This window comes from Urocampus carinirostris, chromosome 10 (genome assembly GCF_059441175.1).
Source record: "Urocampus carinirostris isolate Australia breed hairy pipefish chromosome 10, RoL_Ucar_1.0, whole genome shotgun sequence".
Lineage (NCBI taxonomy): Eukaryota > Metazoa > Chordata > Actinopteri > Syngnathiformes > Syngnathidae > Urocampus > Urocampus carinirostris.
Window position 1 is genome coordinate 6,961,867 of NC_142358.1, and position 144,179 is coordinate 7,106,045.

The 144,179-nt window shown below is 39.1% G+C and overlaps 5 protein-coding genes and 1 pseudogene across 18 annotated transcripts in view; 2 read left to right on the forward strand and 4 right to left on the reverse strand.

The window, feature by feature from the left end:
* Nucleotides 1-3,113: 3,113 nt before the first annotated feature.
* On the reverse strand, nucleotides 3,114-40,819 carry LOC148357581 (uncharacterized). 4 transcript variants are annotated; one of them, XM_088346336.1, is made up of 10 exons: nucleotides 40,665-40,819; nucleotides 38,425-38,700; nucleotides 37,560-37,689; nucleotides 37,402-37,496; nucleotides 37,162-37,342; nucleotides 33,611-33,694; nucleotides 33,435-33,533; nucleotides 30,016-30,142; nucleotides 25,171-25,213; nucleotides 23,955-24,587 (listed from the first exon to the last, which is right to left on the reverse strand). In XM_088346336.1, the coding sequence occupies exons 1-9, from the start codon at nucleotides 40,793-40,795 to the stop codon at nucleotides 25,203-25,205; spliced, it is 1,134 nt and encodes a 377-aa protein (XP_088202462.1). In that variant the 5' UTR covers nucleotides 40,796-40,819; the 3' UTR covers nucleotides 23,955-24,587; nucleotides 25,171-25,202. The 4 variants fall into 4 exon arrangements, with proteins under 4 accessions (XP_088202461.1, XP_088202462.1, XP_088202460.1 ...); XM_088346335.1 differs by lacking the exons at nucleotides 23,955-24,587; nucleotides 25,171-25,213 and adding an exon at nucleotides 3,114-3,493; XM_088346334.1 differs by lacking the exons at nucleotides 23,955-24,587; nucleotides 25,171-25,213 and having other exon boundaries at nucleotides 25,224-30,142.
* Nucleotides 40,820-44,715: 3,896 nt separating this feature from the next.
* prdm10 (PR domain containing 10) lies at nucleotides 44,716-74,853 on the reverse strand. 10 transcript variants are annotated; one of them, XM_088346075.1, is made up of 23 exons: nucleotides 74,722-74,853; nucleotides 69,351-69,475; nucleotides 66,844-67,020; nucleotides 66,705-66,764; nucleotides 66,529-66,633; nucleotides 64,763-64,931; nucleotides 64,458-64,699; nucleotides 63,268-63,468; nucleotides 60,071-60,143; nucleotides 59,846-59,963; nucleotides 59,621-59,741; nucleotides 58,100-58,351; nucleotides 56,504-56,848; nucleotides 55,083-55,238; nucleotides 54,138-54,317; nucleotides 53,957-54,067; nucleotides 51,129-51,329; nucleotides 50,907-51,050; nucleotides 49,357-49,527; nucleotides 48,970-49,107; nucleotides 47,612-47,822; nucleotides 45,286-45,374; nucleotides 44,716-45,196 (listed from the first exon to the last, which is right to left on the reverse strand). In XM_088346075.1, the coding sequence occupies exons 2-23, from the start codon at nucleotides 69,420-69,422 to the stop codon at nucleotides 45,020-45,022; spliced, it is 3,513 nt and encodes a 1,170-aa protein (XP_088202201.1). In that variant the 5' UTR covers nucleotides 69,423-69,475; nucleotides 74,722-74,853; the 3' UTR covers nucleotides 44,716-45,019. The 10 variants fall into 10 exon arrangements, with proteins under 10 accessions (XP_088202201.1, XP_088202199.1, XP_088202200.1 ...); XM_088346073.1 differs by having other exon boundaries at nucleotides 45,277-45,374; nucleotides 74,722-74,852; XM_088346074.1 differs by having other exon boundaries at nucleotides 45,286-45,377; nucleotides 74,722-74,852.
* Nucleotides 68,180-68,340, forward strand: LOC148357583 (U2 spliceosomal RNA; annotated as a pseudogene).
* A 5,712-nt stretch (nucleotides 74,854-80,565) lies between the features above and the next one.
* sptssb (serine palmitoyltransferase, small subunit B) lies at nucleotides 80,566-89,569 on the reverse strand. Its single transcript, XM_088345772.1, has 2 exons — nucleotides 89,458-89,569; nucleotides 80,566-83,575 (listed from the first exon to the last, which is right to left on the reverse strand). Exon 2 carries the CDS (start codon nucleotides 83,565-83,567, stop codon nucleotides 83,325-83,327), a length of 243 nt encoding a protein of 80 aa, XP_088201898.1. The 5' UTR covers nucleotides 83,568-83,575; nucleotides 89,458-89,569; the 3' UTR covers nucleotides 80,566-83,324.
* Nucleotides 89,570-95,501: 5,932 nt separating this feature from the next.
* On the reverse strand, nucleotides 95,502-126,381 carry nmd3 (NMD3 ribosome export adaptor). 2 transcript variants are annotated; one of them, XM_088346536.1, is made up of 19 exons: nucleotides 126,152-126,381; nucleotides 125,111-125,171; nucleotides 124,983-125,028; nucleotides 122,946-123,057; nucleotides 122,617-122,686; nucleotides 117,975-118,109; nucleotides 117,017-117,113; nucleotides 116,813-116,893; nucleotides 116,149-116,277; nucleotides 113,923-114,013; nucleotides 108,547-108,625; nucleotides 107,121-107,217; nucleotides 106,779-106,896; nucleotides 103,614-103,759; nucleotides 100,909-101,021; nucleotides 98,058-98,130; nucleotides 97,823-97,929; nucleotides 97,663-97,733; nucleotides 95,502-95,965 (listed from the first exon to the last, which is right to left on the reverse strand). In XM_088346536.1, exons 5-19 carry the CDS (start codon nucleotides 122,658-122,660, stop codon nucleotides 95,835-95,837), a joined length of 1,512 nt encoding a protein of 503 aa, XP_088202662.1. In that variant the 5' UTR covers nucleotides 122,661-122,686; nucleotides 122,946-123,057; nucleotides 124,983-125,028; nucleotides 125,111-125,171; nucleotides 126,152-126,381; the 3' UTR covers nucleotides 95,502-95,834. The 2 variants fall into 2 exon arrangements, with proteins under 2 accessions (XP_088202662.1, XP_088202661.1); XM_088346535.1 differs by having other exon boundaries at nucleotides 122,946-123,106.
* Nucleotides 125,659-144,179, forward strand: part of ppm1lb (protein phosphatase, Mg2+/Mn2+ dependent, 1Lb) — a 74,213-nt gene continuing 55,692 nt past the window's right edge. Inside the window, exon 1 of the mRNA XM_088346537.1 lies at nucleotides 125,659-126,465. Within this exon, the coding sequence (XP_088202663.1) occupies nucleotides 126,067-126,465 (399 nt within the window). The 5' untranslated portion in view covers nucleotides 125,659-126,066. The remainder of the gene's footprint in view (nucleotides 126,466-144,179) is intronic.

The following is a 144,179-nucleotide window of genomic DNA, read 5'->3' on the forward strand; positions in this document are numbered from 1 at the left end:
GGTTGCCAGCCAATCGCAGGGCACACGGGGACAGACAACTCACTCGCTCAGTCACACCTAGGGACAATTTGGACCGGCCAATTCACCTGAAATGTATGTTTTTGGAATGTGGGAGGAAACCGGAGTGCCCGGAGGAAACCCACGCAAGCACGGGGAGAACATACAAACTCCGCACAGTAAGGCCGGGAGCTGGATTTGAACCCACTCTGGAGGTTCCCACGACCTCAGAACTATGCCGCACACGCGCTAACACAGTTTTGACTTTTAGAATTGCAGTGTAAAATATTAATGCCGCACCACGGGCTAACTAGTAACTGTGGGCTCTTTCAAAAGTTTAGGTTGCCGACCACTCAGCTCATTAGTACCTGTAGCCTCCTCATATTTATTGTTTCTGAGCTAGTCACAGTTTATCATTTCCAGAATTGACCTGTAAACTATTCATATTGTACCTTTGGCTCAATAGTACTTGCAGGCAATTTATTATAATTTCTCAGATACTCAAGGTTTTTTTTATGTGTATTATTTACCTGTAGACTTTTCATATTGTACCTTGGTCTAATACCTGCGTGCAGATTATTATTATCATTATTATTATTATTATTATTGTTATTATTATTATTATTGATTCTGAGTTTCTAAGTTTTTTATTTCTAGAATTAACCTGCGAACTATTCATGCTGTACCGTACCCTGGGCTAACTAGAACATGTGGGAGCATTATTATTATTATTGTTGTTTTAATTTTAGATACAAATAAACCCTCGTGAAGGCTTGAATTCCAGTGAAAATGGGATTACTTTATTCATCCAAGAGCACAACAAAGAGGGGTCAAAAATACTACGAGTGCTCCAGAAAACTTCATGAGGCTTCATGTGTCATGTTTTTCTTTTTTAGAATTGACCTGTAGAATATTCACAGAGTACTTTAGGCTAACTAGTACCTGCGGGTTCATTATTATCATTATTATTAGTAGTAGTATTATTATCATTATCATTATTATTATTTTCTATTATTATTATTATCATTATTTTACATTACTTTGATTTATGAATTAAGTTACATCAAGTCACTGGAAAATAAATGTTTAAAAATGGTAAATAAATGTAAATAGTCTGCATTTATACAGCGCATTTCAAGTCAATCTAATATGTATTTTGGGTTATTTGATTTCTGCGTTTCAGTTATCTTGTTTTCGTGTTCAATTTTCAGCCCTACTTTTTCCTTTTTGGTTCATCCCTAATGTCATCTGTAAATTTTTGGTCTGGAGGAATACAGTGTTTAATACAAAATATTCACACTTAATGTTTGGGTTTTTTTTGCTCAGAGAATAAAGCAAGGTTTGTGTATACAAATCTGCTAGTATGTATACATTATTTATTTAGAATAAACTCCTAATAATAAATGTTGAGAATTTCCATATTTGTCTTAAAACCACTTGTTTATTTGTTACTTTGTTACTTTTTTTTCAAGTATTATCTTTTTGAGCAAGCATGTCTTGGATTCAACATCCCAAAATTGTCTTTGTATTTCTGTTCTTCACATTAGCATCAGAGCTGCTCTGTAACAACTCGCATTCCTCTCCGATCCCGCCTTACGAATCCAAGACGTCTTGGCACGGAACTGACCAGGAATTTTCCACAAATCGTCACAGAAACAGGCCTACCTTTGTGTGTATCTACACTCACACTCACTCACACACAATGTGCCAACACATACCGACTCACAAACAACGTCACCAAGTCCAGATGTTGAAGACCGTTTGTCTGGTTGGCCTCAGGCTACATTTAATATCGTGGCTTTTCTTTGGAATCGTAAGCGGGAAGCATTTAGTGAGCTCATGTATGGCGAGGTGCTGAACAAATAATAAATAGGAGCGAACTGGTCCAGCTGTGTTTCTGCGTTGCTGCCGTCATTCCCAGCTAATATATTTGCATTTTACGTTATCAGATGTTGGGCAGGTGGAGCACTTAAAAGACAAACAATAACATTAAGTCATAAATAGGTGTTTCCCAAATATTTATTGAGCCACATATCGTTTGAGGCACATATCATTTGTTTTTCGTTGTTTGCACCTTGCTAACATGCAAAGGAAAATGGGGACACGTGGTAACAATTAAAAACTCCCGAATTTTCACAACCATAAGGCGCAGCATTCTAAAAGACGCAGTATTTGTAGCTGGTTCTATTTTTATATTGTCTACATACATATCATGGCACACTTAATTATTGAGTACAGGTGCCATCTGCCGTGGCCGGCTTTAAACAACACAGACAAGTATACAAGTGTTCGTATTTAAAAAGACAATGGGAGCAAAACTGAGTTTGGTTGTGGTTCATTTAAGAATTGATTCCAAAGTAAAACATCCGGTTAAAACTAAATTCTTAAAAAGAGCACCGCAGCGGTATGCACAACTGGGTCTAAAAAGTCTTCTTTTAATGTTGTGCTTTGCTTGATGATCCACTACTTGACTCTTCCAACTCGGGCCACCTCGCCTTATTTTGCGAAAGCTCAGCTGCGTCTTGTTGACCCTCGTAGCTCGTTTTTCAGCTTCATCTACTTGCAAAGCCTCGATTTTATTTTATTTTTCAGATTCAGATTCAGATTCAGATTCAGATCTACTTTATTGTCATTCTAGTACACGTGTATACAGAACGAAATGTCGATGCATCTGACCCCCACAGTTTCCTTGAATGTACAGATATAAATAAAGTTGTATTGTATTTTGGCTACGTATAGTATTTTACCATAGTGCCGATAGTGCAAGAAGAGTAGCTAACCAGATGTGCAAAATGGGCAGTCAGGTTAACAAGTCAGGTACACAGTAACATTAACACTGTAACAATAACGCTGTAATTACAATAGTGCAGAGAGCAATGTGCAAGGAGTGGCAAGCTATAAAAAACTGCCAGTAGTGCAAAAAGTCTGATTAGCAGCCGTTTAGATTTAAGTTAACTATATGTTAGATTGACCATTTAACAGTCTAATGGCCAGGGGGACTAGACTATTGCGGAGCCTGGTGGTCCTGCACCGCACACTGCAGTACCTCTTCCCAGAGGCTAGCAGAGTGAACAGTCCATGATGGGGGTGAGAGGGGTCCCCGGTAATGTTCTTAGCATGGGATAGGCAGCGCTTCTGGCCAATGTCCTGAATGGAGGGAAGTGTAGTCCCGATTATTTTCTCTGCTGTCCTCGTTACCCTCCTCACACTACCCCAGTCGGTAGCGCTGCAGCCTCCACACCACACAGAGATACAGCTGGTCAGGATACTCTCTATGGTGCCCCTGTAGAATGTGATGAGGGAGGGTGGGGGCAGGTGGGCTCTCCTCATCCTCCGCAGGAAGTACAGGCGCTGCTGTGCCCTCTTAACCAGTGATGCAGTGTTCACGGACCAGGTGAGTTTGTTTGTAATGTGCACCCCTAGGAACTTGATACTGCTGACAACCTCCACAGCCTTGTTGTTGATGCAAAGTGGGGCATGGTTGGGCTGGTTTTTCCTAAAGTCGACAATGATCTCTTTAGTTTTGTCAACATTTTTTACCCACATGGCAAAGTTTCTACAGTTGTATCCATTACTTATAGTGTAAGTCCATGCTTTTGGCAAGACATGTAATAGCACAACCTGTAAACAGACAATATGCAGCAAGGGAGTTTGTAGCAAACTAGCACAGTACTTTGTTGATTTTGGCTATATAATTGAAATAAATTAATTTAAAAAAAAATTTTTTTATGTAAGATGTGTCCTTTTTGTGTTTTTGTCATAGGTAGTTGCGGTGGTAATGGACCAAATTGCATTTGCTTGTTATAGTTCCTTGAGGATTAAAGGAAACTTCAGCGACCTGACATTGACATCGATGATACCGAAATAGAGGTGTCGCACTTTTGATAGATAACTGCCACTGCTGTTCAATTCGGATGTATAAATTGAGGATTTGATTTGTGGGTGAAAATGTTGGAGTACATTGTAAATATTGAATCAAGTATTGTCAAACCTGCCGTTATGCTCCTATTATGATTTATACGAATCATGTTGGGAAAAACAAGGACTAATTTTTCTCTGGAGGAGTCATAACTGTTTTCAGTTGTCACCGCAGTGTTTTGCATTCATAGTGCGAGGGAACTGCTGGCTCCTAGAAGTTTCAAAAAGTTTTTCAAGCGGTATTTTTGGATAATAACAAACCCAAGACTATGTACTTGTTACCCACAGGGCCACAACGAAGAAGCCCCCTGGTGGTGAGGTAATTAAAGCGCAGCGGTCCGGGCAGGCCGCGGTAACACCCCCAAATCCACAGAGAAAAGCCGGGTCCTAATCCTGTTTGGGGCCATGGGGGAGCACTATGGCCCACGCCGGAAAAGACGTGGAGTTCGGAGCTAGGGTCCACAATGGCCCAGCGTAGGCGTCCTAGACTCAAGGCAGTGGGCGGGGCAGCGGGTGGGGCAACGGGGCCCGTTACACGTCTCGATTGTGTCTCGGTGCTTTTGTGGCAGGACAGAGAAAAGATTCGGGGCCCTCTTTTGGCCCTTGTGGTGATCGGGCATTGAGTTAGTTCATTGGACAGGAAAAAGTACACAGTGATGCTCAATAGACACGACAAACAAGACAGGATCGGTGATGACAAAAGTTCATTGCTGTTATTGGGATTATCCAGTTTTAGGAATCATTAATGTGGTTTAATTGCATTTCTGATGACCAAAATAGTGCATACAGTATTACCTTAATTTTCCGACTTTAAGGTCTACCTAATAACCCAAAATTGGCCAGAAATTTGAAAAAGCAGCTCATAATCCAGTGGGCTTTATAGACCAGAAAATATGGCAGATAAAATTGGAAATGTATAATAACAATTAAATGATACTGCATACAGTAACCATTTCATTCATTTTATATGTCCTGGTGAGCAGATGTTGTAATGTTAGTTTATGTTCTAGGATATACGTTTTTTTGTGGGGTTTTTTTTCATGTACTTAGCTTTTATGCAACCCTCCTCCTGCTGTAGTTTTAATTGTGAAACGTATTTCACAAAATACTTTTATTCATTACATTTATTTACTTTGACTTAAATTTTGTCACCTAAGAGAAATATAATCCCTGTAAAAAAAAAAAAAATCATTTATTTCGCTTTAAAAAAATATAAATTTATAATAAATTAAATAAATAACAAGAAATAACCTCTTTTATATCTAGATAAAGACTCTATTTTTTATTGTTTAAACAGTATAAACTTTTTTTGTTGAATGAAAATAATTATTTTGCTAATTATTTTTTAAAAATTATTATAGCTCAAACCTTTCTTGTTTTTTTAACTAAATAAAAATTAACATGTGGGAAAAAAAACTCTAATTTCGCTAAAGACATGAATTTTTATCCTGTTATTATAATCCAATAAGATCTTATAATTTTTATAGTAAAACAATATTAACATTTTAACATTTGATAAAACTTGTAAGACAGGTCAGTTTTCTCAATCACTACGTTGTAATGTATTTAGTTTTTTGCCTATTCAATCTGATAGTCTTCTATCTTTTTTCTCTTCAAAGTCTCCATATTATATGTTTTACCCTAGAGGGCCATGTCTACATACAATGTTTCACAGTGTTGATATCACTGACAACAAATAACAATTCTAATTCTAATTCTAATTCTAATTCTGAAAAAAAAATATTCTGCTATTTATCCCACTTAGTTAGCTATTATTGAAACTTTTCTAGTTTTTAAACCAATTATATCGATTTTTTGTATTATTAGGAAAAACATGATCAAAATTCTAAAATCAATACTCAAAATAATAATTGTAAAGACTACTTTTCCTTTTTTTTATTGACTACAACATTTTTTATTTCACTAAAAAAATAAACACTTATGCAATAATTATAACTTTCCTTGTTTTTTTACTCATTTAAAACACATTTTGTTTTATTAAATAAAGTATTACTACTCATCATTTTTGACTAAAAAAACTAAAATTTATGTTCTTTATTTAATTTAAAAAGATGTTTTCCATAGTTAGAAAATATCTATCCATCCATTATCTGCACCGCTTATTCTCAGTAGGGTCGCGGGGGTGCTGGAGCCCATCCCAGCTATCTTCGGGAAGTGGGCAGGGGACATCCTGAACTGGTTGCCAGCCAATCGCAGGGCACACAGGGACAGACAATTCGCTCGCTCATTCGCTGGCCAATTAACCTAACATGCATGTTTTTGGAATGTGGGAGGAAACCGGAGTACCCGGAGGAAGCCCATGCAAGCACGGGGAGAACATGCAAACTCCACATAGGAGGTTTGATCTCATGACCTCAGAACTGTGCCGCACACACGCTAACCACTGCCCCACCGTGCTGCCCAGTTAGAAAATATTTTAACAAATAAAAGACTAAATGTATCCGTCTAATATGATGTAAGACTATTCAAAAAGCTAGATATTTTTGGGAGATTAACAAAAGACAATATATAAGAATTTAGTATGAGGTGTGTATTTATCAGTAGCTACCGAGCTAGCTAGCAAAGAAGATAGCTAGTTTTAGGAGGCAAATGAATGACAAGATGTATTTATCTCTCTATTTTTTTTCTCATGAGTTAGCTAGCCAGCAACAAAAGCTAGCTATTTTTAGGATGTAAACGAATGAGAAGACGTATCAAGCATGACCTAAATAATTATCAAAAGCCACGTAGCAAAATTGCCCAGATTTTTTAAGGCCGTAAACAATGATAAAATGTATCTATCTAGTATCACGTAGGACTTTAACAATAGCTAGCTAAATAGCATAAGATCTAGTTGTTTTCAGGATGTAAACAAATGACATTATATACAATACATCTATCTAGTATGATGTAAGTACTGTATTTACCAATAAATTTTAATGTAGCCAGAAAGCTACCTATTTTCATAAGAACGTGAATAACAATACACATTTTTTTAATATGATGTATATCGATCAATAGCTGACTATTTTAAAGACGTAAACGAATGACAATACTTATCAATCTAGTACTACATAAGTGTTTATCAATATACAGCTAGCAATCAAAAAGATAACTATTTTCAGAAAGTAAAAAACGATAAGATGGATCTAATATGGTGTATTTATCAATAGATCAATAGCTAGCAGGAAAAGCCAGCTATCTTAAAGGTAAACAATTTACATTATGTGCATATCAAATATGATATAAGTCTTGATAAATAGTGTAGATAAATAGCTTGAGTTAGCCATTTTCAAGACGTAAACATATGACAATACATATCAATCGAGTATGACGTAAGTCTTTATTGATAGATAGCTAGGTAGCAAAAAGGCTAGCTTTTTTCAGGAAGTATATTAATGACAATTTTTCCATTTAGTATGACAAAAGAATCAAAATATAGCTAGCTAGCAAAAAAGCTAGCTATTTCCAGGAGATAAACAAATGACAATAAGGATCAATTTAGTATGAGGTCAGTCTTTATAAATAGGTATCTAGGCAGAAAAATACCTAGCTGTTTTCAGGAGGTAAACAAATAACAAGATGTATTTAGTATGACATAAGATAGATAGATAGATAGATAGATAGATAGATAGATAGATACTTTATTCATCCCCGAGTATATCTGAATCTGAACTAGTCTTTGCACATTTGTGTGAATCCTAGTTTAATTAAAATATGAAGTATAAAATATCTTTTAATAACCTATTTTCCTTCAATCACAGCATATCGTTTAGCTCCTCAGTGGCTTTGCTTTGCCATTGCATTTTTGCTTGCATTAGTTTGGTCTAGATCAGGGGATGGTGTCATAAGAGACGGCTCAGCTAAAAAGTCTCTGTAGTGCGAAGTGGAAGGAGAAGAGGACGACGAGGTGAGCGGAGAAGATGAGGTAAAATTTTGGACTATTTGATAAAGTTTCAGGAGCGAGCAGAGAGAGTGGGAAAGGTGAGCTGGCACAACATTCATTTGGACAGGTAACTTAAAATTAGTTTTACCTGGTTATATCAGTATCAGAAATTATTTTCCCCCCATTTTATTAACACTCCACTTATTGAAACATAAATATTTTGTTTGTTTGTTCTACATGATTCAATTGTTTGTTTGTTTGTACATGATTCAGATTGAATCGTTTCTTGTACATGATTCAATTGTTTGTTTGTTTGTACATGATTCAAATTGAATCGTTTCTCCGGCGCCGTCACGAATGGCAGCCACTCCAGCAGCTCCCGTGTTATTTTCGATAAGTATATATAAATAGATTTAAGATTCAAGTTTGTCTTCGTTGTGATTACCATAAAATGCTAATGAAATGTTCTTTGCAAACGCGGTGTACAGTATCTATAAAAGAGGTTTAAAATAGGATTCAATCAAGTCGAATATGTATATACAACAAGAAAACACTATGTCCATATATTCTGTGTTGATAACTTGCGAGCAAAAAAGCTAGTTATTGTCAGGAGATAAACCAATGGCAATATGTATCCATCTATTAAGACGTGGGTCTTCATCAAAAAATAGCCAATTAGAAAAAAGACAGCTGTTTTCAGGAATAAAACGAAAAACAATATGTGTCTATCGACTAGGACGTACTGTAGGTCTTTATCAATGGAAAGCTGGCTTTTTCGGGAGGTAAACGAATGACAAGATCTGTTTATCTGGTATGGTGTAAGTCTTTATCAATAGATAGCTTGGTAGCAAAATGGCTATCTATGTTCAAAAGGTAAAAGCATGACAACATGTACCTATCCAGAGAGAAAAAATAAAAGGGTAAAAAAAGAAGAGAAAGAGAGAAAATGAGGAGAGAGAGAGGGAAAAGAGAGAGAAAAGAAGAGAGGGATCAAAAGAGAGAGAGATTAGAGTGGGAGAAATGAAAAAGGGAAGAAAGAAAAAAAAATAGAGAAAAGAACAGACGGTACAAAGATAGGGAGAGAGTAAGAAAAAGAAGAGAGAGAAAAAAGAATGGAGAGAGAAAGAGAGTGAGAAAGCGAGTGACACTTGGCGTTGGTGATATCTAGTAGGCATATTCAAAACTGCAGCTCATATTTTATCTTGCACTTCTCTTTATATTGTCTCGCGGGCCTGATTGAATCTATTGGCAGGCCTGATCTGGCCCATGGACCGCATGCTTGACACCAGGGCTCTAGCTGAAAAACATGCTTTCAGCTTCTTTCCAAATGACTAAATAAAATGAAATATTTATTCTCTGTGTCCACTTTACCGGTAAACAACTCCCCCCCACTCAGGATGTAGACGAAAAGCTCTTCCTCTTTCCTCTTCTACGTCGCGGTCATGGGTGAAATTGTCAACTGCCCACTTCGGTTTAGTGTGAAATCAACATGTGACGTGTTATACTGTACCGGTAATGAAAATGTAAAACTCAATGATAATAAAGCGTTAATAATTTTGCATACAAGTCTCATCGGAGTATAAGTCGTACCCCCGGTCCAAACTATGAAAAAAACTGCGACTTATAGTCTGGAAAATACAATTTATTAACACATACCTAACTAGCAAAAAAAAAAGCCAGCAATTTTCAGGCAACAAACGTATGACAAGATAATTGCTAATCCAGGCCTAAGGCAAAAATAAATCATTAATGTCAGATTTTTATCTCCTCATTTGTCCTCCGTTTTCCTTGCGCCTGCCGCAGGAATCCCGACATTCCCAGAGAATTTACGGAATCAACAGGCATGAAATTCATTTCTTCACATGGCTGCCTCTGCGCCTCCTAATCATAACCTGCACTGACAATTCAATCTCTTCACTCAGGCGCCTTGCTTTACTTTTTTTCGGCTTGTCCCCAGTTTCCCCTCCCCCTCTTCCTTTTTTTCCTCTTCCAGTCCACCCTTAATGGCGGCGTAGCTCTCCTCACCTCATCAGGCCCAACAGAAAACAATTAACAATGCCAACGTTCATTACGTTAATGGTTGTAACGCGGCAAGTGACCCGCTTCTTCTCCTTAACTTCTCCAAGGGGGAGGACGGAAGAAGGAAAAAAAGAGAAAAAATACAAGTATGAAGTTACTCCCTAATGGCAGCTCGGGCCTGGTGATTAACTCGTCCTGAGCTAAATTTGACTGTGTGTGTTTTTATTTTGAAGGTTGGGCCTTATTATTTTGACCAATAATACTGATTATAAATCATTCCTAGTTTTACGATGTTGTTAGCCTCCAAAGTTAGCATATTCAGCTACAAGAGTCCTACTTTACCCGATACATATAAGCCAGTTAGCCTTTAAAGTTACCTCATTAAGTTACAAGAGTGTTGATTTACCCAATGCTAATTAACTAGTTAGGCTCTCAAGCAGGAATGGGCAACTATTTGGTATTTCTGTTTAAACATTTGTCCCGTATTATTTTTGTCATATTTCTACAGTATTTCTTCTTTTCAGAAAAAAATAAACTAACATATGAGGTTTTTGTTTTAAGCGCAAAATTTGATATTTACTCTTGAAGTATTTTTTTAGTATTTTTTGAGTAATATTTTTGTTGTGTACACACAAATGGACAATAAGGGGAAGAAGTGAAAACACATTTTTTTATTCGTAGTACTTCATTTACTATTATATATATATATATATATATATATATATATATGTAACGGGTGTAATAATAACTTTTGTTTTATTGAAATTCCTGCTGAAATATGTGTATAGTTTTTGGTAAATGTCCTGCAATGCTGAGTCCAACAGTGCCATCTGCTGGTATGGGGTGGGGTTTGGTTTTGGCTTCTAACATGTGACCAGGAGGCGGGGTTTTGTCAGTTTAACCAGAGTACTACAAAGAGATCAAAGAGATCAAACCCAGCAGAAAAAGCTAATGTTGTGACTCATCCATTTGCAGAACTGTAATAATAAAAACCTCATCATCCAGTCCAGCGTGAATGTGGATCTTTGGTGGGACACGTACAACGCGGTTACATTGGTGCCGTGACCCGTGACTTCTATCAAGCTCTCCGAACCGAGGACTGTCCTACCTGCCACATCATTTCATTAAGCCATCAGCTCACAGTATTTAAAACTGCTATACAGTGACGTGTTACGCAGGCGATTTTGACTTATTTACATCTTTGAAACATGTTTACTCAGAGCACAAGTGACGTTTCTGAGGGTGTAGCTGATCAGATGACAAATATTATTCAGGAGATAGGACATAAATTGGCTGATAGCATATTCACAAATATACAGTCACGTAAGATAGTAGCTCCTAACGCTGCTGCCACACAAGATGAAGCAAACAGATTGAGTCAGGTGGTAACGCAGAGAAAGGTTAAGGAACCGCCGTCATTTATTGGGGATGGCTCAGACTCAATAACAATACATGAGTGGGAAGATCTAATGAGGACATTTATAAAAAGGAGTGATGTGAGACTTGAAGAGCAAGCAGAGGAAATCCTTATACATTTGAGAGGAAAAGCTAAAGATGTAGTTAGGTTTAGCATTAGAAACAGTAATATAGACGTCTATACCCGCCCTGACATGATTTATAGTCTTCTCAGGAAATACTTTAGCTGTACCAAGTACTCTGCTGTCCCTTTAGCTGACTTTTATTCAACTTTGCCCAAAGACCAGGAAGACCCCTATGACTACTGGCTGAGACTAAACAGAGCAGCTGACCTTGCCTCTGAGTGCTTGAGTGAGCAGGGCAAAACATTTGACAACCCTGAAATAGAGGTTACTCGCATGTTTATTCGGAACTGCCCATGCAAGGAACTGGCACTCACTTACAGATCAAAAACCATCGAAAAGTGGTCAGCATGTGAGGTACTAGAGGTGCTGAATGAATACCACGCTGAGAAGAGCTACAAAGCAGATTCCCTACAACAACCTGCGAATAGAGCGGAAATTGCCGTACACAAAGCTGAGGTGAACCATGGTCCAACCCTCGTGCACGAGCCACCTCAGACTCCGAGCCCACAGTATGTCTCTCTAACGGACGTTATTAGTATGTTGGAGAAAGTTCTGATACGTGTTACTTCGAACCAGTTTCAAGAGAGAGGGGGAGCTCCAACCAGGCGACCTGGAGCCAGAATAAATGGTTTCACTGCCAAGCCATGTATCATTTGCAAAGAAGTCGAACACAGTGCTCTCTCTCATTGCCGAGACAAAAACCTTTGCTTTCACTGGCATTCTCGACGTGATTGTCCAGTGACGAAAGTTGTCCCGCTGCCTCAGGGAAACTAACTGATCTGCGCTTAGGGGAGAACAGTGCAGATCAACTGAGTAAACCTCCCACCACTAATGTGAAGCCTGACATGCAAGACAATAAATCAATTTATGAGTTGTATAGCAACAAGATACCTCCATCGAAGAAGCTGATCTTTCAGGGGTTTCAGAGAATAGCGGAGACTGACGAACTGTTTTACACACCTGTACTTGTGCAAGAAGGCCCCACTTTCAGAGCGCTGTTGGACAGCGGGTCGATGGCTTGTACAGTAAGTGAGGACACGGCTAAGTCCCTCCTGCAGCAATTCCCTGATATGATGAGTTACACGGCCGATGATTATGTCATTGTAGGCTGCGGTGGACACCAAGTTTCTCCCAGAGATATGTACGACATTCACGTCACAGTTTACGGGTGCCAAATGATAATACCAGTAATGGTGGTGCCAGGCCAGACAGAACAGATGATCCTTGGCAGCAATGCCATCAAATATATTTTGACTCAATTGAAAAGTACTGATGGCTATTGGAGATTAGTTTCCACTCCTGACAACGGTCTGTCCGATAACCACAGTCAATTCCTGTCAATGCTTTCCAACACAGAGAGATGGAGAGGTGATTGCATTCCAGACAAGGTAGGGACAGTAAAGATCAAGAGTTGCGTGACGCTGAATCCACGGACCGAGTACGTTATTTGGGGCAAGTTACCTGAGTTGGCCGGGGCATCAGCGGGCAGCACAGTGGTCGTTGAGCCAACCCAATCTAAGGCTGCGCCCAGACAAGTCCTTGTCGGACGAGTTGTTACTCCACTCTGGGGAGATGGATGGGTGCCTGTTAAAGTATTTAATCCCACGGACAGAGTTGTGGTGCTGAGAAGAAACAGGAAAATTGCAGATGTGTCTCCTTGTATCGCAGCGGAAGACCTGCCCAATGCAGAGGAGGTCAAGTGCAACGTGCAGAGTGTACAGAGCAAAGAGGTCCGACCCAGGTCAGAAGAGGACATGATGCGTGCATTGGAAGCTCTGGGACTGCAAGACATTGACCTGAAGTCATGTGAGGTTTCGCTGCAGTGTAAAGACAAGCTCCTTCATATCATCGAACAATTCGAGTCAATCTTTTCTCGCCATAAGATGGACTGTGGAGAGGCCAAAGAGTTTGTACATCGTATCCACCTTGTTGATGATAAGCCGTTCCGTCTACCCTACAGACGTATACCACCAAGTCAGTATGAAAAACTGAGGACGACTCTGAACGAGATGGAAGAGAAAGGAATTATTCAGAAGTCGACTAGCGACTATGCATCTGCGCTTGTTCTCATATGGAAGCGGAATGGAGAACTAAGGGTATGTACTGATTTCAGAAGGCTTAATGCAAGAACCATAAAGGATGCCTACCCACTACCGCATCAAGCTGATGCTTTGGCCGCACTTGGGGGAAATGCCTTTTTCTCCACAATGGATCTGACGTCAGGCTACTACAATGTCCCCTTGCACCCTGACGACAAAAAGTACACGGCATTCTCCTCACCATTCGGCCTTCACGAGTACAACCGGCTCCCTCAGGGACTTTGCAACAGCCCAGCAACATTTATGAGGATGATGATGTCAATATTTGGTGATCAGAATTTCATGAGCCTATTATGTTACCTCGACGATCTGATGGTGTTTGCCCCCACAGAGGAAGTTGCACTCCAACGCCTGCAGATGGTGTTTACTCGCCTTAAGGAACACAACCTCAAGCTCGCACCCAAAAAGTGTTTTTTCCTCAGACGGACTGTGAAATTTCTTGGGCATGTCATCAGTGAGGATGGAATTCGGACTGACCCCGAGAAAGTGAGAGCGATAAATGACGTACAAGTCACTGATCTAATGGAGTCGGATGGCAAGACGCCATGCCCTAGTAAAATCAGATCTTTTCTAGGCATGGTGATGTATTTCCAAAGCTTCATTGAAGCATGTTCTGCGAAGGCAAAACCTCTGTTCAGGCTCACATCTGAATCTGGTGACAAGCATAAGCGCAAGAGAGCCCGCAAGAAAGGTCAAGTGAAGCTGACGCCTGCAGATTGGTCCGATGCATGCCAGAACGCCTTTGAAACACTGAAGCACGACCTTGTGACAGGTGTCACTCTGGCCCACCCAGATTTTGATGCGCCGTTTATTCTGGCTGTCGACGCATCCTTTGATGGGATTGGAGCAGTCCTGTCACAGCTGCCACCTGGTGGAAAAGTAGCCAGACCAGTCGCCTTTGCAAGTAAGACGCTCTCTCGCTCCCAGCTCAACTACCCTGCACACAGGCTCGAATTTCTTGCCTTGAAATGGGCGGTATGTGATAAATTCAGCCATTGGTTGAAAGGAAGACACTTTACCACGTGGACCGACAATAACCCACTTACATACATTTTGACCAAACCAAGACTTGATGCGTGTGAACAGCGGTGGGTAGCGAAGCTAGCTGCATACAATTTTGACCTGAAGTACATTCCTGGACCAAAGAACATCGTAGCCGACGCTCTGAGCCGTGAGCCATTTGTACGGTCATGTGTGGGTCATCGCCTTGTTACCGAGCCCTATACTTCGCTCTTGGACCAAGTCAACAGGGTGAACAACAGTACTGTGCAAGAGGTGTTCAGAGTATCCAACAATTGTCACGCTGTTGTAGACGAGAGTGCTGGGACATCAGACGAGTCAGTAAAAAGGGCTAATCCATCAGGCTCCAATGGTTCTGTGACATCAGAAGAGGTTGCTGCTGTCTTCAGTGCTCAGTCCACTGGTGGCGTGGGTCAAGTGATGGGAACAGACGCCAACTTCAATCTTCTGCAGAAGGGAGATCAGTCAACGGCACTCCCACAGAGTCAGCTTGTTGGTTTACAAGAACAGGACAACACAATAAGCAGGACCATGTACTTTGTGCATAGACACAAGAGACCTACCAGGCGTGAGAGAGCTGTCGAGTCGCCTAGTGTGATGAAACTACTGAAGCATTGGAGCAGACTCACCATACAGAATGGCATGCTCTACAAAATAAGGAAAGATCCTCACATGGCCAAGAAAATCTTCCAGTTTGTGGTGCCTGATTCATTGAAACAGAAAGTCCTTCAAGGTTTACATGACTCAGCAGGTCACCAAGGCCAGAACCGTACTTTGTCTCTGGTGCGGCAACGATTCTTCTGGAATGGCATGGAACGTGATGTTGTGAATTATGTCAAATCCTGTCAGCGCTGTGTAGTAGGGAAAACACCGGAACCACACAACCGTGCACCACTCAAGAACATAGTCACCTCTGAGCCTATGGAGTTGGTCTGTATAGACTTTTGGACTGCTGAGCAAGAGAACAAGTCTGTAGATGTCCTGGTCGTAACTGATCATTTCTCCAAGATGGCGCACGCCTTCCCTTGCAGGAATCAAACCGCCAAACAAGTTGCTCGCCGTCTGTGGCAGGATTTCTTCCTTGTCTATGGTTTCCCACGGCGTATCCACTCTGATCAGGGAGCTAATTTTGAGAGCAAACTGATCAAAGAGCTTCTAGAGATGGCAGGGGTGCAGAAATCCCATACCACTCCGTACCACCCCATGGGAAATGGCATCGCAGAACGATTCAACCGAACATTGGGAGATATGATCAGAACCCTTCCCCCTCAGCCCAAAGCAAAGTGGCCACAAATGCTGCAGCAGCTCACATTCTGCTATAACTGCACAGAGCATGAGACAACAGGGTTTGCACCGTTTTACCTAGTGTTTGGTAGGATCCCTCGTCTCCCTGTCGATGTCATGTTTCAACATGCTAATACCAATGATGCTGTTGTCAGCTACTCTGACTTTGTACGCCATCTGAAGAAAGATCTACATGAAGCTGCTCAGATTGTACAGAGGAATACTCTCAGAGAACAGACTCGTCATGCCAAGCTGTACAACCGTAGGGCCAAAGGATCACCTCTCGTCGTGGGAGACCGGGTGTTGATCGCCAACAGAGGTGTCCCGGGGAAACGCAAAGTTGCAGACAAGTGGGAGTCAACCCCGTATGAAGTCATATCAGTCAAGCCTGATCTCAATGTCTACAGAGTCAAGGATTGTCTGACGGGCAAAGAGAAGGTAGTTCACAGGAATTTGCTGCTCTCTGTTAGCTTCTTGCCCTGTGAGGATGATCTGGCCAGCGAATCTGAACACTCAGAGTCTGACGCTGCTATGCATGGAAGTGATGTATGCCCTGATTTACCTGACGCGGTTGAAGACAGTGATGTCCGTACAGTAAACTGGGTGATACAGGCAGGTGAAGAGCAAGTTCATCCAGAAGTGAAGGATAACTCACTAGACAGCAGATCTGATGCCCAGTCCGACTCTCTCACAGATGATACATCCAGTCGAGGAAGTCAGCACATCCCCGAACAAGATGTTGACCATACTTCAAGTGACAATACGGAAAGCCCATCACAGTGCTCTGAAAACATGATCCCTTTGGGTATGGGTCTCCCAGACGAGACCCCATTGAACACTGACCATCTGGACGCAGACTCCCCTGATACTGACTGTTTAGACTTGACTGCCCCAGACCTTCAAGCTCAGGTTATTTGTGCTCAACCTAACCGTTATGGTCTTAGGGTCCGCCAGTCCATCAGGCCTCCTAGTCGTCTTATTTGTCAGATGAATGACCATGTGGTAGGTGACAATCCTCTGTCCGCAATATCTGCAAGTTCCTAGTTTAAGTTCAGTAGAGATGCACTTTCAATTTGAGTAACAAAGCTTGAGTAAGAAACAAGAATTGTGCCTATGTGAGCACTTACAACTACAGGAACAATGTTTGATATTTCAGAGATGTAACAGGCATCTTTGAGTCTGTGCTTAGTTAGGAGTTTGATCGCCTCCTTTCTTTTCACACTCCTTTTTGGGAGAGTTTTAGAACTGACATACACTTCAGTTTGTTCCTAGTAATACTGTACCAGTTTTCGTGTCCTCTTTTTCATCAGTATTTGCCTTTTTGGCATGTGATTTTTTTTCTGTTTAGTGTAGCACTCCCATATTTAGCAAAATTTCAGGGGGGTGTATGTAACGGGTGTAATAATAACTTTTGTTTTATTGAAATTCCTGCTGAAATATGTGTATAGTTTTTGGTAAATGTCCTGCAATGCTGAGTCCAACAGTGCCATCTGCTGGTATGGGGTGGGGTTTGGTTTTGGCTTCTAACATGTGACCAGGAGGCGGGGTTTTGTCAGTTTAACCAGAGTACTACAAAGAGATCAAAGAGATCAAACCCAGCAGAAAAAGCTAATGTTGTGACTCATCCATTTGCAGAACTGTAATAATAAAAACCTCATCATCCAGTCCAGCGTGAATGTGGATCTTTGGTGGGACACGTACAACGCGGTTACATATATATATATTGTCATTGTATTTCTACCCTTTTTGTTTGGCAGGCTGGATGAAAAAGCCTGACAGGCTGCATTTGACCCACGAGACGTAGTTTACCAACCTCTGCGCTTAAGATGAGACATTAAAATACAAGAGTGTTTATTGAAACGATACGATAAACCAGTAAGCTGGATACGGAATATTTTAAAATAAATATACTGGTACATTATTTTAGTTATATAATTTTGTCGTGCTATGTCATGCCTTTAAAGTTAGCCTCCAACATTAGCACATTAAGCTACATAAACCAGTAAGCCAGATACTGATTTGACGAAATGCGTTGATTTTCAACAGCTTAGCTGTTATTATGATGTATACTCCGAAACAATGTACAATTATACTATCCTCTCCAAAACATTTGCCCATTTCAAATCAATAGCTCTTGGCCGCCTCCTTGTGACCAGGAGGCACTAGGGTTGCGCTCCAAGAGTTGTTAATGCCGTTGTAGCACCTGCTAACGTGCTGAAATCGGGTAAGCATTTCCAAATGCCAATTGCAGCAATTTGGAAACGTGTAGCTGACATTCCAAGCCATTTAGAGCATCAGGCCCGCTAATCCCAAAAGTCTGAGGCCCACTCGGGGGTCTATGCTCAATGTGACTACCAGAAATAGAACCGTAGTCGAGGAAAACGACAAGAATTTAGAGCTGGAATAAGTATTAACATGCCGTAGCCGTCCCACGTTCCACTTGATGGATCGTGCTCAAGCATTTTCTACAAAAAAATGGCCAAAATCCTCCCTGTCTCCGATTGTGTGTACTGTACACTACAGCCAAGATCCCCTTTGAATCCCTCCCTGGATTAACGTCGATTGTTTGGGAATGACTCCCGGCAGAGGACCACCCACAGAGAACGACAAGTGGAGGAAGATATAGGAGAAGAAATTATGCCAGCTACTGCTCTTGACTATTTCAATTTTCTTGTTGCAAAGATACTATTTTTTCTTCTTCTTTTACCATTTTATTTACATATACAGTCAATCCCCGGGTTAAGGCGTACCCTAGTTAAAAATCTATTTTCATTACAATGTGGGATCCGATGTCTTTTATTATAATATGTAATTGTTTTGTATGCCGAAACAATTACATAATTCCACTTTATGGTGTTTGTGTGTAGGACTGTGCAAGTTATGTGCCTGTCTGCTATTGGTCAATTTGGTATAAGCTGCCCGTCTCCTATTGGTTTGTACAGGAGCAGCCGAAGCCTTCATGGGGCCCTAAGCAAAAAATGATTTGGGGGCCCAGTTACTTGTTAATTTGCATACCTACAATAACTCATTCCATGATTACAGTAGTTTTATTAAATTGGTTTTAAAACAACCACAATTAAAGTAGAATGGTATATTAGGTCCCGGTTTTAAGCACTTTATTTGTTATCGGGGCGGCAGTGGCTCAGGAGGTAGAGCGGTCGTCTTGGGATCAAGAGATCGCAGTTTGAATACCGGCTCCTCCGTGTTACATGTCGAAGTGTCCTTGGGTAAGACACTGAACCCCTAATGCCCCCGATAAGCAGGTTTGTGCCTTACATGGCTGCACGGCCGCTATTGAGAAATGTGAAGCATATTGTAAAGCGCTTTGGGAAGTCTTTATTGACTTGAAAAGCGCTATATAAATGCAGATCATTTCATATCATGTAATTTTGAAGTATTACTGTAGGGTTTTTTTTTTTTTAGTAGTATTTCTGAAGTTACATTTTTTTGAAATTCTGTAGTTTTTTTGTTGTTACTGTAGTTTTATTTTTGTACTATTTTTGTAGTATTTCCATAGTATTACTTTTTAGTATTTCTGCAGTACTTTTGTTGTATTTTCAAAAGTAGATTTTTTTGTTGTATAACTGTAGTATTTTTGTAGCATTTTTGTATTATTACAGTAGTTTAAGGATTAAACTATTATTGTAGTATTACTGTAGTATAATTGTTTTATTATTTTTTTATTATCTTTGTTGTATGGCTTTGACGCATGATGCTAAACCATTGATCCTCAAATAGTGGGGGCAGCGTCTGTGCGAGGATCAGTCAAAGGGGGTGTGGGCGCATTTGACTTCAGGGAACTTTTTTTTAACTCTTTCCGAATAACGTGCAATTGCACCTCCACTACACTAGGGTGCAGTAGCATTCTCATTGGCAGAGTTTTTTGCTTACATTAAGTCTGTACGCAGTGCATTAAGCACACAATAAGACCATTGGGTATGGAGTGCAGACAAGTGTAGCAGAACATCAAGTAACCCAATTAAAAAAACTATTTAACATGAATGCAGCGACAGGTGAAGAGAGTAGAGGTAAAGAGACCACCAAAAGTCTCCTCCTGTAGCACTTCACTGCGACCATGGATGGAGACGAGCAAAGACCTGTGCGCTTGTTATGTTAAAAATGCGAGAGGATTTCTTCTTCCGAGGGTCGTGGGGGGCATGACAGAAAATAGTTGAGAAGCACTGTGCTAAACAAACATCGCACACAAAAGATACAGACGTGTGACCGCAGAAAATGTTCAATCCACATCCACAAAGTTGAAGGGGGAATAAAATAGAGTGGGTGAAAAGTGAGATTCCCATTCAGGGAATGTCAGCGGTGCACAAAAGGACGCCGACACTAAATCACAACTAATGGACTTCTTGCTAGCTGGATGACATGACAGGGGGCGTGCCAGCTTGCCTGTGGGTGTGAGCGCCTTTTACAATAACAGAATTATGAAATTGAGGAAAGTATCAATAACGTTATTTAGCTTTTTTTAAAAACAAGTCAATAAAATTTGCCTTTTATTTCTTGATAAAATATGACTTATTTTATAATGTTACATTAGCCAGAGCTAGCTGGTTAGCTACATATGCACACAGTTCCTTTAAAAAAATGAAAAAGAATAAATGATTATTCAAGTAATTTTCCTGTTAAAGTGGTAAATGGACTGCATTTTTATATAGCAACTTACCAGTCACTGACGACCTCCAAAGGGCTCTACAATACGCTTCACACTTTACCCATTCACACACACGCTCACACATAGATAGCGGAGTAAGCCATACAGGGTTTCAGTGTCTTGCCCAAGGACACTTCGACATTTACCTCAGAGGAGCCGGGAATGAAACCTGCGACCTCTCTGGTCCCAAGACAGCCGTTCTACTTCCTGATGTACTGCCACATGGAATTATTCATCCTTAACTTAACAAGTTAACAAATTTAGCCTTTTATTCCTTTTTCAAATCTGACATTTTGGTTATATTACCTTAGCCACAGCTAGCTTGTCAAAAAGTGTCCCTTGAAGTAGAAAAGGTTTGCAGTAACACATAACAAATTACAACGCATTCTGTCAAAAGACCAACCTTCAAAATAAAAACACACACAGTCATTAAACAATGTCATTACAATTTTTAATTTTGTTAAAACATATTTTTTCTCAAAATTATTCGTTTAAAGAACAGATGGTGTTCAGCAACAACTAACAATTGACATTTCTAAGTTAGGCCTTCAAAATAAAATCTCAACTAGTTGACCCAAATAAACATAACATAATTTCCTCACAATGTCATGATATTTTTGATTGTTTAATAGTCATTGTTTAGTCAAAAAGTTTATCTTGAAGTACAAAAGGTTTTAAGCAACCAATAACAATTTACTTAACAGCCTGTCAAAAGTCAGCTCCTTCAAATTAACCCTTAGGAGGTACTTTCCTTGTATTGTCTTTTAAATGGTTTTGATGTGTTTCCATCAAAGAAAACCATCGTAAAAAGCATTACAGAGGGCATTAAATAAAGCACATGTGCATGTGTTGGTACGGTCCCCTGAACATTCTGAGTGATTGGAGGTTAAAAAAAAAAATCGAAGATAAAAAAAGTTATTATACTGCAAAGAGGTGGACATTTAATGGTCAAAATACCTCGAGTGTAGATAAAGTTATTTCTAACCCCAAGTGATAAAAGCACAGCTACTCGACACACAATTTTATCACAATGTCATCAAAATATTTTAACGATCATCATTCTGTCAAAACATTTTTCTATATAGTATAAAAGGTTTACAGCAACACCCAATTGACATCACATCCGAAAGGCAGGCCTTCAAAAAAAAGTTAAACCAGTTGAAGCACAATCTAATCACAATTCTTTGCTTTTTTGTTTAAAATTTATTATTTTCTCAATGAATTTGCTTTGAAGTCGATAAGTTTTATGCAACACTCGACAATTTACACAACATCCTATCAAAAGCCAGGCCTTCAAAATAAAAGCCCAACTATTCAGCGCAAAAAGTAATTACCATTTTTTGACTTATGGTTTAAAAGAGATAATGTTCTCAAAAGACATCCTTTAAAGTAAAATACATTTTCCGCTACACATAACAATTTACTGGTACATACAGTAAGAATGTTGGAAGACAGGCCGTCAAAATAAAAGGAAAACCAATCCACATACAAATTATTTTCTCAAGAGTTTCCTTTGAATAGAAAGATTTTTAGCAACATACGACTTCACATCCTGTCAAAGGTCTGGCCTTCAAAATGAAAGCAGACCTACTGGGCATACAATTTCACTATTCTTAGTGGCGTTCAAAAATCACAATAATTTTGTCTTCTTTTTCTTTTTGTTGAAGCAAAAAGAGCCACAAAGGTGTAAGAAAACTGCTCCGGCTTTTGTTTTTTTGCTTAACAGTGATTGTTTTCCCCCAAAAATCCATTCAAGTAAAAAAGGTTTTCAAATGTCAGGCTTTCAAAATAAAAAAACAGTCACTTATTTATTTATTTAAAGTTTTTTTAAACTGAAATGATCTAAAGCACATGTGTCAAACAGGCGGCCCGCGGGCCAGATCAGGCCCACTAAGGGATTGAATCCGGCCCGCGAGACAACACTCAGAGAAGCGCAAGAGAAAAACGAGCTGCAGGTTGAAATATGTCAACTCAACGTTGCCAAAGAAAGGTGCCTTGAACAAGGACACTAATTTCTCTCTCTCTCTCTCCCTCTCTCTCTCTCTACTTTGCCTCTCTCTCTCTCTACTTTGCCTCTCTCTCTCTCTCTCTCTCTCTCTCTCTCTCACTCTCTGTGTCTCTTTTTTTCTCTTCTATTGTTGCTGTTTGTCTATTTCTCTCTCTGTGTCTTTTTAACTTATTTTGCTCTAACTTCCTTTTTTCTTTTTCTCTCTTTTCTCTTTCTCTCTTCCTACGCTGTGCGCTTTCTTTTCTCTCCTTCCGTCTTTCTGTTTCTCTTTGGATTTCTTTCTTCCTCTCCCTTTCTTTCCCCCTCTCTCGTGACTTTTTATCTTTTTGTTTCTTACGCTCTCTCCCTCTCTCTCTTTTTCTTTCTTTGTCCCGCCCTCTCTCCTTTTCCATCCCTCGTTTTCTTATTTCTTTATCTCTTTTTCTTTCTCTTTAATCTACTAGTCCGGCCCCCGACAGAATGTCTGTTCTATTGTGTGGCCCCCGAGTTAAAATGAGTTTGACACCCCTGATCTAAAGGCTGTAACAAAAGTTCCTCATTTGGTGTTGAAGGTTCTGCTTGCAGACAGGACGTGTCACACAGATGTTGACACATTTTGTCAGAGCTTTATTGTTCTGAAATTAAATTTGGAAAAAAATCAAGATAATAATAATAAAAATCAAAACATCTCGGCCCCTCAACCCCTTCCCTTCTATGACCTACAAAAAGAAAGACAGCAAAAATTGCGTCACCGTACTTCCTATTAAGTGTGCTTGTCCATTCATGCGGCTATACGTTGGTCATGCATAGCGACTTTCCTAAGCTGTGGCTAACCCCCAACACCCCCCGTCTGAGTATTAAACAAACACATGCTCACATGAAAAGACCCCCCCAATCTGCTTGTCTTATTCTTGGCAAGAGTCACACTTCCACTACAGTTGACTGCTGCTGAGCTGAGACTGTTTATAAGCAGCCTCAGCACCTTTTTCTTTTAGTTAATCCATGTAAAAATAGTATTCCTTTTACAATTTTTGCAATTCAATTACATTTGCATCTTTGTTTTTTTTTTAGATTCTTTACGTACTTTGCGGGATTATAGCATCACTTGACAAGTGTCGTCATTCTTTAAACAATATGAAAACTGATTTCTGTTTCCAGGGTGCTGATTGAAGGGAATTTGATTAAATTGTTTGCAAACAAATAGCCCTGGCGATTATATATGCGTCGTGGTAGAATAAAGGGAGGGGGGTGTTGCGGACGAGTATAAGAGTATAAGAATAAGATAAGGGGGGTGAGTAATGATGCATGTGCCTTCTTTGTATTTCTTGATAATCTTCATTTCTATGGTTATCATGTTTTTGCGTCTCCCTTTATCATCAGTGCTAGTCTTGGAACCCACATTTTATAAATAAAGAACAAAACATTTTGGTGTCATTTTGGTGTGACGAGACGAGCTGGTACAGTGGAGTTAGTGGGTGGATGCAGTGAGGGGAGAAAAAAACATATATATATATATATATATATATATATATATATATATATATATATATATATATATATAACTGATCTTAATACCACCATGTGTGAGGATTTTGGGGAAAACTTGCTTTAATCGGCTCCTTATTCTTAATTATTGTCTCGATTGACGATTGGTTACGGCCATTTGCTTAGCAAGGGGATTCATAGGTAATAAATACGGTACAAAATGTGTATTTTTGTATCACGCTAACTTGCAGTCTTCACAAAGCACACTAGGTTATAAACGTAATAAAAAGTGAGAAAAGCTCTGTGCAAGGAAGTTCAGCTGACACCAAACTAGCATTTTATACAGCATGATGTCGACCAATAGCAGACAGGCATCTATGAGACCTAACTCGTCGCACGCACGAGCACCTCAAAGTTTTGGGCGCACTAAACTATTTTTTTGTTGATGTCGTATGGTGGGGAAAATGCTGTAACGAGGGGTCAAAAAAACTTGTTATTCCACCTCAATACGTGAAAACAACGTAAGCATGGTATGCCGTATTTATAATGATAATTATACAAATACATATAGACTATAATTGATTAAGTCATCATCTATTTTTATACGTCAGTGTGTATGAAACGACTGAAGCGCTGCACTACACACACCCCGCAACCCCCTAACACAGCATCTTTGCACCAGCTGCATCTGAAAATTTAAAGAAGAAAAAAAAAATGATTACTTTGCACGGATTTGGAGATATTAAGCAGTCCACATGTTTGGCAGGGCACAAAGAGCTTGACAGAGAAATAAAAGACAGGTGGCGCCATTAAAGAAATGCACTCTTGAAAGCATTTGGCTACGCGGCCAAAGTGTTTAGCATAAAATTGCAAACATTTGGATTCAATAAAGAATTGTCCACTTGACCATTAGAAAAAAATAAACATAACGGTTCGATTAATTTTTTGTTTGTTAGACTGCTTTTTAATACAAGTATAGAATTCCTTTTTCGATAGTTGTTCTCTATTAAGATTACACATGGTCATTTGAAAAAGAAACTAAAGAAATACCACCCCCAAATACCGTCAAAAATGTTAGACTTGATAATTGGTAAACATTAACTAGATCTAAATGGACAAAACGTGAAAGAGATAAGACGCAAAATATGTTGGAACACAAACCAGCTCTACTGAACAAAACATGCAGAGAAGGCAACGCAGAATATGTCGGAAAACAGACAAGCCACAACTCAACAAAACACAAAAGAAAGAGGTTGCGGGAAAATACTCACGCGTGGACAACTTCATAATGTTCCAAAACTATTTAGCTCCAACCTAACAGAACACGAAAGGAAGATGACAAGCAAGAACCATTACCACACGTGGACAGAACAATAATGATAGGTGCGAGACGACGAGAACATGAAATATAATGCAGGCAGTCTAACTAGCTGTTAATGGACCAAAACATGAAAGAGAGGCAATTCAGGATGTATTGAAACACTTATTATATTTTGACTGAACAAAACATGAAGTTGGGATAACACAGGCTATGTTGGCATAAGGAATAGTTCTAACTGAACAAAACACAAAGACAAGAGGACGCAGGGAACATACTCACGCGTAGATATAACAGCTTCATAAGGTTACAATACCAACAAGATTTAACACTACAAAACATGAAAGAAGACAATACACAAGAAACATTCCCATACGTTGACATAACAACGAAAGCGCCGAGACAAAGAGACCATGAAATATAATGCAGGCACATTAACTAGAATAGAATAGAATAAAATAGAATATACCTTTATTGTCATTGTTACAAAATGGGTTAACATATTGTGACAACGAAATTGGGCATGACACTCCAGTTTTACACAACTAGCTGTTATGCGTAAAAACATGAAAGAAAACCAACACTAACTAACTATAAACAAAACATGAACATAGGATATGTTTGAATACTAACTTCAGTTAAACAAAAACATGAAAAAAACTGCAGGAAATGTCGGAACACGGACACTAACTGAACAAAATATGTAACAATATACGTTTGTTTTTGTCGATCCATGAAATTGAAGCTTAAAATCTCTGTAAACACAATACAATCAATTTTCCTTAGTCCTTTATCTTAGATATTCGAGCAAAGTATGATTTTATTTTGCTAAAGAACATTAAAAAAAATCATTGTCTTGTTAATAAGTGCCGAGGGCGAGGGAATAAAGATTTAGCGTCGTCGGACTTCAAAAAAGGCTTTCATTAATGTCGCGCGGCCCCTGCAGCCACGTTAGATGAAGCATAATAATATGCCACTTTATGGACCTTTGCTCCCCTAAAATGTCTGCCATCTTGCTAATTGCACACATCTGTTACCTTTTTTTGATGTCGTGCACATGTTCTTTGGCGGTGGCTAAGTATTTGAAAAAGCCTCTCGGCTGATTTTACGATGTTTTTAAATATGGGAGTAAACGTAATAAGCAAAACAACGTTTGGATGACACATTAGCTCGGCTAAGCTTTTATCAGCCATCCTAATTTTGTTTTGAATTTTTCATCACTGTTTCTGGTATTGTTAATTGGCTGGTGAAAATCATAAATCAGAATAAACTTTAGTAACACTACATTTACCAGAGGAGATAGAGAGATAGAGAGATAGATAGATAGATAGATAGATAGATAGATAGATAGATAGATAGATACTTTATTCATCCCCGTAGGGAAATTCACACTTCCAGCAGTCTACCCCGTTGTTTATTAACAGATTAACATGATGCCCTAGGGGTTCTTGTAGCGGAGTGGATGACGTCACGCCATTCCAAAAGTTCGACATCCCTGCGGCAGATGGAAATCTTTTTCTTTGTGTCCAGGGATACACCACCTCGTGTTAGCAAGTCCGTCTCCTCTCCGATTCCCCCCGGCTTTCATGTCTCTGTTTAGCGGCGTTGAAGCCGGATAGCTCCGGGTAGCTCCGGGTGGCTACACGTTAGCGGCCGGGGTGCTAAACGTGAGCCACGTTTCCGCAAAACACAGCAACTGTTTTTTTATGCATTTCAAGACGAGTACGACGTACAAGGAAAACTGTACGGAAAAACGCAAATTTGTCAATGATGGGTACCATCAATCAACGGCAAATCAATCAAGTCAAAGTAGTTCGCCGTTGAAACCTCTATCACGGTATGGGTTTTTTCGTTCCAAACAAGCTCCGGATGGCTACACGTTAGCGTCCGGAATGCTAAACGTGAGCCACGTTTCCGCAAAACACAGCAACTGCGCTCCCTGTGCGCTTCGATGTTTTCCACCAGCACTCGATGATCTTATTTGGTCGTGAGTTCGCATTTACCATGATTACGGATGGTACCGAAGACTTATAACGCCGCTAGCCGCTTCGCTAGACAAAATGGGTTAACATATTGTGACAACGAAATTGGGCATCTTCTTCCACGATAGGCCCCTTCATCACGCCGGCACAAGAATTCTTCAGGGCAAGGAGTTGAAATTCCTTGAATACACGCATTTTTTGTGCGCTAAAACCCATGTCCCATAGGATAGAAGTAATCCATAGTGTAGTTGTCAAAACGGGAAGAAAAAACACCGAAGATAGGAGCAGACAATAAAACAATAGGGCAGCTGCTGGAAAAGGCAGCCGCTCGTGGCAGCGCCGCTTTGAACTAATAACTGATGGATATAAACACAATAATTTAGGTAGCTGAAGTCATTCCACAATTAGACTTTGTTTCCGCATCAATCTTTTGATAATTATATAAAGGATTTCTGTTCATGTCACTCACCCAAATTAAGGAAGTACTGTGCTTGTTTGCTTCAAAAATAAGCTATATTGCTTCGTCCCATCTAAATACACGTTGTGCCGTACGTGGCTTATCAGATGCATGGACTTAAACTATATATGGATGGATACAACTGTGCCATTCTCAGCATGGAGGTAGAAAGCAAAACAGAAATGTTTCAGGGAAAAACACCAATGGACGTAAGTCAGTCAACGTAAGTCAGACTTTACATGTATCATTTGTCTCTATACTACAATCCCTACAGTTCCTTGGTGCATTAAAATATTCTGGATGAGGGAAACCTATCCTGCTCTCAGCATTAGTTAACTGGGAATAAGGGATTTCGGCCAAACAATGCAGCTCATATTAAGCAGGGCACAATGGCACGCTTCAGTGACTCATACGGAAAAAGCAATGCGCTCTGTGGCTAGATCTCAGTAATAAGTCCATCCATCCATTATCTGCACCGCTTATCCTCAGTAGGGTCGCGGCGGTGCTGGAGCCCATCCCAACTGTCTCCGGGCAGTGGGCAGGGGACACCCTGTACTGGTTGCCAGCCATTCGCAGGGCAGCAATAAGTCGACTGAGGATAATGGATCGAGGCCACAGCCGGGCATTTAATTTTAGGTGGAAATACAGTAATGGTGAAGAAGGAGCCGCCAGATCCAATTAAAGTGCGCTCTGACGGTCTCTGCTTGTAGGAATATTCAATCAGGGACTGTGGATCGTGGACGCACATGTATTATTTGGTTACTTTTAGGTGAACAGAACAAGAAAAAGGAGCTACCGGGCTCTGTTGGCCCCCACTTGCTTAATAATGGATTACAAAATACTCCTCAACCGGTGATGCACTGAGGCAAGGAAGTATATAGCGAGAGATAACAGTAATGTGTATGGTTCATACTTTGCAGAAATTGACTTAATACAGGAAATTGTGAAATAGATTAACCGCAGAAAATCGGGGCAATACCGTAAAATGAAAATGTAGCCGAAAATTCCACCCTTTCATGTGAGGCTTGTTTAGCCAGTTAGCGTGTGTAACTTGATTTCTACTACAAGCCTCATAGCAGCATCAAGAAAGAAAACAGATTTGCATGCGCATATAGTGTTCCAAATAAAAAGGAATGGGGCCGATTCATTTTAAATGGGATTGTATACCATGAGTAGAGGGTGAAACTCCAAAATATCCACTAGCGGCGCTTGACTTAGGGATGGAATTATTTAGATAAACAAAAAAAAAAATTAATCAACAGTGCTACCAAAAAAAAAATTGGGGTTTCTTTTGAGGTTCTGGGGAATTCTACTTTTGTCCAAAAAGGGCAAAATATTAATACATTTTTCTAATTTGCTTATCCAGAGGCCCAAACATAAGACACCCCCCCTCCCAGGTCAGAAGTAGATTCTGTCGGAGGGCATCTGTGTTTGCTTTCGAGCGATTTTCTTCAAACATGGCCGACGAACCTTCAGCGACGTAATTGAATTTGGGATGAAAGACGTTGAGGTCAAGGGGGCCTCGTGGTTTAGAATAATAACAAAAATGCTTCCGGGGTTGACCCCTGTCCCCTTTTGCCTACCGTCTACTTAAAAAAAAAAACTTGAGGGTTCGGTAGAGAAAATTACAGAAAAATGGAATGAGATTCTTTTTCTATTGTGTTTATGAAAATTACGTTAATGTCTCAGGTGTCTCTTTTTGGACAAGCCTAAACATCTTTTGAGCCAAGAAGAAGTAAACAACTACACCTGTCTGGCACAAATTTTACCTATAAGACATAACATGAGTGTCAATCATAACAAAATAGATTAAATAATCTCAAAAAGTATTCAAGAAGACAAACAAGGAATCAATATACTCAGACATGGGTGGGTAACCATTTGGAGTCGGAGGACGCATTTGGTTCAAGAACTTCCTGGAGCCCTATCCAATATTTTGCATTTATGAATAAATACACATGCAGCCATCTACATGGTATATTTCTTTTGAAATTGATTAGTCTCACTGAGTTGGTTTTGAATTGATTAACATTTTCATAAAATTAAAAAAATGATATTGGGTCCCTGTTTTAAGCATTTCATTTGATATTTAGTTTTGCTAACTATTGTGGTTTCACATCATTCACAGATACTAAAAAGTATTTAAAATGTTTTATAAATATTCATCACGGATCTTTCTTGGGTCCGCTCGATTCTTTCGTCTTCTGTCCAGATTGACGCAATCGTCCAAAAGTGGATGACAAATGGAGTGCAGACCTCTCGCACAAGGAGAGGCCAGCATCTGAATCACCATCCACATGGGGATGCTCGTCCAAATGAGGACGCTCTTCCAAATGAGCACGTTCTCTAGAAACTTCACCTGGTAATCCGCCGTTGAGGTTGGCGCCGTTTTCCTCTTCTTTATCTCGAGCTAGGCCCTCTAGATGAGCTCGGAAAGTGGCGGTCTGCTGTTCCAGGGACTGCAAGTCCCCTTGCACTTTGTCGAACTAGAGAAGTTGGCGACCGAAATTGTTGAAAGAGCCATATTGGACCAAAAAAAACCAACAATATTTATTTAGAGCCACAAAAATTAGAAGCATTATATGAGCTTTGAAAGGAAAGCAACACATACTCTATGTACAGTGCTGTTCAAGCTAATGTGACTAACCAGAATATCTAAGGTTTTAGTATCTCATCTCTTCTCATTAGCTGCACCGCTTATCCTCAGTAGGGTCGCGGGGGGTGCTGGACCCCATCCCAGCAATCATCGGGCAGTGGGCAGGGGACACCCTGAACTTGTTGCCAGCCAATCGCAGGGCTCAGTCACACCGAGGGACAATTTGGACCGGCCAATTCAACTGAAATGTATATTTTTTATTTTTACATCCCAAACAAGTGACCAGTAGGTGCAGTAGACTCTAAGAAAACAAATAAGACCCAGCATTCATAATAGGCACACTGTGAAGGCTAGAGAATTGGGCAAATAGTTCAAAGGGGTGTGTTGATGAAAAATATCAGTGTTTGCTGTTGACTGTACAAACTCAAAACTATTCTGTATTTCTCCTCCAAAAAAGGTAGGATTTGGCGATAATGATATTTAGTTACACAGTTCTTTATAACTGCTTCACGTCTGTGTGGCATAGTGTCAACCAAATTGTGGCACCTTTCAGGTGTTATTTCACTCCATGATTGCTTAAAAAACATTACACATTTCATTTACATTTCTTGGTGTTGCTTCACAAACAGCACTTTTGATATAATTCCACCCATTGTCGATTGGATTGAAATATGAGAATTGGGCTGGCCACTCCATAACATAATTTTATTGGTTTGGAACAAAGACTTTGCTCGTCTACTGGTGTGTTTGGGGTCATCGTCTTGTTGAAACACCCATTTCAAGGATAAGACCTCTTTAGCATAAGGCAACATAACCTCTTCAAGTATCTTGACATACACAAACTGATCCATGATATTTAGTTTCTTCTGTCTTTTATTAGCATATTTGGTATTGGAGTAATCCAAAAGTAATTGAAAGTGATCCAGTTAAAGTAACCCTACCCAACCCTGTGAATGTGTACTGTACGGAGGTTTTAATTAAAAGTTTGGGGGTTGTTTCGCACACCGTCTGTGGCCCCTGAACTAAAAAAAAAGACTATTTTACTTTTAATTTTTCTTTAAGCCAGTTGATGTGTTCTTTGGGGAATTGTAACCTCTTCTGCACATGCCTTTTTTTAAACAAAGGGACTTTGGGTGGGATTCTTAAAAATAAATTTGCTTCACACAGACGTCTTCTAACTGTCACAGCACTTACAGGTAACTGCAGACTGTTTGATCGTTCTGGAGCTGATAATTGGCTAAGCCGTTGCCGTTCTGGCTATACTCCGGTCCATTTTAATAGTAGTCTTCCGTTTTCTTTCACATGTCTGTTTTTTTTTTTTTTTTTTACAAATTTTAAGGCATTGAAGACCATTTTAGCTGAACTGCCAAACATTTTTTGCACCTCTTTATAGGTTTTCCCTCTCCAATCATCTTTTTAATCAAAGATCGCGGTTTTCCGGAGCAGTAGCTTGAACTACTTATTTACCGCAAATGCATGATTAACCTGTGCTGGCTTCATCATCCTTAAAGAGGCGCCACCCGTTTCACACCTAAATTCACATTTGTTTTTGTTTTTTGTTTTTCAAAATTGATGAAATCAGGGATTGGGTGCCACACTGCTATTTTTTTCAACACATTCCCATGAACTATTTGCCTAATTGCACAGCCTTCGGAGCATACCTACAATGAATCTGGATTTTGTTTGTTTTTCTGAGATTCTACTGCACCTACTCGTAACTTGTTTGGCATGTAAAAATAAGAAATATACTAAAACCTGAGATATTCTGGGTAGTCACGTTGCACTGCTATAATTTTGAACAGCACTGTATATATACTGTATATAACTATATTCATTAAAAAATGTTAAGAATGCATACCGGTCAACCTGTACGTTTTTGCCGTACAAAGTACGATTATTATGCATTTCAATACGTGTACGACGTACGAGAAAATCTGTACGGAAAAACGCAAATTTGTCAATTATGGGTACCATCCGGTATACACCAACTATCACGAAACGGCAAATCAATCAAGTCAAACGAGTTCGAGTTGTGTAGTGAAAGGAAGTCCGTCTCTTTTCAGGGAACCGGCTTTTTCGGCTTAACTCATTAAAGAGAGCCGGCTCTCAAACGGCTCACTTGCTTTGATGCATTATGATGTTGTATAAATAAGTTAAGAAATAAAGGAAGTATTTCCCCTTACAAAATACAAAATAATCTTACACCATATTTTTTTTTTGTTTATGTAGTTTAACATGTTATATTGTACGTGTGTTTCTTTATATCATATATATTGATAATTAACATTTTGTTGTGAGATACTGAGTTGCTTGACATGAATGAGGTTTATTATAAAAAAGTTAAAAAATTAAGTAGCTTGGACGTTCACTGTAGAAGGAAAAAATACATGCAAATATAATTTAGTAGAATAATACATTTTCTTACTTAAATTATGAATTCATTTTCTGCATTAAATTATTGTTGGTAATATACTGATTAAAGGGATAACCACAAACCTGTCTTTTTTTATTTTCTCATTTTATACTTCCTTTTTTTCTTAACTTCTTTATACAACATAATAATTCCTAATATAATGCATCAAAGTAAGGGAGCCGTTTGAGAGCCGGTTCTCTTTAATGAGTTGAGCCGAAAAAGCTGGTTCTCTAAAAAGAGACAGACTTCCTTTCACTACATCAAACTGCTCGCTTTGTTTGCAACGCAAAAAACGATACCGAGATAGAGGCTTCCGCGGCGGACTCGTTTGACTTGATTGATTTGCCGTTTCGTGATAGTCGGTGTATACCATATGGTACCCATAATTGACAAATTTGCGTTTTTCTGTACAGATTTTCTCGTACGTCGTATATGTCTTAAAATGCATAATAAACGCACTTTGTACGGCAAAACCGTACGGATTGACAGGTATGAAGCATTGCCAGGCTTGGCGTTGTCGGGCATTCTACTTGAGTGAGGTTGTTGGGGCGATTGTTTGTCAAAAAGGTGCCAGGGAGCCACTGGGGAGGGCCAAAGAGCAGTATGACAGCATTCAGCCAAATAGCCGCTTGTGCACGAAAACAGACTAGATTAAAGCAACAAAGTCTTTTAAGGACCTGACAATCTTTGCAAGTGGAATTTTTTTTTAAATGCATTTTTTTGGGCCATCTTTTCCCCCCACTTTTGGAAAAATAGAATACATTTTTACCTGCTCAATATTGGACTGAAGCAGAATTTCTGGCCACACAGACTCACTTTTGCAGCTTATTAGCTTGTTGCATGCATGGCTGTGACTCCACATCAACTCCTAAAGGACAAGGCACAACTGAAGTGGAGGGGGGGGGGGAGTTCGTCAAGGCAGAGGAGTTTTATTTTTTCTTTTACCTGAAAGAGTTGTGTGGTGCCTTTGAGGAGAGTTTGGCAGTTGTCAAGTTGTTCCCTGTGGTGGCTCAAAACTGCAAATAAGGTCTTGGCAGATACATAAAACTCATCAGCGGATATAAACATTTTCCAAATGTAACAGGATGCACACAAGAAAAAAATTCATTCATAATTTGAAACAGCTCTGTTGAACAAGTCTGTCATGACGCACTCAGGTCCAGAAAAACACAAATTGTGTCCAAACTGGACTAATCGACTAGTGTTAGGGTCGGTAACGCGTGGCTCAGGAGCCACATGCGGCTCTTTAGCGCTGCAAAGTGACACCCTGACATTTTTCCCAAATAATTTTACAAACTGAAAACAATGGAGGAAGAAAATATATTTTTCTTTTAATATGCTTTCTGTAGGAGTACAAACATTTTAATGCTGTAAAATGTGTACATTTCTACTCCGGGTGGCACTACGCAACTCTGACACAAGGGGAAATCAGCTCCTTCGCATCTTTTCCGATCTCTCGTCCATCCTGATAGAGCACAGCGAAGCGCAAGGACCCCCCTTTTTAAAGCGACGGCGTGGCAATTTTACACACTCCTATTTTTAACGCCAAAGTCACATTAAATGGGTAAGAGCAACATGTTATCATAAGCCCTTTTTAGTAACAAAGTAGCTGTTTTCATTATTTGACTTCTGATTTTTCTCAGTATATATTTTGTATGACACTTGGGGATTTTACGTATGTTTTGTTGCTCAGGCCCGAGGATGGCTGCTTTTAGTATCAAAATTGAGAACGAAGATGCTGCTGCTGTGTTTTACCCATATACTGACTTGTTTGACATTTGCAGACATCCAACTTAAACTGCATTAATGCGGTTTTACTTACTTTACCTCATAAAAGGCTGCCGTTCTATTTTTATAAATGCATGCTACATTTTATTGCAATATTTTTGTTGCACAGATAAGGGGCACGCTATGCACGTTCTTTTTTGTTTTGAGTTTTTGAATGCTCTAAATGAAAATTACATCAAAACTTTGATCTCTTTATTAAAGTTTTATCAAAGAAAACATACTGCAATTCCTCAAAATTGTAACGTTAAATTTGAGGAGGTAACCTACGATACAAGTTGCGTGGTGCATCATTCTCCATAGGATGTGCTGCATGTCAGGACCAGAGCGGAAACAGGACCCACTCGCGTAACGTTTACCACAAGTTTTATTGAAGGATCGAGGAAAGGCTGCGCCCACGATCCAGTGTTTGCTCGTCGCGGGGAGGAAGTCGCTTTCGTACTCGGATTGTGATCCGAACACGGAAGTGGATCTTCCGTAGCGAGCCATGGCGGTGTCAGGGGGGGAGAACTGGTCGGTAGCCGGGACTGGGAGAGCAAGACGTGGTCGAGGTTGGAAACGAGTTGTAAGCCAGAACGGGAGAACAGACGTTGTCGGGATCAAATACTGGTTGTAAATCGGGACGGGAGAGCAGATGTGGTCGGAATCAAAACAGGTCGTAGCCACAGGAGAGCAGATGGGATCGGGATCAAAACGGGTCGTAGCCGGAGACAAACGGGAGCAAAAACGGGACAGGCGGGAGTCAGGATCAAAAAAAGGCTAACCGTGTAAAAACAGAGGTTCGCAGACGGACCGACAAATAGTGACAGGGAGCTAATCAGAACCCGTGGCGGTTGGCGCCAATTGAGTGGTTACAGCTGAGTAACATCAGTAATCATGACACTGCATTAAACTTAGTCATTTAGATATATTAACTAATTGTGTGTGTGTGTGTGTGTGTGTGTGTGTGTGTGTGTGAGTGTGTGCGTGCGTGTGAGCCTGTATGCGTGTGTGTGTGTGTAAATACACAGCCCATTTTGCATTCGTTATAAGGCTCATAAAGGGTTTCTATTTTTTGGAATATCCAGATAATTTTTGTTGTTGTTTTTTGGTCCGAAACAGCTTTATCAACATTCTGGGTTGCCGACCCCTGCCATAGTGGGATAATTCTTTAGCCAATTTCCTGGGTTGTTACAGAGAATATTTCCAATTTTTTTAAGATTGCTTCCAACAAAATGACCTTAGTGTTAACAACCAATCAATCTATCGAAAGGTATTCATATAGTTTTGCACACTTCAAAACAATGACTGTTTCGTTTTGTTACAAACTTATTTTTTGGGTGCTGTAATTTTGGGGATTTAAAATATGAAAATCCAACATGGGAGGTGGAGGTGGTTTACACTGACACCTACTTTTTTGGGGTAAAATATGAAGCAATTTGGGGGGGAGGGGGGATGCAGGGCAGGGGAGGGCTTTTGGGTTATGGCATTTTAAACAAAATGACCCAGGTTATTTTTGGTAAAATATGATCAAACTTACGGGGGCTGTTTTAATGAAAATAATGCATTTTCAGGTAAGAGTACAAAATTTGGGGGCTTGTTTTGGACAAAATGACCCAGTTTGGGTATAATAACGAAAGTGTTCACACAGTTTTTTTGGCAAAATATTACAAGAGTTTGGGGGCAGCACGGCGGCGCAGTGGTTAGCGCTTGTGCGGCACAGTTCATGTCATGGGAACCTGTCGTGGGTTCAAATCCAGCTCCAGACTTTCTGTGCGGAGTTTGTATGTTCTCCCCGTGCTTGCGTGGGATTCCTCCGGGCACTCCGGTTTCCTCCCACATTCCAAAGACATGCATTTCAGGTGAATTGGCCGGTCCAAATTGTCCCTAGGTGTGAATGAGCGAATGAGTTGTCTGTCCATGTGTGCCCTGCGATTGGCTGGCAACCAGTTCAGGGTGTCCCCTGCCCACTGCCCGATGATTGCTGGGATGGGCTCCAGCCCCCCCGCGACCCTACTGAGGATAAGCGGTACGGCTAATTCTTCTACAAGAGTTTGAGGCTTGTTTTTACCAGAATGACCCAGTTTTGGGCTGGACTATGAAAACTCTTGTTGGGACTTGTTTTAAACAAAATGGCAGAGTTTGGGGTAAACTATGATTCAAATCTATGGGGCTTGTTTTGGAAGAAAAAAATAAAAATAATTTGGGGTAAATGTGAGAATATTTGAGGGGTTGGTTTAAAACAGAATGACGCAAATTCAGGGTAAACTAAAACACAATTTTTGGGACTTGTTTTAAACAAAATGACTTTGCTTTTGGTTTCAATATGACTCATTTTGAGGGGATTATTTTAAACAAAATGACAGTTTTTTTGGAAACTTTGACAACATTTGTGATGCAAAATAAATAACCCATATTTTGGTTAAAATGTGACAAAAAGTGGTAGTTTTATAGAAAATAATACCCTTTTGGGTCAAATCTGACATTTTGGACACTTGTTTTGAACAAAACTACGCATTTTTTTTTAGGTAAAACTTGACAAAGTTCTGTGTTGTCGTCTTTACACAAAATTAATCAATTTTGGGGTAGAATAAATAAGATATGACAGCATTTAGCGAGCTTGTTTCATGGAAAAAAAAACATTTTGTTTTGTAAATAATAACAAGATGTTACTAAACAGAAAATCGATCAGCTGATATGGCTCAGGCACGTCCCCGGACACCTTTGGTCACCTCTGTATCCTTGTGTGCCGATGCCAAGTCATCCCGGTCTTGTGCCCCCTCTTTCGTGAGCGTTACCCCGGTGTGGAGCTCCTCTAGTTGCCCCCAACGGACGTCTACGCCCTCCTGCAGCTCTTTGATGCTGGCCTCAAATTCAGGCTGTGCTTGAAGCAACCCTCTCAGTGAGATACTCCTACGAAATGATAATTTATCAAATATAACTCCATGTCTTGCTCGAAACTGTGCCGTTACCTTTTTCTTAGGTAATTTTTAATGAGCGCCACTTTTTCAGTCAACACAGTGACATCTGAGCCCGGGTGAACCCTCTCAAGTTTGGTGGACACGGACTGCAATAAAAGAAACAAATGAGGTCCTCATGTGTCACCTGATAGCTAAAATAAAATCCTTACCTCCAGCCTGGAGAGGAGATCCTGCACTTTGAGACAACTAGGGTTCACTAGGGGCTCCTGCAGGATACTGAGGAGCAGGCTGTCGGCCAGGGCAAGACCCAAAGGAATGGGGAAACCTGAGCTGACTGATCTAAAGAGATAAAGGCACAACATTCAGAACAGGGGACAGCTACCTATTGAAGATGAGAGCTCCTTTTTTTGTTACGGATTAGCACAAAGGTAGGCAAACTACTGTTTAACAAAAGAGCTTCAATGATGATTTGAGACGGCATCAGCAAGTATAATATTTTAACGTTACATACGACACCATTAGTTTATCTTATGAAAATGTTTATCCACTATATAATATATAATTATCCTAATAATAGATGAACCTATCCATTATCTGCACCGCTTATACTCAGTAAGGTCGCAGGGGTGCTGGAGCCCATTCCAGCTATCTTCGGGGTGGGCAGGGGACACCCTGAACTGGTTGCCATCTGGTCGCAGGGCACACAGACAATTCGCTCGCTCATTCACACGTCGGGACAATTCGGACCGCCCAATTAACCTAACACGCATATTCTGAGAATGTGGGAGCAAACCGGAGTGCCCGGGGGGAAACCTATATAAGCACGGGGAGAACAAGCAAACTCCACACAGGAGCTTCGATCTCATGACCTCTGAACTGTGCCGCACACGCGCTAACCACTGTGCCGCCCTATTTAAAGATAAAATTTTAAGACTTTTAACCAAATGTAGTCTTTTTTCTTCAATTGGGATGCATTTTTTGCTCATGTTGGAAATGGGTGAACGACATTTCCATCATACATATTTTGAAATACTATAATGAACATAATCTACAGTCTGCAGAACCCGTCCTCACCGCTTAGAGGTTTTCTCCATTTCATTGACGAATTCTTGTCTCAGGGGCCATTTGCCCTGCAGCACATACAAACAGGACCCCAGGGCCCCCCAAAGCAGGCACAACAGGGCCCCTCGCAAACAAACATATTCGAGAGGTAATGGCGTCTCCATGTGGCCAGCAGACCACAATGCAGCTACTGATAGGAATGTCCAGCATCCTGGGCTGGAGAAAAGCTTTCGGTTTTTCTTTGGCTGTGTTTCTCTATGAAATGCTGTTGACGCTGGTTGCTCTGAACTGCACAAAAGAAAACTATTTTGAAGGCATTGTAAATAGAAAAATAATGACAATAATAATAATGTTAATAGCACCACGAACAGTTTGTAAATCAGCATCTTCACATTTTAGGCTATTTTTCCCTTTTCAGTTACAATGTGATAAAGATCCTAAAATGTGTATACTTGGTGTAAATTTTAGAGACAAAGGAGTGTTAACCCATCAAATATACAGCCTGAATTTTATCATTATTCATATTGTAACGAAGTAAAGAATTATGTTATATTATGACAACATACCTGTCAACCTGTACGGTTTTGCCGTACAAAGTACGTTTTAGAAAGATAGATAGATGGATACTTTATTCATCCCCGTAGGGAAATTCACACTTCCAGCAGTCTACCCTGTTATTTATTAACATATTAACATGATGCCCTAGGGGTGCTTGTAGCGGAGTGGATGACGTCACACGCCAGTCCAAAAGTTCGACATCCCTGCACCAGATGGAAATGTTTTCTTTGTGTCCAGGGATACACCACCTCGTGTTAGCGAGTCCGTCTCCTCTCCGATTCTAGTAGGCTTTCGTGTCTCTGTATAGCGGCGCTGAAGCCGGAATAGCTCCGGGTACCTCCGGGTGGCTACACGTTAGCGTCCGGGGTGCTAAACGTGAGCCACGTTTCCGCAAAACACAGCAACTGTTTTTTTATGCATTTCAAGACGAGTACAACGTACAAGGAAAACTGTATGGAAAAACGCAAATTTGTCAATGATGGGTACCATCAATCAACGGCAAATCAATCAAGTCAAAGTAGTTCGCCGTTGAAACCTCTATCACAGTATGGGTTTTTTCGTTCCAAACAAAGCGAGCGGTTTGATGCTACTGTGCGCATGCGTCTGCCGCCTGGGCATTTCCCATCATGCATCATTCCGAAAAAATTTTTTTATGGTGTATGATTATTTTGTATGGGAAAATACGACAGTTTGTATGGGCATGGAGCCATGGAGGTTGACAGGTATGTGACAGTATATACGAGGTATGATAAAACGATATTTAATTATATGTATAATAAATCTTTTATTTTGTTTTATATAATTTATTTTAAAAGATAATCAATTATTAATTTAGCATTATAATATTGGCTTTGACATAATGCAAATTTTGGGAAAAATAAAATGTGTGAATAAATATAATTTCTCTATAATTTAACAATAATAATCAAATATAAAACGAATTATAATACAACCATTATTTGTATTCTACTGAGAATAATTCTTCAAATTAATAAAATTAATGATTATTAATTTAGTATTAGAAACTTCAAACATGGAAAAAAGGCAGAAATTGTTGATAAATATATGAACATATACATATTTTTCATGTTTAGGAATAATAATACAATATAAAAACAATTATATAACTTTTTTACTGAATACAGAAATATAATATTGTCTTTGTTAATTGACAATAACAATGATATGAAATCATTTTATTTCACTGAACATAATACTTACATTGAATACAATAACCAGTAATTATATATATATATATATATATATATATATACATATACATACATACATACATATGCATATATATATATACATACATATGCATACATACATACATACAAATATATATATATATATATATATATATATATATATAAAAATAATCTTGAATATATCAGATTATTCAGGGTGTTTTTCTTACAATGTTTGAACTTACTTTTAATGCAGGATAAAACAATGAGCTAAAATGCTATTCAAAAAGAAGACAACAATAAAAAAACAGAATTAACCATCAACCAAGCGGTGTACTCTGAAAAATTTTAATACTAATGTCGTAACTTAACTGTCCATTGAGAACTATAAATCATGCAATTACACAACCATACATAGTACTTTTGTAAAGTATTTTAAAATCAGTTGTTAAAGCATCAACAGATTGCTATGCTTTTACACAAAAAACACATGTCACAACTCACGTGTACTTCTTTTCTTGGACAGGTTCTCCTCCCCATCTGCAGACCCCAGTCCGGTCCAAGACCTGGTCCTCCCCGGGACCGGGTCCTGAACCCCCATGACCTTCGGCCCTGCCGAACGTCAGCAGAGTCATGTGTTAGCTAGCAAGTTGACATGCTTCAGTAAAGGTTGAGAAAAGTATTAGAGCGGCATAAGGACAGATTTTCCACATACCTGCCGAGCTTGTAGAACAGGAATTTAGTGAGTGATTGATGGACAAGCCCCGCCTCTCAAAGTGACACAGCCACTTGCCCTCCGAATCAAAAATTGAGCTAATATTAGCTTACACCAGAACATAAATCACTCCCGTATAAAATCTGAGTAAAGTGCACCGCATTATATGGCGCACCCTCCAGAAATAACCTTTCAATATATATTTTTCATATGTAAGGTGAACTGGACTATAAGGCGCATTGAATAAAAACTACAGTAAGAGCTAGGGTTGAATAAAAGATCAATTTAAATTCTAAAAATGTATTTCATAGAATGGAACTTAACATTATAAGATCTGGTTTCACCACTAAAATTAATTAATTCATTCATAAATGCTTTCTTGCCGTCCTCACTCGGGAGTAGCTGGACGGTGAATGACGTGCAACAACAAAAAATGATTTGAAAGTCTGGATCCGTGCGACCTACATTTTAGCCACAAACTGTTAACATGTTAACCACAAAAGAGGGCTTCAACACTCTTATGTTTCCGAAAGGCAGAACAGTGACTATAAACTGGCGCAAATGATTGTGAATCAAACATATGTATTTGTATTTATTATTATTCAGCCAGTATCAACCATCAACATGATATCTACCGGAAATCATTTTGTCACGCTAAGCTATCGACGTGACTCGTCGCCTTCGATCGGCGCCGGGTTTTTTTTTTTTTTTTAGACCCAACTGCTGTGTTGGGAGTCATTAGGTGACCAAACCCCCCCAATTCCAACCCTTAATGCCGAGCACCAAGCAGGGAGGCAATGGGTACCAATGTTGTAAGTCTTAGGTATGACTTGGCCGAGGCTTGAACCAGCGACCTCCCAGTCTCGGAGCAGGCGCCCTACCATCTAGGCTACCGAGCTGGTCTACTTGATTAAACATACACAATTAAAATAAATACAAACTATTGGATGGAAAGCTCTCAAATAATTGACAGAGCCCGTAAAATTGGTCAAAGACAAAAAAAAATTATATTGTTGTATTTTGAATATTATAAGTATGTCATGATTACTGATTCGGAGCACCTGCGGCTGCCCCGTGGCGCCAACAGCCCTAGTCGCTGATTGGCTCCTTGCCACCTTTCAAACCCCCCAACTCCCTGTTACCGGCGTCCGATCGTTGCGAACCTTCAGCTCCCGCTAAGGCAAGCCTTCCGAACCTGACTCCCGTACGTTTCCCGGCTTCGACCTGTTTCCATTTGAGCACGTCTCTGCTCCTGCGCCCCGGTAACCCGACCTGCTTTTCCCTCTTCGACACCACTATCGCTCGCCAGAGAAGTGGCAATTCCGCGTCCCGAGTGCCTGCTCCCTACAATCAATGATCACTGGATGGTGGGTGCCAGCTTACGTCTCTTTTAAAAAAAACTAAGAAACTAACGCAATTGGGTTCCCGTCTCCGTTCCTGGTTCCTGACAAAGTACCTCTTTAAATTGGTTGTAATGTAACAAGTATGTTTGTAAAATTAACATTTTAACCACAAGAACACTTTGTATGTTTCTCAAAGACAGAACAGTTGCCATATGCAGTTTCATTTAATTGTAACTATGCATTTCCAATTTTAACTACTGTATTTTCCAGTGTTGATGGCGCACTGGGTTGTAAAGCGCACTTTCAAATGTCTGGCTAATTTGGGGCTTTCGGGTGGGCCTTGTAATCCAGAAAATACAGTAACTTCTTTCCCAGTATTTCGACAATATTGTAGGTAACCTAAAGGGAGATTATTTTCAAGCTGGTAGTATTTGTAGTTTTTCTTCTAGTATTATGGCAAAAACATCGTAAGCACACATTTTTTTCTTTATCATGATACATCAAGAATCAAGTTTATTATTTATGTAATTAAATGTTAATTTTACCGTGTAAAAAAACTGTGTATTAAATAGCAATCCCTCATGGTGTAAAAATACTTGATTCATTTTGATGAAAGACCTGTGGTGTTCCGCAGGGTTCAGTACTTGGCCCCCTTCTTTTCAGCATTTACATGCTTCCATTAGGTGATATTATTCGCAAGTATAATATCAGTTTCCATTGCTACGCAGATGACACTCAACTATATCTTCCGAAATCTGCCACACTAAATTGTGGAAATTTGGAGGCCTGCCTCACTGACATAAGAGTGGATGTCACTCAACGTCTTGCGCCTTAACTCTGAAAAGACCGAAATGTTAGTTATTGGTCCATCTAAATGCCGTGACTTGTTCTCAAAAACTGCTCTAAACATTGACAAATGTAAGATAACCCAGAGTGACTCAGTTAAAAATGTAGGTGTCATATTTGATCGGGATCTGTCCTTTCAAACACACGTGAAGAATATTACTAGAACAGATAATAATAATAATAATAATAATAATTTCCTTGTATTGTCATTCTGTGTAACAATGTACACAGAACAAAATGTCGATTGCACCTGACCCGTTGTAGCGAGCCGATGCAGCCGCAGCCAACAGAGGGCGCCGCCGACCACTTTTTAAGTCTTAGGAATGACTCGGCCGGGGCGCGAACCACCGACCTCCCAGTCTCAAAGCGGGCGCCTTACCATCTGATATGCTGTCTCAGTCAGATGCTGAGATTATAATTCACGCGTTTGTTACTTCCCGTCTCGATTACTGTAATGCATTACTCTCCGGTCTCCCTAAGTCCAATATCAAGAGCCTCCAGCTGGTACAAAATGCTGCAGCGAGGGTTAGGGTTACCTGTGCAGCCCTTTGAGACTCTTTGTGATTAAGGGCTATACAAATAAAAATGACTTGACTTGACTTTTGATAAAATCTATAAAGAAGCAAAAATGCATGTACTTAAACAGAAACGTATTTTCCTAATTTAGGCAAAATATTAAATCTGGCCTTGGGATTTCTCAAGAGGCCATAGTGTGTATTATATACTGACCCCTAGTGGTGTAAACATAATTCATTTTAATAGAACGGTACGGCTGATGAGATGAGATGAGATGAGAACACTAGCGATTCAAATAATAAGCCAAACCACATGTGCTAGATCAGAAGCATATTGTTTTTAAAAGACTCGTAGGTTTAGATATTTGTAAAAATGTTACACAACTTGAAGCTAGCATGATACTTCTACGGAAGCCTGAATGACCATTTTGCAAAGGTAGCTTGTCCCGTTGGTGTTTTTAGCAATAATGGCCACTTAGCACGCACAGCTGAGCCATGTATGATTCCATTTTTTTCCTTCCCGTTTCTCCTTCTCCACCCATCTGACTGCAGGCCACAGCTTGCCGATTTTGTTATTGTTAGGCTCCGAATAAAATAAGCGTTCTTCATCCTTCAGTGTCACTCAACTTCCACAGCTGAACATCACAGACTCCCAACATTCAGGCATCATTGACTTTTTTCCACAGTTCTTCTTTAGCCATCCACACATCACTTGGCTGCAGGCGACAACTTGCAAGTATTGTAATTTTTAGCGGCTCTTGTAAATAAAACTTGCTTTGACATTCAATGTCAATCGAATTGCACACTAAAAAAAATGGCATTCCTTTTTCACTCACTTATTTTACCCTTCACGCACATGATCGCTACTTTGTGGTTGGCTGACTTCAAATCACTTTAAAAACTAAGCAGTCTTTGCTTTGAATTATGGTAAAAATCATGTTAATTTAATGTTGACCGCCACTATCAAATTAACTAAATTACGTTTTATTTTAATGAATATTAAGTTAAATGCCATATTTTGGCAACTCTTTTTTCTTACTCTCGAAATTTAACTTCCAAAATACAATATAGGTTTATTAATTTCATAGAACCCACGAGGAAAAAAAAGACAGTTGATCTGTTTGAGTAATTTAACACAAAATTTTACTTTTTGGGAGGAATACTTGACAACTTTGCCATTATACTGTAATCGTTTCCTTTTTATGTCAGTTGTCATCCATAAATAAATGAGTTCTGGCTACTTCAAAAACATACAAATGTTATCTTCCCAGTTATGTGGCCCGAGATGTTCAGAAACACGTAAACTATTTATTCGTCTAATTTCTTAGCAGCGTGTGACACATCCAAACCGAAATGACAACAATTAAACACATAAAACTGTGCTGGTCTTCATTTAGTCCTCTGACTTAAACAAGTTTTTGGTTCTGAGTTCAGGAGGTGTTAGGGTTTAGTGATGTGGACCTCGCTAGCATTAGTGGTGGTGGTGATGATGTATTGAGTCGTAGCTTGTTGACTCGCTGTTGATTCTAAATGGTCACCGGGATTCGGACCAGACGTGACGGAACCTGAAGATTTTGCATCCGGCTCTGTTTGACCTTCAGAGATGACGTAGTGAGTCTAGAAAAAAACACATTCATACCATATTTTCAACACGTTTTTCTATCTGAAATGGATTAATTAGTTTGATGTTGACTCACTGTTTTCACCTGGTTACTGTTGGATCCAGTCACAGGCGTAGTGGCCTCGGCGATGACGTACTGAGTGTTAGGCAGTGTCATCATTTGGATCTCAGAGGCTTCTTGGGTAGAAGAAGAGGTACTCTTGTTAAAAATGAAAAAAAAATGTCCCTATATTTTCATGGTTAATTTGTCCCATAACCACCTGTATTAAGTTCATTTCTGCAAAGTATATATTACAAAACAAACAAGTAATCTATTTAGTTGTGCGGGTGAAAGCACAATGCAGGTTTCCTCATTCGGGATATTTAGATACAGCAATGCACTGTGGGATTTGTAGTACAAAGACGATGTTCCACACAAACTCTGACTTACTCAATAAAAAAGCCTCATGTGTATTGATTGATTTCCCCGGAACATTTTCATTTTATTTTCTGCCCTTACTACAGGTGTACCTGTCTATACAATACATAGTGGACTTCAAAGTTGTATCCATCCATATATCGTGTAAGTCTGTTTCTGTCGAGTCACATACAAGCACAACTAGTAAACCAACGGGCAGCAGCAATGGAGAACATCCATCCATTATCTGCACCGCTTATCCTCAGTAGGGTCACGGAGGTTCTGGAGCATCTTCAGGCAGTGGGAAAGGGACACCCTGAACTGATTGCCAGCCAGTGACAGGGCACACAGGGACAGACGACTCATTCACAACTAGGGACAATTAACTTGACATGCATGTTTATGGAATGCGGGAGGAAACCGGAGTGTCCGGAGCACAGGGGAGAACATGCAAACTCCAACAAGCGCTAACCACTGCGCTGCCCTGCTGACTCTTTCTGGGAGATTGATACGGAGGAGGGGATTCCCAGCCCCCTCGCTCAGCCCAACTGATGTGTTGGGAGTCATTAAGTGACCAAACCCCCCAATTCCAACCCCTAATGCCGAACGCTAAGCAGGGAGGCAATGAGTACCAATGTTGTAAGTCTTAGGTATGACTGGGCCGAGGCTTGAACCCCAACCTCCCAGTCTCGGGGCGGGCGCTATACCCCCAAGGCCACCGAGCTGGTAGCAATGAAGAACATGTTTACAACAAACAAGCACGGTACGTTGTTGATTTTGGTGAATGATTTGAATGAAATCCTCCTTATTCATTGTGAAATGTTAAAAGTAGTAACAACATATATTTGCATATTGTTGTCGCTCGTTCTTGCCGTCAATCAGATCGCTCATAAACTAACCATTCCGTTCATGTAAACGTTGTTCATGAGAGCATATGTGGCGAGAAACATCTAGCAAGGAGGGATGCGGCTTCTTAAATACCAATCCGCGTCGAGGAAACAGAAGGCAGTTGTCCGCTTTATATTTAAAAATAATAATAAAGAGGTGCAAAAGGGTTCAAGTAGTACCTATATAAACCGTATAAAAATACTGACTCCTAAATGAAGGTCATCACTAGATATACATTAATTATACACCGTTGAATATCTGTACAGTGGAACCTCGGTTTTCGAACGCCTCTCAGTTCGAACAAATCGGTTCTCGACCAAAAATTTCGAGAAATTCTTGCTTCGCTTTTCGTTAAAAAAATCGGAGTTCGAACGCCGGTACGCTAGGGTGCGATGCTGAGCGGCGTACGGGTGTAGATTGCCCCCACCACTCGTGAAGAACTGTTATGACGTGCGCGCGCACTTCTTTTTGTTTTAGCTTTAGATATCGGTGAACGGAGTGTTTCAGCCCCTAATTATGCCTCCGAAGAAGGTCGGTGCAAGCAGCAAAGTTGCTACAGGTAAAAAAGAAGGGTAGTGCGTACAACTATTGCATTTAAGAAAGAAATAATAGCAAAATATGAAGAAGGTGTGCGAGTTTCCCTTCTTTCGAGGGAATAGAGCATGGCTCCTGCAGACCTTCACAAAGGTAAGAAATCCTATTCATAATTCTTTTCTTTATCCTTTAACCGCTCACCACTTTTTGTGGAGACCCGGGTGCTAAATGACGTGTAAACGACCTGATTTTTTTAGTTGTACACGTTCATGTTAGCGTAATCTTTCGTACGGAAGATTACACTAACGCGAATGTACGATTAGCCTGGGTTAGCTTCATGTTTACTTTCATAGTAAACGTTCAGGGTGTTGTAACGGATTAAAACGATTTTACATTACTTTTAATGGGAAAAACGATTTTCGGTGATCGACCAAATCGGTTTTCGAACAGGGTTCTGGAACGGATTATGGTCGAGAACCGAGGTTCCACTGTATTTTCTTTTGACCTGCTGCTACAGTGTTGATTGCTCTAGTAAGTATTTATAGAGATGATACATCATTGGTCAAGTTTATAAACTGGAGGTTGGACATACGGTAGCCTCTGTAGTTCCAGTTGCCAGGGATGTAGGTGTGCTGCACTGCTCCCTGCTGCTGTTGTTGTTGCGATTGTTGTTGCGACTGTTGCTGAGAAGCACCACCGGCTTGAAGATTGTGGTTCTGAGCCAACGTCACAGGGGCAAGCTCGGCTGTGCTAAGTTCCTGATTGGTTTGTTGGGAGTTGGGACTGAGTGGCCGACCTGTCACCTATAAGAATAGTCGCAGATGTTTGTGTTAAAAAATGAATATGAAAATTGGCTTTACCCAGCTTTATTTGACGCCTAAAAATGTAATGCTTCTATTCAACAAATTTTTGAATGTATCTGGTTAATTATTAACACAGGATCATTCTGTAAAGTAATGAAAACTTGGCAGTATACAGAAGATCCCAGGGATACAACATTAATCTGCTCCGATTTGGCAATCGTAAAGTAAAAATGTCCTATGTATATACATATTAAGCATGAGTAACATAATAGTGCATACAAAGTACTGTTATATGCAATATACATGTATACTATTAAATATTATAAAATAATATACATGTGAGGGAAAAAGGACATTTTTTTACTTTTGGTGTGACTTGAGCTGGTACATTGGAATTACTAAGTAGATGCAGACGGGGAGGAGATAGCGGATTAAAATTAAAACCTCCACATGCTAGGACTATCGTGCCCTGAAATCTCCATTGCTTTATTTACCTCCATATTATTAATAATTGTCACGACCTGCAATGGGTTACAGCCATATTCCTTAGTAAGGGTAACGATGAAGGCACTTTTTTTGCTTTTATCATGTTTTTAACTTTATGTCTTGGGTCCCATAGCTAAACAAATTCAGATTTGTTACATAAAAAAATCAGAATTAAATAAAGAAAGATAAAGACACAGTGGGAGGAAGTTTAGCCAATAGCATATTTTTTTACAAAGCCGTGATTCAATCCGATCGGAAAACACCTCTTATATCACGTCGATCGATAGTAGACAAGCATCTTAAAGACATAAAGAAGCAAAGTTTGATTTTTTATAATTTGTGGTTGATGTTATACGGTGGTAAAATATTGTAACAAGAATCCAAAAAAAAACCCATAATATTCTAGATTGTAACGTGAAAATATCTTACGCCATAGACTTTGTAACCTGAGGTCTACTGTATACATTAAGTTTTATTTAATCAGCACTAAATTAATCAATTCATAATGTACATCAATATATATATAGTTTTTACCAAGCATTCAAATATAGTGATGAGCATTGTAGAAGAAAAATCAAAACAATGCAAGAATATAAAGAAAAAAAACATTATTATAAATGTATAACAATCGTTCAACACAAAAAATGCTTTTAGGTTTTACCCGCGGGACAGTTTGGCCAGGGACCGAAGGCTCAGTGACCTGGATGTGCTGCACCTGGATGGAGTGCTGGCTATAACCGTGTGGGTCGTGCATTTGGCCAACATCTACTGTTTGCTGCTGGCCGTGCGAAGAGGAAGCCTTAAAGAACACATAACGTAGTGATGTCAAATCAGTGTAATTGCGATTAGTTGAGTTTCTGAAGTTGAAAAAACTGAAAACATAAAGTTAGTCCTTTGTTCTCAAAAGGTTGTTCTTGAGTAGGAGTAAAACACGACACCAGATATATTTTAGCACGATCAGAGAAAGTATTTGGAACAGGTTTGATTTTGTGATTTTCTTTCAAACTGCAGCATGCTCTTCGTTGTCCCAGAAAATACCCTTTCTTACCGGTGCCACCTGAACTACTTGCAGCTGAATGTGTTGTGGCTGGTTTAGGGTGCTTCCTGCCTGAGACACAGGGATGTACTGGATTCTTTGGTAGTCTCCCTGTGGTGTTCTGTAGTCGGTTGTCAGTGTCTGGGAGAGTTCCGTCATGGCTTGTGTCAGAAGGTCTGTGGTCTGCAGACAAAATATCAACAAAAAGGTGTCTTTTCAGGCAATGAAATAATACATTACCAAAAACAAATGAAATATACACTGACATATACATAATAGAAATGAAAACCTTTGTGTTTTTTAAGCATTTGCATTTTAATACAGTAGATTCCAGGAGACAGCATCCCTGTCTGACAACGTTGTCACTATATTGTGTGGAATAAGAAGCTTTTCGTCATTTTACACACTGTACACGATTTCAAAAACAATTTTCTTTGCATACCCCAAAACTTGTAAAAATGACTTTGACGATTTATGACCCTAAAATGACTGTCTACAATTGGTTAAACGTCATGAAATGCTGATCTGCTATTGTTTTGACTTACAGGAAGAAGAACATGCCAATAAGATATTGGCTAAACTTTTTCCCACAATGCTCTATTCCTCTCTCTGTCCAAGCCGGAATCTCATGTAACAAAGTTTTGGTTTTTTTAGCTATGGGTCCAAAGACTTGAAAGGATGCTAAAGGGAGAGGCAAGAAGATGATAAAAATAAAAACAAAGCTTAGGATAACAAAAGAATAAGAGGTCACATGAATTACTACCCTTGCTGAGGTATTTAAAGAAAGAAATTTAAGCAAGGAAATCTTATAAGGCCATGACAATCCTGGCAAATTATTTTTTTAAAAATCACAGTGAAATTTTCCTGTCACCATCTCTTCCAACCCTTTTCATCCACCCGCTACTCCACTCGATCAGTTCAGGTCATGTCACACGAAAGGTTCATAAAATCTTATTTTTGTACTTGCATATATATAAATTTAAAATGTTATTTAATCAGATGCAAACATATTACCATACAGATTAGTACTAGTTAGAGGTGAGATCTTAAACCCGAACCCTAACCTGACCAGCAGAAGCAGTGAGCAAGTTTTTAGCATCAGCGAAGAACATCAATTAATCATTGCTTTGTACACGTCATCTTGTTCCTGCATGACAACCTAAACAACGTAAATAATATCCTGCTTTAGAAATTGACATTTTAATTAATGTTTGAGGCTTTAATTATTTCATTTATTTCACTGGGTGAGTCGAGCTGGATATTTTAGACCTGATATTACCTCTTGCAATACTATATACTATTTCTTAAATGTTATGTTTTTATCTGGTATATCTGGGTTTAGAACGCTTAAGCTAATTACCATAGGTTTCTATTCCTAGCTATATGGCAGCTTCACTTTGCGATCCCCACCCCAGAACAGACTCATGTCTAATCCTGGCGGTCTACTGTAATGGATTAATCACACAAAATTAAATATACATTGACGAGAACAAACTAGAAATTAAGGACTTTGTGTCTTTTTTTTTTGCAATTTAATATTTGCATTCAAGGACACGACTTACTAAAACAGTCTCAGCTGCGGCGCCATCTGTGCTGATAACGGCGGGCGTGCTGCTAATGACAGCCGTCGCCAGGGGAGCTTGAACGGTGTTGGCAAGTTGCGCAAACTCTGGATGCTTTTTCCGGATGTGCTGCACCATTTTAGTCTGACACAGATACAAGATAAATAACAATTTGCACAAAATACAATATATGTGACTTACGCTATGCAGCTTAACTCTCACCTTGCTGCTGTACTGCTTGGCACAGTGGGGGCAGCACACGGGCGCAGAGGCAATTGTGCCGGCCAGCTGAGTGTGCGTGGTAAGCATGGGGTCCGGCTCGCCCGGAGCAGCTGGACGCAGCTTGCGAATGCTAGGCGGCAACTCTGCTCCCGGGTGATTCTTTAGGATGTGCGACTTCCGCTTGCTGGCACTCTTATACACCTATAGTATTGGCATATAATTAGGGTTTTTTCTCCCCTACTGATACTGTTGACCAAAATAATATCCTGCTCCTCGAGACTGTTACCGATAACATTTTTTAACTGCGAGCTCGGTTTAGAAAAATTAAATTATTTTTATGTATGTCTTATTTTGTCTACATTTACAATAACATTATACAGCCTCGGTTGAAATGTCTCCAAACAATAGACTACAGCTTGACTTTCAAATTTCAAATCAAAAATTATCCAATGTATTTGTAGAGCACATTTTAGGCAATAGCAGTACCTCGTACAAAAACACACACAATGGTTAAAATACATCCATCCATCCATTATCTGCACTGGTTATCCTCAGTAGGGTCGCGGGGGTGCTGGAGCCCATCCCAGTCATCTTCGGGCAGTGGGCAGGGGATACCCTAAACTGGTTGCCAGCCAGTCGCAGGGCACACAGGGACAGACAATTCACTCGCTCATTAACACCTAGGGACAATTTTAAACGGCCAATTAACCTAACATGCATGTTTTTGGAATGTGGGAGGAAACCGGAGTGCCCGGAGGAATCCCACACAAGCATGGGGAGAACATGCAAACTCATCACAGGAGCTTCGATCTCACGACCTCAGAACTGTGCCGCACACGCGCTAACCACTGCGCCGCCGTGCTGCCCCAGTTAAAATATAATAAAAACCAAATAAAAAGTAATAGAAATAATATGTGATTACGAAAAGGCACAGACCAACTACGGGAAAATTTTGACCTGAGGGGGGCTTATCCACACTTATAGGGATGGCAACAAATGGCCTCAGGATTTTCAAATCCTAACTCTACGAGTGTGCCCCCCCAAATCAGAAAACACTAAAATATGAAAGAAAACTCTTAAAAATATCTTAGGTCTGGCAGACCTGATGTCCTCTGACCAACTGTTCCTTAGGTGAGGACCAAAGTTACTGAATGCTGCTTCACCATATGATTTGGTCCTCACTTTAGGAACAGTAAAGAAACTGCTACCAGAGGACCTCAGAGAACACATGGGGCGGATATAATAAAAGCAAAACTGATGGATAGGATGGCCAAAGACCATTAAGACATTTAAAAATTAGAAAGGAAGAAAGAACATACATGCTTATAATATTTCTAATAAGTAGATTCGAACTATTAAATATTATACCATGGCGTCTAGTGACTGCGGTAATCATTTGGTCTTTCTTTGTGACATCATATTATATACAGTGGCTTGCGAAACTATTTGTCACATTTCAGACTTCAAACATAAAGACATAAAACTGTAATTTCTTGTGAAGCATCAACAGAAAGCCGGACACAATCGTGAAGAGGAACACACTTTATTGGATATTCTAAACTTTTTTAACAAATAAAAAACGAAAAAGTGGGTGTGCAAAATAATTCAGCCCCATTGAGTTATTACTTTGTAGCGCCACCTTTTGCTGCGATTACAGCTGCAAGTCACTTGTGATATGTCTCTATCAGTTTTGCACACCAAGAAACTGATATTTTTGCCCATTCCCCCTTGCAAAAACAGCTCGAGCTCAGTGAGGTTGGATGGAAAGCGTTTGTGAACAGCAGTTTTCAGTTCTTTCCACAGACTCTCAATTGGATTGAGGTCTGGACTTTGACTTGGCCATTCTAACACATTGATATGTTTTTGGTGAACCATTCCATTGCAGCTTTTGCTTTATGTTTTGGATCATTGTCTTGTTGGAAGACAAATCTCCATCCCAGTCTCAGGTCTTTTTGCAGACTCCCTCAGGTTTTCTTCCAGAATGGTCCTGTATTTGGCTACATACATCTTCCCATCAATTTTAACCATCTTCCTTGTCCCTGCTGAAGAAAAGCAAGCCCAAACCATGATGCTGCCACCGCCATGTTTGACTATGGGGATGGTGCATTGAGGGTGATGAGCTGTGCTGCTTTTACGCTAAGCATAACGTATTGCATTGTTGCCAAAAAGTTCGATTTTGGTCTCATCTGACCAGAGCATCTTCTTCCTAGTGTTTGGTGTGTCTCCCGGGTGGCTTGTGGCAAACCTTAAATGACACTTTTTATGGATATCTTTAAGAAATTGATTCCATTTATCATCGTTTGTCATTTATATCAATATTGAATCATTCAGAGATCCTCACTGAACTTCTGGAGTTTGCTGCACTGAAAGTAGAGGGGCCGAATAATTTTGCACACCCACTTTTTCTTTATTGATTTGTTAAAAAAATTTAAAATATCCAATAAAGTATTTTCCACTTCATGATTGTGTCCCACTCATTGTTTATGCTTCACAAGAAATTACAGTTTTATATATTGATGTTTGAAGCCTGAAATGTGGCAAAAGGTCACAAAGTTCAAGGGGGCCAAATAGTTTCGCAAGCCACTGTATACATACATGTATTGTTTTTATCTGTAGTCGTGCATGCTATTATTGGCGCCATCTACGAGTAACAGCTCCCGAAAAAAAAGGCCAGTATCGGCTTGGTATGAAGTTGTCTCCCAACATTAATTCACTGATACAGTACCTTTGCTCTGTTTTTTTCTGCATCTTCTATTGTCGAAAATTTATCGGACAACTAGAATGGAAAAATTGAAATGCGAGGGGAAAATTTGTGATGGTGCATTGACCTTGTCGCAATACTGGCAGAAGTAGTCCCTGTTGGGCTTGATGATGGGCAGCGTCAACTCAGGGACGTCATTAATGCGCATCTCAGGGTGACACTTGAACAGATGATTGACCTGGAAAAAGAAAAAAAAGTTGTGCTGGTTTTAACTTCATAAGAGGTTAAGTCAATCTTTTCGAGCTCACCAGCATTCCTCTGCGTCGGAATCCCATCACGCACATCCTGCATTTGAACATGAAGCTCTCGAAATCTGATGTTGGTGTCTTGATTTTTTGGCTTTTGGAACGCTGGATTCGCTCAGCTTTCTTGGCTTCTCGTTCTGGGTTGTGCATACGCTGCATGTGCTCCCGAAGCTTATCTTTCCTCTGGGTGAAACACAAAAAAAAGGAAATGAAAAAGGGAATTTTTGACAATCCAATAAAACAATGTGATGGAAAAATGCACAGTTGCTTATTTATGTAGTACAGGGGTAACCAATGTGATAGCCCCATAAGAAAACCTGAGCAGCCCACAAACCACTTAAGAAAATAGCTTACCAATGGCGTGTTAGGAAATTTGATTTCTACCTGGCCTGACAATCATTGATATGATCAGTGGCTTGAAATACATAATCAATACTTCCAAAATGTATTTTAAAATTAGCCTATAATTTATATATGTAAATCACTCTGTTTCTTAAATATCCATACATCATCTGCACCACATCTCCTCATCCCAGCAATCTTTGGGCAATGTGCAGGGCACATCCTAAACTGGTTGGCAGCCAGTCGCAGGGCTGCCCTAATACAATGGAAATGTATTAGAGGTTAAACAAGCCTATTTTAACCCTACTTCTAATAATTAAAACCTGGTATATATATATATATATATATATATATATATACATATACTGCCCTTTTTATCTTTGATGAGAGTGTTTGTTATTATTTTACAGCTAATATCTTTACTAGACTGTATTGACATAAAGGCTAATCCATGCTTACAATTTGCACTTTTTTAAAATGGTACAACAAAAACGAACTCATTTTACAAACAACCAAACTACTTCAAACTACAGTGCGAGACCTTGTCTTTTACGTAAATATATATGCTTCAACTTACGGCGCAAACATGCAGCTCTGCATTCTCACCTTGAACTGCTTGCCGCACGTGGAGCAGAGGAAGTCCCTGCGATCAGAGTGGCGCAACATGTGCAGTCGCAGCTTATCCGGCCGACAGAAGGCCTTATCGCAGTTGGGGCACTGGAAGAGCTTCTCGGAATGAAAGCAGCGGATGTGCTTCTTCACCTGAGAAGAAATCAAAATCTTCCAAATGAGTCACGCATCATAGTGGTATTTTTACTTTAATAAAGCTGGTGTAATATCATACGCTTTATATTGCAACTTGATTAATCATAATAAGGTAAGACCCCAGGTTACGGCGTCCCTTCCTTATATTGTTTTCACATTACCATGTGGAATACAGTCATATAGTTTTTCAGACCCTCAACAACCAATTCAAACTTTGTGATGTTCATAAATATGACGAGTTACGTCTTTAAAATGTCTCTCTGAAGTTTGTCAACATTATACAAGTTGATCTTCTACTAGTTTGTGTAGAGCAAATAAACCCAGCAAATAAATGACTTCCACCTCTTTTGTCTCAAATAACTCACTTTGGAATAAATGGAATGACTGTGTCATCTTTTGTACAATTCCCAGTCGTACTAACTCACCATGTACCATAATGAAATCTGCTAACATGAAGTTTTGAATCTAATTAAAACGTCCAAGGCTATGTATTGATAAAATCATTTTCTCACCGTATGTAATTATGTCGATTGGAAGGGCATTCTCAAGTACAGAAGATTACGCAAATTTCTCACTTCTTTGGGTTTCTAACAAGTTTAGCGACTTCAAATACCGCCCCCTGATACTGCGAATATCAGATATGTAAGACCACGCCCAAAGAGGCATGATCTGGTCAAGCGTCCCTGGTCCAAATGAAAAGAGGAGCTGATCGATAGCTCGCTCTCTTTTTTTCTGCCTCGTATGACGGCAGCAAAGACTTCAAAGAGCATGATAATACTCACAATTAGAAGTTTCAACATCAGTTTTAATTTAAATCCGTCTTCTGCATCCACCCATGAATCCACTCTACCAGCTCAAGTAACGACACATCAATAAAAGATTTTCATTTTTCCTTGACATGTATGTTTTTAATGGTCTTTAATCATCAACACGTATATTACATATAAGTAATACTCACTAAATACAATTTTTTTACTAGCGTTTAATATGTATATCTTTTTTTATGTTTTACCGGAAGGTTTGGAAGGCCTTAGATAAATATCATGGGTTTCTATCCTTCTGTACACAAACATTTCGCATTCCAATCCCACCTTGGAATGGATTCATGTTGTATCTCAAGGGTCTAGTGCAAATAGACACATTGTAACAATCAATTAATTGATTTGTGTGAAGTAAGGAGTTAAGACTGTGGGCTCTTTGCTACGTTTACCCCGCTAAAGTAGAAAGTGCAATTATGCCGCTTTGTGCAAAAGAACACACACCTGGATGAAGTCAGAAAAGGTCTTCTTGCAGGACGGACAAGTGAAATTGCCGTCAACAGCATGCATCTCCAGGTGGTCCCTCAGCACCTCCAGCCTCTCGAAGGTCTCGGTGCACAGCAGACATGGGTAAGAGCGGTTCTCGGCGTGCACCAGCAGATGGTCGTCCAGCGCCGTGTCCGTGGCGAAGGTTTTGCTGCACATGTGGCATGGGAAGACGAAAGTGTCGCGGCCGTGCACGCGGAGATGCTGGTCCAGCTTGTCTTTTTCACGGAAGGCCTTATCGCAGTGTTTGCACTTGTAAGGGCGGAAGCTTTTTCGGATGAAGTGATGCTGAAGTGCTGCGTTCTGACAAACAAAGGAAGACTCTTGATTTTCCTTGAAAATTGATTCAATCGTCTTGTTTCTTAAATATGGTAGATGGTAGCAATTGGATACTTTGTTGCAAACAAAAGTCTTATGGTAAAGATTACATAAAGTTATAAAACAAAATTATTTTTATCAAGGTTAAAAAAATGAAACTACTGAGAAGTCCAGTAGATCTTTGGAATACAGCATCACCACCTTAGTGTTAACACGGTGTGGAATAAAGCATTTACAGCATTTTCCCCACTATATGACATTGACAACAAAATTATTTAGCATGCCAAAAAACTGCGGTATTCCTACAGATGATAAGATACATCTCCAAGATGCCTGTTTGCGATTGGTCAATGTTGTATATAAAATTCTAGTCTGCTATTTGTTTGCGTCACAGCATTATGAAGATATCGATAGGCTTTGGGCTGAACTACCTTCCACAATTCCTATTTTCATCTTCATTCAGTTCAGAATCTCGTTTGTATTGTAAAGATTTAGTGAGTCAGCAACACAATACCGTATTTTTTGTATTGTATCTATTCGCTTAGGGGTCCACGGCCCTTTCAACTTGAGAAGCAAAAACATGATAACTATGAAAATGAAGCTTACAATTATCAAGAGGTACAAGGGGAATAGTATTCCCTAAAAAGGAAGTTTTTGAATCTGTTTTAGTTTTTAATCAGCCCTCCACTCCTCCAGTCTTTGCATCCAACCCCGCTGGATCAGCTCAGGTCATGTCACACCAAAAGGTAAGAAATTTCATTTTTTCTTTACGTGTAGATGTATATTGTTTCTTAATCATATACACATATATTTCATTCACATAGTACTTAGTATGTACTATTTTGTTAATCTAAGGATTTTATCCTGGGTACTCAAGGTATTTGTTGGTTTCTATCCCCAGCTATACGGCAATTTTACTCTGCGATACCCAACTTCAGATTAATGGCGTATCCCGGGGGTCGACTCTTTGTTTTTTAGTCACAAAAGTTACCAAGGTTAATGCCGAATATAAGGAAGAAAAAAGTAAGCATTATTGTTTTGTTTTTGGTCATTTATTAAGTCACAATACTGAAGCTTTTTAAGCCTTCTGATTGGCTAAAAAAGCACACAAGAGAACCCTGCCTACCTGTACATCCGTCTTTGAAATAGGCCCGCATTAAGTAAAGGAAAAACAAAATCAGAGTTGAGATGCAAACACACTACATGGGACTTTGTAAGAAAATAATTGTATCTCACTCGCGTCTTCTTCAAGCGCCGCGTATCTGGAGCCGAGATCTGTGGATCGGACTGGTTGTTTTGGGCCGAGTCATCCTTTGTCTGGGTCGGAACCTCCACGCCAGGAACCTGGGGAGCTGATTGCTCAGCCGATGCACATACAGTTTGCCCGTCTGTCTCAGTGTCTGGTTCTGGATTGGTAACCTCCACACCGTTCTGGGCAGATTCAGTTGTATCTTCGGACTGTTGCGCCTCAGTCAGTTCCAGTATCTCCTGAGAAAGTTAAGGGGGTGAACAGGACTTAGTTGTCAAGAGAAAAATTAAAGGTAAAACTAGAACAAGCAAAATATTTTCCGTCGCGCCCAAATGTGCTCTTATTTAGGTGCACTAGACTCGAAATGAAAAATACTGTAAGAAATAAGGTTCCATCAAAAATAGGTGCGAAAGATATATATATTTCATACAACATAAATATTATGAAATCTGGTTTCACCACTAAAATATATTAATTCACAAATGGTAAACCTATGTATGCATTTTGTAGTAATTACAGGGTTTGTAAACCTTTTCATGACCAAATTTAATAACTTTTTAAAGGACTTTCAAAGCCAGTTTTACGATTTATATATGTGATTTTTAATCTTGCTTTTGCATTTATCATGACATGAGTTTGTGAGATTTTGAATAAATGGCAAGTATATTCATTTTTAAGACAAATCTCTGCCCGAGATGAGTGTAGGGTAAAAAGGTCAGTAATAATTAGCTTTCATTTTCAGTTGCAGGAAATTCTTGCAATTACAATTACTTAAATAATTTGCATGGTCCATAATAAATATCTACAATTTATACAAAATCCTTGCACTACTACCAATATCATGTCCTGTATAAGGGTAGCATTCACCTGACCCGTAGAAAGCAATGGCGCTCTAAGGAACATTCCCATACAAACTAATGTGAGCAGCCGTAAATCACGAGGGAAGAAGAGATGCAAATGCTGAACAAAGCCACCAGAGAGCAGTGTCCGCATCTTTTTTAAGCAGAATTGTTGAGACACATTAACAATTGCAAGCATTAACAAGCACTTTACCCAAAATTTAAACACTTTTCAGTCCTTGAAAACACGATAAAAGCATTTTCAAGGATTTCAAGCACCCGTATGAACCCTGAATTTTGTATTTCTAAATTGTATCTACTGTACTTTCTGGTGTATAAGTCGCACTGGATAATAAAGCGCACTTTGGAATTTATGGCAATTTTCATAGGTTTTTCTCGTGGGTACGACTGTCGTGTCGCATGCCTCATAAGTCTCCAAGCCATTTGTCTGCTATTGGTCGACGTCTGCTATTGGTTTGTGTCATGGCTACGTGAAAATGTTGATATACCATTAGCTCAACTCTGTCCCATAATGCTCAATTTTCTTCTCATATGTTTGAATCTCACCTTAAAATCCACACCTCATAACAGATTAATGTCATATCCCGTGGGTCAACTGTATCTCAAAGCACCACTGAATATGGCATAAACGTAACTCAGGCTAATTACCGCGGACTTCTCTATGTCATCTTCAACCGGCGCATCTAAACGTATGAATTTAGGTAGTCGCCCTGGCCTCCTGCCAGTCGCAAATCGCTTCCTGCCCCGAACCCGGCCTCGACCTCTGGACCTGAGAAATACCAAGATATAAAGCATTAAAACTTTCAAAGAATTTAAAAGAAGCCATGTGTATTGCTTGACAGTTGACACACACAAACACACAAAAAAATTAACCTGTTAACAGAGTAGATCATATTGTCATGCAGGTTGAGATGCTGCTGGAGTTGCTCGGAGCTGACGAAGCGGCGGCTGCACTCGTAGCATGGCCAGTTTTTCTCCTGCTCTCGCAGAACTGAAGGAAACTCGAAATGAGGGGCAAGCATTGCACTAGACAACTTTATTCATAAAATGATTGGGACTTTGTGAGTATAATCAACACAATATGTTAACGCGTCTCACCTTTTCTCTCTTCTTCTGTAACACTGTGGAGCTTCTGATTGACAAACTCTGCATATGAGGCTGCATACCAAACCTGTGAAAGGTAACAAGTACATATAATGTAAAGCTGGAAAAGATGGTAAAAAATAACACCTTAATTTTATCAATTAGTCAATTGTAAACCAAAAAAGACCACCCTCAACGCAAATTTATTTATATACTGTGCAGTAACTAAAGTACACACACATGTTACATTCCCTAGCTTACTATATTGTTTAACCGGGAATACAATGTTTTTCTAACTCTAAGATGTTTGTCTACTATTGGTCAATGTCATAATAGATACTGGTATGCTATGGGTTCGCGTCATAACATTTGTAAGATGCCAGTATACAAATGGCTGAACTCCATCCCAGAATGTCTTTCTGTCTCTTCCTTCATTTTAGAATCTGGTGTTCTTGATAAAGACTTTAAATGTATTTTTGTACAGTATGTAATAACTATGGGTCCCGAGACTTGCAGTGATGCTAAATGGAGAAGCAAATGCATGATAACAATGGATAAAATGTCTTAAATGATCAAGAAATACGAAGAATGCCTTCACTTCGTTACCAGCACTAAGGAATATAGCCGTATCCAATCGACAATCAGGATATTTATAGTGTTATTACATACAAGTAGTACCAGTACTCACTATACTATTTTGTGACTGATGTTTAATATGTATGCATTTTTTATGTATTTACCTGTGCTACCAGGGGTTTGGAAGCAGCGAAAAGGAAAGCAAATGATGAATGGTGTCGAAAGATAGGAGTGAACTTTGAGGAAAGGAGAAAAGTGTTTTGGAAAGAAATAAAAAGAGAAAGAAACAGTGTGTCTGGAAAGGAAGAGAAAGTGAAAGATAAGGATGGTAGATTGCTGGTTAGCGGTAGTGCAGTCAGGACGAGATGGGCAGAGTATATTGAGGAGTTGCTAAATGTGGAGGATGGGAGAGAAGTGAGAGTTGAGGCGATCAATGGTATGGAGAAAATGCCCGTGTTGGGCGATTTAAATGTGAAGCCTGTGGAAACATGGGAGGTGCAAGAGGCAGTGAAAGAAATGAAAGGGGGGAAGGCACCTGGGTTGGATGGTTGTACTGCTGAATGCCTGAAAAAAGGTGGCCCAGCTATGATTGACTGGTTAGTACGCTTCTTGAATGTATGCTTTTCAAGTGGTGTGGTTCCTGTTGATTGGTGTAGTGCATGTGTGGTGCCATTGTATAAGGGTAAAGGTGATAAGTATGATTGTAGCAATTCGAGAGGTATCAGTTTGTTGTCTGTAAGCTGTATGGAAGAGTCTTGATTAAGAGAGTGAGAGAAAGAACGAATGAGGTGGTGATGGAGGAGCAGAGTGGTTTCAGGAAAGGAGGAGGATGTGTGGATCAGGTGTTTGCAGTACGACAGGTGTGTGAGAAATATTTTGCAAAAGGTAAGGATGTTTATTTGGCTTTCATGGACTTGGAAAAGGCGTATGACAGAGTTGATAGAGAGGCGTTGTGGCAAGTGATGGTGATGTATGGAGTGGGTGGAAAGTTGTTGGAAGCATTGAAGAGTTTTTATATAGGCAGCAGAGCACGTGTAAGAGTAGGGAGTGAGACAAGTGAGTGGTTCCTTATGTTGACTGGCGTGAGACAGAGGTGTGTGATGTCACCATGGCTGTTTAATGTGTACATGGATGGTGTGGTGAGAGAGGTGAATGCAAGAGTATTTGGCAGAGGTGTAGACATGATGGACAACAGTGGAACAGTGTGGCAGGTAAGTCAGTTGTTGTTTGCAGATGACACAGCGCTTGTGGCTGATTCTGAGGAAACATTGAGAAGGTTGGTAACGGAGTTTGGAAGAGTATGTGATAGGCGTAAGTTATGTGTCAATGTTGGGAAGAGTAAGGTGATGAAGTGTTCACGTGATGGAGTGGGCATGACGTTAGAAAACAGGTTGCATGGACAGGTGCTGGAAGAAGTTGAAAGCTTTAGGTACTTGGGTTGTGATGTGGCTGCAGTTGGTGGAATGGAGTGTGAGGTATTGCACAGAGTGAATCAAGGAAGCAAGGTTTTGGTTGCTCTGAGGAGAGTGATGAACAACAAGATTATGAGTATGGATGTTAAGAGGGGACTGTATGAGAGTGTGATTGTGCCGACTGTGTTGTATGGTGCAGAGACTTGGAGCCTGAATGCAGATTTAAGAAGAAAGTTGAATGTTTTTGAGATGAAGTGTTTGAGGGCTATGTTAGGAGTGACAAGATTGGATGGACTGAGATGAAATTGTGAAAGACAGAACTGGAGTAGTCGTGGAACTGAGCAAGCGTGTTGATAAAAGAGTACTCGGTTGGTTTGGACACATGGAGAGGATGGATGAGGAGCAAATGTTAAAGAGGATCTACAGAGCAGAAGTCAATGGAAGGAGACCAACAAGAAAGCCGCGATTGACGTGGATGGATGGTGTTATGAGTGCACTGCAGGAAAGAGGTCTAAAAATAATGGAAGCCAGAGCTGTTGTTGGTGATAGAAAGGAGTAGAGAGGTGTTGTGAAAGGATAATGGGATTGTGGACGCGTTCTTAAGGATGGGCTGGGCACCCGTATGATGCGGCAGGGGTAAACCAGTGAAAGCTGTCCGGCCCTGCTATTGAACAAAAGAGTGTGTTGTGTCACCTTAACCCGAGTGACATGGCCGCTTTCTGGTGTCCCATTTCATCTGGAGGGACGAAAGCATGACCAACTTGGGTGCTGAGGTGCCTAACTTGTTTGGGTGTTTGGGCAATTGGGTTGGCCATGGTCCAAAAAATGTTGTGTTATTTTTGCTATTTATTTCCCTTTTTTTTCTTTGTTATTGTATGTGTGTGTCTTTCTGTCAGTCACCCCTCTTGAGGGATATGACCAAGGTAGATGGATAGACCAGGGGTTTGGAATGCATAAACTAAGGTATTAAGGTTTCTATCGCCATACAACGATTTGAACTTGCGAGCCCCACATCAGGACAGATTAATGTCGTATCCTGGAGGTCTACTGTAATGTGTTAAAATCAGCGCCAGCTTTGACTATAGCAAAAATGACCCCTAAATTTCACAATATAACAAATTTAAGACTTGTCAATCTTTAAAATTACCTAATAACCAAATGATTTAAACCCTGACAGAAAATTAAAAATATCAGGCATTGACACAGAAATCAAACATCACTGACCTTGAGCTCTTGCTTTGGCTCAATGTTTTTTATAGTGGTGTAGAAGATCTCAGCGCCATACTGGTACGCAACAAGGTTTTGCTCCAGGTGGTTCTGGGCAGGCCTCACAAACATCATCCAGTTGCATTGGTCTTCATTAGACAGATCCAACCAAGAATTGTTCGACTTCTTCCCGTCTTTATCCGTGTCCAGCATGCAAAGCTGCCGCCACAAAGGGAGGCATCTTTACAACATTGGAAAATTTCACGTTTTCTGTTACAAAAACCTTCATTTACATGATTAATTGTCTATTTTTGTTTACATTTCTATTCAGTGGCCTCCCAAAATCTCATTCTAACGCCTAATATACACTACCCCAGGAATGAAGGCAGTCTGTTGTGGTCCGCCACAAGCTTTCAATTTCTTCCAGATGCTACTTGCGTACTTTTATGAAGCAAAAAAAGAATTACATGGAGAAGGCAGATAATCAGACCTGAAATGAAGAGATACAGTATATCTGTTTTATTACAAAATTTTTGAAACAAGTTAACTGCATGACCTTACATCAGTTGGAACTTTAAAATACAAAAACCTAACTTATGGTTAGCCTTGCATCTGTTTTTATTATTGAAGGCCTGTAAAGAAGATGGCATCGGATGCCAGTTGGTTATTTTACTATTATGCACTGTTTATATCATTTTCACTATTGGACAATAATGTTGCTGTTCTTTGATATCCACACCCATTTTTGCAGATCTGCTTTTTGTAATCTGGGTAATTTAAATAAAGAGGAAGGGCTCACGGGAGGACCTTTTGAACACATTGGAACGTTCTTATCTGAGGGTTGTCTGTACAGTCTCTTGTTCCCTTGCACCTCAAAAAAATTATGTCTTCTTTCCTAATTTTGGGTCTACTAAACCATAAACTTATCATTTATGATTTGTGAAGTCTCCAATAAAATGTTGTTTGAAAGATATCAGGTCTTTGATTAATGTTTGTGCAATTACTCTATGATCTTGTAACGCCCCAGGCCCCCTCCTTCCTCCCAGTGCAAATTTCTAGACACAAACATATTGGTGACCATCGCTGCCTTTCAGATTTTGAGTGACCCTAGTACAGATCCTGAAAGCTGTTCCTGGGACAGTGTACATAACAATGCGAGGCAGAAGTTCACATTAAGAAAAAAATTGTCTCAGAACGTTAAATCTCACTTTTAAGTGAATGTAGTTGTCCAGCAGTTGGCTCTGGGCCACCAGTGGAGCATCCACGGGTCCAAATTGAGTGCGCTTGGGAATGCGTCTCTTAGAGAAGACCCCGCCCAAGAAGCGGTCCATGTAGAGGACCAGAGGCAAGCTGGCACGAGCCTTGGAAACCACCGGCCGGTTGGGGATTGGGTGAAGGGGTCCATGGTTCAGACAATCTGAGGGGTTGGAATCGTTGCACTCCTCACACCCTAAAGGACAACAAATACACATTGTTTGTACGTTTTTTCAGCGTAACATCATTTAGGACGCACAGAGGTTGTGAGGGTTGAAGCGCTGACGAGGCTCCCAGTCATCTATGTCGGAATCTTCATCCTCCTCGTCGTGCTCTTCTTCCGAATCATCCGTGGTGTCCAGGGCGGCAAGCGGGCTGGATGAGGGCACGGCGATGTCGGCTAGTGAGTTGGATGCGGGCAGTTGCTCCTATGGGACAAGACCGAATCCAAGACATGGATGTTCAAATGTTGATCTCTCTTAGTCAATGATAAGATGAACATTTTATGTTTATTATACCCTTGACGAAATCTGTGTTACACTTGTTCTATTTTATATTGATTTGAAGTCATTGAATGATTGCAATGAAGATTACTTGTAATGCCAGTGTTGGTCTAATTGTGGTCACTGTTTGTATCATTGTCACTGTTGGCATAATTGTGGTTTGCATTCACCCATGATGGCACAGGAAGGCTAATCATGGTGCTTTTCCTTGATTTCCACACAATTTAGGGTTGATCTCCTCTAAGAAACAGGAGATTCTTAATAAAGAGAAAGGGCTCAGGCTCGATATGTTTACACTTTGAGGGTTTGTACTGTCCTCTCCGGTTCTCCTTGTAATCCCAAATTTAATTTCTGGTGTCTACTTCCTATATTTTAGGTATCTGTTAAACTCTAAATTAAACATTTACACATTGATTGTCTGTGATTAATTTGGGATGCACTACAATCAACTGATAGGATAAAAAAAGAACCTATGATTGTAACAAGAATAGTGTATATTTTGATGTTTTGTATTCCTAGGGGCATGTCATCGCTACCACAAATTTGCTTAAAGGCAGTTATTGGCCAATGGTCATATTAGCCGAAAGTAGTTTCCCCACTCTGCAATAGCATTTGTATATCTATTTCAATTTTTTATTGGTACTAATATGTATAGCTTGGACAATGCCACTTGATAAGAATGAATGATATACATTTCTTAGCCAAGGCAAGAGTGAAATTCAGTATTAAAACACTTAAATAATGTTTAGAAGTGAAATATTTTGAAATAATCGTAATCATATGGACTCTCTGCAATATCTATTTTGGTGTTATGGTGGTTATAACAATATACTTTTGTTCTAGTTGTTGATAAAGGTCAATTTGTAGTCTCTCCAACAGTAGATTTGGTGACCTGTTTACGAAAACTGCATAGTATTATTCTAATTGTAAACAAAAATAAAGACACAAATTAAAAAAAAAATTGGATTTTCCTTTGTGTTTCATTTATTTCTGATCAGTAACGGTAGGCAAAAACAGTGATTGTGCACCCCTACTAGTTATCCATCCATCTATCCATTATCTGCACTGCTTATTCTCAGTAGGGTCGCGGGGGTGCTGGAGCCCATTCAAGCCATCTTCAGGCAGTGGGCAAGGGAGGCCCTGAACTAGTTGCCAGCCAGTCGCAGGGCACACAGAGACAGACAACTCACTTGCTCATTCCCACCTAGGGACAATTTGGACCGGACAATTAACATGACATGCATGTTTTTGGAATGTGGGAGGAAACCAGAGTGCGCGGAGGAAACTTACGCAAGCACGGGCAGAACATGCAAATTCCGCACAGGAAGGCTGGTAGCTAGATTGGATCCCATGACCTCAGAACTGTGCCGCGGACACGCTAACCACTCAGCCGCCGTGACGCGCCACCCTCCCCCCCTACTAGTTATATTAACAATAATTGAAAAGTTCCTTTCGATTATTAGTTTCTTATACAGTGTCTGACAAAACAAATTATATTTTCAGACAAAAACATGAGACTCACCTCAGGGGATGGTTCCAGGTTATTTTGCACGTCCTCAGCCACATTGCTGAGGACGTGCAGACTGGCAGCGTTCATGTTCTGCCCGCTTGGCAGCAACACTGCCACCTAAAGGGGTATTATAAAAATACTTTATGATTGAAATAAAACTAAAGAAATGATAATTATTTTGTTAGTACCTGCTGTGTTGTGCCGTCCTGCTGAATGTAAGCCACTTGTGGTTGATCTGTGAAAACGGCCTGCAAGGAAATTCATATCTTAATAGTTTAAAACAAAACTCAGACTAATTACCTGATTTTTAAACCAGACTTTACTTACCTGTGTGCCATCCGCGGGATGAATGTAGACCAGTGTGTGCTCAGCAGACTCCACTGAGGTGTATGAGTTTCCGTCGGCGGTGTAGACCACCTGCTGCTGCTGTTGCCCAGGGTCCTCCTGCTCCCCACCATCACCGCTGTATACAATCTGGGCCACCCCACTACCTTCAAAATGGACCTACAAACCAAATATTTACCATACTGTATTTTTTACCCAAATAAAAGTGACTTAGTCATAGTCATAATGTAACATCAATATATTGTTTTTTTTAGAGAAACAAGGGATACAGTATCCCTCCCTTACGAAGCTTTTACTTGACGTTGTGTAATAAGATGTTTGTTTAGAACACGGGTGTCCAAACTACGGCCCACGGGCCAACTGTGGCCCGCAGGCCACGTTTTTATTGGCCCGCAGCAAATTCTGAAAATATAGCTGAATATGGCCCGCACATCTGAGAAACAAACGTTCTCGAGAAAGTTTTCATTATTTTCAAGCACATTACAGAACCGTTCACACGTTGTTACTTGTCAGCATCAGTTCATTTTTGCTTGATTGGGACCTTGGGTAAGGGTTAGGGTTAGGATTAGGGTCATTCCAAGTTCTTGGCTGCATCTACGCACTGATTTCCTAGGGCTGCATCCTACTGAGTCCCTCACTGAGGCAATGTTTTCTTCTGTCCTTGCACTCTTCTTCCTGCCTGAATAAATTCCCCCTGTGGCTTTAGAACATAGGTCCACTACAGTTCCATGCTGTCTGAACTTCTTAATCCAACTAACAATCGTTGATTTTGATGGAAAGTTGCGACAATGGAAACACTTTCGAAACCGTTTCTGGACACTTTGGTATGATTTTGTTGCAAAATAGGTCTCCAGGGAGAATATATTCTGCTGATTTGTCCAAGACATTTTTAGGGCAACTATAGCTGCAAATGATCATCCATAGGTTCACCTTTCATGTCCTGCAACAGAATAGACATTGAAAATTGATTTTTTTATCGAATAAAATATGGGTACGCATCTTTTTGGGTCACCCTGTAGCTTTTCTTTCCTCTGTCTAACAGCATAGGAGCTACACTCAGGTATTGCTGAGGTTTGTATTCGAGACTGTATCGCTATATAGAAAAAAGGTAATCAACATTTTTTTTCTCCTCCTGGCCCTTTCAAAAAATGTTTAAGCCAATGCGGCCCGCGACTCAAAAAGTTTGCCCACCCCTGGTTTAGAACCTCGTTACGGCATTTTCCCCACTATACAACACCAACAACAAAATATTTTGCAATGATCACTACGTATAGTCGTGGAACTGAGCAATTGATCAATGACCAGGCTTTGATGCTAGGTCCTTAGCTTGGCCTTAGGGCCTTAGCTTGACCTTTTAGCTTGGCCTGTCCTTAGCTTGGCCTTTTGATTTTTGTATACCGGAGATGGAATAAGAGCTTGCACTGTCCACTCCACGCATCGGCCCAGTATTGCAGTACCTCCGGGAACGGTGCATTCGCAATGATCGCAACAAGGCTTTAGGGCTAGGACCTTAGCTTAGCCTTTTGGCTGAGAGTAAGTGTCCCGGCTCCTAGGCTTTGTAGCATATAATGAACTGACCGATAACGGATAATGGATAATGAATATTGAAGATAGATCAATAACCCTTAAAAACCCCCAAACCCCCATGCGTATAAGTTATGTCTACAAGATGCCTGTCGATATCATCTATAACGCTGGTCTGTTATTGGTTTGTATCATGGCATCATGAAAATGCAGATACGCAATTGGCTGAAGTACCTCCCAATATGCTTTTCTCCTTATTCAGCCAAGAATGGTGTGTGCTTTAAAAAGAATTTGCAAGTCACCAATAAAATACTTAATTTGCATTGTATTTTTTTTGCTATGGGTCCCACGGCTAATAGTGATGCTAAACACAGAGGTAAAAACATGATAACCACGGAAACAAAATTTGAGATTATCAAGAAATACAAAGAGGGCACACAAATGGCTCAACTGTACTTGCTAAGTTTTATGGCCATAACATATCAACAAATGGGCCTTTTCTCAAAAATAAGGAGGGGGAAACCAGATTTTATATAAATCTTGCAAGTGCAAGTTTTAAAATCGGTTTTACTCTTAATCCGCCATCTCCTTCCCCTTCCGCATCCAGCTGCTGTTCCACGTGACCAGCTCAGGTTATACAAAAGGTATAAAAATGTATTTTTTTTTCTTTACATGTTTATCTATTTGTAAGATTATCTAATTATTTCCACGTGTATAACACATAAGTATTAATTACCATATACAATTTTGTTATTTCAATGTTTGTATCTTGAGCACCGAGGTTCGAAGCCAATTACCAAGGTTTCTATCCCCCCACCGAGTTGTACAGTAATTAAACTTTGCCATCCGCACCTCAGAATGGAATAATGTTGTATCCCAGGAGAGTACTGTTTTTTGGAAATTAAATAACACAGGGTGTGTTTAAATCCCTCCTTCCCTCAATCAAATGCTTCTTTTTTTTCTACCTGAGTGGCATCGGCCGAATCCGTGTTCGCGGACTGACTCCAAACAGTTGATGGCTCCGGCTTGGTTTCCATGGCGATGCAGGTGGCTGTGGTCAGCCGTCGCCACCGTCCGCTGGAATTTGCAACTTAAGAGTTGGAATAATATGGTATTTGTGTATTTATATTTTCTTTTTGCCAGCTGGCACAGTTCATAAAGAGCATCATTAAATTGAGCTTCGTTATAGAGTTGGACCATTTTATACACAATAATAATGCCATTTATGCATTTTTCAGTTGAATACAGCTGATTATTATATATATATATATATATATATATATATATATATATTCACAGATCCATCAACCGCAATCGTCATTGGGGCACATTTAGGAATGGACTGGATCTTTGCCACGACACAAAACAGGCCAGGGACCGTAAACAGAGGAGAAGGCTGCCCAGAGTTGCGTACTCATTTGTGCCCTGACAACCCATGCAGTTAAGGGATCCGTGAAGCGTGATATAGATGAAAAATATAAACCGTATATGTGCGCATGCGTGTGTTTGGTTGCGTGCGTGTGTTTAAAAAAAGATAGTTTAGACAAGCCCTAAATAAAAAAAGGCTTGGTGAAGCAAATTGGCTCCACTACTAAATCATTTTTAGCAAATAAATAGTTTTTATGACTTATGCAATGTTATGTTTTAAAAATGACGTTGATCACCTTTCTCTTTCTGTTCCATGTATAGATCAGACTGTCGACCCTTAAGAATTTAATGTAAATCTTTTAAAATGTATCATGGAATTCTCTCTTGTTTGTGCATCATTATAATTATAAATTCTGTATTATTATCTTCTGTATTATATCTGGTCCTGTGGTGAGGGGCCCTATCTCTCTGGGAGGTGTGAGAATACTCCCGCCGTGGTCGCGCTGCATGTCGTAAGAGGCGACTAAAGTGGAGGGAGCGAGGGGACTGGGGATCCGCTCATCTCTATCTCTACTCCCTAAGGGACAACAGAGCAAGGAAAAGGGGGGCGAGAGACCGAAAGGTCTCGTGAACCCTAGTTATAGGGTCAATAAATGTGAGAGGATGTGGAAGTAAAGCAACTGAGTGGAAGAAAGAGGAGATCGGAAGGATGATGACTAAAAGGAAGGTTGACGTGTTAGCCTTGAGTAAAACAAAGATGAAAGGAAAGAGTGAATTACAGCTTGGAGGTATGTATGGTTGAAAGTTTGGAGTTACGGGTGGACATGCTAGAGAAGGAGTGGCAGTGCTTGTGAGTGAGAAAGTAAAGAAAAAACTGGTGGAGTGGAGATATCTTCCAGATTGATGTGGGTGTGATTAAAGTGGGGTGTAGAAGCATGGATGTTTAAAAGTGCATACGGACCTAGTTCAGAAAGAAGTCCTGAGGAGAGAGAAGAGTTCTGGAAGGATTTGTACAAAAGTGTGGCAAGTGTGAAAGAGGGGTGGAAAGTGGTAATACTAAGTGACCTGACCGCTAGAGTGGGTGATGGAATGGTTGGAAATGTGGTTGATAGATATAGAGTACCAGGAAGAAATGAGAGTGGGAAGAAATTGATTGAGTTATGTCTGAAAAATGAGTTGGTGATTGCAAATAAATTGTTTAAAAAGGGATGTTAATAAGTATACTTTTGTCAGAGTGGATGGTGGTGAGATGGTGGACAGAGCACTGATGGATTATGTAGTGGTTAGGAAAGGGGTGTTAAGTATATTGTTGGGTATGCGTGTTTACAGGGCTGAAATGAGTGGTATGTCTAATCATTTTGATGTGGAAGGACAACTGAGAATAGATGGATCCTGGAGGGCTAGTTATAGGAAGAGTGTGAGTGAAGAGGTGAAAACGTCAGAGTTGAATAAGGGAGAAAAGGAGAGAGAGTTCAAAGAGAGGATAGGGGAAAAGTATGAACAGATTAAAGAAGTTGAGAGTGGAGAAATAAAATGGAAGTGGTTTAAAGAGGCAGTGTTGAGGAGTGCGAAAGAAGTGTGTGGAATGAGAAAAGTTGGTCGAGGTATTAGGAAAGGAAGTGAATGGTGGAATGATGAGGTCTCAGAGGCTTTGACAGTGAAGATATGTGCCTTTGAGGAGTGGCTGCAAGATAAGAGTGGTTATGCGTATGAAAGGTATTAAGTGAAGAAAAGATTGGTAAAAGCAGGAGCGAAAGCAGCGAAAAGGAAAGCAAACGATGAATGTTGTTGAAAGATAGGAGTTAACTTTGAGGAAAGGAGAATAGTGGGTGATTTAAATGTAAAGCCTGTGGAAACGTGGGATGTGCAAGAGGCACTGAAAGAAATGAAAGGGGGGAGGCATCAGGGTTGGATGGTTGTACTGCTGAATGCTTGAAGAAAGGTGGCATGGCTATGATTGATTGGTTAGTACGCTTGTTGAATGTATGCTTTTTAAGTGGTGTGGTTCCTGTTGATTGTTGTAGTGCATGTGTGGTGCCGTTGTATAAGGATAAAGGTGATAAGTATGAATTTAGCAATTTGAGAGGTATCAATTTGTTCTCTGCGCCGGTTATCCTGTATGGAAAAGTCTTGATTAAGAGAATGAGAGGAAGAACAGACAAGGTGGTGATTGAAGAGCAAAATGGTTTCAGGAAAGGAAGAGGACATGTGGATCAGGTGTTTGCAGTAAGACAGGTGTGTGAGGAATATTTTGCAAAAGGTAAGGATGTTTGTTTGGCTCTCATGGAGTTGGAAAAGGCGTATGACACAGTCGATAGAGGCGTTGTAGCAGCTGATGGTAATGTATGGAGTGGGTGGAAAGTTGTTGAAAACATTGAGTTTTTATGTGAACAGCAGAGAATGTGTAAGAGTAGGGAGTGAGACAAGTGAGTGGTTCCCTGTGTTGACTGGTGTGAGACAGGGTTGTGTGATGTCACCATGGCTGTTTAATGTGTACATGGATGGTGTGGTGAGGAAGGTGAATGCAAGAGTATTTGGCAGATGTGTAGAGATGATGGATAACAGTGGAACGGTGTGGCAGGTAAGTCAGTTGTTGTTTGCAGATGACACAGCGCTTGTGGCTGATTCTGTGGAAAGGTTGAGACGGTCGGTAAGGGAGTTTGGAAGAGTGCGTGATAGGCGTAAGTTATGTGTGAATGTTGGCAAGAGTAAGGTGATGAAGTGTTCATGGATGGAGTGGGCATGGCGTAAGAAATCAGGTGTTGAAAGAAGTTGAAAGCTTTAGGTACTTAGGTTGTGATGTGGCTGCAGTTGGTGGAATGGAGTGTGAGGTACTGCACAGAGTGAATCAAGGAAGCAATGTTTTGGGTGCTTTGAGGAGAGTGATGAGCAACAAGAGTATGACTATGGATGTTAAGAGAGGACTGTATGAGAGTGTGATTGTGCCGACTGTGTTGTATGGTGAAAAGACTTGGAGCCTGAACGCAGATTTGAGAGGGAAATTAGATGTTTTTGAGATGAAGTGTTTGAGGAGTATGTTAGGAGTGACAAAATTGGATAGATTGAAAAATGAAATTGTGAGAGACAGAATTGGAGTAGTAGTGAAACTGAGCAAGCGTGTGGATAAGAGAGTACTCGGTTGATTTGGACACATGGAGAGGTTGGATGAGGAGCGAATGTTGATGAGGATCTACAGAGCATAAGTAAATAGGAGACCAAGAGGAAGTCCGCCATTGATGTGGATGTATGGTGTTATGAGTGTACTAGAGGAAAGAGGTCTAAACGTAGTGGAAGCTAGAGCTCTTGTTGGTGATAGGAATGAGTGGTGAGGTGTTGTGAAAGAATAGTGGGATGTTTGGGTGCATTCTAAAGAAAGGGCAGGGCACCTGTATGATGCGGCAGTGGTAAACCAGTGAAAGCTGTCGGGCCCTGCTGGTGAACAGAAGAGTGTGTTGTGTTAGCCTGACTCGAGTGAAATGGCCACTTTCTTGTGTCCCGTTTTATCTGGAGGGACGAAAGCATGACCAACTTGGGTGCCAAGGTGCTTTAACTTGTTTGGGCACATAGGTTGGCCATAGTCAAATTTTGGGGGGTTTTCTTGCTGTCAGCCATCCCTTTCGAGGGATATGACCAGGGTGGAAAGATAGATAGATAATTATCTTTGACAGCTTAATGTTTTAGAGCCATTTACGTTTTTAGGCTATTTTAAATCAACAATAATTGCTTGTTAAATTGACGTGGATGTGTTAAATTCAGGAATACAAAAGCGGAACTTGCAGATTTGCAGTTTTTCCTAATGAACAAATCAAAACAATGGACTAACTAAATTATGATAGCTCTGTTTTCAACTACTGTATATTAGTGTGAATTAATGGTCGGTTTTGCAATACCTGGACTGAAATCCTTTATATTTATGGAAAAAAATAATCTTATGAGTCGATTATTGAAATGATTATTTGTTGGAGCACTTTTTAGCATACTAAGTTATCAGAACTTTGTTTTTCTTCTATACAACTTTGAATGAATGACGTTTTAAAATACATGGATTGAACTAAAACATTTTTTAAAGGCTTTTTAATCGATTATAAAAAATAATCGATTGTTCCGGCGCTGATCAGAATACGCAAGAGATCATACTTAGACTTCAAAATTCGATAAATGTATAAACAAAATGGTTTGTGTATTAAATATGCGTTCTAATATTTAAGATCAATCAAGACGTGTATTTTCTGGCAAGGACAGGTTGTCGGAATGAATGCAAGTTGCATGCTTTGGTCAACCGTCACTCAATGCTCTTCAAGCAGGGGTAAGACACTCCAGGCTCGGCTACAGTTTGCTGGCAAGGCCGTAAAGGAACCGATATCCAGCCACTAACAGATATGAGAGCCCTGGTTACTGTGTGTTGGTGCAGGAAATCCTTAAATTTGTCAAATATATCGAACAAATAACCACAATCGATGAACGGCTTTTACCCCCGTTCAACCAAGGAGGTTGTCGATCCCAACCGGACCATACCACAAATTTGAGCGCAGTACAAACGCGAAGGTACAGTGTTAGCATTTCGGCCTTTAACTACAAATACAAGGCCAACATGAGAAAATGATAACACAATATTCACCGTGTTTTCGACTATTTGGTATAATTGTTAGATATATTCAAAATTAACCAGGAATTCAAAGTCGTATTTTAGTCGACCCACCCGTCACCCGCGCTAGTTTGCCGAGCCCAGCCCTTCAAGGCGAATGTTGAACAAGGAAAACTGGCTCCATTTTGGGTGGGACTATCAGACATGGACGAAGAGCGAACGCTCTAGAAAATAGCTTATTAATCGGCGCAGATGCTCCATAAATCAGTCCAATATTGGACTCGTAACCATATAGGGGATACGTGATACTCACGCTGTTCTTCGAGATGGATAAAATCGTTGATTTTTAGGCGTTTGGAGGAATAAAATCAAGATTGTCTTACCTCAGAATGGTAGCTGCAGCGATGGCCGTATTGCATATATTAACATAATCTGCCTGGCAACTGTGTGATTTTTACTCTCGGATTGGCCGGTATTTTTTATTTTTTAAGTTAAACACAAAAATGTAAAACCATCACTTGGATTGTTTTTTACAGGATTTTATTTTTCAATCATTTCCTTTTTGTTTCTTTAGGGAAAAATATACAATATGTGAGATTTAAGTCCAACCAATGAGAAGTTTGAAACACGCCTGTTAGCCAATCAAAATCCAAGTCTCTTCTGCGGCTTTACCCCAGCCTCTTATTTTAATCGCACTTAAACAGTCATACAAAGTGTTATTGTAAAACGTATAGCCTAATATTATTCATTGCTTTTTTAATATTATATTATAATGTCATATTGTCGCAGGTAAGTAAGTACTGCACACTGCAATCCCCAGTTTGTCCGGCAAACTGTAGTAAATATGCTGCAGTCCCTACATTGTCCACCAAGGAGCAGTAGAGGTTTTTTAACAGTATAAATACGTACATATTTGGACGATTTTAATGGATTTTTTTGATCAATAGAAATATGTTTAAAAACTATCAATGCCTTGTGATTTTTTTAAAAGTCACATTTATTTTATGTTTACCCTGGAGTGCCATGTCAAATCTCGTTCCATGGCACTGTTTCACAGTTTTGATACAAATATAAATTATTTCTTCTCAATTATCTGTGATATAAGGTCCTTAAAATGTATATACCGTTAAGAATGTATAATTCCACAGGTCAACATTTGTGTGAATTTGCTTTATTATATTGTTTTACGAAAGCATGACCAACTTGGGGGCCGAGGTGCCTAACTTGTTTGGGTGGTTGGGTTGGCCATGGTCCAAAAATGTTTAAGTGTGTTTTTGCTACTTTTTCCCCTTTTTATTTTCCTTGTTATTGTATGCGTTTGTCTTGCTATCGGTCACCCCTCTTGAGAGATATGACCAAGGTAGATAGATAGATAGAATTATTTGTTTTTCCATCACCGTTTTCCAAACATTAATTAAAAAAAAACTGTCGAACTCTAAAGTGTGGTTTTCCTTTTTTTTCATTTACATTTTCCAAAATAAAAGTTCAGATTTTAGGTTTTTTTTTCTGTTTGACCATTTTTGACTGTTACAATATTATACTGTTCAGATAATAAGTTCAATATTGCTTATTAGACAACGGCTGATTATTTGGTGAGTCCATCTTTGGGATCTTCCAAAACCTTTATTTTCTGAGGTTGGAGGTTAAAATGTGAAGAAATATACAATTGCAAACATTGCAGTTAAAAAAAGACCGTGATCTTTTTCACAGTGTTTAAAATCTTATGAAAACAAATTTAATGTTTTGTACTCTCTGCAATTTCATGATCTGTTTTTTATCTGTTAAATTTGGTATACAGTATTGTTTTTGCTGTACTGCACTCTCGTAGTTGTTCTATCAATTTATGATATGTCCCGCGTTGTCCTCTTTTAAGTTTTGTATAGTTATTACGGGTTTGGGTTCCAACGTACCCTGTATGGTCCCTTCTTCAAGTTTCATTAGATCAAGTTCATGCGCAAGCATTATGTTTCATGGCACTCTCATTTTTGTTCTGTCCTTGTATAGGAGTGTTTTTTGTGTCGTTTTATTTCATGATTTGTTGAGTTATAGCTGGTTGGTGTTGGAACACGATGTAAGTGTTCGATAAACTGTGTTTCTCAGTTTGAACCAGTTAGTATTCCTTCATATCCCATGTTGGCTATTATGTTTTGTTCAGTGCAAGGATGTTTGTGTTGCAACATACCCTTACTATTCTTCCTTTCATATTTTGTTAATTTAGATCTACATGACGGAGCAGGGATGAGTAGTCGAGCCGGCGTTAGATTCACTTTGATTTCTTTGATGTCTGAAGTTCCTCATGAACGTTGTTGTTGTTTTTTTTTGTACACAACCATTATGTAGTTGGTCTATCCACACATAATTATTCCCTGTGTTTGTTTTGTTCTGTCAGAGCTCATGTTCATACATATCATGCGTTGTCTCCCTTTCATGTTTTGTTCAGTGTATGCTTGTTTGTGTTCCAACATATGCTGCACTTTCATCATTACATATTTTTTAGTGCAAGTTTGTGTTCCAACATACCCCGCGTCTTCTTATTTCATGTTTTGTCCAGTGTACGTTTGTGTACAAACTTACCCTGTGTATTCTTCATTTAATGTTTTGTTCAGTGCAAGCTTGTATTCCAACATGCCTGCGGTCCTCTTTTTTTAATGTTTTGCTCTGTTGGAGTTACTTTGTGTTCTGACATATCCCGTGTTGTCTCCCTTTTGTGTTTTGTGCAGTGCAAGTTTGTATTCCTCCATACCCTGTGTTTTTTTAATTTCATATCATGTCCAGTGTGAGAGCCACTGTGTGTTCCAACATATCATGTGTCTTCTTTCTTTTATGCTTTGCCAATTGAGATGAAGTTGGTATTTCATCATATTGTAACAGGGATGCGGGTTTAGCCTAGATGGTAAGGCGCACGCTTTGAGACTGGGAGGTCGGTGGTTCGCGCCCCAGCCGAGTCATTCCTAAGACTTAAAAAGTGGTCGGCGGCGCCCTCTGTTGGCTGCGGCTGCATCGGCTCGCTACAACGGGTCAGGTGCAATCGACATTTCGTTCTGTGTACATTGTTACACAGAATGACAATACAAGGAAATTATTATTATTATTATTATTATTAAGCCTGTGTCAGAATCACTTTAATCTCTTTAAATTTTGAAGATGCTAGTAAATGTCTTTGTTCTGTTTCTGTACATTGTCCAATGCCGATTATTTTTCTGCAAATAAATCATTTTGTATAATCTAATTTTGTGTCTACATTTGTGGGTTTGCACTCCTCTGGAAACTGCATCAGGACAGAAAGAGACAAATATAATAATAAAAAAACATCAGTTTCTCTTTTTCAATTAACTGGTAACCCTTGAAAAAACGTTGAAGCTGCTGAGTTCTAGTGAACCTAATACTCCATGCATCCGTTTGGAATGTAGGAGGGGACACACAAAAACAAAGAGAACTTTTAAGCTTGAGACTACTTCAGAATTCACAAAATGAAAATAAGGGAAATGCTCCAAGTAGTCTATGCTTCAAAGGTCCCCATGTACAACGGAACATGTAAGAAAAAAAAATAATATTTACATTACAAGGAGGACAATACAAATCATACAAAAGCTTTTTGATCCAAAACAAGACCACATGTGCTTAAAAGGCTCCAGGTGAAACATTACACTGCTCAACACACAAACACACACATTGTTTTTTTTTCACCTGTAGTTTATTGTGTGTGTGTGTGTGTGTGTGTGTGTGTGTGTGTGTGTGTGTGTGTGTGTGTGTGTGTGTGTGTGTGTGTGTGTGTGTGTGTGTGTGTGTGAGAGATTTACGTGTGTCACGTATTCACCGTGTTTGTATACTTTGTAAGCTGCCAAAATCTCCAATGCAAACGCCTCCTCAAGGGTGTCGGAGTTACCTACTGCTATGACAAGCGAACGCAACACAACGGAGATAACCCCTGACCTGATTAAGGTCTAAACACCTGAGGTGCCGTCAAAAACGTAGATGACGGTTCGGGTCATTTTAGGTCACTGTGGAATGAACAATTTTGATTAGAATTGTGGTCTGATATCATGATCAAGTGTACAGTAAACCCCTTTCGACATGAATCAGTTTTTAGGTGGAAATTGTATTGTAGTATGGATTGAAAGCAAAGGTAATCAACTATTGGCTTCCAAACCCCCATTACCCCAGGTGAAAACATTTATAACAAAATAGTATGTAGTAACTACTATTTATGTGCAATGTACATATATAGTTTTAGATAACATTAGTTAATTTTAGGGGTAAATAAGTGAAAAAAAATTGATGACAGGCCCAAAAAAGGGCATTCTGTCTCTCACCACTAAGAGCAATAAGGGATTAGGGATAATGGATCAAAGTTGCATGAGTCCAGTTCAGCCGTTGGTGGACAGAACGGCAAAAAAAAGCTGGCAGGCCGCACAAAACGGCACTCTGCTGCCCCCCTCTCAGAGCAATATGTGATCTGGGATGACAGATTGCGGCTGCATGAGTGCAGTTTACATATGGGGCGGCAGTAGCTCAGGAGGTAGTCTTGGGATCAAGAGATCGCAGTTCGAATCCCGGCTCCTCCATGTTACATGTCGAAGTGTCCTTGGGTAAGACACTGAACCTCTAATGCCCCCAATAAGCAGGTTAGCGCCTTACATGGCTGCAAGGCCGCTATTGGAAAATATGAAGCACATTGTAATTGGGAATGAAATGATCTGCATTTATATAGCGCTTTTCAAGTCAATGAAGACTTCCCAAAGCGCTTTACAAAAATGCCTTATTCTTAAAGCAATCTGATTTGGGGATAATGATTCGTGGCCACATAAGTGCAGTTCATTTTAGGCGGAAATAGCGGAAAAAGAAAGAGCCCGCAGAACTCACAAAAGTGAACTCTGGAGGCCCCCACTGGAGCAATATGCAATCGGGGATAACGGATCGCGGGATATTTTCAACCTTTGAGGTGCTTAGGCCACAAAAAAAGCGAAGCGCAGGGCGAGGGCTTACAGGATTTTTTTAACAGTCAATCATTAAAGCTGCATTATTCACCCCTGGCCCCGCCTCCAGAAAGTAAAGCCTTTGAGGCTTCCATTCCCCCCATCAGCAGCCAAGAACAGGTTTGGTGACTTGACCTGTTTCCATCATCAACTGTGTTGTGCATCGACGTGCTTGTTTCTCAAAAAAAGTCAGAGTGAGCATTGCAATTTAAAAAAACAACGCAGTTTTAAAAGTATTTATTTCTGATTCAGTGATTTTAGCAAAACACATGAAGCTGGAGCAAAGTGTATTGGTGTTGTCTTATGGCCACAAGAGAACATAATAAATATTTGAAACGTACTAAAAAAGTGGTAATTCACATTGAAACCAGCCAAGCATTTACCAGTGTATAAATATAGAACTTTGTATAAATAACAGGCAATCAACAAGCAGACACTTGATCATCTTGTGAGATGAAAAAGTTAAAAAACAAATAAATCTGTGGCAGAAATATAAGCATGATATTCACCTGATGCAATATAATGTACAGGAAAGCAAGAAATAAAATCCTAAATGCTCATCTTGTGCCCTTTAGTGCAGACATACAGAGTGACTTTCAGGCAAAAAAAAAAATTGCTTATAAGACGTTGAAAAAACGTCAAAAATATGTTTAAATAATGCGATGTTCCATCCGATTTTGTTGACAAGTGACAGTTGTAAAAAACAACAACGCTTTTCAAGACGTTCAAAAGACGACATTTGGGGGCTGAATTTGGACCTTGTTAGCCGAGGTAAACATGACTTTTTTAGACTGAATATGGTCAATATTGGATGGGTTGTCTGAATAATGTCCGAAACAGGCTGACCAGATTTACTAGAAATGTAAGAAAACCCCTGCAACAAAACTTGGACATTTTGAGCGGCGATCACACAATCTTCTATCTATCTATCTATCTATCTATCTATCTATCTATCTATCTATCTATCTATCTATCTATCTATCTATCTATCTATCTATCTATCTATCTATCTATCTATCTATCTATCTATCTATCTATCTATCTATCTATCTATCTATCTATCTATCTATCTATCTATCTATCTATCTATCTATCTATCTATCTATCTATCTATCTATCTATCTATCTATCTATCTATCTATCTATCTATCTATCTATCTATCTATCTATCTATCTATCTATCTATCCATCCATCCATCCATCCACCCACCCACCCACCCATCCATCCATCCATCCATCCATCCATCCATCCATCCAACCACCCACCCAGCCATCCATCCATCCATCCATCCATCCATCCATCCATCCATCCATCCATCCACCCAAGATGTTGAAAGGATGACATTTTCGGGGCTAAATTCGGACCACATTAGATGAAGTACACACGTTTATTCTTGAACTAAATTTGTCCCCTGTTTAGAATGTCTAAAATCATTCAATCAAATTTTGAGAGGAGAACTGCAATGTACATGTTGGCTATCTAGGGATGATATAGTGCAGAGATGCTGAGTGACTGTCACACTGTCTCCAATCAGAGAAGAAAATGGTTTAAAAAAAGTTCAAGAGAGGTTAAAACTACGTCAGGGTTCCATTCAAATTTCCGAAATATAAAAGTTTTTTAGATACGTTGAAAATAAAACGTTTTAGGGGCTAAATTTGGACCACATTGGATAAGGTAAATCCGACTATTTTTAGCCCGAAATTTAAAGTAAAAATATGTCTAGAGTTTGATCATATTAGTTGTTCTGCTGAGTAGAGTGTCTTAAAGCACCATTTATTGAATGTTAGCGTCAAACTAAGCTTGTGATTCACTATTTATTCCCGTTTGTATCAGGAAATTACATTCGAAAAATGGTCAATCATAATTTCTTAGCGGCACCTTAACTCCAAAAGCAATATTAGAATTTAAGACGCTGCTCTAAAGTAACCCCACGAGTAAAACTTTCATGCAGACCTTTAGCAGCACGCGCAGATGAAAACTTTACTTTTAGCCAAAGATTGAGTAAATCTTTATCAAAGGGCCGCCGAACCCCAGCACATACAGTACGAGGGCGTGCTGAATCAATATTTGTCGGTGCTCAGTGGTGAGCACACCTTTCCAGCATACCGGCAGTTAAAACATTGGCGCGACGGAGGACGTAAGAATTATCGCGGTTTTGAACTTTTATCCAAGAGCAAACATTCCACATTCGGTATACGAGACGCTTCTGATTCATTGAGGGGATTTGAACGTTTGTATGTAGCGTGACGGCACATGGACAGCTATCGATGTTAAATCTGTAAACCTTACTCACTGAATATATGTACGGACTATATTAGCATTTGTGACTGACAACCACGGTTGTGAGTTACTAGGACCTTCATTTTCACCTCAAAAATAGTTAGGTAACTGGCTATTTACCTATAAACATTGCTTACTGAATCTATAAAGACTTAAGTGCCTTGGTTAGCATCTGTGGCTGTTTCCCTCCGTTTTAAGTTACAACGACCCTATTTCCACCTCAAAGTAGTAAGCTTGCTGGATAGCATGTTACTTAGAAACACTTCTGAGGGTCACATGACTCTTTAAGCGTCCGCCATATTGTATTACAAGTAAAAAAATAGAGTATGCAACTACAAATCAATCTAAAGAGTGAAAAAGAAGCATTTGCTCTGAGTAACACATTATACAGAATCGTTTGGTGCTGAACAAAATCCCAAGCAAGTTGGGGCAAGCTGTGGGGAGTCACAGAAGTCTGTTAGCTAATGCACTAGCTTGTAAACTAGCGTAGCACTTCATTCCTTTATGACTCATGAAGAATATGTTACAATGCATGTAAAGTGACAAAAATTTACGACTCGGACAATTCTTTTACGATGCAAATATAACCAGCCCAAGGTGGGAATGGTAGTGGGGAGCCACAGTAGAATCCCAGCATGTGTGCTAGCTCGTGTGCTAGCTTGTAAGCTAGCCTAGAAGCCCACCACTTTACAACTCATAAAGAATATGTTTCAATGAATGTAAAGTGAATACATTTTAAAGATTTGAAGATCATTTTATCATTTTTAGCAGCAGTTCATCGAATTTTGATGAGCTTTATAAGGCAAACAAGTATATTAAAACTGGGTGGAATATCCAAATGGAAAGTCACAGAACATAAAAATCTACTCAATGAGGAAGTGTAACGTCATCGGAAATAACAAACTGAAAGTGACTGATCATATGGCTAACAGAGTTCAAAGGGAGCCCCAAAATCCAACACATTCGTCCATAATTAGGCTTTGTAGTTTCTTGGAGAACGTTCCAATTTATTTTGAAAACTATATCATAGGACATAGCATTTTGTTACTTGCCTGATTATGTAGATTTTTTTTTACAATTCACGAATCATGACATCGTCAAAGAGGTATGATTAGATAGGACCTTACTAAAGAATAAAAAAACATATCAAACATATTATACTTTGGTACTCGAACAACTCTGTATTCGACCCAAAAATTGGCGTTGTTGTTGCTTCGGTATTTGAACAAAGAATCGGAACTCTGGAAAACCTGAACACAGTGAGATTATTGAGGGAGATAAGCGACCATCTTGACTACGTTTGCCTTTGTTCCGGCATCATTTCAATATAGCTCTTCAGTCAGATTGCACAATTTATTGTGATTTGGAGCGTTTTGTTGCCTTTTTTGGCAATAATAAAGACTGGCAGACTTCTTTGATGGGTGCTGCTGTTATGGTTTGCAATGGGGCTTATCAATAGCCCCAGGGCAAGCCATAAAGAGCGTAGGGTAGCTGGGAAAACATTTTCCATCTAAATCGGCTCAGAATATAGACAGCTTTAATTCTCTGGTTGATTAACCATTGGGCTACATTGAATTGGATATCTTCATCGGATTGGGATTCAATTATATGATGACGATTAAATCCAACCGCAACCCGAAACAGGATTGACCAATCATTTTTGCACAATCGAGTTTGTTCTTATCCGGGGGAGGTTTATCCTGGTCAATCAGATACGATGCTAACTGTATTAGCTCATGAGCGCCACAGTGCTCTCCGGTTGGCTGCCGCAAACGCCAGAGAAGAACTCAAGGGCCAATCGTACGTGAACGGGCACGAAAACGTAGGAAGTGTAGATCACCATGACCACGGAGGACAACAGGACCCAGTTAAAGACGGACTTTTCCCAAGGCTCCAACACGTAGATGCCAGTGATCAGAAGGTATTGGTAGTAGAGCCAGGCCAAGTATTCCCTCAGGTTCTTGAAGTTCATCTTGTATCCTGGAGACAATTGGAGATCGAGTAATTTTACTTTTTTAAATTAGTTTTACATTTTACATTGATGCAGAAGACATCAAACGTGTTCACGTTTTTTAACAGAAAATCTTTTACGGACTTTCATTGGCTTAAATACCTTGGCAAAAGGGTCACCAATCATTTTGAAGGTGACAGCTACATTTTTATTGCTGATTAGCATGAAAGGCTACCAGTTTGATATGCGTTACCAAAATGACATGACATGTGTTAATTTTGTTATTACTATGTTACTACTGGGTTGTAATAATTACAAGTAATGTGAATATAAGCTCATCACTGGTGAGCTATTTTCAAAACCAGTCTGCAAGCTACTCAGTTGATCTTCGGTGCCACGTTGTTGGTGACCCTTGATACCTGTATACAGTGTGTCACAAAAGTGAGTACACCCCTCACATTTCTGCTGAGATATGATCATAATGTTTGATTGAACAACACTGAAGAAACATCGCTTTGACACAACAAAAGGTAGTCTGTGTAAAGCTTATATAGCAGTGTACATTTATTTGTCCATTCAAAAAACCCTCAAGCAAAAGTTCTTGAAGTCAAATATTTTGTGTGGGCACCATGATTTAAAGAACTACTTTAATCCTCCTGGCCATAGATTCGACCAGAGTCTCATAAATTGCAAACGGATTGCTCTTCTTCTCCTCCATGACAACATGACAGAGCTGGGGGATATTCACGATCTTGTGCTTCTCCACTTCCCCCTTGAGGATGCCCCATTATTATTATTATTATTATTATTATTATTATTACTATTATTACTATTATTTGCCTATTCCTACTGGTAAAAAAACATATTTTATTAAAAAAAACATTATTGATTGAAATAATAAGCAAAAATATGTGATCATATCTGATCTTTGACAGCGTTAATATAAAAAATCATGCATGGACTTGCTCCCTCATATCTCTCAGATTTAATTTTCCCCTATGTTCCAGTCCGGAGCCTTCGCTCTGAAAATGCTGGTCTACTAGTGATCCCAAGAGCCAAGACGAGATCCCCAGGTTCGAGAGCATTCTCCATTCGGGCCCTGGTGCTGTGGAATGCTCTTCCCCCTGAGATTTGATCTGCAACCTCAATGGAAATGTTTAAATCCAAGCTTAAAACACACTTCTATTCTATAGCATATGAATAACCTATATTTCATGTTGACAAGACCTTTGTATTATTTACCCTCATGTAAGTTTTAGATCAGGGGATGGTGTCATAATAGTTGGTGGTTTGCAATAATCTGCGGTCTGTGCAGCTCTTTGAGACTCTTTGTGATTAAGGGCTATACAAATAAACATGACTTGACTTGAATCAAATAAAGGTCAAGAAATTTGAATTTTTTTTTTGCATAGCACAAGCCTCACATAGCTGACTCATTTGTCCACCATCATGCTGCTACGAGTACCCAAAAAAAAAAAAGAAGTAAACTAGTGCGTTTTGGTCACTTTGAGTCTTTGTAGTTTGCATTCTTCCTTGTACTTTTATAGCACTCGTTTTCAGTTGCACAATACAGCAATATTTAGTGGTCAAATACACAAGGAGTCTCCAACATTTAGGATAGCTGAGGTGTTCGCAGACATTTTCTAAAAATAGCTCACCAGTACTGGGTCATATGGATTTCTATGATAAAGTAATTATTTTAAGGGTTATTTAACCCTACTTCCGAAAGTTAACCTCGTAACATAGCAATGACCTAGTAATAACATAATATGTTGTTATTTTTTAAATGCACATTGTAGGGCTAACGGTTTCCTACACAAATTATTATTGTGTCTATCCCTTATCATAAATACATTTTGTATTTTTACCTTTAAATATTGATTTGGCAGTTCAATGATATGGATTATGATTGATCAATCGAAAATGAAAATAAAGACACACACAAATTAAAAAATGCACGTTTGATTCTATCAAACTACAATCTATTTACATGACAGGGAAAAGTGAATCAAACGAAAGAATAAAGAACATCGTTCACACAAGAACTTGTGGTGTTAAAAAGGGGGTAGAGGAAAGAAATCCTGTAGCAGGTTAAGCAGGTTAACAGTACTGATCAATAAAACCGGTTTCAAGATAATTAACTTATTTAAATGATAAGTAATTATTTCATAGCGTGTCATAATGATATTTGTATCCAGCACCAAAAACGGTTTGTTGTGAAATCTTGTGGGTCAGACAAAACATCACGAACAAAAAAAGGGAATGCTGCACAGTCCATGGAGAGATCCGGATATTTCTCCCCTTTTTGGAAACTGATCTTGTGGACTTCATGGCGGGTCGGCGAAGGACCAATCCATGGGCCATTCAGGCCTCGCCATCGATGTGTGAAAGGCTTCCTCGCCAAGGGGCCTTCTTTGCCTGCATGCTCAGCGGGGGCAGGGGCCAACTAGCCCTCTGTCCCCCTCTCTGGGCTCTCTTCAGTACAGAAGGACAGCTGGTAGAAGAGAGAGTGAAAGCTGTCCGCGTTTCCCCTTTTAAAGTGATGATATCACGGTCACCAGAGGCAGGTCCTGTGACCAGTGGGAGTTCCTTTGATGCTTTTCAAAATAAAGTTATCCAATCGGTCGATTATAATAATTGTTGTCATGGGCAAATTTGTATTCAGGCACACAAAGAAATACAATCGCTGACATGAACCATGGCACATATGCAAATCATTAATCTTTTGATTACAATTGAACACTCTCGGGTTTCAAATCTTTATTATAAAACTGCAGATTCTGGTCACTTCCTTTGAATGAATTGTATGTCTTTCGAGGTGGTGGCAGAGTCAGAGGTTAAAAAAGGTTAGGGAAAATTGATTTGTGACAGTGTAGTTCCTCTACACATTCAACTGTGCCATTTGTGCTATCCGTGACAAAAGGTACCTCTCAGCTAGAAAACGTTTGGAGACCCCTGTTACACTGTCCCTTTAAGAATATATATAACATGCTCTTAATGAAGTCTCTAGTGACTTTTTAGCTATGCTAATGATTACATTACGTTTTATCCCCTTGTGATGAATTTATTCTGCATTTCTGCACCCACACACTATGTCACTGTGTGACTCTATGTGACACTACGTCAGTTATCTCTGGGGTTGTAGCTGACACAATCAGATTTATCATTTCTCATTTCCTTATTTCAAGTCCATGGACGGATCTATTGACACTAACAAAGATGTTATATAATGAAATTGTGAATATGCTTGATTGCTATTGAGATTTTCGAGAAAGGTTGTTCAAACCTCACATTGTGTTTGTTGTTAAAATCGTCATATTGGAATATAATATTGTGAATATGCTTGATTGCTGTTGTGTTGGTCATAATTGTTTTCTGTTGTTGGTGATCTATTGACACTAACAAAGATGTCATATAATGAAATTGTGAATATGTTTGATTGCTAATAGGATTTTCGAGAAGGGTTGTTCAAATCCTCACTATGTGTTTGCTGGTAATAACATCATATTGGAACATAATATTAGGAATGTGCTTGATTGCTGTTGTGATTGTCATGATTGTTTTATTTTAATATTAGTGTCAATAAATTTGTTCAAACCAAAAAAAAAAACGATCAAATTGTGAATATGCTTGTTTGATGTTGAGATTTGTCGTGTTTGTTTGCTGCTGTTGGTGTCGGTGGATTTGTTCAGAACAAAAAACAATCAATTTTGGACTGGACGGATCTATTGAAACTGACAAAGATGTTATATAACGAAATTGTGAATATGCTTGATTGCTGTTAAGATTGTCGAGAAGGGTTGTTCAAATCTCACATTGTTTGTTTGATGTTATTGGTGTCAATGAATTTGTTCAAACTGGACGGATCTATTGACACTATCAAAATTGTTACATAACGAAATTGTGAACATGCTTGATTGCTGTTAAGATTGTCGAGAAGGGTTGTTAAAACTTTACATTGTTTGTTTGCTGTTATTAGTGTCAATAAATTTGTTCAAACCAAAAAAACGATCAAACAAGAACTAAAAGCTTTGGCGGAAATAAAGAGCAAAGGCAGAATGTCACATTTTCACTTTACCTCCAGAAACCTTGTTAGAATATGATATGGTGAAATTGTGAATGTGTTTGATTGCTGTTAAAAGTGTCAATAAAATTGTTCAAACCAAAAACCGATGTCATACCAAAAAAAACAAAAAAACGATGTCATACCAATTTCTTACTAGGTTGGGTAGTTTTTTTTTTGTAAACTTGCACAAAACTCTGACAATACATTTTTTAGCAATGGTTTTACATTGTTCCAGACCGGAGAGAGTACTAATAATACTTACTTAAAGTTGTGAGGGTTGTGTGGCCATTGGGTCCATGTAGTTCAAAATGTCCAATCTTAATCCAGGGTTCGCCAACCTTTTTTAAGATGTGGGCTACTTTTGTTACTGATTAGCGAAGATGTTTTCACTTTACAGTGTGAAAAGATTTTTTTTTTCAGGCCCCTTTTTAAAACATCTCCATTATACGACGTCAAAAACTAAATATTTTGCCTGCTAAAAAAACATTGCGGTGTTTGTGTGTATGATGAGTTCTGTCTCTAATATGACTGTAGTATTGGTCAACAGTATATAAAATGCTGCTTTGCTATTGGTTTCTCTCACAGCATCATGTAAATGCTGTTATGGTATTGGTTTAACTACCTCCCACAATACCTTTCTCTTTATTCAGTTCCTAATCTCATGTGCTTCGAAAAGAGTTAGTGGGTCACCACTACAATACTGCGTTTTTTGTGCTGTATTTAGCAGCTTTTGGTTCATCGCTTGCAGTAAAGCTAAAGGAATAAACAAAAACATGATAACCATGGAAAAGAAGCTTGCAATTATTAAGAAATACAAAGAAGGCACACAAATCACTACCCACGCCAAGTTGCATGCCCATAACCAATCAACATTCTAAAAACAAAAAAGTAGGTGATTAAAGCAAGGACATTTTCTAAGGTCATGACAATCCTTGCAAGTGGATGTTTGATCATCTCTTCATTTTTGGTCTGTGGTTACGGTCTTCCCCACTCTCTCTGCATCCACTCGCTAACTTCAATGCACCAGTGCAAGTCCCATCCCACCGAAGGTAAATACAATTAAATTTTTCTTTTACATGTATATTCATTCATAATGCTATTTAATCATAAATATGAATAATGAATAAAGTATCTATCTATCTATACACATGAATTACACATATGATTTTTCTTTCTCTCTAGGGAAAACATTAGCTACGAATGACTATAAATGTATATCCCTCACTATACGGCAATTTCACTTTGTGATTGCCACCGCAGAACCGATTAATGTCTTTTGCTGGGGGGTCTGTTTTATTACTAAAACCATCTGAAAGCATTTTGGAAGGTCATTTGAACATATTTATCAACCCTTTTGAATACAGTGGGAAAGTAGTTTTGACATCTCTGCAATAACGTTTTAAAGAATTGGTAAATTGTAGGGTAAATGCTAACATCACATTTTTATCGGAGAAAATAATTATTTTTATTCCAGAAACTTAAGATAATTACACTGTAGCATTATTTTAAAGTTGTTGCTGTGTTGTTACTATAATACTTCTATGTTAATACCTGCTTGTAGTTATTATAAGTAGGGCAAACAGTCTCAGTCAACCACGTAGAAATCAAACTTCCGAGAAAATCACAGTAACCCATCACTGTTGAGCTATTTTCAAAACGGATCCACGGGCGACTCGGGTGCTCGCGAGCCCCTGCTTTAGTTAAACGTCGACTTTTACGTTGGCTGATACTTGAGTGGATATGTGGTATTTTTAACATAACGTGCACGCAATACCCAATCGTGTTGGATTTGGGATAATCAATATTCCCAAAAAATGTCCCAAGATCAAAACAATGCCCTCTTACCTTTCAATAATGACGTGTCCTGCTTATGACTTTGGTTATTTATGAGCGCCGATCGCAGGGGTTCGTTCGGTGGTCCGCTACTGCCTTTGTACAGCGCGCCAGGATGGGGGAGGAAAAACTAACTGCGGGTTTGCGTCAAGCTTTTAAGTAGTGGGACTACAAACGACACCACACCCACTTGCTTTGCCTTCCTACACGCTGTAGGAGCTCACCTGGTCGACAGGTGCAGAAGAACTGCAAGCAAAATAAACCGGGTGAGAATAAAAAAAATGTTTCCAGTGTTTTACGAGGGTCGGTAAATGCACCCCAAAATTTCTGTGGCGCAAAAAAAGAAAAAGAAAATGCACTGTGCCCGAAGGTTTGTTGCTACTGCCCAATTCCTAACTACGGTAATTTTAACGATAACAAAGTGGCACGATATAATAATTGTGGAGGTACTGAGTAGCCCCTAAGAAAGTCATGGTGATTTTCTGAGAAATGTGATTGCTAAATTGATTATTTCAGCATGAGCAAGTCATGCCATGGGGAGAACATGCAAACTCCACACAGGAGGTTCAATCTAATGGCCTCAGAACTGTGCCTGCCGCAGACGCGTAAAGCACTGCTCTGCCGTGCTGCCCTATACATATATATATATATATATATATATATACTGGACTGTCTCAGAAAATTAGAATATTGTGATAAAGTTCTTTATTTTCTGTAATGCAATTAAAAAAACAAAAATGTCATACATTCTGGATTCATTACACATCAACTGAACTATTTCAAGCCTTTTATTATTTGAATATTGCTGAATTTGGCTTACAGCTTAAAAAAACTCAAAAATCCTATCTCAAAATATTAGAATATCATGAAAAAGTATACAAGTAGGCTATTCAACTAATCACCTGAATCATCTAATTAACTCGAAACACCTTGCGAGGGTTTCCTGAGCCTTAAAAACACTCAGCTTGGTTCAGTAAACTAAATCACAAGTATGGGGAAGACTGCTGATCTGTCTGCTGTCCAGAGGACCATCATTGATACCCTCCTGATGGAGGGTAAGACACAAAAAGAAATTTCTCAAAGAGCAGGCTGTTCACAGAGTGCAGTTTCAAAGCATATCCACAAAAAGTCTGTTGGAAGGGAAAAATGTGGCCGGAAACGCTGCCCAACCAAGAGAGATGACCGCAGCCTTAACAAAATTGTGAAGAGCCGCTTCCAGAATTTGGGGGAGCTTCAAAGACAGTGGGCTGAAGCTGGAGTCCAGGTATCAAAAGCCACAGTTCACAGACGTGTCCGGGAAATGGGCTACAATAGCCGTATTCCCACGGTCAAGCCACTTCTGAACTCAAGACAACGGAAGAAGCGTCTGACTTGGGCTATGGAGAAGAAGCACTGGACAGTTGCAGAGTGGTCCAAAGTCCTCTTTTCAGACGAAAGCAAGTTTTGCATTTCATTTGGAAGTCAAGGCGCCAGAGTCTGGAGAAAGGCTGGAGAGGAGCAAAATCCAAGTTGCTTGAAATCCAGTGTGAAGTTCCCACAATCAGCAATGGTTTGGGGAGCCACGTCAGCTGCTGGTGTGGGTCCACTGTGTTTCATCAAGTCCAGAGTAAATGCAACTGTGTACCAAGAGATTTTAGAGCACTACATGCTTCCATCTGCTGAAAAGCTCTATGGAGATGAGGATTTCATTTTCGAGCATGATCTGGCACCTGCCCACAGTGCCAAAACCACCAGTAACTGGTGCACTGACCATGGCAACACTGTCCTTGATTGGCCTGCTAATTCCCCTGACCTGAACCCCATCGAGAATTTGTGGGGTATAGTTAAGAAGAAGATGAAAGACACCAGACCTACAAATGCAAATGAGCTGAAGGCCGCTATCGAAGCATCCTGGGCATCAATAACACCTCAGCAATGCCACAGGCTGATTGCCTCCATGCCACGCCGGATTGATGCAGTAATCCGTGCAAAAGGATTCCCAACCAAGTACTGAGTGCATCAATGGATATTTTGAAATGTTTGATTTAGTTTTGCTGTTATAAAATTATTTTTTTACTTGGTCTGAGGAAGTATTCTAATATTTTGAGATAGGATTTTTGAGTTTTTTTCAGCTGTAAGCCAAAATCAGCAATATTCAAATAATAAAAGGCTTGAAATAGTTCAGTTGATGTGTAATGAATGCAGAATGTATGACATTTTTGTTTTTTTAATTGCATTACAGAAAATAAAGAACTTTATCACAATATTCTAATTTTCTGAGACAGTCCAGTATATATATATATATATATATATATATATATATATGAGGAACGGCCCTTTCAGATCCAGTTTGTTTCTTCCTCCTTGGGCAGGACACTGAATCCCTAATGCCCCCAATAAGCAGGTAGGTGCCTTGCATGGCTGACTCCCTATTGGTGTGTGAGTGGGTAAGTTTGAAGCACATTGTAAAGCGCTTTGGGAGGTCTTCATTGACTTGAAAAGCGCTATATAAATTCAGACCATTTACCATTTAATCTTTCATTTAAAAGGGAAATAAATTTTAAGTTGCAGGTGTCATCAAAATAGCCCCTGAGGAACACTTGAGTAGCCCCACGGACTGGTTCTTAAAATAACTCACCAGTGATGGATTATTGTAACCACCTAGGAAATTTGATTTGTAACTGACGTAATGTTTTATTAATCCTACTTCTTATAAATTACAACCTGGTAATAACATAGTAATAACATAGTAACAAGACGTTATTTTAGAAATGCATATCAAACTGGTAGCCCTTTCAGGAACAAAACAATAGCTCTCGACTTTAAAAAGGTGAGTGACCTCTGTTGTAGAACAAAAGTTTAGAAGATAATGATTATAGAAGAACAAATTGGGGGCCCTGCCCAAGTTAATGTGCAACAATAGCCGAGTGGTTCATTTTGCCACCCACAAAAACATCAACACGCACTATTGATGTGTAAACATGGGCAGCGCCACAACGGCCAAACGGTCACGCACGATTTCACGCCACTGCTGAGCTCTGCATCGATGTTGGTACTCGTCATGTTCTGTACTTTCTGTACTGTCGTGTTTTGATTTGCGTTCTCACATATCCAACATTGTCTCTCTTCTATGTTTTGTTCAGTTACAGTGAGTTTGTGTTCCAACATCTTCTGCGTGGGTTTTCGTTTTTTTGTTTAGTTAGGGCTCCGTAGTGTTGGTTATACTTCATAGTCTTGTCATGGCTCTTTTGTTGTTCTGTACGCTTTGTTAAGTCTGCTTTTTATGTTTTGTTCTCTCAGAGCTTGTTGATATTGGAAATTTTTTTCTATCCAATCGTATGTTCCCTGTGACAGCTTGTGTTTTGTTCAGTTATAGTTAGTACAACATATTCCACGTCATGCTCTGTTCAATTCCAACTAGTTAGTATTCCAATACATCCCACATTGTCCTCTTTTTATATTTTGTTCAAGAAGAGCTAAATAGTTTTACAACATATCCTGTATGGTTCTTCATGTTTTTGTATAGCTAGAGCTCATTAGTGTGTGTTATACTTCATAGTTTTGTCATGGCACTTGTTCTTTTTGTTTCTTGAAATGTTATTTTATCTTATGTATTTATTTATTATTCTTTTTTTTGGGTCTTCATCATTTTTCAGTTAAAGCTGGTTGATGTTGGAACATTGTAATTCAATCCACTCGTGAGTACGTGCTCTTCGACTAGCTCTTTATGTTTGGTCCAGTTAGAATTCCAATACATTTCACATTGTGTTCCTTTATTAACTTAACTCTTTAGGGTGAATTACATGTCATGGTCATGACACTTTAGTTGTTAATCTGTACACTTATAGGAGCCTTAAGTTTCGTCAGTCTTCCATGTTTTGTTGTTCAAGCTGGTTGGTGTTGTAACATTATCCCGTGTTAAGCATGCATGAGTATGTACTCTGCGACCGCTTTCTTTTGTTCTGTTAGAACTAGTTAGTATTCCAAAATATTTAATGGTGTTTTCCATGTTTTAAGTTAGAACTAGTAAGTATTCCCACACATTGCCTTTCTTTCATTTTTGTTCAGTTAGTACTAGTTAGTATTACAACACGTCACTCATTGTGTTTATTTCACGTTTTAAAGTAGAAATAGCTTGTGTTCTAAAATATCCTGCGTCTTCATGTTTTGTTTTTTTAGATCTAGTTGGTGTTTCAACATTGTGTAATATCAATTTGTAGTTAGGTCTTTGTGGGAGTAGCTTTGTTGTCTTTAAATTATGAAAATCCTAGTTCTGTTTCTGTACATTATTAGATGAGGATTTCTTTTCTGCACATGACGCATTTTTCAAAATCTTATTTCCTGCCTACATTTACAGGAGCCGCTTCTCTGGCCACGCCAGAGCCTAACCTGAAAAATGTAGGTTGCAGCAATCGAGGACAAGGTCTTTGGCAATGACTTATGCAGCTAAAAATGTATTTGTAGCATTGATAAGTTGAGAAGATGTTAGGAGTTATTAACACTCACCTTCTCACATTGTTTTATAACACTTAACACCACTTTCACTCCTAATGTAAATCCACCCACCCAATTTTTTTCACCTTTCCAAGTGAGAGTTGAGGTTTTAAAAGAGAATGAGGCACAAACACTCAATCCTCAATGTAGTGTCACACATTTTGTGTCTTCATTTCTCTAGCGTGAGATGACAGTTGATTATCTAACAAGCACTATAAGAAAACAATTCCACATCATAATTGTGCTCCCGCTGCACCACTCCTTAACCAAATGACCCTGCACAGGAGCACTGGAGAGCTCATTTGAATGCAATCTCTCCATCTCCTTGTTTGTTTTGACATGTCAATGATGTAGTTTGTTTTTCTTGCAACAAAGATACAATCAAGGTTCTTGGTTTTGAAAAGCCAAACGGGCAGTTGAGTGGTAAAAAGGTATTTTTGTGGTTCCGGGTTCACCCAGGTGATAAGCAAAGAGGTATTTTGACAGTGTCTGCCGAAAAGAACGTTGCCTCATGGGATGAATAGAGCAGCAGAACTGAAATATTATCTACTCATCTACCAGAGCTTAGTCAGCATCAACCTCCACCCCTCCCATGATTTCAGTTTTGCTTTCTAATTTTGGCACTCTACCAAAATGAAATAGCGCGATAATCTACATTAGAGGTGGTTCAGACATGATCGCGTTTTGTTTACTGCAGTGAAGGGCCACATAGGGAAGATTGGGATAATTTGTGCCAATGTGCAAGTATGCCACCCCTGTTATTTAGAAAACCATCGAAGAAGTTGGTCACGTGATCACAAATCTTTGAAGCGGCATCTATTTCACTCATCATACAAAGAAAGAGAGACAGGTGTCTTGAGGGGTAAGCACATCTAAGTTCAGAAAAACATGTTTTTGGTCTAAAAAGTAAAATGTATGTATAGCTGTGTATGAACAATTATAGACAACTATAAAAACAGTTCACACGTTTTGCTGCATCATAAGTCTGTACAGTTAGAATGATGCTAACTTAAAACAGCTAGGGGATGCATTTTTATTAAAATGGTGGGCTTAGGGTAATATGAGCCAAAGAACCTGGGTTAAGTTGTGCCAGTGGCACAACTTCCCGCAAATTATGATTTACTATATATTACTTTATTGAATTTTATTGTTATTGTACATTGTATTATTACATTTGTTCTCTAAAATTATGTAAAATTCTTAATTTTAGTCCAAAATCCATCATGCAATGCAAATACAAAAGGAAGACAGACAGGGTTTCAACTCCTCTTGAAGAGTTGGAAAGAGCAGTGAAAGAGGTGCAACAGGGGAAGACCATACGTCAGGTTGGAAAGGAGATGAAGATCTGCAGGATGACCATAAAACCTAAATAGATAATGAGAAAATAGAAGAAGTGACAAAGCCAGGCTATGAAAGAAAACCAATGCGGTCCCCCAACTCCAAAATTTTGCCCACCACTTAGCTACATGAAGTAAGAAAACTGTAGTGAAGAATACTGAAAGTAAAACCCAAGAAGTTGAAATTGGCCAAATACAAATCCAGTTACTGCAAAAAAAAAATAATAAAGATCATTCAAAAAATGATAAGTGTCATAGTTTGTTTGCATTTTATTCATATTTTTCTCCACAAGTTTGAAGATTACATTTCCACTTGGAGCAATATAGCTGTTCAGATATGATCGCGTTTTGTTTACTGGAGTGAAATTGTGAAGCAATAGCGCTTTCTAATAGACATCTCAATCCACGCATCCCAAAGTACTTTGCGTATGTAAAACAAAATATACTTGTATTTGATATTCTAGGCAGAGGATCCCCCTAAAGTAACAACATTATATGATTTTGACAGTGATAATAATTCATAATGGGAATAGCAGGTATAATTTCCAAAGAGCTGAACTATTACTGTGGTCACTTTATCTACTCGATCATTTCAGCACCCTCGCCTCCAGTGGCGTCCGAGAGGCTGAGCTCTTCTAGCATTTCTGCCAAAGAAATGCGTGGTGCACCGTCATCATCTGTGTCACTCTCCACGGGGATTTTTGAAGCATCTGAAAACAGTGTTGATGTTTAAGAACAAAAGTATTCAGTAATTGGATTTTCTACTGTGAAGAAAGACTAAATGAAAAACAAAAACCATTCATCGTACATTTTTTCGCACACAAATGCAATACTGTAGACCCCGCGGGATACTGTAGATCAAACGGGATACGGTGACGCAGCTTTGTGACATTTTTACTTTACAGAGTGAAAATAGATGTTTATATAGTCAGGAAAATAACTATTTAGTCAACCACCAATTTTGCAAGTTTTCCTACTTGAAAATATTAAACCGCAACCATGAGAGAATGTGGGAAAAAAAAAATCACATGGTTTAAAGTTTTTAAATAATTTATTTTCGTATTAGAGTGGAAAATAAGTATTTGGTCACCTACAAACAAGCAAGATTTCTGGCTCTCAAAGAGGTCTAACTTCTAACGAGGCTCCACTTGTTATCTGTATTAATGGTGCCTGTTTTAACTTCTTATCTGTATAAAAAACACCTGCCACAACCTGAGTCAGTCACAATCCGAACTCCACTAGGGCCAAGACCAGAAAGCTGTCCAAGACATGTGGACCAGGCTGGGGAGACTGAATCTGCTTTAGGAAAAACGCTAGATGTAAAGAAACTGTGGGAGCAACATTTCGAAAATGGAAGGCATGCAAGACAACTGATAATCTGCCTTAATCTTAAGAGTCCATGCAAGATCCCACCCTGTGGCGTCAAAATGATAACAAGAACGCTGAGCAAAAATCCCAGAACGACACGGGGGTCCTAGTGAATGACCGACAGAGAGCTGAGACCAAAGTAACAAAGAATACCATCAGTAACACAACATCCCGGCAAGGACTCAAATGCTGTACTTCTAGTCGTGGGGGATGTATCGAGAAATTTTGAGTGAAAATCTCCCTCTATCGGCAAGGGCATTGAAGACGAGACGTGGCTGGTTCTTTCAGTACGACAATAATCCCAAACACACAGCTATAGAGGGGATCTGCATAAAGAAATGGACCAAAATGCCAGCAACAGTGTGTGAAAATCTTGTGAAGAGTTACAGAAAAGGTTAAGCCTCTGTTATTACCAACAAATGGTACATAACAAAGTATTGAGATGAACTTTTGGTATTGACCAAAAACTTATTTTCTACCACAATTTGAAAATGAATTGTTTTAAAGTTAAACCACGTAATTTTCTGTTTTTCCCCCACATGGCCAATTGTACATATTTTTTATTGATGTTGAATAGCTTTTGTTTGTTGTTACCCAATGCAACATCTATTGCTGGTCATCCCGGAAGGTGTGATAACCACTTGTGTGGCCAATTGCCAAGGTATCTTATTTTCATCATGCTGAGGTTTTGAGTTTTTCCTTGCCGGCATTTTGGTTTCAGATCAGGGGATAGTGTAATCTTGGCTGGTGTAGTCCTTTAAGACATTTAGTAATTAAGGGCTCTTAAAATAAATGTGACCTGACTTGACATATAGTTGAGCTTTACCCATGTTGACAATTACAGGCCTCTTTAATATTCTGAAGTGGGAGAAATGGTACAATTAGTGGTTGACTAAATACTTATTTGCCCAACTATAGTGTATTAGCTAAATACCGCTAAATAACAGTTTCACTTCATGATCCCCAACTCAGAACTGATTCATGTCGTATCCCAGGGTTATACTATAGCATTTAAAAAACTAAGCTGTTAGCTGCTCACCTCTGTAGATGTTAACATTTTTCCTGAGAGCCTCATCCTCTTCCAGGTCTTCCAAGAAATCCTGGAATTGTCTGAAGACGCAAATTCAGAGTTCGGAGGAGAAATCCAAATTTTTTAGAACTGTAATATTACATGGCTCTATTATAAAGCTGTGTTGTACCTCTCATCATCTGTATCCATGCCCTCTTTGTCTTTGTCCATCTCTAGAAGTTTCCAGTTTCTCCTCCTAGCTCTGCGGCCACGGTCGAAACTCTTCTTGATCAGCACCTTTGAGATTCCAGTTGATATTTTAAAATGAAAAATCTCAATGACCATCAACATTTAGTGCAGCGCGTAAGTACTGATAACGCTCAAGAGAGGAGTATAAAACACAACTACTATAATAGTATTCCTACCACATCTGGTACATGATGCTGGTTCATCTTATTCAAGAATTCGTCATTGACGTTGGAATTGGCAAAGTCATAGCTGTCCGGGGAAAAACAATGACAACTTGTTAATCCCTTTTCTTTCTTTTCTTCTTTTTTTTTTTTAAACGATAGACAAAATCATTCAACATAACAGGCAATCGTACAAGGTTTGTTTTTTCTCCCCATTACAAAGAAAAAATAGATAATACAAACTTGTTTACGATTCTCAATTATACAATATACTCAATATTCATAAAGAAGCAACCCCCCCAAACATACAAGCCTCTAGTCCAGTCAAGTCATGTTTATTTGTATAGCCCCTAATCACAAAAAGTCCCGAATACCAAAACACGAAACAAAAACCTTAAATTGCAACTAAACTTAACATTATATCATGACTGTTCACTCTGCTAGCCTCTGGGAAGAGGTACTGCAGTGTGCGGTGCAGGACCACCAGGTTCCGCAGTAGTCTAGCCCCCCTGGCCATTAGACTGTTAAATGGTCAATCTAACATATAGTTAACCTAAATCTAAAAAGCTGCTAATCTGACTTTTTGCACTACTGGCAGTTCTTTATAGCTTGCCACTCCTTGCACATTTGCTCTCTGCACTATTGTACTTACAGCGTTATTGTTACAGTGTTAATGTTACTGTTTACCTGACTTGTTAACCTGACTGCCCATTTTGCACATCTGGTTAGCTACTCCTCTTGCACTATCGGCACTATGGTAAAATACTATACGTAGCCATAATACAATACAACTTTTACTTATATCTGTACATTCAAGGAAACTGTGCGGGTAAGATGTATCGACATTTCGTTCTGTATACACGTGTACTAGAATGACAATAAAGTAGATCTGAATCTGACTGCTAGTGTCTTGTTCAGCAAGTAAAACTCAATGTTTCAGTTACCCGGCCTTGGACTAATATATGAAGGTGTAGGATGTTGGGAGAGGAGAGCGCCCGACGGAATTGAGAGCAGTCACCAGACCCTGACATCCAGGTCTGTTATACTATGTTGTCAGGTGGGAGCATTCCAAAATAGTGAAACAAAGTTGCCCAATGAGTATAAAGTTTAATGTCACATCCTCCGGGCTAAAATTAGATTTTTCCTAATTCAAGCAAAGAGTATATTGTGTAGCCATGTTTTAGAGGCAGGTGGTAATGAGGACTTCCACAAAAGTAGTATCCTTCTACGGGCTATCTACGAAGCGAAAGCTAAAACGTTACCCTGAAAAACAGGTGTCAAGAGATTATCAGGTGCCATGCAAAAGATGGCTATGTGAGGCAATGGATTGATATGGTATTCTAAAATATAAAAAATTTACCAAATAAATGATCTCAAATTTTTAATCAGTCTAGTACACGACCAAAACGTGTTAGTTAGGTGACAAGGACTTTAAGAGCACCTGTTGCAATGTTCATCACTTGAATTGGGAAACAACTTATGGAGTCTTTGTTTGCTATAATAGAGCCTGCTGTGGAGCACTTTAAATTGAAGAAGACCCAACCTTGCACAGCTGTTGGAGGAATTAACGGCTACCAAGGCCTTTTTCCAAAACTCGTGTGATAGGTTTACTTGGAATTTGTGCTTTTAGTCAAGTTTTATCTTCATTAAGTTGAGTTCTATGTTTTCACAAAAGAATATAGAGCAGAGACTGGACTTTTAGGTGGATGAGTTGCCGCAAGGGCCAAGTCAATCCCTTAGTGATTTGGGCCCTGTGTGAAGGATGTTTGTGTTCTCGCAAAGTCCCATAGCTGAAAGAACCGGAAAAACTCAGGCATTTAAACCGAATGCTGTGCATAAGTGATCGAAATTTGAAAATGCATTGTCCAAATATAGGTCCCCGAGACAGCACACCTTGTTGCTCCAATGTTTTAAACTGTCCACCTAACACATACCTAATTGGTATAATGGCGGCGCCCTCTGGCTGCGGCTGCACCGACTCGCTACAATGGGTCAGGTGTATCGACATTTCGTTCTGTGTACATTGTTACAAAGAATGACAATACAAAGGAAATTATTATTATTATTATTATTATCATAGCTGGAGTTAAAAGGTAATTATTGCAGATGGGCGTTGCCTCCAGCAGTGACAACCAAAGGTAATTATTACAGATGGGCGTTGCCTTCGGCATTGACAACCAACTACAGGTGAGATCAGGCCTAAAAAGTTCAGCCCGACCCGACCCGAGTCGCGGGTATATAAACCTGAACCCGAAGCTTTAATTTGCCGCAAAGTAAACACGGAGCTTCTTGGCCGAACTGTGCGTTTCAGCTGAACTACGCAGCTTAGGGTTTACTTGGGGCAGAGTCCCTCAAACCAACTTCACACTGCAAGCACAGCGCCTAAATGAACAGTTTGGCATCGAAATGCGCATCTTGGCAACGTGCAGCAAACGAAAGTGAAACAGAACAAAGTGGCACCAAAAAGAAAATCAAATTCTGCAGATAACAAGATGCAAATAGTGAAAGATTTGGCCAAAAAGCAGAAAGAAAGTTTGTAAAGATTGTAAGTTATGGGCAAGAAGCAAAAATGATGTCCGAAGTGTGGGAGGTGTATGGTGGAAGTCACGCGTCCTTTATCCCAACACGGAAGAGGAAAAAAGTACTTGATCGTTTGGTGGGAATTTTCTTTTTTTTTCTAAATAATTATTTGAGTAAAAATAAATGTATGGTGAGTAGATCCTCAGTGAGAGAGAAAAACAACAAAAACAAAAAACAAACCCAAAAAAATGGCTTGTTTGCAGATGTTAGAGTTACACTTTTTTTTATGAAGGGTGCGTACGGATTTAGTCTTTGCTTCAAATTGACAACATTCATCCACACTCACCCCATAACCAGGTCTCCGATGTTAAGCAGGTGGCCAAGGAAGGTGCGACAGTGGTACTGCTGACTTGTATCCATCTCAGAAGTCTTTTGCACCCACAGCTCAGCCAAGGTGTGCTGTGAATAATAGAAATGTCATTATTTTCCTTAACTACAGCGTAGTGTTCGATGTTTACAATGATTCATCGTAGCACACAAGGGATAAACATGTATTAAAAGTCTTTTATGATAAAAATAAGATAAAAAATACAACTAGGTTTGAGGGGTAATAATTACAAGGGAGTGGTTGAACACTGGCTCACAAAATAGTGCAATGACATTGCAGGAACATTGTGCAAAAATGAAATATAATAGAATCTAGTTTTTCTACATATTATCAAGATAATTTTATCTTCTTTTTGGACTTATTTGCTTGTTTAAGGTGAAAATGGCTCTGGAGAAGAAATTGTCTTTGAGCCTGGTTAGTTCTTGTTTTAAAGGAATTGTAGCATCGGCATGAGGGGAGCAAGTCAACGAGGTGGTGGCCAGGGTGAGAGGAGTCCTTAATAATGTCGTCAGTTCTGCTGCAGTAGTGCGAGTCAGCTAATGACAGGGATGTGATTTGACCAAAGTGAAATTATCTGAAAATTAGGCGGGGGTCTGGGGGCCGCGGGCACCCAGCTAGGTCCAGGGCAGTGCCCTGGTGGGGGGACAAGTGGGGCGAAGCCCCCCGGAGCTCATGGGTTTTACGTTTTTTTAAGTACTTTCAATGCACTCAGATGACAAAGAAATAGACAAAACAACAGCATCAATTTTCAATGTATTTTGAACTATCCCATATAAAATTACAGTTTAAGTCAACTCAAAATCAGTCACATTAAAAAACATTGGACTGCCTTTGCTTTTAAAAACTATCACTGAGAATATCATCGTATCTAACTCATGTGATTACTAAGTTAACACATAAATCATGTTGAAGAGTTCAAATTTCATGAAGAAATAATTGTATCAAGACCAAATGAAAAGTAACTCATATTAGAACATACCACAAATGTCTTTGTTATAGCAGAAGATGTTATCTATAAATGAAAGTACAATAAGTATAGGCCCTACAGTAAAGTGTTGGTGTAATGTACACATGAAAATCTATTATTGTAATTGTTAAATATTTATGGCCATTTTTATTACGTTATAATATTTTCGAAAAAAGGGGAAAACTGTCAAATAAATTTGAAAAGTTTACCACCTACCTCAAAATTCACGACTCTATCAGCAACTGGTACAGGTTTTTGGGGTGGATCACGTCTCTCTATTACCGCTTCCGTTTGTGGTGTCAATAAGGGATGGAGGCTTTAAAGTTTTGGAGTTTTCGTTTGGGCACCGAAACTACCAGCGATGGAATAATTTGTTGTTCTTGACTGGAGTTCTTTCACGTGTTTTTTGCTCTTTGCGTGACTTTCAAGAGCTTTGAAACCTCTCCCACCATAGACAATGGTATCATGGCATCAAATGCAAAGAGCTTTCCCGGCACGATCGATCTTCCGAATAAAGTCACTGAACAAATTCGTCACAGTCTTCTTTCCAACATTTGTAGATAATTCCTTCTCCAACCAGTCCGATCGAAACTTGTTTTTTACGATCTTATCAATTTCTTTACCTCGCGGAGCATCTTTGCGTTCGATCTCGGACATCTTTCTTTAAACACTCGGCAAAAACGTGTGAGAAATGAACAATGGCATACTCCTAGGCCTTTATAACAAGCGCGTTTATTGGTCAACACGGAGACTTCAACCAATCGCAAGTACGTTTCATTTCAGTTATGGAAACACTAAAATGGAATGCTGTAGAGACGAAATCGTTTTTTTTTTACCAATTAAAAAATCGGAAATCTTAAAATTTTATTTTTGGAGATAAAAAAAAAGCGGAATTCCGCGAATTAGCGGAAAAATCACATCCCTGTAATGACTTTCTGAGCTGTGTTAATAACTCGAGGTTATCCTGTCTGCGTTTTAAAACCTCTTACAAATTTTACCACCCTGTCTAGCATTATGTGTTTTGTTCTCCCATGTAATGAATAGATCGTATTGAAAAATAAAAGGAATTAAATTTAAATGCAATGCAAATCTATCATTTGGGTAAAAACATTCCAAAGCAAACAAATACTTCTTCTAAAATAGATAGTATTGAACTGTCAGTTTTAGATTACACAAACTGTACTTGTGTGATGATTATTTCAGAACGGGGTGCCCAGAATAATTGAGGAAGACTAAGCCAAATTGTGTCTGTATTATAACAAACAGGAAAGTATTATAACTAACTTTGAGCATATTGGTCAGACACTACTGTGTCAAAACACTACAATTTTGTTCAATACTTTATTGTATAAAAATAATTTTAGGCTTGGAAAAAAAGCAATCTTATTTTTAGTGTGTTCCAGGGAGCACAAATAGTTTGCGAACTTTTTGCTTGTATTTACTAGGACGGAAGCATCAATAATAATAAATGCAATAACAACGCGGCATTCCGAGAGCAGTGTCACGGCAAACCTCATCATTCCCTGTGCAATCGATACCAAAACATATCTAAAATGCTGGCTCCAATCCCACATGCAGGTTCAGGAATAATATAATGGCTTGCTATTGATTTTGCTTCCAAGAGTAAAGCAGGCCTTCTAACCCCCCCAATAATGCTCAGAGTGTTGCAGCCACATTCACAAACAGCTTCACTCACCCTGTTGGACCTCATGCCAGCTCCAGCAGCCAGCTTCTGGTCTCTGATGATGTCAATATCCATAACAATAAACTCCTCCAGTTGCCGTGGGTTACAGAGGCTGTTGAAGGGATGGCGCCAGTATGTGTTGCCGTCAACCTCGGCAACTAGAGGGAGAGAGATGATTTAATGTACAATTGGCATAATTGTGCATTATAAGCACTGAACTGTAAATAAGATTTAACAAGAATCCAATTATCAGGGTTTTATTTTGGGAACATTAATTAAAATCCATAAATCAGTTGACATAGTGCAGGGGTAGGGAACCTATGGCTCGGGAGCCATATATGGCTCTTTTCATGAGTACATATGGCTCCGAAATAAAATGTAACTATTGCACATCTCTCGGTGGCGTTCCAAAGTCAAGCGATTTCATCCCGATTTTGGTTCATATAAAGCCGAAGCAACTCAATGTAGAAGTTCGATAAGAGACCATTCAAACTGATGAATAAAAACGCTGGCAAACGACTTTGATTGGGTGACCAGAACACAGCGCAAGGCACTTCCTTCCCTTTCTCTCGCTCAGTGCAGTCTACACCGAAAGTGAATATGAAGATATGCTTATCTTTTGCAGTAATTTGTGACATTTTTTACAAAAGAACTTTGCATGCACATTGTTTTGAAACCGTTATCAAGGAAAAATTTCATGAAAAAAAATTGCCTCAACACTCTTAACTTAAGGTGGAAGACAAATTGTAAATGGCATATTTACATTGATTTTGGACACAGGATTTGGCATTATTATCATTTCATTCATTTGATTAAATCCAGGGATCAGAATGGAGATTTTCATTTTCAGCTGTAATAGCCAGGGTCCAGGGGCCGCAGGCCCCGGCCAGGTCCAGGGCGGAGCCCGGTGGGGGGCTCAGGGGGGCAAACCCACCCGAAGCCAACGGCATTTATCTTATTTGCTATGTGAAAATTGCACTAGAATGAATTAAATCCAACAAAACAGAAACCATGTATTTTTTTCAGTTTTAAGATGTTTAAAACAATTGGGGGATTACAATGTTACAACCATCACCATTGTTGTTGTGTTTTGATGATGAAGATGGACCTTGTATTTAGCTACTAATCAACAATATATATGAAAATATATACATTAATAACCATTCATCATTAATTTGAAAATAGAATTCACAAACTGAACATGCTTAAAGAAAATACATGTCAGTCTGTGACAGTCTTCTCCAGCCATGACCACTTAAATTTATTCTTGATTCCTTTATCAATCTCGGAGACAAAAGCCTCGTCTTCTTTTCTTAGTATTTTCATATTTACTTTTTCAAACACTCATTTCACCGTTTGAAAAGACCGGAAGGAGCGCCATGTTTGAGAAAGCCAATGCTCTGAACAAAAGCTCTGCTGATTGGTTATCAGCGAACCTATCGACCAATGGTAGGAGTCGATCTATTTGTTGTGTGTTATAGATCTAATGCGCTGCGCTTCTTTTTGCCGATTTTTCTCGCGATCTCTAACTGCTAACTTGGGGTGATGAAACAGTCACGTATCATACCTAAACCCCCCAAAATATTTTCTCATCGAATTTAGACGATTTACGGGAATGACCTTTGGGGTTCAAAAACAGCGGAAATCCGCGGAAAATTCTGATCCCTATAAATCATCAAATGACGCACAGTGAAATAAAATGTGCTGAAGAATTAGCTTTTGTCCAGGGAGCGTTTTTAATTTTGTCTGAAAATATATGATGTGGCTCTCTCAATTTCTTTTTAAAACATTTTTTGCTTTTATGGCTCTTTGGGTGAAAAAGGTTCCTGACCCCTGACATAGTGTAAGGTGATTACATTTTCACATAGTAGAAGTACCGAATTTTCCAAACTAAGGCGCACACCCCAGAAATAGACTTTTTCAAATATTTTTCATGGGGCGCAGGGGAATTGAAACTATAGTTAGAGCTACAATTTTTATCCTTGCATTAAGTGTTGCATGTTTTATACACTTGCGGTATTTATTAGTGGAATGATTGGTCAGTCAAAAAATGACGCTGACCAAAAATCACACAACATTATATGCAATTGGAGTCAAAACCAGGTCAGGCACGGCAATCGATGCCGACGACATACGTAAAGACATTTGATTTTTATCTCATCATCACACTTTTACTCATGGTGCAGAAAACAAATGTTCGAGAATGGAGAAAACAAAGTCATTCTGCAAAATGCAAATTAACGCAAAAAAGCCAGATGAGTGAAACAACTCTTTGGTGTCTCTGATGATAAGTTGGGCTTTGCGTTCATTTGTATCTTTCGGTATAATATTTCTGTTTCCACCATTCTTGAACATTCATTTCGGGCACTGTGAGTGACAATAATATATAATATGTAATACATAATAATAATAATAATAATGAGATAAAATCGAATGCATTCTGGTATGCCATCTGTGTCACTGGTGATCCAGTGATTGAGTTTCTGTGCTCTCACTGCCCGGGCCTGGTTTTGATTCCACTCTCACAGCCGGGGACCAGGTTCGATTCCTGTAGAGTACAATGCTTTGCGGTTGTGGTCAGCGATGTTATTGGATTAATCAAACATTGCACAAATATGGTATGGCAAAACCTTGTGAAGCAACACACACGTATAATATTGTATGCATTTCCAAATCATATCCACTGTATTTTGCAATATATATATATAAGGCGCACCGGGTTATAAGGCGCATTTGAAATTTCCGGTCGATTTAAGGTTTTAGGGTAGGCTTTACAGTTCGGAAAATACGGTATATGAAAGAAGTTTAGCGCTAATACATCTAAAAGAAAGGAAAAAAATTACAATCTCACCATCAAAACAGTACAAACATTAGGGCAATTCTGCAACAAAAACAGCTTGGTCTTTGAAGAGCAATCATTCACACACATGGGCCTTTCAAAATGGTCAAATTTTGCTGTGGGACGTGCAATTAGTTAAGAAATATAAAAATGCAGGGATTGCTATGTGACCCCATAAGTCCACCGATAAAATAGCGCTCCCATTGGACCACAAGAGATGACTGATTGCTTAATAAATATAATCGCCGTCCTCTCTCGATCTATTGCACGAGACTGAAGGTACAAGTTCCAAATAATAACTAAAACATCAGGTGGCCTAGCAAAGCAGTCAGACTTACTCTGCAGTGTGTTTGGGTCGATAAGGTGAATGGTGCTGGTGACCCGGACGCAAACGCACACCTGCCCCATATTGCCCAAGCTCTGCGCTAGGCGTGGCGATAAGCACACCACGTTGTCCTGAGGAAAAAAAAAGACAGGCCGATGTCAAAACAACAAAATATAATAAACACAGCAAAAATGTTTGTTTTGCAAATTTGCATCCAAAGGTATTGGTACAGTGAGGTCAATGGATATGCAATGTCTCTAATGCACATCATCTGGAACAAATGTGGTTTGTTGTATTTCCGCTGCAGTAATGGAACAGTTTGAGGACATTTGTCTGAAAGTGGTTATTCATTTACCTTGCAAACAGGCACTATCTCCATTGAGTAGGTGCTCTTGTAGTTGTACGTGTTGGAGTGGATGTCGTGAGAGATGAGGCGTTGGGACACTTTTGACCTTTACCATTGAAGAAAGAAAATATATTTTGAGACCAAGTTCAGGTTTCAATGCTGCAAACTAAGAGCCATATTCAAGTTCACCCACTGGCTGAACTATTGTTTATTCATCTGATGTTAAGGCCAGTTTGAAAAGTGCAGAGATTCCCTCCAGTTAAAACATTATAAAAACACTCAAAAAACGTCATTATTTTTTAACATTTGTGTTAAGAACATTCTTGGTTAAACACTTTTGAGCCATGAGATCTTGCCTAGCGTGCCAAAGGAAAATACCCAACCTTTAAAAAAAAGCATGCCACTGTTTTCTTTTGCTTTTTTCCAGTATCAGCCGAGTAACTAAAATTATCTATATAAGAAGGTGACAACCAATATTTTTTTTTTTTTGCTTTTTATAATCTATCTGCTTGTGAGGTAGTACAGGGAAGGATATCTAATAGATTATATAGTCTGATGAAGCTGTTGATACCCAACTTGTAGGAGTGGGTCGTTGTTACCTTGACTTCACCATAGAAGAAATTGGCTTTCCTCAGTGCAAGCACTTTTTATTGGAACAGGAGACATAAATGTTTAATACTTTTAGTCAAACACATTTTGTTTTGAAATGACTGTTATTAAGCATGCATTTTATTAAGATTCTTATGAACATGTTGAGTTGTTATTTTGAGTGTATTTGAGCCTAGTATTTTAGTTTTTAAAAAATTTCCTTTGTAGTGGGAATTTGAAGTTATTTCGTCCATTTTTCATCCGAATGTATAGGGCCTTAAGTACTAGTGTAAATAATGCATCTTCCTGAGATGTTGGATCAAACACATGCATCAAAGTGTCGCCAATCTGGCTGCAACAGTAAAACATGTGTTATGTGCTCCAAAAGCAAGATTTTTCTTTGTGTTTACCAAATAAGCATCATGTAAACAAAGGTAAAACAATGATGGACAGTTATGTCTATGTTGAACATGTTCACAATTAAATTTCGTTTCACCAGTATTGGGTTCCGATGTCTACTTTAGAGGACAGATCATAGCTTGGAAACAAAAATAAAAAAAATGTTCTTGACGGATTAAGTGCCTCCAGATTTTTATTTTTTTTATTTTTTTACGAAAATGAATAAATCAGTCACTAGTTTCTTACAATAAATCAAGAAACATTTTTTAAATTTTATTTTATATAAAGCAAAGGTTTCTCAAACAACTAAGCTAGATCTTTATTTAGTGCCCTAAACAATCTAAAACTTCTATTTATTGCCTCCGTAGCCAATAGCACTATCAAAGCGCTCCATAAATAAGATATTTAGCCGCTTCGGGGCAGACCCTTGTTTGTTGATATTTCTCACCTGCAAGGCACCGTGCACTGAAGAAAGTCGACCATCTTCTGAGCATGCTGCTTTGAGGCGTAGTAGAAATCGATGCCCTCTAAGATGGGAAAAGAAGCAAAAACATCAACTGGTGCCCAGACCATGAGCATCACAACAAAGACATGGGGAAGAAAGAAAAAAATATGGCTGCCACATGGCAAAACAAACACTTTAACGCCAGAAGTACCACAGCCAGGCCATTGGGCTTTCTTAAATATAATGCCCAAATGACAGCCAGCTGACTGGATTAGTTTAATCCATTCATCTGCAAATGAAGCATCTCTGGTTTGAACAACACAGTAATGACCGTTCACACACTAATGTAAAGGAAATAATTTTTGGTGGAGGACAAGTAGATGTGTATCTATATTGTAATGTATGTGCTTTCTGCTCTATTGCAGTTTCTTTGCTATGTTTTAAGGTCTGCTTTCTATCTGAAAAGCCCATCCAGGGACAAAAGTTGCGAAAAAGATCAATGCTAAATACTCTATATGCAACATATCCAATTTATTTCTATGTTAATTGTGCTGTCCCTGACAAAAAGAGAAATACAATAAACAAAATTTAACTTAACCAGCGAAAAAGTCTGGGTGCCCAGCACTCCCAAAGCTCTGAATCTAAAATCGCCCCTGCCGTAAATGAATATTGTCCATCACCGATTTGTTTGACCGAATGATGCTAGAATATTTATTTTGGGTCCGATTAGCTTGAGAACTGTTGGTATTATTTGATAAAAAAAACAAAATCCGAGACAAGAATTATTCAAATATTTGACTTTGCACTTAAAGATAACGATAATGTGATGTAATTGGATTAATTGTCCATTAGAATACTTCCACGGGTAAAAATTTGCTGTCGTAGATCGAATTATGTTGCACGGTTTGGGTTTCTGCGCTTTTGCCTCAGACAAAAACGTGTCACACACGAGAGTGAAAATTTTCCAAATTGTACTAAAGCTCATGGCAAAACACTTCATCTGAACTTTCTGGATGGCTTTTTACAGGAAAACAACTCAACGTATTTACAGAACAATGGTTACAAGATGGGCCATTGAGTTGTTAAGTTTTAAATTACACAACGTTTTCGCTGTTCAATGGTCATTCTGGTGGTGCAAGAAAATTCCTGGCACTTCTAATCTTAAAATAATCACGCAAATGTCAATAAGATGCCTTCAGTATGGAAATTAGTATAGAAATAAAACAGCAAGGTTTAGTTACATTGTGCATATCATTATGCCCAAGTAGCAATATCATGAACAACCCTGTTCTTTTCCACAGTGTATTAAACAAGAATAAAACGTTAAACATTTATATGTAAATATAATTAGGTTGGCTATGGTGCTGTACCACGCCCCTGTATTGGTGCAGCTATTAGCCTTTTTAAATGTGTGGATACAGACGCTCCCCCTACTTACGACCATACGACTTGCGTAAAACGGTAGATACGAACATTTTTTGGGGATGTCGAAAAATATCCGGACATTGCTTTAAGTTAGATTTTGTATTCTATGCACCTTTTTCCGAGCACAGGACATTACTGTAGTGCTTCTTTCCACCTCTACCGGCTTGTGGTGCTGTGAGAGGTCAGCCAGCATCCACCCAGAAGTGAAAAAATGTGCCTTCTCTTCCTAATTTGTAAGTAATCATCTCTCGTTCACCTGCTCGTAATACCGGCCCCTGCGACCAATGCAGCGTGTCATTTAGTGTGGGTAATGGATTGCTCCTCGTTCATTAAAAAATACTCACTTTTAGTCTCTTTGTAAACACACCCAACTCTCTCCAAAACTAAACTCTTGCGCTCGCCTACACTCCCGCACCAACTCTCGCAACATTCGTCGCCCTACTGACATAATTCATTCGCACCTCGCCTTCTCCGCCAACAATTTCTCCAGCGTGCCAAAAACGTTGACATTTTTATTGTTTAATATCACATGCATCCATGCATCCAGAAAGCTTGATGTGGTTGGGAAAATAGTCGAAATGCTTTTTTTGGCCACTTTTTACCATGGAGGACCTCTTGAAGCGCATTTCCCAAAAGTACCGTATTTTCCGCACTATAAGGCGCACCTAAAAGTCTTATTTTTTTTCAAAAGCTGACCATGCGCCTTATAACACAGTGCGCCTTATATATGGCTCAATATTAAATTCGCAAGGTCTCGCAACTACGAGAAACAGCCGCCGACTCCATTTTTCGCGCTGTGCATACTGGGAAATATTAAACAATTGGTAGTTGCCGGGGCTCGTGTTGTATTTGTTTACTAAGTGGCAAAATGGCTACCCCATTAAACTGCTTAATTCATATTCAACAAATACAGTATTTGTCTGAATCCAGGGTTATGACTGGTGAAGATGTAAAGCACAATTTACCTTAAACAAACGCAGAATTATTCAGAATGTCACGTTTGAGAGAGAGAGAGAGAGAGAGCGAGAGAGAGAGAGAGCGAGCGAGATTCTCTTTCATACGTGCATTTGTATAAAAAATGGCTCCTGTTAAGAGACACGCGTACAACGCCGAGTTTAAACTCAAAGCGATCAGTCACGCAGCACAACACGGCAATAGAGCGGCAGCGAGAGAGTTAAACTTAAATGAATCGATGGTACGGAAGTGGAGAAAGAATGAAGATAAGCTCCGCCAAGTAAGGAAAACTCAACAAAGTTTCCGTGGCAATAAAGCAAGATGGCCAGAGTTAGAGGAGACACTTGAACAGTGGGTTGTTCAACAAAGAGCGGCAAGCAGAAGTGTCAGTACGATAACTATACGTATGAAGGCAACAGCGCTGGCACAAAAACACCGGACGTGTTGGATGGCCCATTCACTGAGATATGGTCAATTCGAACACAGCAGATGAAGAATTCGAGGGATTCGTCGATGAGGAGCTTATAGAGTGATCTTTGTTTTTCTTTTGTGTGTTTACGTTTTACATTTTACAGTTATTATGTTATTGCTTTGCACTCGTTGTTTTTGCACATTACGAGTGTCACTTTATTGCGATTGCACTAACGTTTCATTTAAAATAACAGTATCAGACGTTTTTTTCTTTGCGTGTTGACTAAATGGACAAAAAATAAAATGATATGTCGATGTTGTTCAAAGATGTTAAAGATGTGTCACGAAAATGCTTTACCTCAGAGAAAATAATAAAACGGCTGTTTATTTATTTTGGGAGTGAATGGAGTTGTGGAAAGCTTGTTTGTTAATAAAGTTTGACCTTTTTGAATGGTTTGTTGACATTCCCTTGAGCGTGGCAACATCTAGAGGTTGCATAAAGTAACTACATTCTCTACTGTAGTCAAGTCGTCACATTTATTTACCGTAAATAGCCCTTAATCCCAAAAATGTCTCGAAGGACTGCACAGGATTACAATTACAAAATTGCACAATTACCTGATCTTAAACCAGCATGCACTTATAGCGCCTTATAATGGGGTGCGTCTTATGTATGGCATAAGTTTTAAAATATATCATTCATTGAAGGTGCGCCTTATAACATGGTGCGCCATATAGTGCGGAAAATACGGTAAGTTAAACCTCCTTTTACTTAAATTTATAGAGAATATTATTTTATGAAATGTTTATTTTGTAGTACAAAACAATACAGGTTCCTTATACAAGCCATACAAAATATAAACCTGAAGCAACTTGGGAAAAAATTCAACTTACAAACGATCGTCCGGGACCTAACTCGTTCATGTCGGGCAGCGTCTGTACTTATGATTGTGTGCCCTCTGGTGACAATTTAAAAAAAAAAAAAAAAAATCAACCACCTTTAAAAATTGAATGTTATATTTCCCTCAAATAAACAAAATTGTAATAACTGATATTATGTAGGGATTAAAATTACCGTATTTTCCGCACTATAAGGCGCACCTAAAAGCCTTTATTTTTTTCAAAAGCTGACCATGCGCCTTATAATACAGTGCGCCTTATTTATGGATCAACATTAAGTCGCAAAGTCTTCCAACTGACTTGCAGCCGCCGACTAGATTTTCCCCCGAACGCCAAGTAGTCCGCGGTGTATGCTGGGATGTATTTCCTGGCGTTTCATTGGCTAACCAATGTGTCAATCATCATTTGAATCGATCACTATTGGCTAAAGTTATTCGGAGGTCAAGGGGCGGATCCTTTTTATCATTTACAGGCTGGCATTGGCTTAAACGGCAAAACAAAGCTTGCAATTGGCCGAAAAAGATGAATGTGTATAGCACGTGGTTGACGGCATACAGAAAGCATTTTTTACTATACTGTATTTGTAAATATTTTATTCTCCTGGATTTACTACACTCACATTGGCTGCACATTATTATGAACACAACGACTTCGGTGAGCTACTACGGCTATGTATTATCCCTGTATCTGGTTTCAGACTGAACTCGATGTTTCTGTGATAAGCGGTGCAGATAATGGATGGAATGGAGTGTCTATTTTTAAATTAAACTCAATTCCAAGTATTTATTGTCATATGCACAGTAAAGTTGCGAGCGAAAAAGAAAATAATGGTTGGCATTTCTTGAATCCCAAGACTTTAACCTTCCGATTGATGGAACGATGCATTTGAGTGACATCGTACGGACACCGCATCCGCACGTGTTCTCGACACGTATTTGCGTCTTTGCAAGCTTTTGGAATGTTAAGGGGGTAATAAGTTTGACTGAACTATCTGACTGTTTCGTCGACGTTCTCATTGTAGCGCCTTATAATCCGGTGCGTCTTATGTATGTCAAAAATAGGACCAAAAACTATTTTTTCGGGGTGCGCCCTATAACCCGGTGCGCCTTATAGTGCGGAAAATACGGTATTTATTGTCAAATATCCGTCAATTTGGGGGGAATTTGATGTGCTAATGTCAGTGGCATGTGGTCTTGGTATGTTTATGTAAGAAAGCAGTAGGTACCGTTAACAAAAATGAAACCACATCATAAAAATAATATTTAACTGATGATTTTACCCAAATTCATTTCAAATAAATACTTGAAAACAAATTTTTGATGTTAGATGGTAAATCAAAAGAGGAGTGGAAATGTAAGTTTATTTTAATTTCATCACACTCACACATATATATATATATATATATATATATACATACACACACACACATATACATACACACACATATATAAAGTATATAGATATACACACACATATGTGTGTATATATATATATATATATATATATGGATTTATATATTAATGATTCGAGTTATTTTTAATGTTTAAAAGTATTTTATGCATTTTAATTGTGATATCTTTCAGGGATATTTTTTTAGAAGGGTCATAAGCACAAATTAATGGTGGGATTAATTAGGATCACCACTTTAGCACTGTTAAATAAAAAGAAATTCAAATGTCCAAAACACACCATGAATTTCTTTTATGTTGAGAGCATTCTGGTGGAGCTTGTGCTTGAGGATTAGCTGCTCCAGGTAGTAAAACGTCTTTTTGTGAAGAGTCTGTGAGAAATAAAAGGCATTCTTTTAATTAACTAGTCCATAAAAACAATAAAAAGAATCCAATAAAACATTAAAAGAGGCAGATACAGTATCTTTGTTGAATTCTTGTGGAAAGAATTAACTAACAACTGATGGTTTTTTATGTCTGTCTAGTGTCGCCTGTTACAAATCAATCTGTTAAATGTAAGTCATTAACCCCTAATGTCCCTGTAAAATTTGCCTAAAATCCCAATTTAAGGCGTACTCAAAGTAAAATGAATGCTTTCCTTGAACCATTTGAAGAATATGGACAGTTTCGATCTCTTTTGAGAGGTAAGACTCTGACGCTTAGTCACAAACTGAAACAATCACTGAAAGTGCTACTAACATTGAGTAATCTGAGTTAGAACACACAGAAATAGAAGATTTTAATTCTCGCATGCACTTTTCTTTTGCAATTGAATTCCCGCAGATGAGTTCAGTGTGGGCGTCTTAGATGAAAAACTGGTGAGAAAATAGCTTGAAGCCTTGCCTGGTACTTTGTCAAATTTGATCACAATCTGAAAAACTAATATTGTATTTTACACGTTTTTCCAAGGGTAGGTCTAGGCGTTTTAAAACTGGCTATCTGGAGACAACCAGCTTTAAACACTCAAATCTTTGCAAATTTGTGTTTTACTTTGGACATTTTTTTATATGTTGTGAAAATAAATCCAGGATCGTGCACGTTTGCGCGTAAAAATGAATCACTAGTGGCATTTGCCACTTATATCCGGGTCTAATTTGAATACAATAGGGACATCTTCATATTGGTTAATGTAGAATTTCATTGGCTAACCAATGAATCAATCATCATTTGAATCGGTCATTATTAGCTAAAGTCTTTCAGATGTAAAGGAGGGGGGACCTTTTTTACTGTTTACAGGCTTGCATAGGTTAATGCTGGTTGTAGACAGTAAAACAAAAGCCTGGAATTAACCGGAAAATATGTGAATCTCAAGTTCGGTTGTTAATGGGCAGTAGAAAATAATTGTACTTTTCTGTTTATTTACAAACAGGACCCATGGGGCTAAATAGACGGATAGCAACAAGGAACGTCCATGGATGGAAAGATACTTTTCGGCTGATTCTTATTTTATTTATCGACATAATCGTGTGTTTTGGAGTAAATGTTTTACACGGTTGGATTTACTGCACTCTCGCGGATGTAAAGAGACCATATGTACATTCAACTAATACCCTGGCGGCCAGGGGACGTAAATGGCGAGTTACTCCGGCTTTAGTTTTCAGGTATCTTGTTTCAGACATATCGCGGTGTTCCTGTGATGAGTATATTTTGATATGTGGAATAATAGATTTCAGTGAATGGTGACATTGTCCAGACACGTATTTGTTTCTCACAGGTACGACAAGTTAATCTTAACCCATAGCATGCCCGCCTAATAGAAAAGGAACATTATGGTGTATAATCTTTTGGCAGTGCATGAGTTATTGCCAATCATACAACTCATACTGTTGCTGCAGAAATCGATTCATTATTCAATTTAATAGATAATGTAACAATATTTAGTACGGTTTACACACTAAACCTGTGATTCAACTTTCATAATTCCTGCTATAAATACCATTTAATCATAACAACATTTAGTAGAAATATATTCAGGGATTTTATTGCACTATTTTTAAATTTTTACCCTTTAAATATATTTTGGTTATTATTGGTACATTAAAAATTAGGGATCACCAACTTAGTGACCGCAGGTACATCTAAGTAGCCCACGGACCAGTTATGGTAATCGTTCAGTGAGTTTTTATTTCTAACTGGCACAAGAAATCAATGACATGATAAGTGTCTTGAGATAAGTGATCACATTTTTTTAAAACAAGCCCATTTTTATATACATAAAACACCCATTACAACCTGGTAATAACATGGTATGTTATTTTATCCCAACCATGTAGCCCTTTGCACATATCAGTTAAAAAAAACAAAACCAAAAAAAAAACAACATAGCTCTCCGTTTCAAAAAGGTTGGTGACCCCTGTTCTACAATACTTTACGATCATTTTTCTAATAATTTACTCACTATTGTCTTGAGAATATTTAGTTACCATGATACATTATTCTAACATTTTCCTGAATATAAATTAAGCACCTTCTGTCTGACTTGTACCACGGCCTTCCAAAAGTCTTTGGCCTCCACCCGGTGGCAGTCATCACACATTTGAGGGTGAATGACAAACTCCACCACAAAGACCTGCTGCAGGATGGCTCCGTTCATCACCTTGTTGGGGCAAAGGGATAGAAACAAGTTCAGTGCTTAATATTTGCTTTATTGTTCTAATTTTAAAAAGAAATTAAATATCAATAGTTGCCCACTAATGTTTTGTACGTGTCCTGATCAACATTTGTGATGCACCCAATCCTCGGGAGGATTTGTGATTTATTTCTCATAAAAAGGAATCTTTTTTTACAGGAAAAATGATAACATCAATCTTGTATTTCTTAAGACATGTTCTCTTGTATTCTTCTACAACTCCTCAATAATTTACAAGATGAGCCAAGCATGAAAGCCATACTCCTACCCCAAAAATTTAAGGCAGAACAAAGGGACCACTGGGATTTCAGTTTTTGGCATTATTTTTTTCATGTTGCACAGACATTTCATGTGTTTCAAGCACTGATACTTTTATTATTAACCATTTTACACTGAAAACAAAAACCCGTGACTTAAAATAGGACAAGAAGTGCAGAAATAAAATGGAAAATTTCAGCAATCTGATCATGGTTTGTAATGAATACAGTCACTATATAATTACCTCTTTTTGTATGGTGAGCTTCACCTTAATCCTTTTTGAGTGAGGCTCTGTCCACAGGAAGCCTGCATCAATAAGCCGCACCTAGAGGGAGATCAGTGTTGCCATTTCATAAAATAATGAACTGAGTTGTCAGGTGAACCAAATAAGAAATATTTTTGCTCTATTTCTGAATACATCATTGGAAATAGCAGGAAGATCATGTACTTTGCTCATGGAGCTTTTAATCTTTTTCAAACAAAGACACAGCAACTCTCTGGACTCGAGCGCGCACTGCACCCAAGTGGCTGGAGGCTGCAAGTACCTGCAAAGGATATTGATCTTTAGTAAAGAGACAATGATTAACAGTAGCGATACTCCCCTACTTACGAACATTCAAGTTACGAACAACAGTACATACGGACATTTTTTTCGGGATGTCGAAAAATATCCGGACATTGCTTTAAGTTAAAGTTTGTATTGTGTGCAGCTTTTTCCGAGTAGAGGACAGTACTGTAGTGCTTCTTTCTGCCGCGTGGCGCTGTGAGAGGTCACCCAGCATCCACCCGAAGAAGAAATCCGGTTTCTACTTCCTGGTTCGTGTGTAATGTAAACACACTGTACTGTATCTCTAGCGTGCTAAGAACTTTGACGTTTTTATGATTTAATGTCTCGTGCATCCATACAATATGGTTGTTGTAAAGTGTAAAGAAGAGGCAAGACGTTTCTTTTGAAATTAAAGTGGAATAAGAACGCTTGATGCGGTTGGGCAAGTGGTTCAATCGCTTTTTTTCGTCTACTTTTTACCATGGAGGAGGCAGTCGCCTAACTCTTCCATAAGTAAGTTAACTTTATTTATCTTTTATAGTCAAGTCGTGTTTATTTGTGACGCCCTTAATCACAAGGAGTCTCAAAGGACTTCACAGACCACAGAATGTCAACGTCTAATGTGTATCTTTGTTGTTCAGTTCTATGCTTTTTATTCAGCCTGCTTTGTAACGTTATAGAGCATATTATTTTATTAAACATTTATTTTTAAGTTTCAAAACAATACTGGTTACTTATAGAAGCCTTAAACATACATTCCATTCAAAATACAGCACTGAAGAAACTTACTTACTCGTTTGTAAGTAGGGCAGCGTCTGTACAGATTTATGGTTAGGAGAAAAAATTGTATATCACAAACCGTTCACATTGTTTGCAGAAGTGCACTGTCACTTGCTTTGGAATTCCCTCCGAGATGTCAACCTGAGTGCGAAGACAAGCCACACACATGTTGGCTGGGTTGGGAGGAATTGGGATTCCACAAGTGCAGCACAGGCTGCGAAAAAGGAACAAACAATAATTAAATTGCAAATTGTGCTGAGAAATATACATGATAAGTCTTTACATGAAAATTCCTCATTTCATGCTGGAGGAATATTGAACAATAAACTAACAGTTTGATAATATTTAGAATTCTTTACGGATTTTTTTGAATATAATTTGCGAGCAAAAAAGTAATTCAGGAAAAAAAAAAACTATGTCCGATATAAGAGCAGTATAATTGAATTATTTCTGAAGAAATTTGATATCTTGTTTGATGTCCGTGTTTGTGAATTCCTAGAACTGAAAAATGCATCTTGTACCGAGCCCGTTTTATTTTCTTGACCCAAGAAAGAAATATTTTGCATCTTTTGGATTAAATGGTCGAAATTAAACACAGTACTCCCGGGATGCAGTGCACCCGCGCCATGAGCCTTGTGAAGGGCGGCAGTAGTTCAGGAGGTAAAATGGTCGTCTTGGGACGGAAGAGGTCCCGGCGCCTCCGAATTAAATATTGAAGTTCCCCTAAAGACTTCGCGAGTTGGTGATACAGTACTGTATTTGTTTGTTCTAGGTCTTGCAGAGATGTTATGATAACAATGGAGAAAGAAATACTAAGAAATACTAAGAAGGCACAGACACCATTCCCCTCATTAAGGAATATAGCTGTAACCAATTGACAAACCAGACAATCAATAAGAGTAATGAGACAGTTTAAGCAATGACGTATTGTAAGGGCATGACAATCTCCGCAAGTAGAGAAGTTTTTAAATGAGTTTTAATTTTAATACGCCATATCCTCCCCCTATGTAATCACCGACTAGCTTCATTGTGCTCCACGTATATTACCTCCAAGTAGTAATTACTATTTACCAGGGGTGGCGAACGCATGGCTCTAGAGCCGCATGCGGCTCTTGGCCAATAAGAATGCGGCTCTTTGCCTCATCATATTTTCTATATACTGCGACTCTTTGCCTTGTTTCAGGTTTAGATTTTTTTTCTGTGTATTGAGGGTGGACACTTTTCTTGAAATCAACACAAGAACAATACTTGTTGTATTGTAAGAAGAGGAGTGTTTTATGGGAAATTAATATAGTTTTCATTATGTGTGTTTGTGTGTCTGTCATGGCAGGGCAGTGCGTGGTGTGGCTCTTTGACTCTCACAGTTAAAAATTTCGGCTTGTTGTATCAAACTTGTTTGCCACCCCTGCTATATACTATATTGTTAATTCTTGTTCATTTTTTTTAATCTGTGGTACTGGGGGTTAGGCATGCATTAGGCAATTACCTTACATACCCCCAGACCCCGTTGAGCTAATTGTAGATACAAAATTGGTAAAAAAAAAAAAAAAAAAAACACTTGGGAGAAGCAAAATAAGAATCTTACTTATATTAGGTCACAAATCAACAATAAATATAACACAAGCAATAGCTTTAACCAGCTAAATCACCCCAAACCATGATGACAACTGTCCTGTCTGTTTACAACGTTTCCCCTCCTCCAACATACTGTGGTGTCGTGTAATACACTCCCCTTCCTGCGGTGTCACTGTATACTTATGCGCAGCCTTGTACTTGTGCTAGAGAACTACCGAAGAAGGAGTTGAGTAAACACTCTATGACTGTACCGTCCGTGCCTGTCTCTGAATCCGACTGCAACCCGACTACATACACAACATATTGGCGACGAGGATGACTTGGATCGGAATTTCACAACCCCCTGCTTTGCTTGAAACCCCGGGTGAGCCTACGATGTTGTACTCCACGTGGATTCAGATGTTCGAAAATTACCTGCTAGCATTGACTGCTAACGAAATGCCGGACAAACGAAAGCGCGCACTACTGCTGCACTGTTTAGGCACAGAAGGGCAGAGAATTTTTCTTTCCCTTCCTGACACTGGCACTTCTTACAAATCCGCCTGTGATGCGCTAGAAATTTTCTTTGTACCGAAGATTAATGTCGTTGCTCAGCGTACCAAGTTCCGTCAGCGTGCTCAGAGACCGGGCGAGACCACTGCTCAGTTCATTGCCGCATTGAGGGAATTAATTGCTAACTGTGACTTTGGCACGTTTGCTGATGATATGATCAGGGATCAATTCATTGAGAAGATGTCCTCTTCGAGAATCAGAGAGCGCTTGCTGCTGGAAACGGACTTAAAGCTTGACAAAGCGATCGCTATTGCTACACAAGTCGAATCTGCTATTTCAGAAGCTAATGCTATTACTCATGTGCACGTGTCCGACACTCCTGTGAAGTTTGTGCAACAAAGAGATAAAAGGAATCAGAGCAGTACACATACACAGCGCTCGAGAGATAAAAGGAATCAACACAAAACCTGCTACCGTTGTGGATCCAACTCTCATCTAGCAAATGACCCCAAATGCCCTGCTAAAAATGCAAAATGCAACCAATGTGGGAAAATTGGACATTTTAGTAAAGTGTGCCGCAGCGCAATTCCTACTCGATCAGTAAGAGAAGTTACTGTCCCAGAACTTACTGTGTGTCATGTAGCCCCTACAGCTGCAGTCCCAAAGCGCCTTACGTGTACAGTTGCTCTCCATGCGAATGATGAACAGTCAATTACTACTGACCTGCTTGTGGACACTGGTTCAGCAGTTTCAATTCTGCCAGAGAGAATTTACAGACAATCATTCATGCACTTGCCTCTCTCAAAGCCTACTGTACGTCTGGTGACCTACATGAAGAAGCCAATTCCAGTGTTGGGCTGTCTTCAACTTACTGCTACATACTGCAACCAGAGTGCACATACTGACTTCTACATAGTTCCTGACGGTACTCCACTACTGGGAATGGACCTGTTCACTGCACTTCGCCTCCACATACAAGATGGGCAGATTGCAACACCTGCCGCATCGGAGATGAGTTACACTGTCAACACTACAAATGCTCTAGGCGTTGCTACAGGTTTTATACACAAAGTTAAAGTGCGTGCAGACGTCCCTCCAGTCCAGCAAAAGCTACGCAGACTCCCATATGCCGTGCATGACAAGGTGTCGGAGGAGCTGACGAAACTGGAAAATGATGGCATCATGGAGATGGTGGCTGCTGTGTCTCCTGATTTTGCTGCAGTCACTGCTGATGAGCTCTCCAGTGCATGTGAGGAATGTCCAGTGCTACAGAAGGTGCGACAGTACATGCAGAAGGGATGGCCTCGTACTGCAAAAGGCCTTGACCCCCTCATCGTGCCATACTTCCGTGTGCAAAATGAGCTTGCCTTGCAGAACAGTGTCATTGTGCGTGGCACTCATCGTGTTGTGATACCACAACAGCTACAGGGAAAAATGATCCAACTTGCTCATGCTACACACCAAGGGATAGTTCGCACAAAACAAAGACTGAGAGACTTGTACTGGTGGCCTGGAATGGATTCTCACGTTGAGCTCGCCATCAAATCATGCACCACCTGCTTGCAGCATGACAAAACCGCAACCACGCGTACTGCACCATTACAGCCTGTGCCTACCCCAACTGCTGCCTGGGAAAAAGTTGCTGTGGACATTGTTGGTCCTATTCACTCTGCGCCTGCTGATTGCCGCTTCGCCATCACCCTCATTGACTATTACAGCCGATGGCCTGAGATTGCCTTCTGCTCAAATGTTACTTCTGCCTCTGTTATGACTTTTCTTTCCATTGTGTTTAGCAGAGAAGGTAATCCACAGGAAATTGTTACTGACAATGGCCCTCAGTTCGTGTCGACCGAGTTTGAAGCATTCCTTAGTGACAGGAACATCACACACCGTCGCAGCTCTGTGTACTACCCCCAAGCCAACGGTGAAATTGAGCGTTTCAACAGAGTCTTCAAGGACTGTCTACAAACAGCCAACATCGAAGGTAAACCACTGAAAGCCTTCTTCACTGAGTTTTTACAGACTTACAGAGCCACACCACATGCTGTGACTTCAGTATCCCCCGCTGAACTGTTGCATGGTAGACCACTGAATACAAAGCTTCACATCACAGGTCTTCACTCCATGCGTCCCACTGCTGACAAAGGCAACATGCTACAAAACATACAAAACAAACAACGGAAGTCCAAACGATACACCGACAAACGTCGCGGTGCAAAATCACCCAGCTTCCAGATTGGCTCTGCGGTTCGCATCCGCAAACCTGGAATCATTGCGAAAGGACACTCAAGGTTCACCAAGCCACTGACAGTGGTAGCTCAAAAGGGTCCAGCCACTTATCTGCTGTCTGATGGAAAGGTGTGGAATGCTTTCCACCTTGCCCATTCTTCCACCTGTGCTGCTGTTTCAGCGCCACAGCCTCCTGATAATGATGCTTGCCTCCTGCCAAGCGACCAAGTTGCTGAGCCACCCGAAACTGAAACTGTGCCCTCAACACATCCCTCTCCTACCGTCCGTGCCTGTCTCTGAATCCGACTGCAACCCGACTACATACACAACACATACCTGACCCAAATTGTATTTGTTCAATAAATAAGATGTGTCGGGGGCAGGGGACATTGCAAACGGGCTTAAGAGGTTGTCAGTCTACTTACATATTTCCCTGGGTGCTTGTTGCAACATTCTGCATGTACTCCATTCTTGCAGGGTGTTTTGCGATGGACTCTATGGACACGATAAGTTTTGGTTGATTTAGACGTCTTGAATGACAACCATGAAGTAAATGCAGACATTTTGTATGATAAAAAATTAACAATGTGATATGCACTAGCTCTTGCCAAGTGTCACATTCTTAGCATTAGCATTTGAAGTGCTACTTTTAGCTAAATCAAAACCCTCCAATACAGTGAGAAAATGACGGGGGGGAATTCACAATAGTTTTCTAAAACCGCAATTTATCGCGGAAAATAGTAAAGGTACTTACGAATAGTTAATAAAGGGAATTCAATCAAATTTTGCGCACACCATCAACTCCCACGTTATTTCATCGTGGTCCGTGGAAAAAGGCGGAGTGGCGTCAGTCAGAGTATGAGGACCTGGAGAGAGTGTCCCGAGCGCGCCTGAGTAAAAGCAGCCGAACCGTGTCTGTCCGGAATCAAAAGGTTATTCGGAAAAAAATACAACATTTACTATGTATCATGTGGCAGGGTAAATTATTTTACCTCGTTGGAAGTTGCAAATGTACTCTGATCAACTTCAACTCTCTGCAATCACCTGTCAGATGATGCGTTCAATGCTATCTACAATATCCGTACATCTATGCAGTTTTGAGATACAATGGGACCTCGGTTATCGCGGTTAATAGGGACCAAAACCACCCACGATAAGTGAAAATCCGCGAAGTAGCGGTGCGCCTTGAAAAAAAAAACATTACATTTTATTTTATTGTTATTATTTTTTTTGACCCGCGAAGCTCTGAATCCGCGAACGTCGAAGCGTGAAGTAGCGAGGTCCCACTTTACTGCAAAACAGACATCACTTTAAAATTATTTTATAGTCACACAAATTGGCCAAATTTAGGTTTTTGCCGAAAACCGCTTCCCATAGAAAGCTGCCCAATCTGCACAAGTGCCGAGTCCACTCAACCAATGTCATAGCATATAACATAAGATGTTTACAGTTGATGGGAAGATGCATGGAGCCTAATACAGAGGGATTCTGTCAGAATATCCGTGGGAGTTTGCAAGAGACCAGAGAGTGGGGAACAATTACACCACCCAAAAGAACAACGACCCTGAACATAAAGCAAAATCTACAATGGAATATTTAAAAAAACAATGTGTAAAAATTGCCGCGTCGCTTTTAGTTTATTTTTCAAATTAAAAGTATGATTATGTTGAAGATGTATTGTAAGACAGTAATTATTTTTAAAATTAGTTTTACGCAAATGTCGGTTAAATATATCACTAACCTTTCTCAAATCAGATGAGCAGCAACAATTTGATAAATAAAGTGTTAAAACTGGTAAATAAGGAAATATAATTGGATTTTTTAAGCACTTTTTCAGACCGCTAATTGCAACTCAGAGCGCTGAATCAAAAACATTATTTTTACATCAAGAAAATAAAATCGATTAAATGTTTGACGAAGATTGGTGGATGTTTTCCATTGCTACATTGAATAGTTAAAGGGGCAGTGTGTATTATTAAACCCCTCATAGTGGTAAAAAGTTTCATTCATTTCAGAAAAAAAAAACAATAATAAACCCCAAAACTATAACCCCTGTGAAAGGCTGGGCAAAAAATGAAGAGAAAATGGTACGGATTGGTCATTTTGAGTCTACGTAATTTTCTTTCTTACTTGTGATGTTTAGCACTTGTTTTTGGTTTTAGGACAGAATACTAAATCATCTAGCTGTCAAATTATACACACTGTCTTTTTAACTTGCATATTAAGGTGGGATCTCGGACTATCATTCTGAAGGCCACAAAAGCCCCCGTGGGACCTGAGTTGGAGTACCCTGAGTTAAAAAGACAAAGTGTATTATTTGGCCAATAGATGTCGCTGTATTGTGTTGTGCAACCGAAAACGGAGGTTAAAAAGAACAAGGAAGAATACAAACTATGGAAACTCGAAGAGACCATCCACACTATTTTTCTTCTCTTTTTTTGCCCTGACCTTTGCACGTTTTTTGTTTTTTTCCTGTACCTGTAGCAGCAAAATTGCGAGCAATTATGTCAGCTCCGTCTGGGTGGGGCTCATGTTATGTAAATGGTAAATGGTCGTGCATTTTAAAGTCAATGAAGACCTTCCAAAGCGCTTTACAATGTGCTTCACACTAACCCATTCACACACACCAATAGCGGCCATGCAGCCATGCAAGGCGCCGGCCTGCATGGGGGTAGTTTGTTTTCTTCCTTGTGCTTTGTAGCACTCATTTTCCTTGCACTACACAATTGTCAAATATTCCACAGTACCCCTTTAAGAAAAACCAAAAACTAGATTTTGATAAGTGTCCTACCTTTTTCTGTCCTTCAGGTATTCAGGATCCACCAGAATAACACAGTCTGTCCAAATTGAACACAGCGATGGTAACAAACCACGGACGCTCGAGTGAGGCGGGGGCACTTGATGGGCCAAGTGACTCACCTTATGGATCCACATGGTCCAGGTGGTCCACAAAGTCCCTCTTGCCCAGATATACTGTCACCTGCCCGCATAGGAACGCAAGTGTAACATAACATAACAGGGTGTTTACTTCACTCGCTAAACACTTGTTACACTTTTAAGATTTCACAAACATGTCTTGGATATTCCACATGACTTTGATGCATTCACAGAGTCATCACTTTTTGCAATCGATCCGAGATTGAATAGAACCCTTTGTGACCTTGATTACCTTGACCAACAAGTCAACTAAAATATCCAAGTCACTTTTGATAATCCTACGATTTATGATTACAAGAACACGCCCGTCGTCACATAAATGCAAATGTATCGACTTACAGATATTAAAAAAACAAATGTTTGTTTCTTAGTTTATGTTTTCTTTTCTAATTAATAACATGTTTTGACAACAAGGTTTCTCTAAAAATTCACGTTTTTTCTTCCTAATGTTGTTTTATCACCATGTGACACAGATAAACGGCCTATGTGAAAATTTAATTTACTTGGCGTACCTGAATGCACCACGGCCCATGTTTTAAGCCAGCAGCGGTGTTCGGTCGCAGTCTCACAGTGTGACAGCTGGGAATGTGAGGACGCACCAGAAGCTATATTAAGGAACCGGGTGAGCTTTTTCCCTTAGCCGCTCTCTCCAAAAACAAACAATTCTGTGACTCCACCTTACCGCCTCTCTGTCTTCATCGAAGTCAAACGCAGTGAACCCGCAGAACCCACCGTACGATCAAGGGACTTTTTTTAACCGCAAACTGTCAACTTCCGGACCACGTTAAGTGTCCGTTCTTCTGACCGGGTTCTGTCTCAAATGAGCCCGTTTCACCCCGACCTGCCATCGCTGCACTCGCCAGCCATGGAGTGAAATCCGCCGGCGTAAGCGCGAACAACCTGCCGCGATTCCCAGTCGCGCGTGAAAAAGATAATAAATGATAGAAGATACGATGACCCTGCTGTCCCTTTTAGGTCGTATCATGCGTTATTTTCTGCTCAGACCGGAGACCCTGTTCTTACTTTGCATTAGCTTGGCATTATGGAGTTACTTCTTCCACACAGACGAAGTGAAAACCATCGTGAAGTCGAGTCGAGATGCCGTCAAGATGGTCAAAGGGAAGGTGGCCGAGATGATACAAAACGAGCGATTCGGCGGCCTGGACGTCCTGGATGGCGAGTTCGCCAAGACGTGGGAGTTGAAGAGCCACAATGTTGCCGTTTATTCCATTCAAGGGCGAAGAGACCACATGGAGGACCGCTATGACGTGCTAGCTGATGTTGTCAACAAGAGCCACCCGTCAATATTTGGCATTTTTGATGGCCACGGAGGAGAGGTGAGTGTTTGTAAATCGTGATCGACGTTATAAACGAAATAGACATGAATTTAATCTCTACTATTGTTCCACTAATAACATAACTCCATAGCTCACTTTTTTATACCTCTTATCAAATGTACGGCACGCGGGCTCGTTGGATGATTTAATTGACTCGCTATACATTTGAGTACGTCAAATAAAGAAGCGAGTCTGTTTGTCATTTCCTTAAAAAAGTTATGATTTTTATTAAGTCATCCAATGCCATTAACGTATAAACGTGTTCAGAAGCATTATCCCTGAATGCCAAAACTGAGCTTGACGGTTCCTGCTATAGAGGCTTCCTAAGGTCACGTGACTTTTAAAAAATGGTGCATTACAAGTAAATTAATAGGATACAAATATAAATGAATTGTTGTGTTCTACAAGTTTGGACGTGTTTTCAAAAAACTAGATTCGTTGGTTCAACTAAATTTTGTCCAAAAATTATCATGTCAACCTGTTCTAATAAGGTCAAATTTCAGTTGCCCAAAGATAAGACTTTTTGATGTTTAAAAATGAAATCACCTTCAATTCTCAATTGCCAAGTAAATACGTCATTTTCACAGAACTGTGGTACCTTCATGATGATTTCTTTCAACTCCATAGCATATGAATAACCTACTCTTCTCGTCGGCTGAAAAATAGTCTGTGTAATATAGTGTAATAATCTGTGAAACCCTTTGAGACTCTTCGTGATTTAGGCTTATACAAATAAAAATGACTTGACTTGACTTGACAACCAGTTTTTACAGGGTGAGATAATGGTGAAAATGTAAGAATATGCAACTACAATTGTTTGTTACACCCCATAAACTGCTTTTTAATAACATTTCGTCTTCGGGTCGAAAAGGGCTAAAAAGGTTACTTCTTGGGAACACATCTTTGTGTCATCTTTAAATTAGCTTTAGAGACAAGGATGTTTTTAGTACATGTTCTTTCATGTTTAACAAGAAACTTGAACTGTCATTCTCACAATGGTAGATTGGATCCCTTAACCACTAGGGTTGTAGGGGCACCATTCCCTGTGGTGTGTCTTGGACAAGTACAGCTTGGTAGCGCCCATCCCTCTCCAGGCCAACATATTGATTAAAAACTGTTCGAATGTGTTTTATGTGTTACTGAGGACCGGAATCAACCAAATCCAATCCATTGGTGTACGTGGTTACTTGACAAAAATGGAAATATTAGCTACTTTTTCTTTTACCACATTATAATGTCAGTTTTTTTTTCTTTTCTTTTATCAGGCATAAGGAAACCCTAACATATTGGTTTATTAGTCAGCTTGCTAATGTTTCGCTAGTTGATGCTTGAGTAATGTTTGTATTTTTAAAGCAAAACAGGCAGAAGGCAATACATTATCATGTCCATATGGCAGCGAGCGCTGCTTAAAGGCATGAGCAACATCATGACGCAACATTACGTTTTATTTCCGCATTTAATTTTTGACATTAATTAAAATTGATATTATGAGTGTCACTCGCCTGAATCATCGAAGTATCTTGCTTGTATGCTCCTGTCTCTTTAAAAGTTGTGCTCTTGCGTAGCTTGCCAAAATCATAAACTTGCACTACATATGGATGGGTACAACTCTGGCATTCACTCCATATGGACGCATACAACTTAAACATTTTTGCCGTGGGGATGAAAACAAATTACAAATGTCAAAGGGAAATCAACAACTACACATGAGGCTTCTTTTTTTAAGCAATTAAGATACTTTGTTTCTGCAGTCCTGCTTTGTGACAAATCACTCTGTTAGGCTTTAATATATATATTCAATATATGGTTCTCGCTTCACCTAATACGAGTGGTTATTGAACATATTAACTGCCAAATTGAGGAAAGATTCTCACTTCAAATCAAACAATAGCCGCACAAGACTTGCATAGTCTTTAATCACATGTCATGAGACTGGCACTCAACATGACCTCATCAATTGGTAAAAAGGTGCACTGTCACCACCACGGATGATATTTTAATATATTTCATTTGACTTATATTGATTGATTACTTTCCTAAAATAATAAAGTGAAAACACAGACGATAACTGATATTTTAAGGATAATTCCCGCATAAACTGTTGACAGCTTGTGAACAAAATTGGTCTTATGCTGAATTTTCCCTCGAGCCTGTTGCCGTTTTTAAAGATGTTGTTGAAGTAGCAGAGAAATAAATATTGTAGAAACACTGCATGTTTACTCATGTAGGCACGAACTTGCATGTCCCCGAGCTGGAACTTGGTGTCCTTTCATCAACATGCCCCCCCCAAAAAAATAAATAAAATAAAAACATAACCGTGCACCAAGAAAAAAATTAACCGTGCAGCATATTTCGTCTTTTGAATGCAATCACTTTTTCCCCCTGCCAGCATTCTGGGAAACGAGAAGGGTCCTGCACCCACTTAAGCTGTCTTTCTCGACATTAACTTTATTTTAATTCAAATGACACATTGCCATTTCAAAGTATTTGAAATGAAACCAATTTTTCTTTTATGCCCTAAAAAAGGATGGGAAATGTATTTGAGTCGCTAGCCGCATTGGGTAAAAAAAATTCCCTGAAGGAAAAATATTTGTTTTTTTCGTATCTCCTGAAACATTCTCTGATCCGATACCTTAACAATACATGCGGGAAAAAAAATATAATATAATAATATATATATATACTGAATAGTTTTTTTCATACCGTTGTTGCCATTTTAAAAAGATGCATCACCATTTTTTGGCATTCAAATCAATGTAATTGTAAACATTTATTAAGAAAATAAAAAGGAGATGAGTCTTTTTAGAATTAGAATGACAAAATTGATTTATTAATAAAGTTGCAGACATCTGCTTATTTCATTTATAATTATGGTCTATGAATACACAATCTAATTAAATTACTTTAAAAATAACGCAAATAAATGTATGGCCATGTTTTTTTAGCATTAATTTAACAATATGCATTGAAAAACTATATGTGATCGGACTAGTTCAGAAGATATTTTTTCCCATGGAATTTCATAATTATCTTGATAAATGAACACATGGTATATAAAAAAGTAGCAATTATATTATCACATGCTGCCCCCGCATTGGGCATGCCACAGTTCATATATAGTGATTTCCATAGTTGTGTCCATCCATATGTAGCGTAAGTTCAGTTTTCTCCATCCATATATAGTGGATGCCACAGAAACTTCAACAAGCTATTTATATGTTGGTCTTGAGCCTAGGGCACATTTATGCTTAGTGAAAAGTATATTTTTTTTATGTGAGGGATACTGGTAAAAAGGGCCATTGGAAACAAGAGTGGAACCAAATCAATGTACTTTTATTAGTAGTACTTTTCTCTCATAGTTTTACTTCTATCATTATATTTGTAACATTTTCTATTGAGACCTGGTTTAAAAAGCCTGACGGGTCATAGTTTGCCTACCCGAGCCCCAAAAACATCAAGTTGTGGACTCAACAAATTCAATCATATTCCATTCTGAATGAAATAAGTTATGGAAAATTATATGAAATGGAGTTGACTCTAAGAGCAGTATTTATAGGGACAGTCTGTCTTATTTGAACAATAGATGTCGCTGTATTGTGTTGTGCAATCTATAACAAGTTCTTAGAATCCAAACTATGGCGACTCTTCGTGACCAAACTGCACCATTTTTCTTATTTTTCCTGCCCAGTCTTTCACAAGGGTTCTTTTTTGGCTGTATCTGTAGCAGCAAGATTGCTTCACTTTAACTGAGGCTTATTTAATGTCTCAACCTATGAGTATTTGAAAAAATTCGTTTTGTATAATATTTCATGTATTCCTACTTATCATTGAAATCAATATTGTTTTTAACCCCTTTAACGTTCCTGTAAAATTTGTCTAAAATCACAATCCAAGACGTACCCAAAGTATATTTAATTCTGTTTTTGAGCCATTTGGAAAATATGGACAGTTTTGTTCTCTTTTGAAAGGTAAGACTTTGAAGTTTTGTCCCATACTGAAATAAGCACTGCAAGTACGACTATCATTGAATGATATGATTCGAAACACACAGAAATAGAAGGTTGTTATTCACGTCTGAATTAGTTTTTTGCAATCAAATCTTTGCAGATGAGTGTGGCCATCTTAGCTGAAAAACAGGCGAGCCAATGGCTTGAAGCCGGAGCTGGTACCTTGTCAAATTTGATCACAATCAGAAAAACTAAACATTGTATTTTACATGTTTGTAAGAGTACGTTTAGGTGTTTTCAAAAGTGATCATTTGGAGACGGCCAGTTTACATTTACAACACTAAAACCTTTGCAAATGTATATTTTCCTTTGGCCAGTTTTTTTTTTTAGACATTTTTGAAGAGTTGTAAATGTTTGAATTTGCTTACGTTTTTTCGCCTATGATTTGAATACACATCGAAAAATGGCATAGTTTTATTTTGGGAATGTCATTGGCTAACCAACGTGTCAATCATCATTTCATTTGGTTACTACTGGCTGAATATAATCTAAACTACAGGAGGCGATCTCTGTTTTATGAAACAGGCCCATATAGGCTAATGTGGGCTGTGGACTGTGAAATATTTCCAGAGAGTGGTGTCAATCAAAAGGTCAGAGGCTAACAACCTTTTTGGGAATGATTTTACAAGACGGTTTATTTTTAAAGGAGAGTTTTGGAGCATAACGAATAGATTACTACAAACAATGCCCAACAAAGCAGAAATGTTTTTAGGCACATTTCTGTATGCATTATTGTACGTTTTGGAGTAAATATTTTTACACAGTTGGATTCACTTGACGATCTTGGATGTAACGACTCCATAGTTGCGTACATTCAAGTCATTTGATGACTGTGAGAGGACATAATTGGTTAGCTACCGGCTTTATAGTTTTTGAATATCATGTTTCAGACTCATCGTGCTGTTTCTGTGATGAGAATATTTTCAAATGGTCGGCATATCTAGAATTCACAAGAACTTAAGCATTCCATTATATTTGGCATGATGTATTTCGGTGTCTGGTGAAATCGTACAGACACTTATTTATATGTCAACGTTAAGGGGTTATTGAATATTTACCACTAGGAAGCGCTAAATGATACACACTGTCCTTTTAAAAAATATACGGTATATGTACTTAATAAAGTGAATGTGTGCAAGTGATATAATTACTTTTATCCTCTTGAGTTCAGTTTATTTGAAATGTACGCACCCGCAAAATTAACGTCCCTTAGCAGTGGTGTTGTAGCTCATTCGGTTCGATTAAAAAAAACAAAAAAATCCACTAGGTGGTGCTGAGTAATACTCACTGTCCTTTAACCCTATTTCTAAACTAAAAAAGGTTTGCGAGTAAAGTCAGTATAAAGCTTTCCACCATTGGCAGATGTCTGAGTGCCCTTTGCGATTTGCTCTTCATTGACGTTTGCTTTATATCCAGTCTAAATGGTTGTTTTATCCCTCCACTTTATTATTAATTTCCAAAATAGTAAAATGTATGTAGCTCTAGGGAGCAATTCAAGCATGTCATGCTGCACCGTTCACCTTCTTTGCGACTTCACAGTGGAACGTTTTATGGTCAGAGTGGCTGGTGTTGAATATTAATACAGGTATCTGTATGCTTTACTTTAGAAAAATCACAGCTTTGTTGAAGCTTTGAGTGCGTTGGGGTTTAGTAGTTAAAAGTTGTTTGCATTCAACCTGCACTGACCCACAGATAAAATAAGCCGCGATGTGACTAAACGTACAATTGGTATTGCAGAATTATACAGAGCAAACAACGAGAGCTTTCTGTGAAGACCAAAGACTGCAATGTGCCTTTGAGCGTGGCTATATATGTGCATGCATGCATGCGTGTACATTCCAAGTAGAATGTTGAGAAGTCAATTTTTTTTGAAGGCCTTTAACGACTTCTGACACGTTCACTAGCTCACTAAGGAGGTTTACTAATTAAATTAGTTAGGTGATAATACCAAGCATTTTTTTAATGGTTTTAGAAATCATTTTTACTAATGTAATCCCAAGCCGCTTCGCTCTTGTACTTTGCGGCCTCACTGCATCACAGGTTAAAAAAGATTCCCCATCACATATTGCAGAGTGCGTGTTTGTCGGGGCTTTTTTAAATCTATTTTATTTTTCAAATTTTGCTGTGCTGTCCACCCAAAAGTGAACTGCATTTGTGTGGCTGTGATCCATTATCCTTGATCACATATTTCTGCAAGTCAGGACTTGTAGACCATCAGGCATGGCGGTTCTGGCCTGCCTAAAATGAAATGTATGGTTGTGGCCGCGCTCGATTTTATTTCAGCTCGACTATTGCTAAAGACACGAGCCAACAGAGCCTTTTTTTATTGGCAGAGCACATTTTTGTTAGGCCCGTTTTTTGAAGTTGTTTCTGCCTAAAATAAACTGTACTTGTGTGGCGGTGATCTTTAATCCCCAATCCCATTTTTTTTTTTAAAGTGAGGACCGACAGAGGGCAGTTTTGTCAGGAGGCGTGTCAATATGGCCCACCTTAAAGGAAATGCTTGGTTATAGCTGGGATCCATTATCCTTGGTCACTATAAGGGAAGAGACCAGCAGAGCGCATTTTTTTTTTCCTGTTTTGGGCTTCTGAAGTGTGCTAATCTGTTTTGGCCTGATCTGATATCCCCAGTCAACTATTGCTGAGGGTGGGGGCCAGGAGAGCAAATTTGTGTCTTGCTCACATAGTGACAAGAAATGAGAATTTATCTTGGGTCAAACCTCGGCTGAGCTCCCGCTTTGACAGCGTTCTCCGTTCGGCGCCGAAATTCGGTGTGTCCCTACTACTCATGTTTGTAAATTATATTGAATGACCTGTATTCTGTTAAAAGCACAGTAAAGAAACGGACAATATTCGTCCCATTACGTTGGACATCTTGCCAGTTCCAGGGGAAGGACAGAAAACAAGAGTTGCTCTAATGAGGCCCAGCACATTTTTTTGTTTCAACTGTCGTCCTGTCCTTACGTAACTCGTGGCACAAGTTCCCACTCCACAAAGTCTATTCTCTTCCGTCATGTTAAATGAGGTGGAAAGTGAAACAGGCACAGAAAGTTGTGCATCGCTGGAAAAAAATAGCGCAGAAGATACGAGAGGGTTGGAGGACTCTCAAAAAAGAATCTGTTCTGTGGTATTCTGTTAATTTGTCCCTGGTGTTAAAACATGACAACGACTAATAAAAACAGCACATAAATGGTTGCAAATAATTTAGCTTGGGCATAAACAATGCTAATACCATGTTTTACGCTCACAGCATTTTCCATAAAAAGAAACCTGGTTGTGTTGAATATTCTGACATATTTCATGAAATTCTAATGTACTCTCTCGTAGATAAGCACGCTTATTTAGTATGCACGACATTTCTAGATTTGGTTTGAAAATCTCGTGTTAAGCTTTTGTTTGGATCCGATTACTGGTAAAGTATTATTGAACTCAAGTTGGAGTTGGTTTGGGCAAGGAGAGTAGCGTTGCATGCGACCTCTTCAAATTTCTTAATTATCTTAAGCTTGATTTCCATCGTTATGATCTTCTTGCTTCTCCCTTTAACATCCCTGCAACTCTTGGGACTCATAGTTAAACAACTTTCAAGTTTGTTATAGTTAAAAAAAATTGCAACATGGCATTAACTCAAAAATGAGGTCTTTACAAAATACAAGAAATTCTGAATTAAGCTTTGAGAAATGGACTATTGTAAAAGAGAGTTCAGTCAATAGCATATAGGCATCTTCACGATGCTGTGACACAAACTAATAGCAGAGCAGCACCTCATATGACAACAACTAATAGCAGACAAGCACATTAGTCGTAAATTGTAACATGCATGATCACTTCAAAGTTTAAATTTAGTAAATTATTAGCTGCGCAAAATCATTTGTTATCGATCTTGTATTGTTGGGGAAATGCTGTAAAAAAGATCTGAAAAACATCATATTCCACATTGTAATGAGAAATTATTGTAAACTAGAGTCACCGTGACCTGGAGGTCTGCTCTACTGTATGTATAAAAACATATAGTGTCGTGAAAGTTATTTGCCCCCCATTCCCGATTTCTGTATTTTTTTGCATATTCATCACTCACAAAGGTTTCAGACCGTCAAACCAATTGTAATATCGCACAGAGACAACGCCAAGAATATACAAATAGAGTTTTGAAATGTTAATTCCATTTATTGAGGCACAAAAAAATCCCAACTTATCTGGCCCTATGTGTCCCCGTTGTTAAATCACAAGTAACTGTGATTAACCACAGTTTTGGGAAAGCTAAGTTCAATTCCACAGAAAACCCTCAAAATTGATTGCCATCAGCTGTTTTGAAACAAGAAACTTTTTTGAATCCAATCTATTAGACAAAGTGAAGAAGGCTACAAAATCTCAAGAACACAATTGACACGCCACGATCCAAATAAATTAAAAAACAAAAAAAACAAAAAATGACATTTCTGAGGCGGTAGGGCTACAGCAAACAACTATCAGAGCTATTAGGCACTCATGGATAAAACGGGCAACAGTGCCAAACCTTTCCAGTCGTGGTTGACCAACTAAAATTATTCCTAAAGTGCGACAACAGAATCTTGAAAAACCTTCAAGGAACTGAAAGCTTCGCTGGCCTCGGTTAAAGTCAGTGTTCATGACTCCACTATAAGAAAGACACTTGCCAAAAATTCCTAGGCTAAAACGACTGCTGTGATAAAATAACAGTCATCTAACCTTTGCCAAAAAGCATCTTGTTTATCCTCAAGACTTTTGGAAAAACATTCTGTCGACTGATGAGTCAAAAATGGAACTTTTTGTAAGGTGTGTAGTCCATTACATCTGGCGTGAAAATGGCCCAGCATTTGACAAAAAGAACATAATGCCAACAGTAAAGCATGGTGGTGGCAGTGTGAATGGTCTGGTCTGGGGCTGCTTTGCTGCCTCAGGACCAGGAGAACTTGCTGCTGTTAACAGAAAAATGAACTCTGGTGTTTACCAGAAGTTTCTGAAGGAGAACATCCGGCCATTAGTTTGTGCCCTCAAACTCGAGCGCTCTTGAAACATGCAGCAGGACAACTATCTGAAAAACACCAACAAGTACCAACAAGGACTCTGAATGGCTCAAAAAACAAAACAAAATTAATTTTCTGGAGTGGCCAAGTCAAAGTCTGGATTAAAATCCAATTGAATGGTGTGGTGCTGTGGTGTGACCTTAAACGGGCACTTCACGCTTGAAAACCCTCCAATACGGCAGATTTAAAACAATTTTGCGAAGAAGATTGGATCAAAAATCCTCCACAGCGTTGTGGAAGATTCATTACCAATTATCGTACACATTTCATTTGTTATCGCTACCAAAGGTGCCCCAACTACCCATTAGATTCAGAGAGGCAATTACTTTTTCCAGATACGGTCAGATATGTTTAGTTTTTTTCTGCCTTAATAAATGGTATCAAAGTTTCAAAACTGCATTTTTTATTTCCTTGGGTTGTCTCTCTGTAATATTAAAATTTTCTGATTATATGAAACCTTCGTGAGTGACAAATATGCAAAAAAAAAAAAAAAAAAAATCTGGTCGGGCCAAATACTTTTTCACGTTCACGGCACAGTAAATGTTAATTGTTTTTCATTTTCATTTCTTCAAAATTTGAACTTTAATATACACGAAGGTTTTGTCGCCAGACTTGGAATGGACCTTTTGTTTAGCTTATTTCGGGATCTGATAATGGGTGAAACTAAGGCTAAAAAGTGGGGATTACTCTCTTCTGCTGGAAAAATGTGAGCAATGTAAGCGATCTGTGCTGGTTTTCATCCCCATTTAATCAACTCTCCCCTGAAAAATCTCTGGAATGCACCTCAACCTTTCAAATAGAGATTCACAAACTATTGGCATGATAACGGCCAGATATGACGCCACTTTTATCTGCTTGATAGGAAATATACTCGCTAATTAGTCATTTGACACACTAATATTCAGTCAGCGAACACTACTAATCAACAATATTCTAAGATTTTATGTTCCACATTATAATATATTTTGATTTTCTATAATAGTTGTAGCAAAACTTGGTTGTGTCTAACCCCCATATTATGCTCTGAGAGCCTGCCAATAATCAGTTGCACAGCTGATATAGTGCACATCTCTAATCCCAAAGGTGACTTTTTGTTCTCATGTGAACTATTTAAACTTTGTACTGTCAGTGTTGGCTATTTCCATTTCTAAGTGGACTCCGTTTACTTAAAAGTCATCAAGATGCAGTCAATCAAACCATCTATTATCCCCAACTCTTTGGGAATGGTTTCAATTCTGACTGTTTGCACATTCTCGGCTTCTTGCCAGAGTTGCTAGATTGATAGTCCAACATTCCGCGTTGAGTCGCCAAGAATGACACCTTTACAGGAAATTATTGTTTGAAACTGAATTTAAACTAAAAAATGCTCATAGTTAGTCAGTGGCCAATAAAAGTGGAATTAGGATTGTAATGAACTAGATTTATCAGCCTTGTAGCTTGATTTTTAAAGAGGAGCTATAGTTTCCTAAGTAAATTATTTCTTCCTTATGTAATCAATTCTACGTTTGTTTGGTAAATGTCTTTGGGGAAACAGATGAGTCGGTTGTGAGCTCGCTGTCTTGGCAGAAGAATGTTGACTGAGAGGCGCTAGCAAGTGGCAGCTGTTCAGCGTTAGCCACATCGGCACAGTTGAGTACGAGGAGAGAGTAAGAGGGATGGAAGTTTGTCCAGGTTACAGCAGAGCAGGTGCATCTTGGATTTGTTGCTGTACTATTCAAATATGTCACTGCCTACATTTAGTCATGATTGTTTTATTTCTTCATTTATACAGGGTTCGTACGGGTTCTTGAAATCCTTGAACATGCTTGAATTTTCAAGTTTGTGTTGTCAAGGATTAAAAGATGCTTGAATTTCGGGTGAAGTGCTTGTAAATGCTTGAAATTGTTGCCAACAATTTTGCTTAAAAAGACACGGACACTGCTCTCTGGTAGCTTTGTTTATCATTGCATTTCTTCGTCCCTCTTTATTAACTGCAGCTGGCATTCGTTTGTACGGCATTGTCCTTTGAAGCATCATCACCCCCTACAGGTTACGCGCAAGAGGACTGGTGCATGCTAAAATGAGGCACTACGAAATGTGTGTTAGTGCAAGGACATATCAATTGTTGACATTTATTATGGTGCGTGAAGAAATGAAGGTAGGGGTAAATTGTAATCAGAGGAACTTCCTGCAACGGAAATTATAAGCTACGTATAACTGTTATTTTTTTACCTAACACATACATGGGGAGGTATTTGTGTCAACAACAAATATATTTGCGATCTACTCAAGATCTAAAAACAATATGTCTTGATGATAGCACACGCAAGATTAAACCTTTGCCTTGGATGACGACAGTTTCGTCAGTAGAACAGTCAACAGTGGAACCCCTTGAATGTTTAATGTTTAACTATGTAATAGTTTTACAATCATCTTATGTATATGAATGATGCAAAACTACCTTAGTCTTTGCATGAATTCATTTCTAAAGCCATTGTTCTTGTGCCTAGAGTATCCTGAAATAAAACTTTCTAAGGGACTGCTTATTCTTTTCAGCCTTTAGAAAAAGATGACTTACAACATTGTCTAACACACTCTAACTTTATCAGTTTGATCTCGGTTAACTGTTTTTATTCAATGCACGACCAGCCGTTTAAACCGGTCTGGAGCACACATGGCCGCACTGCATCCCACGCATCAAACAACCGAAGGAATGCAGCTCTATTCATGTTTGATATTTGCACATGGTTTTTGTTTTCACTGAATAACTCTTCAGCGTGAGCAGCAAATCTTTAAAAATAACCAACTATTCGCAGACCCAAGCAATGCATTCAAAGTTCAGAGCGGTTTGAGTCCCTTTAGTAATGAGGGTTTTTAGAAAAGAATAATTTATGCAGCATAGGAACTGATTTTCACTATAACAATGTTTTCATTTAATGTTTTGTAAAAACAACTGTAACATGAAGCATGGACTTACAGTGTATATGGATGGAAACCGCTGTCATTTTTGCCTTGGGGGCGAAAAATACAACAGAAATGTCCCGGGGAAATCAAGTTCTACACCTGAGACTTTTTTAGCGAGTAACCCAAAGTTCGCATGTAACATTTTGTTTCTGTGCTACGAGTCCCACAGTGCTTTGCGGCATTGAAACTGCTCACAAGTAAACAGATTATTTTTGTTACGCTATAATACATAATAAAACTACAGAAATTCACTTAAAAATAATGGTAATGCGACCAGTTAACTGCAACAACCAAGGAAATACTGTATCTTCTTATCAGGCAAACTCGCACGATTTCCACCAAAGATGGGAGCTTGAAAAAAATGCCACTCAAATACTTAAGGGAGTCTTACTGAATCAATCTGCTGTTTACACAAATCCAAACACAGCTAAGCTTTTAAGCAGTAAACAAAATAAGGTTGAATTATTAACAAGGCAGATGGAAATTTGTTAGTCACCACCAGACTGGGGACTTAACACAGCAATTATTGCAATAAATACATGTAATCCTTCAATGGGATTTAATCTAAAATAAATCTGGGAACTTTTTTTTATTAATTTATTTACGTTTTAATTAAGAAGCATTGAGACTTACTTTCACTGAACCAATCACGGTCAAATACAGAGCAGCATTTGTTGGCAGAGTTTATTATCTGAACGCTATTAGGCCTCATTTAGGGTATCAAGATGGGACACTGGCACATTTCTACCCCGATGACATAACTATTCCATTTCAACTTTTCCTGGGATCACAAAGGCAAAAAAGATTTAATATCAGACATCTTTAGTTTTTCTCTAAAGAAATGTGTATACTGTATTTATTTATTTATAGATATACGCAGTGGTTTGCGAAACTATTTGCCCCTCTTGAACTTTGTGGCCTTTTGCCACATTTCAGACTGCGATCATAAAGATATAAAACTGTAATTTCTTAGGAAAAATCAACAATAAGTGAGACACAATCATGAAGTGGAACACACTTTATTGGATATTTTAACAAATAAAAAAGGAAAAAGTGGGTGTGCAAAATTATTCAGCCCCATTGAGTTAATACTTTGTAGCGCCACCTTTTGCTGGGATTACAGACGGCGGATATGAAAATGTATTATTTCTGATTGGTACTGGAAAAAAACACTTAATAATAGATCAAACACTTCAACTAAAAATATCTTCATAATTGTATTGTGTACTGGTAACGATGCATGCATCTTCTTCATATTTTTGTAATACCTCAAGCTTACTTTCCATTGTTATATTTTTGCTTCTCCCTTATAGTATCACTGCTAGCATTGGGACCCATAGCTAATAAATAAAGTACTTTATTGCACTAACTCACTAATTCTCATATTAATGTTTATTTAAACCTAAAATACAACTGAAGCGGAAATTTAGGTTACATTGGCAGTCTAGGAATGGAACCTTTTTTAGCAATATATTTTTCATACGCTGCATTGTACCTTAGAGCTTTTTAAAAATATTTATAATACTGGTTTATATATATATATGCCAAAGCTTGCAGTTGATAGAAGGCAAATAAGCGCAGTTGCAAATTGATTAGTGAGGTGCAGGGAAGCTTCTGCACTAATGCCAAGAGCTCAAGGCTCCCAAGAGCTCCGCTCCCTTCCTCAGGAGTGTCGGTAAGCTGAGGCTAAAAGGAGTCGAAGTGACAGCAGGATATATTAGATTTACGTTAATTCCACCAGGGAGGTTGGGACTATATATTAACTGCATGGCTTCGGTTTATTTTCCACTTTTCTGCTCATGTTGTTTATAACCTTATTTCCGTAAGACCATTTTATTTTTCCCTCCCAGTTGGACACTATTTTTAAGTGTGACATCCCTCGGCGATGTGCCTGTTTACACATCCAGGACTTGTTTGCAAGCCACAAAAGTACGGTACCATTTCCTGAGTTTATTTAATGAAACAATCCGGTAGCAAGACTGGGAGGTCTGCTTGCAGCTGCTGGGTAGAAAAAAGGACGAGAGAAGAAGCAAAAAGAAGGGGGTTTTATTGATCCTGTGGGGGAGTTGGGAATTCACTGGATATGGGAAGAAACGGTTAAAAAAATGGCAGGATCAAAATAAACCAGATGACTGGGGGGGGAGCTTGAACCAGGAGTAAAATATTCCCTTGCCATTTCGCGGTCTGATTTATTCTTTCTGTGGATAGTTTCAACGGATAAATTCGTTCACCTAACCACAAGAGTCGTAAGGGCATCAATTCCTGTGGTGTGTCTTAGCCAAGTACAGCCTGGCGGTGCCCATCCCTCTCCAAGCTGTTTTTAGGTAGGAGTTTGCTCCCCCAACTGAAATAGATAGTACTGGTTTCAATGTTTAGCAGTCAAAGCCTCCTGATCGGACTCTGATACAGTATCTTAATCATCTGGTCGTCGTTGTTCTTCAGTGTAATGCGTCATCCATCTCTTCAGAGATGATCCTAAATCACTGGGGAGAAACTTTTGAGTATCATATGGTACAATATGTGGCTTTCATACATACATTGCGGAATTACACTGTCACTTTTCAAGTGCATTTGCTCTCAAACCAATTGGGGGATGCCTTCTTTTTTCTGGACACTAAATAAAGCAACAATCATTTTCAATACTAATGACAAACAAAAAAATATGTGCTGTTGGAGAGCAATCCATTCAGGGCCAGCATGAGCGATGTCATTAAGCAAATAGACATAGTTTCCAAATTTAACTTTTGACATTGTAGAAAGGATGATTTCATTCATGTCAGTCACCAAAATCAACAAACTACTGTGCTTGTTTGCTCCAAAGGTCTACTCCTATGCCCCATCCCGTCTATTTACAAGTTGTATTCGTATGTGACTTGCCAGAAGCCTGAATTTACACGATATGCGGATGGATACAACTGACATTCACTAGATATGAATGGATACAACATTGTTTTTTTTTTGTACGTTAGGGCAGAAATAAAACGAGAATGTAACGGCAGAAAAGTTTGTGTTTTACCCCACATAAAGATTACATTTTGTTAAGAATTAAGGTGCTCTACACAACAATCAAATAGTTTGCTCCATTTTTCTGTGGCATCCACTATGCAGTATATGGTTGGATACAATATTGGACGTACACTACATAAGGATGGATACATTTGCTATAAATGTCATTTTTGGCTTGGTGGCAGACTATAAAAATGAAATGTCTAGGAGAAATCAACCAATACATGTGGCTTTTTAGCGAGTAAGTTTGCATGGATTCACCTCTGGTACTACAAATCTCGCAGCGCTTTCCAGGATAAAACATTTTTGAGGAAGGAAAACTCTGTGTGCAGTAACACACACAAATAAACTGATTACCTGTGTTGTAAAGTAATACATACAAATGCTTCCTATTTTGCAGAAATTCACTTAATATGGGTATTAATGGAACGGATGAACCGCAGAAATCAATATTTTGTATATAATGAGAAAAATATCCACCTTTACTCCACACTACATGTGGGAATGCCAAATACACAGAAAATAACGAAATAAATACATCTTAAGTCAATTTTACATTTTTTTCCTGTGTCTGTTACCTGATAAGTTTAGTCTGTTTTCAATATTGGACACCTGCAAAGTAGATTTCATAGGGTTCCAGTCTGTTATTATGAACATTATACCTCAATGCCGTTATTTTAACTATTATGCACATAATTATCACTATAGGCCAATCGTGTTGCTTTTCCTTGAAACCTACACCCGTCAGGGGTGGATCTGATTTTGTAACCTAGGAGATTCAATAAAAAGAAAGGGCTCAGAGCAGGGCCTTCAGAACAGGTTGGAATCTTTTATCCAAGATTTGGCTTCTATCCCTGTCCTCCTTGCAAGTTCAAAATCCTCTGATGTCTTCTCTACTTCTTTTGAGTGTCTACTAAACTTTAAAATGATCCCTAGTCAGAAAAATGCATCAGAATGCAGAAGCCTTCTACCATTTCCTGGATTTATTTTTTTTTTGCAATCAGTTAGTGACGAGTTTTAGTTAAACAACAATGCATATACCAGGATAAAAAATGACGTCCAATGAAAAAAAATCCCATTCATTAATGCATTAAATGAAAGACTCTTACAATTGCCGCGGGAATTGTCTAGTTAGTAATATAACTGCTCATGCGTTTGATTTGCCCAACATCATGCATATTTTTGAGGAAATAAAAATACCTTCGGTCACAATTTGGTAAGTTTTCATTGCAATGTTGTAATTTTTTTAAAGTTTTGTTTAACACTAAGAGTATCATTCTATTTTCATGGAAGACAATAAGAATCGGTAAATATTTACTTATGAGACACAATAGTTCCAAGATATTGGACTTTTCCATTTGAAAGTTTTCCAAATAATCAATTATAAATGTAGTTGACCTTCGATTATCCCTCCTACGGTATTTGGGCCTTAGACAAAATGTTGGTTGCAAGTCGGAGATGCGTTAAGTAAAAGTCAGAGTCCCCTCAAGGCCGGAGGCAGAAGACTCTTAAATATTTCAAGGCAGTGATAAGGACGTCAGGCAAGCTGAGAAGAGATAAGATGACTCTGCGGGCAAGACTGGTTGGGGACTGACAGAAAAATCTTAGGGAAAAGAGATTGTGCTCGGAAGTTGTATTATAAATCTAAGCTAAACTGTATGTTCTTACAGGCATTAGTTATGTAAAACAAAAGTTGTATTTTAGGATTTTTTTTCATGATCTTCAGTCTCCAAAATAGGTCTCACAATAGTCTATTGTAAGTAAAATTACAATTCTGTTAAGGCAGCACGATAATTATAACAGCAAATATGAAGTCTGTTATTGGCCTGGCAGGGGGATAAAAAAGACCCAATAATGAGTCACTTGACGCCACGCTATAACATTCAATCTTCTGACACTACTTGTGAGAAATACTCTAAGTATTTGTTCTTTATTAGGATATGTTTTAATTTTCCATAGACTCAGTTGCATAACTTGGCATGTCGCCTTTCTACCTCTCTAAATGTGTGCGAGACACTGGGGAAACCCAATCATTAGTCACTTGACGGCACGATATAATCACTCAACTTTGCCTGTTATAAAGATTCTCAGCATTTTTTTCCGATTAGAATATACAGTGGAACCTCGGTTCTCGACCATAATCCGTTCCAGAACCCTGTTCGAAAACCGATTTGTTCGATCACCAAAATCATTTTTCCCATTAAAAATAATGTAAATTGTTTTCATCCGTTCCAACACCCTGAATGTTTACCTTGAATGTTTAACGTAAACTAAACCTAACCCAGGCTAATTGTACGTTCGCGTTATCGTAATCTTCCGTACGAAAGATTACGCTAACATGAACGTGTAAAAATTAAAAAATCAGGTCGATTACAAGTCATTTAGCACCCTGGTCTCCACAACAAGTGGTGAGCGGTTCATTGGAAAGGGGGCTCCATTCCAACACCCTGAATGTTTAACTTGAATGTTTAATGTAAACATAGATAGATAGATAGATACTTTATTCATCCCCGAAGGGAAATTCACATTTCCAGCAGCATCCCTTTGCTGAGAACAATACAATAATAAACCAAAAAGAATACAATATACAAATACCCAGTGTGATGTGCAAATGCCCACTGTAGCGTGTTATATAGAATAACTAAATAGTGCTACACAGAATACATATTGCAATAAGATTCGGTAATATGCAATGTAGGTGGTGTGGTTTACTGTG

Excerpts from the sequence above, each read along its gene's own strand:
- LOC148357581 (XM_088346334.1), bottom strand. The coding sequence starts at position 40,795 with ATGACTCTGCTGACGTTCGGCAGGGCCGAAGGTCATGGGGGTTCAGGA. Across the intron at positions 37,690-38,424 it reads ATGGAGAAAACCTCTAAGCG|ATCAGTCAGCTCAGGTTTCC; the intron begins GTGAGGACGGGT and ends TTATCTCTTTAG. Across the intron at positions 33,534-33,610 it reads GCACCACACAACTCTTTCAG|GAGTTGATGTGGAGTCACAG; the intron begins GTAAAAGAAAAA and ends CTTGTCCTTTAG.
- prdm10 (XM_088346067.1), bottom strand. The coding sequence starts at position 69,422 with ATGGAAACCAAGCCGGAGCCATCAACTGTTTGGAGTCAGTCCGCGAAC. Across the intron at positions 66,765-66,843 it reads ATCCCGCGGATGGCACACAG|GCCGTTTTCACAGATCAACC; the intron begins GTAAGTAAAGTC and ends ATTTCCTTGCAG. Across the intron at positions 51,330-53,956 it reads TCTGCCAGTATTGCGACAAG|GTGTATAAGAGTGCCAGCAA; the intron begins GTCAATGCACCA and ends CCAATACTATAG.
- sptssb (XM_088345772.1), bottom strand. The coding sequence starts at position 83,567 with ATGAACTTCAAGAACCTGAGGGAATACTTGGCCTGGCTCTACTACCAA.
- nmd3 (XM_088346536.1), bottom strand. The coding sequence starts at position 122,660 with ATGGAGTACATGCAGAATGTTGCAACAAGCACCCAGGGAAATAT. Across the intron at positions 107,218-108,546 it reads CAGTGCACGGTGCCTTGCAG|GTCAAAAGTGTCCCAACGCC; the intron begins GTGAGAAATATC and ends TCAATGGTAAAG. Across the intron at positions 106,897-107,120 it reads AGATAGTGCCTGTTTGCAAG|GACAACGTGGTGTGCTTATC; the intron begins GTAAATGAATAA and ends TTTTTTCCTCAG.